The 141,874-nt window shown below is 31.2% G+C and overlaps 21 protein-coding genes and 1 long non-coding RNA gene across 31 annotated transcripts; 12 read left to right on the top strand and 10 right to left on the bottom strand.

The window, feature by feature from the left end:
* Positions 1-952: 952 nt before the first annotated feature.
* LOC101204791 (5'-methylthioadenosine/S-adenosylhomocysteine nucleosidase 2) lies at positions 953-5,096 on the top strand. 2 transcript variants are annotated; one of them, XM_031889377.1, is made up of 8 exons: positions 953-1,310; positions 1,423-1,486; positions 1,670-1,761; positions 2,586-2,692; positions 3,128-3,202; positions 3,384-3,473; positions 4,437-4,529; positions 4,645-5,096. In XM_031889377.1, the coding sequence occupies exons 1-8, from the start codon at positions 1,214-1,216 to the stop codon at positions 4,840-4,842; spliced, it is 816 nt and encodes a 271-aa protein (XP_031745237.1). In that variant the 5' UTR covers positions 953-1,213; the 3' UTR covers positions 4,843-5,096. The 2 variants fall into 2 exon arrangements, with proteins under 2 accessions (XP_031745237.1, XP_011658589.1); XM_011660287.2 differs by having other exon boundaries at positions 954-1,310; positions 3,399-3,473.
* A 2,132-nt stretch (positions 5,097-7,228) lies between these two features.
* Positions 7,229-10,444, bottom strand: LOC101204305. Of its 3 annotated transcripts, none has more exons than XM_004144866.3 (5): positions 9,917-10,444; positions 8,550-8,846; positions 8,198-8,419; positions 7,860-7,988; positions 7,229-7,753 (listed from the first exon to the last, which is right to left on the bottom strand). In XM_004144866.3, exons 1-5 carry the CDS (start codon positions 10,166-10,168, stop codon positions 7,547-7,549), a joined length of 1,107 nt encoding a protein of 368 aa, XP_004144914.1. In that variant the 5' UTR covers positions 10,169-10,444; the 3' UTR covers positions 7,229-7,546. The 3 variants fall into 3 exon arrangements, with proteins under 3 accessions (XP_004144914.1, XP_031744222.1, XP_031744221.1); XM_031888362.1 differs by lacking the exon at positions 9,917-10,444 and adding an exon at positions 8,992-9,294; XM_031888361.1 differs by lacking the exon at positions 9,917-10,444 and adding an exon at positions 8,996-9,294.
* Positions 10,445-14,011: 3,567 nt separating this feature from the next.
* On the bottom strand, positions 14,012-17,165 carry LOC101204068 (putative HVA22-like protein g). 2 transcript variants are annotated; one of them, XM_031888929.1, is made up of 6 exons: positions 16,026-17,165; positions 15,828-15,926; positions 15,672-15,728; positions 14,775-14,838; positions 14,468-14,677; positions 14,012-14,364 (listed from the first exon to the last, which is right to left on the bottom strand). In XM_031888929.1, the coding sequence occupies exons 1-6, from the start codon at positions 16,055-16,057 to the stop codon at positions 14,185-14,187; spliced, it is 642 nt and encodes a 213-aa protein (XP_031744789.1). In that variant the 5' UTR covers positions 16,058-17,165; the 3' UTR covers positions 14,012-14,184. The 2 variants fall into 2 exon arrangements, with proteins under 2 accessions (XP_031744789.1, XP_011658587.1); XM_011660285.2 differs by having other exon boundaries at positions 16,519-16,657.
* LOC101204304 (auxin-responsive protein SAUR21) lies at positions 16,564-16,905 on the bottom strand. Its single transcript, XM_004144782.2, has one exon. It carries the CDS (start codon positions 16,903-16,905, stop codon positions 16,564-16,566), a length of 342 nt encoding a protein of 113 aa, XP_004144830.2.
* Positions 17,166-30,053: 12,888 nt separating the features above from the next.
* LOC101203821 (auxin-responsive protein SAUR21) lies at positions 30,054-31,067 on the bottom strand. The gene has a single exon (XM_011660283.2). It carries the CDS (start codon positions 30,574-30,576, stop codon positions 30,268-30,270), a length of 309 nt encoding a protein of 102 aa, XP_011658585.1. The 5' UTR covers positions 30,577-31,067; the 3' UTR covers positions 30,054-30,267.
* Positions 31,068-41,546: 10,479 nt separating this feature from the next.
* Positions 41,547-45,567, bottom strand: LOC101203092 (condensin-2 complex subunit H2). 2 transcript variants are annotated; one of them, XM_011660281.2, is made up of 13 exons: positions 45,266-45,567; positions 45,067-45,141; positions 44,768-44,942; positions 44,575-44,674; positions 44,403-44,509; positions 44,182-44,318; positions 43,727-44,090; positions 43,445-43,620; positions 43,200-43,373; positions 43,017-43,112; positions 42,395-42,496; positions 42,115-42,273; positions 41,547-41,978 (listed from the first exon to the last, which is right to left on the bottom strand). In XM_011660281.2, exons 3-13 carry the CDS (start codon positions 44,940-44,942, stop codon positions 41,787-41,789), a joined length of 1,782 nt encoding a protein of 593 aa, XP_011658583.1. In that variant the 5' UTR covers positions 45,067-45,141; positions 45,266-45,567; the 3' UTR covers positions 41,547-41,786. The 2 variants fall into 2 exon arrangements, with proteins under 2 accessions (XP_011658583.1, XP_011658584.1); XM_011660282.2 differs by lacking the exon at positions 45,067-45,141.
* Positions 45,568-47,669: 2,102 nt separating this feature from the next.
* LOC101204067 (auxin-responsive protein SAUR21) lies at positions 47,670-48,204 on the bottom strand. The gene has a single exon (XM_004144781.3). It carries the CDS (start codon positions 48,115-48,117, stop codon positions 47,839-47,841), a length of 279 nt encoding a protein of 92 aa, XP_004144829.1. The 5' UTR covers positions 48,118-48,204; the 3' UTR covers positions 47,670-47,838.
* Positions 48,205-52,107: 3,903 nt separating this feature from the next.
* On the bottom strand, positions 52,108-52,675 carry LOC105436059 (auxin-responsive protein SAUR24). The gene has a single exon (XM_011660280.2). The coding sequence runs from the start codon at positions 52,574-52,576 to the stop codon at positions 52,322-52,324; it is 255 nt and encodes an 84-aa protein (XP_011658582.1). The 5' UTR covers positions 52,577-52,675; the 3' UTR covers positions 52,108-52,321.
* Positions 52,676-60,612: 7,937 nt separating this feature from the next.
* On the top strand, positions 60,613-67,042 carry LOC101202855 (U-box domain-containing protein 35). 4 transcript variants are annotated; one of them, XM_031888928.1, is made up of 10 exons: positions 60,616-60,807; positions 60,950-61,259; positions 61,378-61,499; positions 61,705-61,913; positions 62,252-62,297; positions 62,397-62,694; positions 63,250-63,351; positions 63,424-63,852; positions 63,924-64,679; positions 66,652-67,042. In XM_031888928.1, the coding sequence occupies exons 2-10, from the start codon at positions 61,206-61,208 to the stop codon at positions 66,736-66,738; spliced, it is 2,103 nt and encodes a 700-aa protein (XP_031744788.1). In that variant the 5' UTR covers positions 60,616-60,807; positions 60,950-61,205; the 3' UTR covers positions 66,739-67,042. The 4 variants fall into 4 exon arrangements, with proteins under 4 accessions (XP_011658581.1, XP_011658580.1, XP_031744788.1 ...); XM_031888927.1 differs by having other exon boundaries at positions 60,943-61,259; XM_011660279.2 differs by lacking the exon at positions 66,652-67,042 and adding an exon at positions 66,485-66,626 and having other exon boundaries at positions 60,613-61,259.
* Positions 67,043-70,205: 3,163 nt separating this feature from the next.
* Positions 70,206-77,128, top strand: LOC101222653 (auxin-induced protein X15). The gene is made up of 2 exons (XM_031888932.1): positions 70,206-70,331; positions 75,066-77,128. The coding sequence occupies exon 2, from the start codon at positions 76,603-76,605 to the stop codon at positions 76,897-76,899; it is 297 nt and encodes a 98-aa protein (XP_031744792.1). The 5' UTR covers positions 70,206-70,331; positions 75,066-76,602; the 3' UTR covers positions 76,900-77,128.
* Positions 71,146-71,448, top strand: LOC116405103 (auxin-induced protein X10A-like). Its single transcript, XM_031888778.1, has one exon. The coding sequence runs from the start codon at positions 71,146-71,148 to the stop codon at positions 71,446-71,448; it is 303 nt and encodes a 100-aa protein (XP_031744638.1).
* On the bottom strand, positions 71,154-74,589 carry LOC105436058 (retrovirus-related Pol polyprotein from transposon RE1). 2 transcript variants are annotated; one of them, XR_004218294.1, is made up of 3 exons: positions 73,284-74,589; positions 72,171-72,318; positions 71,154-71,396 (listed from the first exon to the last, which is right to left on the bottom strand). XR_004218294.1 is itself a non-coding variant. In XM_011660277.2 (2 exons), the coding sequence occupies exons 1-2, from the start codon at positions 74,440-74,442 to the stop codon at positions 73,097-73,099; spliced, it is 1,197 nt and encodes a 398-aa protein (XP_011658579.1). In that variant the 5' UTR covers positions 74,443-74,589; the 3' UTR covers positions 72,776-73,096. The 2 variants fall into 2 exon arrangements, 1 of the variants encoding a protein (XP_011658579.1); XM_011660277.2 differs by lacking the exons at positions 71,154-71,396; positions 72,171-72,318 and adding an exon at positions 72,776-73,134.
* Positions 77,129-84,572: 7,444 nt separating the features above from the next.
* LOC105436057 (auxin-induced protein 15A) lies at positions 84,573-85,270 on the top strand. The gene has a single exon (XM_011660275.2). The coding sequence runs from the start codon at positions 84,842-84,844 to the stop codon at positions 85,142-85,144; it is 303 nt and encodes a 100-aa protein (XP_011658577.2). The 5' UTR covers positions 84,573-84,841; the 3' UTR covers positions 85,145-85,270.
* A 1,623-nt stretch (positions 85,271-86,893) lies between these two features.
* LOC105436055 (auxin-induced protein 6B) lies at positions 86,894-88,074 on the top strand. The gene is made up of 2 exons (XM_031888775.1): positions 86,894-87,180; positions 87,858-88,074. The coding sequence occupies exons 1-2, from the start codon at positions 86,894-86,896 to the stop codon at positions 88,072-88,074; spliced, it is 504 nt and encodes a 167-aa protein (XP_031744635.1).
* A 225-nt stretch (positions 88,075-88,299) lies between these two features.
* LOC105436056 (auxin-induced protein 15A) lies at positions 88,300-89,049 on the top strand. Its single transcript, XM_011660273.2, has one exon. It carries the CDS (start codon positions 88,625-88,627, stop codon positions 88,925-88,927), a length of 303 nt encoding a protein of 100 aa, XP_011658575.1. The 5' UTR covers positions 88,300-88,624; the 3' UTR covers positions 88,928-89,049.
* Positions 89,050-90,514: 1,465 nt separating this feature from the next.
* LOC116405157 (auxin-induced protein 15A-like) lies at positions 90,515-91,083 on the top strand. The gene has a single exon (XM_031888930.1). The coding sequence runs from the start codon at positions 90,671-90,673 to the stop codon at positions 90,971-90,973; it is 303 nt and encodes a 100-aa protein (XP_031744790.1). The 5' UTR covers positions 90,515-90,670; the 3' UTR covers positions 90,974-91,083.
* A 1,043-nt stretch (positions 91,084-92,126) lies between these two features.
* LOC105436054 (auxin-induced protein 15A) lies at positions 92,127-92,798 on the top strand. Its single transcript, XM_011660271.2, has one exon. It carries the CDS (start codon positions 92,365-92,367, stop codon positions 92,671-92,673), a length of 309 nt encoding a protein of 102 aa, XP_011658573.2. The 5' UTR covers positions 92,127-92,364; the 3' UTR covers positions 92,674-92,798.
* Positions 92,799-95,428: 2,630 nt separating this feature from the next.
* On the top strand, positions 95,429-95,992 carry LOC116405158 (auxin-induced protein 15A-like). The gene has a single exon (XM_031888931.1). It carries the CDS (start codon positions 95,580-95,582, stop codon positions 95,880-95,882), a length of 303 nt encoding a protein of 100 aa, XP_031744791.1. The 5' UTR covers positions 95,429-95,579; the 3' UTR covers positions 95,883-95,992.
* Positions 95,993-96,424: 432 nt separating this feature from the next.
* Positions 96,425-105,605, bottom strand: LOC116405159. The gene is made up of 2 exons (XR_004218295.1): positions 105,432-105,605; positions 96,425-96,994 (listed from the first exon to the last, which is right to left on the bottom strand). It is a non-coding gene; the product is annotated as an uncharacterized LOC116405159 (long non-coding RNA).
* Positions 103,978-105,298, top strand: LOC105436052 (auxin-responsive protein SAUR21). The gene has a single exon (XM_011660270.2). The coding sequence runs from the start codon at positions 104,849-104,851 to the stop codon at positions 105,101-105,103; it is 255 nt and encodes an 84-aa protein (XP_011658572.1). The 5' UTR covers positions 103,978-104,848; the 3' UTR covers positions 105,104-105,298.
* Positions 105,606-118,300: 12,695 nt separating the features above from the next.
* Positions 118,301-119,172, top strand: LOC101203330 (auxin-responsive protein SAUR50). The gene has a single exon (XM_004144780.3). It carries the CDS (start codon positions 118,513-118,515, stop codon positions 118,810-118,812), a length of 300 nt encoding a protein of 99 aa, XP_004144828.1. The 5' UTR covers positions 118,301-118,512; the 3' UTR covers positions 118,813-119,172.
* An 8,861-nt stretch (positions 119,173-128,033) lies between these two features.
* On the bottom strand, positions 128,034-128,994 carry LOC101203091 (indole-3-acetic acid-induced protein ARG7). Its single transcript, XM_004144779.3, has one exon. The coding sequence runs from the start codon at positions 128,820-128,822 to the stop codon at positions 128,367-128,369; it is 456 nt and encodes a 151-aa protein (XP_004144827.1). The 5' UTR covers positions 128,823-128,994; the 3' UTR covers positions 128,034-128,366.
* Between the last annotated feature and the right edge of the window lie 12,880 nt (positions 128,995-141,874).

Genomic DNA, 141,874 nt, shown 5'->3' with positions numbered 1-141,874 from the left:
CTTTGTACTTTTCTTCTCTTTTCAAATTTGGTGTAAACACGCAATAATTCATCTATGTATATAATTTAGAATTATATAAAATATAACAAGTTTTATTTTTTTAATTTCTAATGAAGCTTTTATTTTAAAGTCTTTTTTAATTATAAATCCAAATATTATTTGTTTGTTTGTTCTCCTATAATCAAAGATCTCCCATAAGGGATAAGAAAAATCATTCAAAAATCTAAAAAACATATATTGATTCAAAATGATATATAATTATTTAGAATAGAAGTATAAAGTTATTTAAGAAACATTCTAAAACTATTTCTAAAATTCATACATTAAAAATATAGATTTCAAAATTTTAAAATCAAATTGGTCTATTCTTCTTATAAACCTAGTGACTAAAAAGTTATATTTTAAAATACGAGCAACCAACACACATGTTCTTCAACACTTAAGAGACTAAAAAAGTAATTTTTCTTAAAACTATTAATATATATATTTTTAAAATCGAGTTATTCTTATAATACCCAATGTCCTTCAACCATAAAACTTTTAAGCTTAACTTTTATAATCTATAATTACAATAGAACTCTAAAAAAAAGTAAGGCACACAAATAGAAAAACTTTGTACAAGTTGGGTTGTTTATAGAATCATTTGGTCCACCAAGTTATAAACAACTCAACCTCAATTGTAGATTATGGTTGAACATGCACCTTCATTAAGCATTTTTTAAAATATACTTTTCACCTTTCTCTTTTAAGCTTTGTTTAGTGGTATTGGTAACCTTTGTTCCAAGAGGTGGAACCCATAATTTGAGTGAAACATAGGAGTTTGATACCCTAAAAGGTAAAAGAAAAAAAAGGTTCCATAAATCCAGTTAGTGAAAAGTTATTAAGAAAATGGTGGATATTTATCAAGAAATATATTTTCCGAATGAAACAAAAGAACGAAAAAGAATATAAACCACGAAAATCAATGAATGGATATTGAAATTTGAAGTTTGAAATAACCCAAATCCCTAGCAAAAAGGGGAATTACACAGAGAAGGAAAAAAAAAAAGTTACTTTGCTTTTGTAACAGCCGCCGTTGAGGCTGTTTTATAGTGACTCTTTGCCACCTTCTATACCATTTTCACATAATTTTCTACCCTTCAGTCGCTTCCAAGTCCCTTTGATTTTCCTTTAAATTCCTCTGAAGTTTTGCCCATTGCTAGCAAACATCACTATGGTTCTTCCCAAGGACATTCCCAGCTCTGCAGAGAATTACATGGATTCTCAGACTCTCACCAAGCTTCCAATTTCATCTATTCTCATTATAATCGGTAACCCATCTTCGTAATTTGATATATATATATATATTTTTTTGTATTCTACTTTTTGTTTTACTTTCTTAGTTTGGGATTTCGACTGTTGGGTTGTGATTTGGCGATTCAGCTATGCAGACTGAAGCGCTTCCTTTAGTGGAGAAGTTTCAACTTTCTGAAGATCAAAAATCTGTGTGAGTTTCTTTTTTTGTTCAATCCATTTTATGAAGCTGGAAGCTTTCTGGGGGTTTGATCTTTTCCTGTTTGACTCTTGCATTTTGTACTTTTCTTTCATTTTGGGTTGAGTTTGCTTTCTTTCTTTCTTCTTTGTATATGGTTTTTTTGTTTGTTTTTATATGAAGTGCTTGATTTTGTAGGTTTCCGAAGGAAGTTCCATGGGTTCGTTATCAGGGGATTTACAGAAATCTTCAAATCAATTTAATTTGGCCTGGAAAGGATTTAGCCTTGGGTATGGAACTATGAGTAATTTGTCACTTTGTTACTTTTTTTTTCTTCTGGATGATCTCTATAGATTATTAATGACAATGATTTGTCATGCATTTCAAAACCGAGCTTTAGCATTCCCACTGGTTCTGTTCAAGCTATGTATAATATTTTCTCTAAGACCAGTATTTTTGTATTCATCTGATTGCAGCTTATTTTTGCATGTCTTCTTTCTTTTTTGTTTCTTTCTTGTAAGTAAACGAAACATGACTCTTAGTGTTACATGATTTGGATCAGATTGGCTAGCTATGGCTGTAACTGAGTTGCTTATTATGACTTTGCCCATGAAGTTCAGATACCACGCTTAATTTCGTTACATGTTTGTGTCCTACATTACTTACTGATTACCTGAACTATATGTCCGGTACTAGAGCATTAAGTTTTTCGAGAATGATTCTGTCATTTTGGATATAATTTGGAAAAAGTTTGACAGAAATAATGAAAAGTGAATGGAACTCATCTAACTTTTTTCCCCTGTAATGTTAGATCATTAGATGTTCTATTTCTAATAACATATCAAATGATTGAGTTGGTTATCATTAGCATCATACAGCCTGATTCGTTTCTTTCATCCTTTTGAAAAGTCCTCTGTTGCTACATCCTTGTGGCTTGTGTTTTGCCCATTTTTCCCAGTTCTATGTTCTTCTTTCAGCATTTGTAGACAGATATTTTGGCTGGTGTCTGGTGTATTTCTTGGTTCTGCACCTTTTTGATAAGTGGGTTCAAAACAGAAGCTAAGTTACAAAGTAAGCTGTTTCTGAATTTTGAATTCCTCCAATTATCTCTCAGGAGTTGATAGCGTGGGCACGATTTCTGCATCGCTTGTAACCTATGCTTCTATCCAAGCATTGCATCCAGACCTGATCATAAATGCAGGTACTGCTGGTGGTTTTAAGGTATGTTTATGTCTTCATAGCAATCTATTTCTAGGTTTCAGTTATTTCCTTTTTTCTTCAGTATGAATATCCTGTTGCCTTTCCATGCATCTACTTGTTCTTTTGTCCTTGATTCAAAGTTAAAACAAAAAGAGCATCAAACTAGTGATTGCCTTCTTGGACATATCAATCTCTTTTTTGGGGTTTTCATTGTCTTTCCTTCTATTTTTCTTTTTCTTCCCCTTGAACACTGTTTTTGACATTCAGACGCAATCTCAGTGATGTCCTCTCCATCTCTTTATTCATTGAGTTGTGGTCATGTTCCTCCATCCAACAACTACTGAATCTTTTTAAAATTCAGGGATTTATTATGTAGTTTAACCTACTAACAATTGTGAAGGATTAAAGACATTGCTTCTTTGTGTTTGACTGGTGGTTGGGTTTGGATGCTACCAGGCGAAAGGAGCTAGCATTGGCGACGTGTTTCTGGTATCCGAGTGTGCCTTCCATGACAGACGTATACCTATTCCAGTAAGTATTAGTTTCAAGAGTTTTAATGGGCAAAATTTACACTTTAATTTTCAGTTATCTGCGAAACTAATGGGTTGATAATCTAATGGAAAAGCAAGTCTTCACCTAAATGATGTTCTGTGTCAGTTGAAATGTAATAGGTTCTGAATTCTGCTTCATTAATTTCTGTCATCATTATTAGTTTACTGTACTTCAGGTTTTTGATTTATATGGAGTCGGATTGAAGCAAGCATGGAAAACGCCCAATCTCCATAAGGAACTTGATCTAAAGGTGAATTTCCTTCAGATGAAATTAATTAGACCTAACATTATGGTATATTTGTTCTCTAAGTTTGATCATCCACAGAACTAGTTTGTTTTGGTACTGTGATGTTTTAAAGCAGACAAGTTCTTTTCTGACCAATGTGATGTGAGTCGTGAGGCTCCTATTTTTCTAATACCACTCATGTCATGATAAACCCCCAAATCCTTCATCCCTTAAGCATCATTGTGTGAAGATAGATGTAACTCAGAGCTCATGATTTAAATTTTGGTTTGAGACGGAGTTTTCCTGGTTTTGAAACACTAGTTGAAAATTTGCTTCAAGAAGTGTGTCACTGGTTTGCTATGTTTGTTTTTGTTATAATTCCTAAATTTTCAATGTTATCAACTTCCATCATGGTAGGAAAGAAGTCATTTTCATTTTTCATGAACTAAAACACTTGAAGTTCTCGTTTGTAGCATTTAATAGTAATGCAATATCAGTATGCATGTGTCTATAACTTCTAAAGTTCGTGAAGACTTTGATAGACCCCCAATTATACACCAGTACAGTAGAAGGAAGAAGAAGCAAGGTTAACCGCAGGTTAACCGCACGTGCTAGGGAGAATAGCCTTAATAGTTTTAATATTGTATGATTCCATAATAAAATAATAGAGCATAAGTTTGTTATGGAGAGAGAAAGTTAGTTAGAGTATAAATAGGAGTTGGTTATGGAGTATAAATAGGAGTCTGTTGGGAGGGAGAAGGGGGTGAAGAATTAGGGCTGCAATATTCCTTGAAAGAGAGGAAGGGCAGGGGGTTAGGGTTCTTTAATTTTTCTTTTACTGCTTTTATATTGTAATTCTGTTGCAGATATCAATAAATAGAAACACTATATCAGTGTTCTATCAGACTTCTGATTGTGGAGTTATAAGATGATCGAGTTTCCACATTATATCTTCGATGGGCTAATTCGTTTTGTTTTTTCTATCAGGTTGGCAAATTATCAACGGGTGATTCACTAGACATGTCTGCACAAGATGAATCATCGATTGTAGCTAATGATGCCACAGTTAAAGATATGGAGGTAAAAGTTGAAGTGTTGATGAACCTACTATAGTCAGCAAAGGATGAGAATGACATCAATTTCTTTTACTTCTAAATTCCATCAAAGCCTCTTTAACTCTTAGTTTGAATTTCAGGGAGCAGCAGTAGCCTATGTGGCTGATATATTCAAAGTTCCTGCCATATTTCTAAAAGCTGTAACCGATATCGTAGATGGCGAAAAACCAACTGCTGAAGAATTCTTGCAGAATCTAGCTACAGTCTCTGCTGCACTGGATCAAGCAGTTACAAAAGTTATAGATTTCATCAGTGGAAAGTGCATTCATGAACTTTGACAACATTGTGATGTACCAGAGTCAAATAATATTTAAGTTAGCATATATACTTTTGGAAATCATATTGTGTACTCTGTTTTATTGTATGTTAAATGTGTTTCGGCTAGCCCGAGCAAACAAGTCGATGTCGCAGGTGAGATTTACCTCTCTTTTTTATATGCTCGAGCACAAGATGTTTTGCATCAGACCATGTCAACTCAAATGGATTGCAAATGCGTTAAATAAACACTTTAACCAAATCTTTACCTTACTGATACACACAATCTACACGAATCCCTTACATATCAACTAATTAACATTATACAATCTACATGAATGTGGAGAGTTTGAGCATTCAAACTGCCTTCATAGGTAATGAACAGGTAGTCCGACTTTATAAATAGGCAATAGCTGTGTTGTCTTTTCAAATTTCAAAGAATCAGTTGATTCTTAGGTTTCTTTGGAAAAGCAATGAAATAGATGGAAACAAAATTGGTGCACAAGGAGCTTCCAAGGAAAAGGCCAACCTTGGCAGGGCTACAATTTTGGCTCTTGGGAAGGCCTTGTCCTTCAAGACTACTTGGTCGACAATTATTTCAAGGACACAAGCTGCTATGATATCGACCTCAAGCAGAAATTCACTTGAAGAAGTACGTAGGGTAGCAATGGAAGGCCAAGCAACCAATCTTGGCAGTACATCCAGGTGGGCCAACGATATTGAACAGGTTGGAGAACAGACTTGAAGTTGTTCATGAAAAATTATTTAAAGCAATGGTGTTGTGTGGATCAAAAATAATGATAGATTTATATTTTTGCTCATACTGATTTTGAAACATATTTTTTAAATTATTTTTTTACTATTATGAACCATTTAAGATTTTAGCACTTCAAAATGGTCAATGATTACTTTTGCTTGATGAGAATCGATCAATGCCAGAAAGCCACATGTCGCTATGAAAGCCACCATAACCTTAGCTGATATTATAAATAAATTTAACAAATTAAAAAAATCAATTATTTAGAATAAATAAACAAAAGAAGAAGAAGGACCATTGAATTTGACCATTACAAACGTTTCTTAATTAATTTAACCATTATTCACATTAAACCTCCACTATATTATAGCACACCTCCCTCTCATTTCAACATGAAAAAATAAAAAGAAAACAAATTTCCTCTCCTCTCACTTTCTCCCCTGTATTCTAATCTTTTTTTGTTCGAACAAATATCATTTGGAGTGTTGGTATTTCGTTTGGTTCTGATGCAACTCCGAATAAAGAATATAGGTGGTTTTATGTGATGGAGTAGTTTGAGAACTGTTTTCATATCAAGTAGATCGACGAAACATCTTAAAGAACAACAACTAAACTGTGAGGCGGTGTGGGGCTGCAAGGTAGGGGCTTATTTGACCTCTTTTGCACTTCTTTGACTCATGTTGATGCCACTTGATATCGTTTTTGCTCATTTTAGCTCCAAATCCACATCAACACTAAATCTTATTCTTGGTTTGCTCGAAGTCTACAAAATAGAGAAATAAGAATGTAAAATCATAGAACGATTCCAAATTAACAAGGATTTAGATAGTACATTTTCGATCCTACTGCACGCACTTACAATACGCTGTATTGCAGGTCTCATTTTTTCTAGACGTTGTAATGTTATCCTACACCAGAGGTATTTTTGTAATTGGTTTCGTCTAATTCCGTCCCTTTTGCTCCCAAATGATAAATTGACCATACTTTGTCGAAAACACTACCAACAACAAACATATTGAATCTATCTATATTTACATTTTACCTTCCAAAAGAGTCTATCTGTAGACCCTCCATTTGTTAGATTGACTTAATATAAACTAAACTAAATTAACTCTTTCCTAAAAATTATCAAATCAAATCACAACTATTTGTTTAATATTTTGCATTAACTTAAAATATATTTTTCTTCATCTTATTATTATGATCATCACCATCACCATCACCATCACATGTGAAGAAAAAAAAATTAGCACTGTTTTCAAATATTTAAACGTTTTCTTCATATATCTTTTCAATCACTCATCTAATCGAGACCACATAGTTATGTCTTTGTTGTTCTCAAAGTCTAAAACCACAGACAATTATTTAAATCTAATGTCAAATTGTCAATGCACAATACAAAAATTACAGGTTTGAATATGACATTATAAATTTCAAAACATCAACTTATGTTCATTTTAACTTTTAAAAGGTGCAAAGACTTTTCACCCATTAGTATTACTCTATAGTATACTCTAGTCCAATATACTTGAGACTTATACATTAGTGCTGATACAGACACACACCATATCTAAAAAACATACAAAACTTAAAATTTCTTTAATAATATATCAAACTAGTCTTTTATTCACATTCAAGTTCTTCTTAATATATTATATGGAAGAATTACGATTTTGATTTGGTTTCTTTGAGTAATGAGAATCTGAAATGCTCTCATACATATAAAGTATCTTTTACAACATAATACAACAAATCTTATACTTACATACATTCATTCATTCATTCAAGGGAGCATCCTTTTGCAGCTTGTAAGAAAGAACTTTCAACCAAATCTAAGCTAATTTTGAAATTTCCTGACTTCGCTTCATTTCCTTTTCTCTATTGTAGTTTAAAAAGCTCCCGATATTAGGATAACTTATGCAATTATATGTCATTCCTTCACCTTACAATAACTCAGCTTTATATGATTTCTAAGAGGGTGGTGTCAAAAGTGTAGAAGAACAAGCTAGAGGCTCATGCACAACAGAATTAGAAGAAACTGAGATTGGATTGCCTTCCAATTGTAACATGACTGCCCCCAGAATCTCAGTCAATAGTTTCTTGAACTCCTCCTCTTTAACTACCTTCCCGTCATCCGCGTCTACCATCTTGAATACATCAAGAAGAAGCTTGTCCATCTGCAGATTATATTTATATTATATAAACCAGACATTAGTGAAGTGAAGTGAGTGATTAGCTTGATGTTAATGAATGTCAGTGATGAATGTTGATTGTTTTCGTAACCTCATCAAGGGCACCAAGTGGTGGTAAACCGGCTAATGGAGCAACCAAATCCAGCGCCAACTGTAAATGTTCCTTTGGCAATTTTCCGGTTTTATCTCTTGGGACAGTCTGAAGTGCCGCATTAAGTGACTGCATCAAGATCAAAATTATAATATATGAACTACGAGACCAGAATCTAGAATGAAGAGAGGATTATGGAGCAACTTGTTCTATTGAGTGCTTTGGCATTTTGCTGAATTGGAGCTTACTTTATTACAAGGGGTGGAGAACACCGAGGCAAGAACAACCTTAATCAAGCAAGACTAGTGGAAAACAGTAGTACTATGATGCGATATTACCTTGTCCAGTTCGAATTTGTTGGATAACAGTCTTCTTATGCTACTTCCATCAAAGGTGTTTTCACTATGAGCAACTATAACAGGCTGTTCTTTTAGGCGTTGAGCGATATGCACTGCAGCCCTCTTGAATGCCAACAAGAAGATCTCTTGCGAGACAGGCTTGTCCCAATTCTCACCTGCAGCACAGGATTCCAGAGCTGGTTCGATAATATCGCTCATAACCTGACGAGAAGTTGGAACAAGTTCAATCACAAAACTACTAGAGCATGAAATGATCCAGTCACACTTCGGTTAAGAACCCAAAAAAAAAGAAAAACCGAGTTTTATTAGTTCTATTCAAACGATCAATTACCCAGGAGTCTGAAGGAGGAGGCATCCCTTGTTCCACAGTAAGATCTTCAAAAGCTTTAACAATGTAATCTTGAAGAGATCCTTCAGGCAGGTTGATTTCTGAAAAAGTGGCGACCATCTCAGGCTCATAAGCAGAGCTATTAATGAATTCAAGAAGGTCTTCTCCATCCATCCGAAGTATAACAATAGGATCTCGCTTCAACCCGGCAGCCATGCCTAGCAGAATATCAGAGAGAACTTCTTTAAACTCGGTCTTGCTTACCTTATCTCTTGATCCATGAGTAAATTCATTCAATACCTACATAACCCACCCAAAGAAGAACCCCATCCAGAGCAGGAAGTGTCAGAGTTGAATGAACTAACAAGAATGGAAACTGTTTGCACTAAAGAAGACATATTTGACAATAAACTCAAAGAAACAAAATCAGAAGTAGTATCAGAACCTGCCTAAAATTGAAAATATACAATATATTTTGGCAACAAAAGACACGCGGGAAACAAGAACAGTTGTATTGTATCAACAAAAGCCTAAGCACTATATATATAGATCATCTATTTCTTTTGCTTAATTATTGGAGCAGGAAACTTGGTTTATTGTTATTGCGGTCAGATGTTGACAATTCTAGTATTGTCAAAGATAAAAAGGGATATAGTTTTCAAAGCACTCGTCATAGATTCCTCCTTGTAAACGAAGATAGGAGAAAAAAGTAATAAAAGGAAAAAAAAAAAAAAAGTAAAAAAGGAAAAGAGAGTATGAACTGAAAAGAGAAAACCAGAAAGTTGTAATGAACCCACCGGCCATGTTGGACCAATAGGTTAGATACTTCTCAAGCCATCTGTAAATAGAAAATAATAATTTGTATTTTGTAGAGAAATTAAAATCATCATTACCCACTAAACCATTAGATCATCATCACAATCATCAGATTAAAAATAATCTTTATGAATGGCAGGCATGAAAGATTAAATTAAAAAAAAACGATCATCATGCATACAATATTTGGACGGTCAAAAGCTATTGAAGTAAAAAAATGAAATGGGATCTTTGTCTGATTTCTAGAGTAAAATAATCGTCATTAAACAATTAAATATTCAAAGCTGTGTTTAATTTATCAAAGGCGGGCAGAATTGAAAGAGAAAAGATGAACAAAACTTTTCCTCACGTTGGTGGTCTCTCAAATCTAGTAGTGGACAAACAGATCGTCAAATGACCAACAGACTCCAACTTGTAGTTGGAACGAAAAAAACCCATTTGAGATAAGATCAAATGATTGAAAAAAAATGAAAACAACAGCAACAAGCTAAAGAAACAGAGATAGTTGTAGTGGTATTTGTAAGGAAAGTGAAGAGAATGAAAGGAAAGGAAACCTGAGAGTAAATGTTATCGGAATCAAGGGAAGTGCCTTGGGGAGGAAGGCCAAGAGCAGCACCAATGTCGGCGACGGCAGGGTGAAGTTCTTGGAGGGAAAGTTTGCCGTCTTTGTCGGTGTCGAGGTCGTGAAACTTATGGTCGACGAAAGAAGAGAAGAGGTGGTTGTTGGCAACCAACTCCATAATTTCTGAACCGTCCAGAACCTGTGGTTTGGATGATGAAGAAGGTGAAGAAGGGAGAGGATCCATTTAATTTTAGAGTGTCCTGTGAACTATGAGAGGAGCTTTTTGCTCGAGACTCTTGTGAGAAAGAGATTGTTAGTGTTGTGTTGTGTTGGGTATGAAGGATCAAGTTGCTTGGATTACTCAAGTCATATATTTTTATTGGATTACGCCATAAATGCAACTTCCAGAACCACCAAATTCAGACACTTTTCTTTCTTTCTTTCTTTCTTCTTCTTCTTCTTTCCAATTTTTCTCTTTTCTTCTTCTTTTTGTTCAGCACTAGAGATGATCCATGACCATCAACGTGTCTCCATCCATATCATTTCTACTTTAAACTTCAAATAAAATAACTATTTGTTCATTGAATTTTTCTTATAAAGTAAAATTGTGGAATGGATAAAACTTTGAATCTCTAAATAATAAAAGGTTAGTCGGATTATCTTTTAGTCAAGTTCGGTTTCACTAATTCATCTTTTAAATTGGAATTTTGTCTCAAGTTAACATTAAACTGTTCATCAATTTTGAAAGATAATTGAATACTTCTAACAAATTAATAGTGCAAATTAACCTCTTTTTCCAAACACTATTCTAAATAAATATAACCAAAGAAAAAATTTAATGTTTTCTTGTAGTAGATTATTGTGTGTCGTATGCTCAATTACACGTGTAATAATCTAACTCTCTATACTACCAATATTTTGATATGTTTATAATCATTTTAATAACTTTTCATTGGAATCTTGTATTTATATTAGGTAGCTTGAATTTAAATGAATGATCTGGTTATGCACATTAACATGCGCATATTTGTATAAATTCTTCCACTTGTTTATAAATAAATTGAGTGAAAGTTTCTTGAAAACTCTGTTAAATACGATAATAGAGCAGGTGGTCCACATAGGTATGTGTTCATCGTTTTCATCTCAATTAAAATTAATTTTCAGTTGTTGGACCTTTCAAATATTTCAAGTCCACATGTGAGGAGAGTATTGATGATATATAAATAAATTTGTCTTCTACCACTTGTTTAAGGATTTGGATAAATTGATGATTTAATAATATGAATGTTATTTTAATTATAATAGAATGTAAAATGATTGGTAGGGTAATTGTGTTAGCAATAAAAGTGTTGGGGTGATGGAGTGATAGTTATATGGTAAGATTTAAAATTTGAATGTTAAAGATTGGTGTTGATTATGCAGTTTAGGGTAGAAGTTTGAAGAAAAAAGAAAAAGAGAAAGAAAAAGGGGTAGAGGGTTTGTAACCACTAATACGTATGTGGTGGAGACACGTGGGGCGGTGGGAGGGTTGGGGCGGAGGCAAGGCACACCATCGACCATCCCCTCTCCCATCTTCAATTTTTTTCGTCACGTTTGTCGCTTTGTATCACTCTTCCTTCTACACGTGACCTACCCCCTCCCACGTGTCAATTTTCCTACACCATTATTTCTCAATACTCCACTTTTTTTTCTTTCTTTCTTTCCTTTTCATTTTGTTACCATTTAACCTATAATTTCATCCCTATTAACCTAAATTAGATTATTATTGTCTGTCTTTCACACACGTATTATTATAGTTGCGGTTACTATAATTTGTATTTGGAGTGCTGATTATTATAATTTAAGTTATATCAAAACTTATCTTTCTTCACTATTCTTTTTCAGAGTTATTTTATTCAATCTTGTTAATTGCGTTGTTCATCTAATAAATTTAACTATAATTTCTTTAAAAGTAATTTTCTCATTTGTTCAGGTGATCTTTTTGAAATTATATTAGAGATACATCTCCTACAAATTGATAAGAAAACAATACAAAATTAAATTCTTCAACATGTGCTTAGTGTGAAATATAAATATATAAAGTTCCATTTCATTTGTAATTAAACCTTAGGACAATGATAATAAGTTCACAAAATAATTAGTACTACGATGATGGATTGAAAACAACTCATGGAATACATGGAGAAAAATTATTAGAATAGAAGCTAAGAATCACCCATAAGAAAGCAAAAGAAATATCAGCCTCAAATGGTCACATATTAAGAAAAAACATAGAAACCAATCGTGATACTAAGAACAATACTAAACTCACAGTACTACAATAACATATCAGAAAGAGAAAAAGGGATCGAACATGCAACGACTAAACTCCTAAACAAATTTGAGAAATTTTTCGGCGAAGAACGATGATCAGAGTGGAAAGATCACTGTTTCAAGACAAGGAGAGACGAAAGGACATTATAGATAAGGGAGACGAAAGATCATTTAGGAGAAGGAAGACAAATGGGGAGAGGAGAACAGTGCATCGTGGAGTTGAGAGGGAGGAGGAAACAATAGTCATGCAAAACAAAAAAGAGAGGAACAATGATCACTAGGGTTATTCTTGGAGTTGAAGGAAATTTATGGATCAAACATGAAGTGGATTATAATAGCTCACTCCACTCCTTTGACTAAATAGACCATTATTGTCATATGATCGTTTAATGATAATTTATAAATATATTTGATTCTCCCTCACTATGCCAATATGCTTCAAGTTTCATTCAATGTTTCATAGGATAACCCATTAATTCAAGCTCATTTAATATTTGTTTGCTTTGTTTCATTCCTATATTTTTCTTGGTCTATTATATTAAGGTCCAAATATTTGTCTAAAAAATAGGTGGTGTTACATGAAAAATTATTTTGATGTGTGCGAGTGTAGGCAAGAGTTCTTTTACCTTAATTCTCTACAAATATTTGTGATACGTAGAATACAAATATGAAAAATAGAGAAATCAAACTTTTCTGTTGTCAAACAAACTTCATCTTTTTCAATCCTTTTTCATTTTCTTATCTTGGGATCAATTAACTTATTTTCTTCCTTTTTCTTTGGTTACAATTTTAAACTTTGAGAAGCTAATTAAATTGTTACTTCTAATAGTAATTTCTAACTTTATTAATAGTTTACCTTCCACTAAGATAAATTGAAAAGCACCTGAAAAGTATTTTCTTCTTAGGAAAAGGCAAAATAAAGGTGAAAAGAAGCCAATAATATTAGCTAAAACTAAGGCTAGAAGACAGAAAAATGCATTGGGGCACACAGACACCTTATAAATTTATGCTCGTATTTTAGGAGTCTGGTGAACAGATTTTAGAGGGTTATTTGATACTAGAAAACGATCTCACAGCATTGGAGGATCATTTTCATAGCCAAGATGATCAAGCAGATTTTGTTGTTTAAATTTGAATCAAATAATTTAACTATATCCACCACTGCAAATTAGTCCTAGTAGTAAGATCAAGTTGAATACACAGAGCACATGAATTTTTCAGTTAAATATTTTAAAGCCAAGAAAATAAATTGCAGAGAAATTAAATGGAAATTGAATATGAATGATCATTAAATGGTCTAACTTACGCTTTTGAGCTCTTGTTTTCTCAATTATAACTTGATCATAGATTTGTCAATTTAATTTTATTTCATTTAAGCTTAAAACAACCTAAATTAATATTCATCATGGTTCTTCCTAGGGCTGATTAGAACAAACAAGTTAATCTTACCTTTTTGCCACCTTAGTCGAATCAAAACTATATGTCAACTATTATGATTTGATACCTAGCTAGTGATGAGGAAGAAAAGAGAACATTTGTACAATTTCTCCCAATAATTTGAATCTTTGAACACCACGTAGTCTTCAAACAACTTATTTAAAGTTATTTAAAGTTTATAGATATTTTTAACATACATAATCCAAAATGAAAAGCTTAGCTTTTTTTCATTTTTATTTTTTAAAAAATGAATACATCTGAATATTTTGTATGAATAGAGACATTTTGTAGATTTGTAACAACACACAACATCGTTGAGATTCCAACCACCTTATAATTAGAAAGAACAATAATCGAACTGTTATAAATCAGATTGCCCATGAAACAGAAGAGATATATATCACATGAAGATTCATATACAACACACTAAAATTACAAATTGTTTCCTAAAAGCAAGCTTCACAATGCCCTTTTCCATATCATATGTTAAATATTACAGCAACCTCAAACTTATTTGACACAAATGAAGTTAAAAACTCGCCATTTTCGACGTTTGGATTTCGACAATTGTTCATCGTAACTTACCTTCTTCTTGGAATCATCTGCAGCAACTCTATTTTCCATAGTTGATACACATTTTGTTGTCTTTCCCACTAGTTCCGTTTCATCCTTCTTGAGATTGTGCCAATGCTAAATCAAACACACCACCACCACACAAGGCCTCTTAATTTCAAAGAGTTTTTTGTAGAAGTTTCTCAAATAAATACATTGATAATCTTCTCATTAAAAGTACCTGATTATGACAAGTCTGTGATGTGGGCATCCACGAAACATTACGAAGCAAGTCGAGTAATGTTGTCTGGCTGCAACTAGTAGTTTTGTGCCAAAACAAGGCTGCAATGTCTGCTGTCTTGAGCCTTAGTTCAACAAGGCAACGATCAATTTTTGCTTCATGTTTCGATATAAATGGCTGAAGAACAACATCAAACATATATGTTGCTCCCTGAAAACAAACTTCAGTTAGTTATCCATTGAGGCAAAACTTGAGATGGAGTGAATAAGAAAGAAGTTTTTTTGAGCTAGAGATATTGAACACTCACTTTTGTTTTAGGATGCCAAAGATATATAAAGAATGCTAGCTTTGCTTCATTGTACAGTGGCAGCCTTCATAAACAATGATTTCACAAATTTAGTTGGCGTGATAAAACTCGAATAAATACAATTCTGTTCAACCATAATAATTTAGCACCTGTTTGATAAGTATTTTGGTTATTAGATTTTGAAAGTTATGTTTATTGTTTTGTCGACAATTTTAAAAAGCCAAGTCATACCTTTTAAACTAAAACAAGAGTGTTTTATTTTCAAAATTTGACTAAAACTTCAAATGTTTCTGTAAGTTATATGAGAACTATTTAACGAATTTAGAAGAAAACAAGCCAAAATTTCAAAAGCTAAAAACTAAAAACAAAATTGTTACCACACTCGACTTTAGAAACTTCACTTTTTCGCTGGGTGGACAAAACCTCAGGGCGCCTCCCTCAAAAATTCGAGTTCCTTTCTTTCTAACATTTTTTTCTCACATTTTCAGGAAAACTCAAAGTTGAAAACTAAGTCGTTGTGCTTGCTTGTTTCATTTTCCTTTTTAAGCAAACATTTGATTTGTTAGCCAAATTCCAAAAAACAAAAAAACAAGTCAAGTTTTTAAATAGTACAACTTCTTTTTAGCTTTCAAAACTTGGCTTGAATTTTGAAAACCCTTGTAAGAAGTAGATTACAAAAGAAACCTAAGTTTCAAAATCCAAATAATTATCAAAGAGGTCTTGAAAACTTAAAAGCATTTTGTTCTAGCCTTGAGTTAGCAAAACCTTTTCAAGTTAGAAGGGCAAACCATGAGCATAATACAAGTAGCAAGTCCTAATCCTCAGTTATTTGAATCTTATTCGAAAAGAAAAATGAAACTCACTGAAGAATACAGATAACAAATGACATTTGTTTACCATGAAATCAAAGGGTCTCCCACTCTTTCAAATACTGTAAGCAAAGCAACAATGATCCTACAGAACAGACAGAAAATGAGATGTTTAGACACTGTAATTAACTTGAAACAAATTAAAAGCCAAGATGATCATAGCATAAGAACAGGCATTACAAACCAATAATGGCACCAAAACAGAAGTTGGAATATCTCTAATGGCCTCCTCTCCACAGTCTTGAAGCACTCATAAGCAGGATAGACATACCCAAAAGCCATTCTGTCAAGAACAAACGGAAACTTAAGTTTTTTCTTAGCAAAGACTAGAAAAAAAAAGTTTTTTTTTTAAACAAAACCAAAGAACAGAGCATTTACATACAGAAGAATCTTTGATATGAAAGAACCCATCATCTCCAGTCTCTAAAACAATTCACAAGGTTTAATCTCAATCTCAAGTTCTTGAAACTAGTGATTATTTTACATAGAGGGTGAAACTTCACCAGAAATATTCGGCAACCCAAGAAGACAACCAAACGGTTTATCCTAATGAAACAGAAGTTTGCTATTCCATTCATTCAGTTGTCTAAACATCAAACGGTGTGAGATGCAAACAAAGCGTTTGACGATAAATAAAATGAGACTGATGGTTTGGTGATCATTAATGAAGCATAGCAACGATTCATAAAGAAAATAAACGGACTCCAATGATTCAATGATTCAATGATTCAATGATTCAGATTTTGTATTAAACAGGAAGATAAATGAATGAAAATACATCAGTGGCTAAACTCTCCATAGTGCAAGAGAAACCCATTTCTGAAAAACCCCCTCTAATATAAGAATATCATCGATTAATTTACAGAGTTCTATACCATCTTTTAAGCTTCGGGCAAATGGGTTCTCAGTTCTGATCAATTTCAACTAATGAGTCTATTCAACCGAGAAGTTAAACCCAAAAATTGATCCTGAGCACAAGGAATCGTAATCCCACCGAAGTGATTGTCAAATCCAAACTCGTCAGCAGCTTTACTCAACAGTTCTTGAAACAGGGGATTCTTCAAGTACGACAATGGCACAACAAATCGCTTCCTGTCTTCTTCTTCCTCTCCAACATAGACCACAAAATGGCCTTTCGGAACATCGGAAAACGACGATCGATGCTTCGTAACTTCATACCCAACTTGCCGGTGCGACGGCGCCGCCGCACGGTGAGTTATTTGCTTGGCGTGAAGAATGATCTCCGGCAGACGAATACCCATTTAGCTAAAAACTTGTATACGAAATGTTGTTTTTCGGCGGTTGAGAATTGGATGGTTCTTTGAGCTCAGAATCGGGGAATTTATATGGAAAACTCTAGGGAGGTTTTGGATTGTGGGGTTTAGCTAAAAAGTGGTATTATCCAAAGCTTCAACATGGACGAGAATGGACCCACGTGAGTGTGAAATACCGCTATGGTACTCCCCTGGTTTTTTCCATGCAAGTTCATCTCCTTTGGCTTCCATAGTGTTGGAAGAGATGAAAAAAAGCAAGACACTCACATTATTTTTTTCACTTTTTTAATCTTTTCTTGAAACATTATCTTGATCATCTTTTTATCTTATGAATCTTTTTATCTTTGTCTTTAATTATTTTAATATTGCCCCCATTCACCATATTTGTTTATGTATTATTAAAGGAAACAAATTATTAAAAACTGATTGCTACTACTTTTGTAAATATTTCTCCATGCTCTTAAAATTATAATCGAAAATAAAGTATGTACCAATGCCATAATCTTGTACATCACTGCAATCCTCATCATCAAAAAAGTTGAAAACATATATAAAATACAACTCTTAGCTCCATATACAAAATATACTTTATGCTTACCTATCTTCCACTTGTAAGTTGAAAAATAAGAAGAAAAAGTATACTCATTGACACACATGAACTATGTAGCTAGTGCACCACTCAATACATGTCACTATTTAGTTATTATCCCTTCCAACTTTAGGTTTCGAAGATTTGAAAATATATTGTAAAAAATTCAATGTCAACCAAAGAAAAAAGGCCTTTTAATTTGATGATCTTCTTTTGAGAGAGGTAGCTCCTACATTCTTTTCCACCACTCTAGGAATGTGGATCAAGTAGTATTATTCCAACAGGATTCACTCATTTTAGAGGACTGAGTTGTAGGTTTATTCCATTATTTCTTCCCCCACCACTTTAGGAGAGCATTTCTAGGTGGAAGGAGGACCTTACTATATAATTTGACTTGTCACAACCTTCACATTTAGATATCCACTATTTTTCGACTTTCTTTTTTCTACAAGATCTACAATAAGGATATTGCAAGAATCTTATCGTATATACTCGATAAAGTCAACTATTGTATATGTTTACTATGATATATTTTTCACTTCTTTTTATAGTAAAAAGATGTTGGAGTTGTGGAAGTTTAAATTTCGACCTTTAGAAAAATCATGTCAAATACCGTTGAATTTGAATTAAGTTTACATACTCACGTTAAATTCAAGTATGCACAATTCATTATTTTGTCTTACCCAAAAGGTTTAATACTAATATATATAGACAAGGCTATGTCTATATATATATATAATAAGAAGTGAAAAAGAATGAGGTTAGTTTTAGTAAATAGTTACTTTCTGGGTTAACTCTATTTTTACCTTCACTTGTGTATTAAAACTCTACTAATTAAATGTGCCGTTACGTATCATCAACAAATTGTATAATAATATTTCTACTCTAAAAATTCTCCTAGATTCCTAGTCTTCACTACTTTTCTTTGCTGAAAATTCCATAACCTTAAAAGTAAAAACTATGACCTATTTGTAAAAACTTTATTAGAACTAACCTTTAAAGCTTTAATGCATATTATTACAATTGAACATTTTTAATAATGGCTTTCGGATTACACGATTGTTTAGGTTTAATAAGCGATCGTTTAACATTTATTATATGATTGGTTATGTTTTTGTGTGTGGATTGCATAGTCATAATTTACATGATCACTTAAAAGTAAGTGTGCCATCATTTATAAATAATTCACCGATCGTGTGGAACCTTCGTTTATTAAAACATGTTGACAAACTAAATATCGTGTGAAAGGTCAATTTTACCCCTGTGATATAAATAAAGTTGAATCTCAATTAATTGTTCCTCTCATTCGCTTAGTTTTCTTCTCATTCACGTTCTCTTGTCGCTCTCAATGCTCTCAACACTCATCGCTCTTCTTCACTTTTCTTATTCCCTCCATTAGCAAGAAGAATCTTTGAAGGTACTTTCATTGTCTCTTGGTTCCACTTACTTTAACGTTGTTCATCTTAACCTAGAATACCGATCATATGAACGTAGAAACACGATTTCTTGACCCATATTAAACAATCTCTTAAGTTAGAATAAAAAATCTCTTGACTTGGAATAAACTACGTTCGATTGTACTCCTCATATATATGATTTGTATCAACCCTATCAATCCATTTAACTATCGTTGATATGTACAATGACATTCTAGTTGCTTCATTGCCTTCTAAAAAGATTGGAGATTGTCATCGTCAATTATATGGGTTGGAGAGACTGGAACCATTGAGCTCATAAGAGTACTTGAGTCTATGTCAAACATAATAACTAACAAGTTTGATATATATATGTAATATCATTTCTAAACTTCAATCCATTTGTTTGACCCCTCATATCTTTTGAAAGAATGATCCCATTCTCTACCAAATTGTACAAATATTCAGAGCATGGTCATCTTCAAATCCTACATTGAACGATCAAGAATATAATATATGTTTAGATTTGATCATTTAAATTAGAGTAGCCAAATCTCAACAATTTTTTTAATAGATATTTTTTTACCCGATCGTTTAGATTTGATACGCAATCGTTTATATTTAGAACACGATCGTTTAGATTTTGCTATTTTTATACACGATCATTTACATTTGAAAATCATAATATCTCAACGATTTTTTTCATGATATTTTATATTTGACACACAATCTTGAACTAAATAATAGTTTGAAAAAAATATAAAAAATTATCGAAGAAAGAAGAAAATGACAAAAAAGAAAAGAAAAAAAATTGCCGAACATAGAATATGAAAAGAAAGACAAATGAAAATATTTTTAAAAAATGGCAGAAGAAGAGAAAAAGACGATGGAAAGGAAAAATATGGTAGAAGAGGAAAAGAAAGAAGAAAAGAAAAGAAAAACGATGATAAGGAAAGAGAAACCTAAAGTTTCTATTAACTCTTTTTTTATTCATGGACAGGTTGAGATTGATTATTAATCAATTTTACAATAACAAAAGAAAAAATATTAATCCATGCTTCTCACTCCTTCTTCTTCCTTCTTGGACCGCGCCATGGTAGAGAAAATCAAATCCATGTATGAAGAATCCATATAAATTTTATGGACTTTTAACCATCATTTATAAAAGTTAACCTAGTTTACATAAATTTTAAGTTAAATTAAACAAAAACTCTCTAAACATTTAATTTCTAACTATGTTTTATTGATGTCTTTAGGTTAATTTTACCCTTTGAATTTCAACATTTTGGTGAGAGAGACGAGTCGTATTAGTCAATATTTGGATTCATTAGTGATTTAATTAAGATGCATGAAAGCAAGCTGAACATTAATTTTATGTTTGACATCCTCTAAAATGTTATTTCTTTATTCCTATAATAAGATTTCCATATCCATATTTTAAATCCCACAAGTAAAAATAGTTAGGTGAGAAAGAAAATAAAAATGGGGGAGAAGGTACAAAAGAATCGTACAAAAACAGAGGTGTGGAATGAATGCAATTCGTCTTATATACTACAACGAAACAAGAAATGTGAGATCGGAAATTTCAAATCCCAATCATTAATGAAATACTAAAAGTGAATGAAATTTCAAGAAATGAGGATTGATTTTCCTTTAAATTAGCTAATAAGCATTCATGTCAGAACTAAAAGTGAGTTCAAAATTCTTGAAAATATTTTAAAAGAAATTATGATCGATAGCGATGATAGTAGTGTATATATAGTTGCGTATGAGGTATATGCAGGAGGAATAATAATGAAATTGTACTTGTGGAAAATTTGTTTGTCTCTTCCATAAACCCTAAAGCGTAAGTAGGAGGAACATCACACGCAGTACAGATACAGACCTTCTTCTTTGCTTTTGGATTTAAATCACATATTGTATACTTTGTATTTCAACTTTTCTACTTACCCTACTGCTTCCGCGTCGACAGCTTGCGGCGGCCCCTTTCCATTAAACCTCCGACAATCTCCGCCGTACGCGGCGCTTCTGTTTTCCACCTTCTAACACCCAAACAAATTGCCAATCATTTCTTTGGAACCCATTTTAATTTTACTTTTTCTATTTTAAAAGAGTTTGAGAAATAAGTTCATTAAAATACTTACCAAATCAAATAAGATTTTAAAATTTATTTATTAATATTGAGATTCTGAAATTTTATGTGTTTGTAAATATTTTCAAACAAAATTTTCATATGAAATCATTAAATAAACATATTTTTAAAATAATAAAAAATAAACTATTTATATTTTTAAAAACATATTTTGCTATTTTATTATTTTTTACCAAATTGTATGAGACATTTGAATGCAAAATTGGAATTTTAGAACAAATCAATATATACTTCCAAAGTTTTAGGAATAAATAATAGATGGCAAACATTCATAACTAAAATTTTAAATTTAATTAATTTTCATAAATGAAATAGATGTGAACTTAAAATTCTAGACAACTACAAATTTAAACACATAAAACTCTTTCTTTCTTCTATTTTTTTTTCTTTTTAATTTTGGAAAAAAATTGTAAAATCCATTAAATTTTTATACCATTTGATAGATAATCTAAATTCATACTAAATTTATGACAGTTTTTTCTTCCCTCATTTCAATTTGAGATGTATACAAATGTGATAATAGGCCACTTTTGTTGTAGTGAAACATGAGATGTTTACAATTCACAGTGTGAAATTTATATTTGGTCTGGAAGCACCTTGATGTGTCTCCCTATCAATGGTGTTTGCATGAGTGGATATGAGAGTGAATTAGAGAAAATATTAGTGTAAATGGGTGAGGGATGCGTGAGAAACAAGATAGATGTCAAAGATGTATTATATCATCTTTCACTTACACATTTCGAGATTTTTTTTTCTGGTTTGTGGGATATTAATAAGAGTTGAGACATGGAATGGAGATGCGCGTGAGCTTAGGTGGGAAAGAAATAATTGTGGGAGAGGGGGAAGAAGTGAATTAGTATGTATGGTACATAAAAGAAAAATGAATGTGAAGAAGTGTACTGAGCATATTCTAGCAGTAGAAGAGGGGAAGTTATTGGAAGTTGGAAAAAGAAGAAAAAGATCAAGACGTAAATTGATTGGCAATAATAATAATAAATGATTGTTTGCCGCAGCCTGCACGGAACATGGGGGATTTTGTCTCTATTTCAGTAAACCCTAAATCCTGAAATCTCAATAGCCACATACTCTTCTTCTTTCTATTTAATTCAAAACTATCGTCCAACACTTCCGTACATAGATGCTCGTGAGGCGACACCCTGCTCACGGCCCCTTTTCCATTAAACCTTCCACAACCCCTCCGCCTTACACGGCAGTTCACCTTCGTTTTGGTTCCCCGTTCACCACACCCCTCTCCCAACCTAATTTTGGATAATGACCTAAGGATTCTAAAAATCACTCTTCAAATCAGGTTGGTAATTGTAATTATTACTCTTAACTTTTAAAATTAAAATTCGACACTTACAACTTTTCAAAACTTTAAGCGAGCGTTTGAAATGATGAGTGACTTATAAGAGTGTGTGAGAATTATAATAGTTTGAAGATTATAATAGTATGCATTGATTTTGTTTAATTTTCTCATGTGGTGATTATTATTAGAATTTACACTTTGACTTGACCTTCTACTTTTACTTAATAAACAATTAGAACTTAGTGAAAGAAAAGATGTGAAAAAGGAAGAGTGAGAACAAGTAGGACTAAACATGAAATTGGCTAAAATAATCTACTTCACTCCTCTCTAATAGGTGCAAAGAGCTCCTAAAACCTTTGACATTCAAACTTACATAATTGTTTCTTTAAGTTTGAAATTTTAATTTCGACCATTTGTGAGTTCAACTTCCATAATTATTGTAAGTTTGAGGGTCAAACTTTAACATTTTTGTAAGTTTAGCAGCCAATTGTTATTATTGAAAATTTGAAAATGTAATGGTAACTATCACTATAATTTAAAGGTAGTTTTTGCAATTGTTGTCCAATAATAATAATAATAACAACAATAACTATAATAATAATAATAATAATGGAGTAATTTGAAAAATGTGGTAATTGGAATTTCCACCTACAAACTTTCCATTTCTATTATTATTAAATTTAACTTTTATCTTTCATTTCTATTATTATTAAATTTAACTTTTATCGATGAAAATTTAAGAGTATAATTACAACTAACTATCCATACTAATTATGAATATATTTTCCATTTCATCCAAAATAATGTATATATAAACTCATTTAGTTTCGATTGGTTCCTTAGTTATGAATAGTATCATCGTCCACGCGACTAAGCTACTATATGATTAGAAACCATTTACAAAGACTTCTTTTAAAGTACTCAAAATCTAATGTTACTTTTCATATTTCGTTTGTGAGATAATTATACTTCTAATATTTTACAAAAACTCAAAAAATACTTTCATATCTATTTATTTCTTCCAAAAGAAAAATCTCTCTTCCATCCCTTTTGGATTTCTCTATCTTTTGGTCAAGACATGATGGTAGAAAATAATTGAAGGAGAGGGAGCAAATGGTACAAAAACAGGGTGTGGTAGAATGAATGCGATTCGTCTTCATCTGCTACAGTGAAATAGAATGTGTGAATTGCATTAATGGAAAGTTGTATAATCGTACCAATGTAATAGCCGACGGTCCCTTTTAATTAAACCAATGTTTGGGATAAGAGGTGAGTTGTTATAGTCTTAACTTATCATGGTTTTATTAAAATAATTTATGTTTTAAGCATATATTATTTTAGTTTAGTTTATAATAATATGTATTTGATGTCTAGACTATTTTAGTTTGATAAGAAAATAGTAAACACAATAGCAAAGAATGAAAAAATAAAAAATGATGTATATCAAATAGCAAATAATAAATAATGTAACAAATATAGCAAATTGAGAGTTTTTATGTTAAATAGTGTTTACTTAGCTCATTATACATACATACAAATAAATCATTAAAAGAAAAAAAACTTCACCATTAGATATCTTCTGCTATTTTAATTATTGTGATGTATGTATATTTGGTGTCTAACTATTATTAAAAATATAAAAAGATAAAAGATATTTGATTCATTCAATTTATAAATAATTATTTTAAATAATAAAACTGTTTAAAATATTTATAAATATAAAAAATATCATAATTTTTCTTTTCTATTGCAATTTTTTTTCTTTTCTATTGCAATTTCTAGATTATTATATTATTATATGATGATTTTTTAACTTTCCATATATATAGAAATAGAAACAGATAGACTAGAGAAACAGATAGACTAGAAACGACATCTCTTATCTCAATGACACCACAGGGATATTAACTGAATGGAATTGGGATATGGATGGAATATAATGAAATAGAGCCACTTTGAGGTTAGTGACGAATTATTACTACCAATTCATAGATAATAGATAATAAATATCGATATAAATAACTAACAGAGATGTTGATATTTTGTTATATTTATAAATATATTAATTTTATTTTTCAATACTTGAAACACAGACATAACAAAAAAGAAAAGTTGATAAATCCTTCCACACAAGATGCTCAATTATGTGTGTATATATATATCTTCCACTTGAAATAATTTAGAAGAGAAAATATAGGGCATTCCATATTCATTGGACATATATAAGTGCACAACCACACAATACCATGTGCAAATTAGGGTTTTTGCAAGTTCCCTTCTTTACCACTAGACATCCCACCTTCTACCTTAGCTAGGTTTTAAAGAGTTGAGAATTTCTTTTTTAAAAAAAGAAGTACAAAGTCAAAAGACTTAAAAACTTCATTATTTGGGATATCTTAGGTCCTACCATGATGGAAACACCATTAAGTAAAGACTTTAATCAAAATTTGAGATAGTAATTAAGATCTTCCATTTTCTCTGCTTCCACCATGACACACACCACTTGAAATTTGACTTTCTATATCTCAACTCATACATTATTAAATATAGCTTCACACTCATCATAATTGACATCTTTTTCCTAAAAGATATATATATATATATCTCAAGGGGGATAGTGATATAAATGTTAGTGATCTTTATTAATTATATTATTATGATGGACATGCAAAGTTTAATATGGTATTTTAACATATAATATGTCTTTTATTTGATAAAGTTCACTTAGTTAACTATTTGTCTCTCGCTAATTAATAGGAAATTTCTTTAATGGCTAAGGTGAGCATATATAGTTTTATATGTTAACGACAAAAAAGAATAACGTGATTAAGTACCATTTTAATACTTTGTATATTTTTAATGGCTTACTTTTTGGCCATTTCATATCATAAATTCTTTTTGATATGATACCATAGATATGCATAGACTTATAGTGAAAAAATATAAATAAGTGATTAAGAGAGGGATGGGAGGGACTCCATGAAGACGGTACAATGATACTGAAACAAGATGTGTATTTGAATGGATGCAATCTGGAGAGGAGAGATTAATTATGTCGGACTGGTGTCTCTCCCATCTTCCATCTTCCCTCTTCCCTCTTCCCTCTTCTCTTTAATTGTATCTCTTTTTAGATAGAAGATCTCATTCAGCTATGTTCTTTGATATATCATATTAAACATTAGTTAACCATGAAGGAGAAATCATCTTTAAAAATATTATGAATTTCTACTCCATATTTTCAATAATAGAATCATCCTAATCAACGTAAGTAACAAACCAATTAGTTTAGAAGATCCATTATAAGTTTTGTTTGTGATCTTATTTCGTTATCAATAGATCATATTCAATATTTACTTATTTGTAAGAGTTAAGATACAGTAAACTAGTTGATAAAAGTAATGGATGCACTAATTGGCATCTGACTACTAAAAGAAATAATTGGAAGTAAGCAAAAGAGAATAAACGACCCTATGATAATTATGGCTATCATGTTTCTACACAAAACCGTGGGAATTTATTTTGTCAATGGCAGTACGATATACATATTGCCACGCCCTTCTTCTTCTTCTTCTTCTTCTTGCTAGACAACAGCTTACGATGGTCCCTTCCATTAAAGCCTCAACACGTCTTTATTATTACATTATCAATTCAACACTAATACTTAAGCTAGAAGGCGAAGGTGAATTTAATATTATATATCTACCATTCTTTCACGTGTGTCTCTTTGATTGAAGAAAGATCCAACAAGTGGAAATTAGTATTAATTGAAGAAAAAACAATAACATAGGGTGCTCTAATACCATCTTAAATTACCAATTCAACCCAAAAGCTTAAGCTTGTAGGTGAAGGTAACGCTTCAAGCCCAGGATTTGGATCCCCGGCATTCCCTTACGACCTGACAACATCATCTTTAAAGTTCTCCCCACAAACTAACATGAGTTATTTTAGCATGCTTTGTCCTCACTCACATACATTCTAGAAAAATCTCCAAGATGGTCATCCAACATAAAATTGCTCCAAGCATAGCACGCTTAACTTTGTAGTTCTTATGATTGAGCTACCGAATAGAAATATGTACCTTGTTGGTATAGGTAGTAACTTTTAATTCTTTTTAAGTCTTTCTTAACATTACTTTCTTGTACTCATTTCATGTCCTCACGATCCCTCTTATTCATATGTAATACTTGTTCATTCATGTCCCCTTCCTAAACTCGAAGCGTTATAATGTAGTTGACTATTGTAGGAAACAAATGTTAATTGTTGTTGTGTCACGACGAATCACTGCCATAAAAGCAAAATTTATTGTGATATCGGTGCTAAATCACATATATCGGTTGCTTTCCAAGGTTAACACAACTTTTCAACTCAAGCATGCAGTCGTCGAAATAAGGAATGAAGTCAAGAAAACTATTGTTATGAGAAAAAATCAAAAGTTTGAAAGGGAAGATGAAGAACCCCCAACATCGAGATCTTTATATAGAAAAAGAAAAACGAGGGTTTAGATCTAAATTTAATTTTAGATTTGTTAGTGAATTAAAACAAAACATTATTACCATTAAATAGTTACAATATTTGTAACCATCAAATAATAATAATAATTTTTCATATATTTTTTTAAACATTAACCATGATTCATTAGGATGATAGTCATTTCTAACAACTATTTCACCACCATATACTTTTTTTTTTTTGTCTAATTCCTAAAACATTTTTGTTTTTTGTTTTTTTTGTTCAAGGGAAATTGTATTACATGATAAAACCATTTAGAAAAAAACAATCCATGACATTTTTTTTTTTTGCATATATTGCGAATATGAAAAATATGACAAATAATTAATGATATCAGTCAACTATCAGATGATTATTGGAGGGTGAGCAAAAAATTATTGACTTTTAAATTTGCCTACTTTTACAATTAAAAAAAATGTAGTGATATGAGTTCTATTATCATAATTTTTTTGCTATTTTTGCAAGAACTCATTTATTTAAGGTAGATCTCGAAAACATTTTGATCTTTTGAGGTTTTTTATAAAATGGTTTGTTTGGGTTCTTAAAAAACGAGCATTATTTTCATATTTGCCTGTTGTCTATTTTTCCATTTCTCTAGCGATTGGGTAAAAAAATTGATTCCAATCTTTCTTTTTTTATGAGTGTACTTATGATCTAAAAATGATGTTTTGTTAATCTTGGAAGAGCAATTCGAAGAAAATGATTTAACACTAAAGTCTTCGTAATTTACTATATCAAGGTAAGTGATCGTTCTATTAACATAGTAAAATACATAACAAAAGAAAGTCAAAGACAAATAAAAACTTATTTGGATAGAATTTAAATATTCATAAAAATGTTTCCTACATAACAACATTACGATAATGACTGCGATCTCTACCCACTTCATCGACACGTTTATAAAAGAGGTTTACACTTTTTCTTCGGTTAAGCCATATCCACATTTTCCCTATCTTATAAGATTTTTGAACTTTACATGAAATAGCATATTTTGATGCACGCATTTGATCTATATCCAATATGGATCTTATTTTATTTTAAATGCCGTAGGCCACCTTACATGTATTGAACTAAAAAAAGAGATTGTCGTCCTATCTTCAAAACGATAGGAACGAGTTATCACTAAAGTTCAATACACACTTAATATTAGATAAAATGTGCGTTCACAATGGTCTTATCTTGTTGCAAAAATAAAGAGTTGCTGAAGTTGACATGTTGTACATTGTGATCTCATTCTAAAAAAGAGTGTATATTTAATTTTGTATTGTTTTAGTTAGGGAAAAAGAGATTCATAAGATTGAGTTGAGTGGTGTTTTTGGATTGTGATTGAAATTGGAAAGTAACATATAATTATAATTATATGCAGTGGGTTGGTTTAACATAAAGTATATGATTTTGACTAAACACACTTTGTAATTTTCCTTAATCTTTTCAAAATCATGGCTTTCTGGTCTTGTCATTGTCTCTCCTTTCAACCCTAATTTAAATTATTAGATACATATATATATATATATATATATATATATATATATATATATATATATATATATATATCTTCAAAATAAAAAGCAAAAAAGAAAAAAACTTCTTTTTTTGTTTGATTATCTTTTCATTAAGCAAAATTCAACATTAACTCTTAAAACTGGAATGAAACCGAGCTTCTACCTATTCTTACGTTTTTTCAGTGAAGTTATTGTTGTAAAAATGTTGAAGTTTTGATATAATATTAAATTTATGATTTAAATTGTTATTAAAGTAAAATCGCCGAACAATCATAAGGTCTAGTGCTCCAAACTTACATACTATCGTATCTTTTTCATCTTTCCACGAGTGGGAGAGTATTAGATACATATGAAGTTTGTTTTTACTTACTAACTTAAGTTTTTGATCTATAGGTGAATTAGAAATATGACTCTTTCTCCATTTCATATAAAGAATAAGGTAATTGAACTTAGTTATGATTTATTTGTTTATCTTTGGAACATTTTTTGAAATAGCAAAATAAATTAAAATATTTATAAACTATAGCAAAATTTTGGATTCTATTACTATAGTATATCAATTACTACCACGGATAGAATTTGCTATAGGTTGTAAATATTTGGTAAATTTTATTATTTTTAAAAATTCCTCAAGATATGAAGTACATTAATGAGCAATGAGTTAATAATAGCTAAAAAATAATTTACACTAAATTTCAAATATTCAAATGTATCTAAGTAAATTGTAAGATTCAATGTATTGGCATAAAATAAGGTCAATATCAACTCATATAATTGAAAAAAAATTAACCTTGGAGAAAAATTTAATAGAGAAAAAGAAAAAGAAGAAGGCTTTTTGAAGTAATAATTAAATACAATTATTTCCCATCGCTATCATTTCAATATCACTTAATAATTCCAAAAACACATGAAAAATAGTGACATTTCACAAATTATTTTGGAATCTTTCGGGAAAATATTTCTTTGCTTTTCTTCAAACCTATTCTTAAAATTAAGTTTTAACCAAATTGGATTTAAAGTAATGCTTTTTAGCTTTCTCCACTCTCAACATTTTCTTACAACATAATTTTAGAAACTCTACTTTTTCTTTTCTTTTTTAATTTTCACATAAATTTATTTTTCTTACATTATTTTTTTCATTTAAATTAAATTGTTAATTTGAATATAAATTATTAGGTTAAACAAATCAATTTAGTTTAATTTTTTTCTCATCATTATGGAGTTGGAGTTGGAGTTGGGATGAAACCTCTCCTTCCATCCTATAATAAATATTTGATACAAGCTAAAATATTTTTATTTTGAATAAAAAATTTAAATTTAAACTTAATGCGATGTTGTAATTTAAAATATTGATTGATTGTGTTTGTAAATATTTTCTATGCATTTTTTAATAACAAATCATATGAAGAATCCATTGACAAAGGATGGTATTTATGCTACACATTTGAGTATCCAAAGCTTTGAGTGTAGGTAGCTAAATGATTTGAGGTGAACTTATTCTTGCAGTTAACCACACTAATTAACAAAAGATAGATAGAGTTAATTAGATGGAGATTTGTGAAAATATCAATGATTCATTCTCACTATGCAATTGAATTAATCTTAATTTTAAGATATGAAGAAAGAAAAGGGGTGGAAATTAGAATTTGGAATCACTGAGTTTAAAGGGGTAATAATAATAATAATAGTAATAGTAATGATTAGGAAGAACAATCAATAATGATACAAAATTCACAGAGACAAACTTTAGTTTGAATCTCTTGATTTCAAATTCTCTAACAAGAAAAAAAAAATGGAAGCAAGAAAATGTTAAAATTAGGGCAAATGATGAAGAAGAAGAAGAAGAAGAAGAAAAATGGAAATTCCAAATGGGTTTATGAACAATTCAGGGCTGAAGTTAAGCTGATGAAGTAATCTTCGGTGCAAGGAATCGTAAGTCCACCCATTGGATGATCGAATCCAAATTCCTCTTCCGCAAGGTTTAACAAATCCTTAAACAATGGATGATTCAGGTACCATATTGGAACTACAAACCTCTTCTTCTGTGTTTCTCCTACATAAACTGCAAAATGTCCTTTAGGAACATTATTCGTCGTCACCGCCGATCCAATCCCGTATTTCCCTGAGAATGTTCTTTGTAACTTTTGCTTTGCATTTGCTATTCCTGTCAAATGAATTCCCATATCTCTATGCTTTACAACAAAGAAAGATCCCCTGTTTTGAATTGCCTTTTGAACTGGATTTGAAAGGACTTGTTATGGTACTTTGAGTTGAGTGAGTGAGTGTTGTATGTGGGTTTGTGCTCATATATATATGTGTGTGTGTGTGTGTAGAATTTTTGTCAATTATGGATAAGTAGAAAAGTAAGAAGAAGGAATGAAAACATAGCAGGTGAAGAAATTGGCAATATTTCACATGGTTTGCCTTGTTTAGTGCAAAACATAATACCCTACCATTTGCTTGCACAAATGTGTATGTGTTTAGGAAAAATAGGGAAAAAAAAAAGAGAGAAAAAGGAAAAGAAAGGACAACTTGTGAATCCTTGAGTTTTTAATCAAATAAAGCACTAAATTAATTGATGTTGGGCATGTTCTTATCAACATGTAGTATGTTTTCAATTAAAGAAAAAATTTAAGTTCCATTTTTAGATTACTTGATTAAGCACTGAACTTGGCCTGCTTCTTTAAGTTGCTTGCTTTTTTGGGTTTGTTTTTGTTTTTCTTTATCCTCTTTGCCAACTAGCCAACCAGCCTCTGTGGGTTCATTTGGTTGACTCAAGGGTCCCTTAATTTGAAGAAAACAGTGACCTAACTTTTCATTTTCTTCTTGCTTTAAACTAAATTATGCATCTGCAGACAGTATCTCAATGAAGAGTCATGAATAGTATAGTACTCATTATTGTATATCTAAACTTTTTGCTAGAGTTTGACGCCTCAGTGTGAAATTTTGTTCTTTCTATCAGTTTAATGACCCTTCACTTTTGCAACACTTCAAACTCGGATACTAGATGCTTTGATAATGAACTTTCATATGCTTCTTCAAGAATTTATGCTTCCAGGACATGTAATAAATGCTGGTGTCCACACGTCTCTGGTACTATGTGGACTTTTCCGAACGCAGTGTCCATTACGTGGTTTTATTAGAAGTAGAAACTTCGACGAACTAGGTGAGGAAATATCTTAACTATCAGTTTATCTTTTTTTCAGAGATAGGACAGTGTCCAGTCAGCCAGGTTGGCATCTTGGCAATGCCTATTCAATGATATCGTTATCATTCCATGCGAACTTTGTGAACTTTTTTAGTATAATCTACTAACTCCAACTTATAATTTCTAATTATTGAAGCATTTACAAAATCCGTATGACCTTACCGTGTCAAGTACCAGAATGGATTGGATAATTCATTCATTTGAATCTTTAGATGTCCTTGGCATTGTTATGTAAAGTCCAATTCCAATATCATGATCTAAATTTCTACTGGATGGCGCAAAGTTGTGTTTGATTAGGGAGGGATTGCTTGCTTCCTTTCTTTGTTGGTGTGGATGAGTTCATGATTGAGAATCTTACAATAGGATTACCAGATCCTTTTGAATATTCTTCGTGGTTATCAAATCTTATCCCTAAATCACCCTCCCAACGGCTGTCAACTTTCCACCTCAGAAAGTTGGAAGAAATACATGATGTTAGAGTAGGCCAGACAGAAAGTCCATGAGTCGACTCCAAGAAAAGTAAACTACAAACTTTTGGATAATGAAGGTCCTGATTGACAATGATCGTATATAACACCGAATTTAGGAGAGGTACACACACGAACTAAGATCACAAATGAGAGGGATATAGGATATGAAAATATGGTTAAGAAAGACTTTAAAGAATTCAAAGTTATTACCTAAACCAACAAGGTTTGCCTATCTTTTCGGTGACTCATTCATAAGAACTCTAAAGTTAAACTTAGTTTAGTACAATTCTAGGCATGTGAGTGGGGACAAAACATGTTGAAAGGATCTATATTGATTTGTGGAGATAGTTTTCACTCTTAAAAGCCATTTAAGACAAACAAATACGTCATTGTCACGTCACAGGAGATGCAGAAGACTGCTAGAGCCATCAAGTTTTCAATCCTTGTATGAGTCCTTGACCTGGGGCGTTGCATCTTACCCAGTAATTCCTTTTCATAAATCAAATGAGAATCTGATTTGGTAAACTAGTGGCAGTTTGATGCTGAAGGATTAGCTTTAGAGGTGAAATAGATCCAATGAACAAGAAGGTTTTAACATCATATTTAACATCATAAAAACTACTAGTTTTAGTGGAGTGAAGATGAAAGCCTTGGAAGGAAGTCACATGCCTTTGTCTTCTGATTCATTTTCTTCATACTGATTGCCATTCTGTACGATAATGCAGCAAATTAGTGACCTACCACTTTCTTCATATCAATGAATCCAGTAGGATTACCTTTTTTATGAAACATGCTTTTAAGATTTTCTTTTCAGTGTAATAATGTGTTACATTTGAATGCATGATTTCCTTTTCATTGTGATAATGTATATATTAATTGTTGAGATAGAAAGGTTGTGAATCTTGGAATTCTCTTTACAAGATGGATACACAATGAAAGAAATCTAGTGGGGAAAATATTGATATTAGATTTTTTGGTTAAATTACCATTTTGGTCCTTCCCGTTTAAATTTTATTTCTTTGTACTTTCAATAAATTTTAAATTTCCCCATTCAAGCTAAGTTTTTGCCCTCAAATTCTTCTTGATAAAAAAATGAGTTAGATCGGTGTGTCTCAATTGATTTTCATATTTAGATTCATTTTTGAGACTTTGTAGATCCCTAACAATGAAGAATACAAGAATCTCATTTATGGCCCCATATAAATTTGTCAACTGCTCGGAATAATGTTAAAGAGTAAAAATTGGTTAACCTACTAGTTTAATTTACGATGTTTATGTCTATTTGATCCTTGGTAAAAGATAAATTGAGATAGGTAAGCTGGCAAGAAAGGTGATGGACTTTTAGAAAAACTAAAGGTTTGTATCTATCAAAATTTTCGCATTCAATTAAAGTGATTATATACATATTAATAAATAATTTGTTTTACTAAACATTGTGAAGGTTAAGTTTCTTACCTTTGTGGTTGCATTTATTTTCTTAATTGCAAGGCTCTAGTGGTTACATATACTTACGTCAACAAAGTCTATTTTTTCATTTGGAAAGGTGTTTTTCTGGGATTGTCCTCCTACTTTGAGATGAGTTGGTTTGGTGTAGGCTCGTTGTGTGTTCTATTGTCTCAAAAAAGAAAGAAAAAAGACCTTCATTGATGGCACCGCACAATCGATGAATTGTAGATTGGTTGGTAAATTTACAAATAACAATATTACATTTCTATCAAGAGGTTTAAAGTCAAGGAATGTGAATGAAAATTTGGATTCCCTTTGATGGTGTATGATAAAATTCAAGCAAGAAAACCTTGTCCATGATCATACCAATTTAAGAATCACTCACCATAAAAAAGTTCTTTTTTAAAAAATATTTTACAACTTCTATCGTTTCTCTCTCTTTGGATCCATACATTTTTTTAATTGTTTCACAATTTCAGTCTCTTCATTATGTACTCAATAATTTTATATATATATATATATATTACTTTTAGCTATTCAAAATTTTATATTAAATAATCTATTATTGTTTACTTTGTTAAAAATATAAAATTCTTATCAATATAGTATAACACAAGATTAATCTATGTTTTTTGTTAATAAAATTTCTAATAAAAAAATACATTAACCTTTTAAATTGCTGTAGTTTTATTTCAATTAGTTATTTGTTAATACCAAATAAATGGTTAAAATATAATTCATTAGCATTAAATGTCATGACAATAGAATTTAATAATATTTTATAGTAAAATTTTTATGATTTAATTTGTATTAAGCTTCTTTAGTTGTGTAATTTTGTTTCAATTAAATTTTAGGAATGCTTTTAAACATACCAAATAAACTAATATATTTACAAAATTTTAGAATTTATGCTGATAGAAGTTAAAATAAATAAACTATTAATTCATTTTTGTTGGACTTCATAAATTTTGAAAGATTTATTCAACAATGAATTAATGTTAGGGCTCTAACATTTTGAAACAACACCAAACTTTCTATAACTATAATTCTATCCTCAACAATTGGTCTCTTATTTAGAGCTCTATGTGATTTCTTTTCTAGATTATTTATGATTAGGCTCCACAAGCATGAGTCCATGACATAAAAGTTATTATTAAAGTTTCCCATATCACTTTATTTTCTAAAAAGTTGGGATTTATAGGAAAGACATAAAGCATAGTCATTTCAAGCTACACACAAAAAGAAATGAAGTGAAATTAACTTTGGATAATTAAGATAATGCTTTTGCGTCTTTATATCATCAATAATTAAGATAATGCTTTTCATCAAAAAGTATCATCCATGATTAATCAATGTTTTGTGATAAATTTAACACTCATTTGATATTGGTACAAATACATAAGAATATTGCTTGATCTGCTTGGAATTATTGTTTGTTATGTGCTTGGTTTCCAGTTAGTCTGCATGGAGATGACTAAGGAGTTCCTTCTTCCTCCTCTGTTTCATGAGAAGGGAAGGTCCTTGTGCACGCCACGTTTGTGTTTTTTGGAGTCTTTGGGGGCATTAGAGGTATTGAGAGAGATCCTTCTGACGTTTGGTCTCTTGTTAGATTCTGTGTTTCTGTTTAGGCATCAATGACAGTCATTTTGTAATTACTTACTAGGTCTTATTCTTCTTGATTGGAGTCCTTTTTTCTTTATACCGCCCTAATTTGTAGATGCCCATGTATTCCTAAAGTTCACTTAAAAGAAAATAGAAATAAACTGTTTGGTCTATTTTATTTCAACTACTTGATCTATGACCCCTTCAAATTCAGGACCAAATTCCTGTAATCTTCATGTAGCCAATGGTTTTTGTTTAAATATTATGACATTTTATGATAATGTATTTGTTGGCTAGCTTCCAAAGACCAAAGGTTGCAAGACCTTGTAGAATTCACGTGTATATGGTCAAGAACATCGACAAATCAATCGTTTTGATTTACGTTTTTAAAAAGATTATCTGCCATATGATTTTGCTTATTGGTCTCTTGAAATGATTCTCGTCTTTTCTTCTTTTCAAATGATCCACAATGTATGAATGTGATGATGGCCAAAAAATAATTTGTTTGACTGAGAATTGTAGGTCCTCATGGTTTGTTATAAAAAGAAATTAACAATAGGAAATGAAGTTCACCATGGCTTTTTGTTGGGGGACAAAGCCATGTGACCTTTATAGATTATGGCCCAAAACTCAATCCATTGTGGTTGTTCTTTCACTACAAAAAGGCAATTTGCCGATTTGTTTTCTTTATATATACACACAATTCAAAGAACACCAATTCCCATCACAGCAGCTACCATTTCCAATTCTCTTGAGATTCATTTACCACCACCTATTACCAAAAATGGGCATCCCTTTGCCAAGAATTGCAATTCCAAAGCACTTCCCATGGCGTATTCGTCAGTTGTCGAGAACTGCAGCCGTGCCGAAAGGCCACTTGGCTGTCTATGTTGGAGAGACTGAAAAGAAGAGATTTTTGGTCCCTGTTGCATATTTGGGCAATCCTTCATTCCATAACTTGTTGAGTCAAGCTGAAGAGGAGTTTGGATATGATCATCCAATGGGTGGCCTTACTTTCTCTTGTACAGAAGAGATTTTCTTCAGCCATTTGGCTAGAGACAGTTAGATTGAAAACACTATTTTTGGCCTTGATTAAAGGTCGACCGGCGGCCATCTCCTTAGATTCTTGCTAACACCACCTGACTTGATTGCCATTTTTTGAATTGACAAAGCTATGAAATTGGATGTAGAAGTACCTTATCTTAATGTATATTTCTTATGTCATTGGACATATTTCTTTGTTTACGATCTATATAAAAGTAAAAAGTCATTACCATAATATCATATCTACGAACAGAAGTGACATAAAATAGCTTCTAAGTGAATATAATAGTCTACTATCTTCCAAAACTTTGGCCTATGAGCTTTATGGGAACTTGGAAAGAAGAATTGTTGCTAATGGAGGACACATTTGGATGTGAATGAAAATTCTTTTTTCTTTCATAATTATGATCTTGGTTTGATTTTGTAGGATTGGAGTACGTCTTTTTCTGTAGTTAGTTCTTGCTTTCTTCTTTTGTTAGGCTTGTTTTTCTGTATGTTGTTGTCAACCTTTCATTCGTTTCTCAACTAAAGCTCGGGTTCTTACCAAAAAGAGATAAAAATGACATGAAAATTCCATTAATGTTCATGTATTATAAAACTCATGTTATGTTCAAACCTCAAAACTGCAATCCTGTCCTTTTCCTTTACTTCTGCAGCATCTTTCAGCATTTTATCAGTCGGGGAACAAGAGGTATGAGTGTCTCCAAATATGAAAAAGCAAATAGGTTTTTTACATGACATGAAATCTACGCCTTCAGTTTACGCTCAATCTCGTGTATCTACTGTTTTAAATCGCCAGTGTCATTCGTGTGAGAACCAGCTATGCGCAATAAAGTGGTAGCTCATACTTTAAAGTGAATGTTATGATTTCTTTAAAAGAAAACTTTCTTTCTTGAAGGAAGAAGTAGCATCCAATGTATAATTGGCTTGCATAGTAAAAGCAAACCCATACAGCATGTAAAGATGAATGGCAAACAGAGATAGCTTTTTATATCCGTCCAGCCTAAGGACATGTTCTAGTTGACGATCCTTTCGGTATACATGTATTATATATATATATATTCCTGTATTTTATTGTATTCCTTGTTTTCTACTTCTTGTGCTTCTTCCTTTGTAAATATTTTGGTTAAAGAAACTATATCAGAAAGCCAATGGTCATGCTCATAGTTGTGCTGAGAGGCAAAGATTGGAGATCTATATCCTTAGAAGCTAAGGTAAATTAGTCTCGAGCTTGACTTGCTAGTAACGCCGCACACGTAGATCCAATGGCTATGGACCATTCTTCACAAGTATTAGAAAGATTAAGTTGAATTTGGTACATAAGTTGTCCATGCGCCACGAGTAATGTTAGAGAAATTTTATTATGGTACAAAAGCAAGAAGTCTAGTCTTCAAAGCATTTCCTCATTTTCTATTGATAATTACTTATTGGATTTCGTGAAAATTTGTAAACCCAGACGTGAGTGAAAATGTTAAATGTTGCTACAAAATTAAATTTTGATTCAAAAACTAATAAGATATATTTATATATTACATTTTTCAAAGATTAATACATCAATGAAATTAGTTTTTGTGAATTTGATCCATTCATCTCGCTGAGAAGAGGTTTCTTGTAGCAATTCAATTCTCATAAGTGACTTTTTCTTTCAAAGAATTGAATTATTGAAATATTTCAATCAACTACCATCACTAAAATATTGTATTTACCTGCAGCAGCTATGTGAAGGCAAAACCATTTTCTGCGTAGTTCATTTTGAATGTAGCATAGGGAAAGCTGAAGACTTATGGTACTTCTTATTTATTTGCTCAATGAAATGCAAAAAGGGAAAAAAGTTGATAATCAATGGCACATAATGTTTCAGCAAATCATATTTTTCTATCAGGAAGTTTTGTGAGGAATAACCGATCATGTCGTTAGCATACATTTCAGCATTTGCAAACTCAATAATTCACTAAAAAGGCATATAAGCTTTCACTAAAAAGTAAAAAGGATTACTTAACAGTTTATATTGGAGAGTGACAGCAAAAGGGATTTGCCATTCCGCTTTCTTGTTCATTTGAAGCAACTTTTGTTTCAACAATTACAAAGTTAGAGGATGTTTGGGAAAATGAGTGAAATAATGAAATCGAGAGAGTAGTGAAGTTGTGGATCTATAAAGAGTTAATAACGTTTAAACTTTATGTTCTATAGTCGTGAGGCTCATCAACTCCTTGGATGGAGTTTACAACTCCAACTTTTTGAGTAATAAAGAAGATTATGGTTGGGGTGTCAAAGAACTCCATTCAATTCTTTGATGGATGGTGAGTTTTCGAGATCTTTGAACTAATTCATTTTCTTGTTACAGTTTCATTCTTAATATCAGGTATAAGAGAGTCGTATTCACTAATTTTTATCAGATATGAAATAGCATTAGATTTCCATAAGAAAACCATAGATATGCTAAAGCTAGTTTGGGATATTTCAAAGTGCTTAAAACGGTCATTCTAAACTGACTTCGAGTTTGCTCATTAAAACTACAACCATACATAAAATCAGCTGAGTAATGAAGATTTTAGTAACTCAAGAAAGAAGCTCTTCATTTTCCATAAAGTTATATCCGTTAGCAATTTCCTAAGGCAGGGAGATCAGTTCTTTTTCACTCCCATAAAAAAGAAAAAAAGATTTCAAAGATTAATGGAATTTACAATGAAATATCTCATGCCTATTTTCCAAGATCAAAACTGTACTCCATAAATATGTTGGTATTATCACTCATAGTTGTTCATTCAAGTGAGAGATCAAATCAGCAAAGATATCATCGCTACAGTGGAATGTAAGACCGCCCATTGGATGATAATATTCAAATTCTTCAGTAGTTTGATTGAGCAAGTCTTGAAAACATGGTTGATTCAAGTAAGTAATCGGAATCACGAACCGTTTCTTTTGATTCTCACCAACATAGACTGCACAATAGCCCTTAGGAACCATTGAAACTCTCTGGTTTCCGTTCATGGAAGACCGTCTTAGAAGACGACGAAGTCCCATTGATTAAAAAAAGTGAATGGAATGAGAAGATTTTTGTGTTGTTTGTGAACAACTAATATGTATATGTATATATATAGAGGGTTAACGTTAAAAGGGCTGTGAAACCAATGGCTAGAAATCTTTGAATGGGGCCTAGCAAAAGATGAATGCTTGTGCACATGGTTTTGTCTTCCAAATACTTATCAGTTAAGGGAATGATTGTGGTAAATAATGTTATATTGTCCTGTCTTTTTCAAAGAAAAATGGAAGCACTAACCCCATTGTTCACCTGAGAAATAGATTGGCATATCAGTTTTTGTACCTTAGAACATGTTAAAGAGAAACTGATACCTCAACTTTTGTGGATGATACTATAATTGGTGGTATACGTCTTGAACTATATTTGTCTTTTTAATGTGAATTCACTGAATGAGGAAAAGAGAAACAATCATCTCCCAATTGTTAGTCTTCAAATATTTGTTGTCTTGTTTCAACTTTTATGTGCCCACCAAATCCCCAGTATATATCGTCTTGATTCCCTTAATTGGTTTAGAAAATTTTTGATTGTGGCAAAGGAATGGGAAGGATTTGAGGGAAATCAAGGGATCTCATGATAGAAGATGTATGTGGGCTAGTTTTTTCGTTGTCAATTAGTTTTGAGATGAAACATTATGTTATTTAGTGAGAATAAAATTTAAAATTTAACTTTCTAAATGGCTTGAAAGTGATAATAAGTTTAAGCTAGCGAGTGAAGGCGAATTTAATTATATATCATCTGACATCACTCTATCTATAGACGTAACTAACACTGTTAAACAACCACGTAGATTTGTAAAAGTGAATTTAGCTGTACAGTGTAGTGACAGATGCATTGGTTAATAAACTATTACTATATTGCAAAGAAACAAAAATGGATTTGGAGTTAAAATTTTCAATTAGGTTGCAAGATGTTACCTTCATTTGATGGTTTTCACGAGCATCACAATCTGTATGGCACTTTTCATCATTTGTTGCAGACTCATTAGACGCTTCTTTCGTAGCAGTTTTAGAACCATAATTTTTAGAAAGCTTATGCACTGATTTTGATCTTGTTGATAGTTTCCCTTCATGCTCATGTTTGTTTGCATTTTGCTATAAAGTGACCTAAGGACAGCAATTGATATATTTACCAATGGGCAACACCATTCCAGACCACAAAAAGGAACAAATGAAATATAATTGCATCATAAACTTATTAAACATGCATAGAAGGCCTAATAAACTTACTATACATACATAAAATCACTCTAAATGGCTTAAGAGAGGTAGCAATTTGATTTTGAAACTAGTAGTCAAAGTTTGAAACGTACAAGATAGATGCGAGATGCTGCAAGATATAACATAATGGCCTAATAATCTTACAAAACATGCATAGAATAACTCTAAATGGCTTGGAAGGGGTAGGAATTTTATTTTGAAACTTAGAGTGAAAGTTTGAAATATGATATTGCAAGATATAACATAATGACCTAATAAACTTAGGAAACATGCACATAATCACTCTAAATGACTTGGAAGGAATAACAATGTGATTTTGAAACTCATAATGAATGTTTGAAATGTGTGAGATGGTGTGAGATACGTGCGAGATAAAACATACTAAACTGAACTACTTACGCTCCTAAACATATATAGTAACACCTTGAATGATTCATAAACATATATAAACGTTGTATTTTTCTTTAAAGAATCTCACTCAAGCAAAGACTAAGGATCAACCAGAAACAAAACAAGGTATAATAGAAATACTCAAAATGGATAAGTTCCATGCATCAATCATATCAAAGCTTGGATTGAATCTAAAGCAGATAAGTACAATATATGACCAAACAAACAAAACCTAGAAAGAAAAATGCAAACAAAACAAAGAAAGAGTTCAATGATGAGGAGGAGATGCCAGCGATCATGGCAAGTTTTAAAAAGTTCAATGATGAGTTCATGGAACAATATGCATAGAGGAACATCATCGGTAACTGTTTTTCTAGACCCATATCTCGTGGTTTCCTTCAGTAAAATTTGCTCATCCAAGTAATTTAAACTATTTTGTTGGTGTGAGCCAATGATAACTTTTCTAGTATGGAATCCAGGAACAAAAATAACATTCAAGTACTACATGGTGTTCACAAAATAAAGGGTGTGTCAAATAATTAGTAAATTTTTTGTAAGACTATGGGATACTCTATCTAATTGTTTTCAAGTCTATAAAGAAAAGTGGGAGTTAGTGAGTATGATGAGAAAATATGTTCTTAAGGTGGTGAAAGAGGACCTAACAAGTTTGTTCATGAATTGATGAAATGAGTGTTAATTTTGGGGGAGAGAATAATAAAGTGGTGAAGTAGTAGGAATAAAAACAGAAGTGGAAATATATACTTCTCCCGAGCCCCGCCATTGAAAATTACATCAAATAAAGTAATCTAAACGAGGGAAGCAGAAATATGTCCCCAACAAAAGGTTGATGCTCAACGCCACAACAACCTGTGTTGAATTGCTTTACTATATATACAAATACTCAACTGTACATTAGATTGTCGTCCAGTAGAATGTTAATCAACTGGTTCAACAAATCAAGATCTTTGTCTCCCTACTTTCGTCCTTTCTTGTCTCTCACACTAGATTCTTTGACAGTATTAGTTTTACATGGGGACAGAAACCTTTCTCTTGAAACCTGTTTCTTGTGGCGAACAAGCCTAATGTAGAATGGATTAACATTAGTATAGCAAATTGACTCCCCATCAACCCCATTCTTTTCCAGCTCCACATCTCCGTTGTTCACCTGAAAATGACTTGTCAATTCCAATTTTCATCCATAAAAAATAAACTTTAAGAAATTATTTGCATACAAATCACAAGCTTTCAGTCCCTAAATTTCACCAATCTCGGTACTTTTATAATGTAGTTCAGTACATTACCAACTGAAGTAGAGCGGAAAAACTTCGTGCCACATTGTACTTTTCCTGCCTTTCAACAACATTAGAGAAAGGCACGAGACCTCCTCTGTCAGCATCACTAGATAATTCTTCAAGAATTGCTTGACCGTATTCATGAATATCAAACGGCGGGTGTTTGTCCTATCACAAAAAAAATAAAAAAAAACTTCTCAAACCCAGAAAAAATAAATAAATAACCATCGGTCATACCATACAGACAACAAAAGTGAAACTGGGGTATAATAACATTAAATGGAATTACTTGATCTTCCAAATTGTGTTCAATATTTTGTTTCCATGTAGAGACTCGAGTGGCCATTTCTGTCTGCTTCTCACTCTCAGCAATGCTTGCAAGGAGGGCATCCTTTAAAGAAAAAATTGTAGGTGACCATCTACCATTGTAAATATGATAAAAAGAACAAAAGAACAAAAAACTAGGCATGATTTGCATCTGTGGATGTCATGTTCCAGGTTTTGCAGTTTTATTCTTATAATTTCCAAAAGCTCCTGCAAATCTATCAACTAAAATCATGGACATAATGTATTAATTTTGAAGGATATTTAAGTGCACAAGTCTGCATAACCTCATCATGTGCCATGCATTTTTTCAAACACAAGTACCGAGAGCCCCGTATATTCTCAGGATGATAGGAACAGATTATTTTTCCATTCATCAGTAAATGAGAATGTATGCAAAAAAAATTAACAATACAAACAAATAATTAAAAAAATGGGCTGTCTATCATTGATAGATTCTGAAACTTTGTTACATTTGTAATACTTTCAACAGTTATGACATTTAAAATAATTTTCCTTAAAAAATTAAGAGCCAGACAGATTGCAAATAGGTAAAGTCAAGTGATAAGTCCACAGATATCACTTACAAGATGAGAGCGACAAAGATCTTCTAGACTTGAACGAGAATCTGGAAATTCAGGTTCATATGCTTCACCATTATCAAAATGAGCCGCAACATCATGCTGCATAAAACCCACGACTTAACAATCAATAGTAATTCAAAAGAAAAATTAGCCTACAATAAGAATGTGTCGCACAGTTTACTCAACCTTTTCATTCCCAAAACACATAGCCTCATCCATAAAATGATCGTTGGGGTCACCAATATCTGGATGATTGACATCAGGCATTGCGTCTTCAAAACCATTATCGATATTGTCATCTTCCATATCAGAAAGGGAATCACAACTTTTATGACCTTCATTGATAAGTGAATTTCGCAACTGTAGTCACAATAGTTAGTCTGTCAACTGGAAGAAACATTTTATTAGTAAAAACATACACAAAACTGTACCTTCTCATATAATAAAACAGATTTGGATTCTTTATGAGCTTCGAATCCCTGGTTCTGCTCTTCCCAAATCTGTGCAAACTCTTGACTAACGGGGCCATGTAGTTTCGCCATTGGAAACAAAGCTATTAGAAACTCATGCTTACCAGATTTCTTATAGTTCTTTTTAAAAGCTTTAACTGACATGCAAGAAGAGAGAGAACATTCAAAATAATAATTAAAAAAGAGTTTACTTTTAAACAAAAATTGAAAGGAAATGAATGTAAATTGAAGTGGGCAAACAACCTTTTCTAAATGGTTTTATTTTCAAATTTCCTGGTTCATGAGGATTCAAAGGCTTCCAAAAATCATCATCATCTTCACAACCATTTGAGTCGTCTGATTCAGAATTTCCAAGAGGATCATGTACGAAGCTACCGCTGACAAGTGGTGATTGAGCAGCAGCATGATCACCAACCTGAGTCTTGCCAAAAGATGATCTTTGCATAGTTGATTGAGACTGACAACTCCTGCGGGTCGAGCTGCCCCTACGTGCACTATTATGACTTTTTCCAAACTTATTGTTCTCATTCATAAAATCTTCGAATGTTTTAACATCAGACGAATCTAAAAGTATAAAATCTTGGAAAATATTACTAGCGGTGGCCAACTGCATAATTAAAAGAAATTATTATTGACTGTCAAATGATATAAAAGGTAAAAGAAACAAAAAAAAATAATTAATCATAGCAACCAATTACCAAGTATGAATCTAGTTCTCCATTATCAGATGAATCCAAGCAATCACCTTCAAGAACGATTAAATTTGCAGGAGGTTTTACCGTTTGATTCAACCAAACATCTTCCTTGGTACTGTCCAGGGTATTCTTTGGATCAACTGCAAAATTTGAATCATAAATCTAAATGTTATTTAACTTAAATACTTCACAAGTTTCACTATGACATAAAATAGATAAGCTACCTGGCACATCCTCTGAAACCCAATATAGATCGTTCTCGCCCTCGTCAATTTTATGAGAACCATTTTGTTCAGCCTCTATTGAGTTCCCTTCTAAGTGATGTTGCTGTCTGTTCAAATAAAAGCTTATGAAAATATTTATTAAAGAATAAATAAATAAATAAAATAATCAGACCTTCTTTCAGAAAGGAACTCCAATGCTCGCAAAACTAACGAGTAAAGGTATTCAACCTTCCGACTGTAAACCTGAATCGAGCCCTGGAGAAGCAGAGCAGCTACACCCGACAAAAAAAAAACCCAAAATGCATTACTCAATCAGAAATATTCAATTTTTTTCACAATTCAAAACACCGTAAAAGAAACCTCACCTTCAGCAAAATTGACAGTGTGGTTCTCGTCTTCGTCGGACTGAAACTCACCGGAGCAAATCTGCAAGAGATATCGCTCAAGGTTCTGGGCGAGATCGACTTCCCAATTCAAGCGAAGGTCACGCTCCGGTTGCAGCATGTCAAAAGCAGCATCTCCAGTGCAGTCGGTAGTCATCTTGAGATTCAAAATTGAAACCCATTTAACTCCAAAAAAAAAAACTTTTAACTCCATTATCACACCTAGATATAATTAACCCCATTTCCTTTTCCTTGAGATCATGTTAAGTTAGTGCACGAACCTTAGATACATTATTTTTTGTGCTCAATGAATGCTTTAAATCTTTAAAAAGTGCTACAACCACGTACAAAAATTTCTGCGTAATTGCAAAAAAAGAATCTTGACTAGTTAAAAATGTAAAATCTAAGTGAGCAATGGGGAACTTGAAGCAATTGTAGAATAGAAAGTACCAAAGCAGTTTATTGTAGAAGAGAAAGTACCAAAGCAGTATAATGATGTTGCTAGCGCCGAAGATACAGTGAGCAATGGGGAACTTGAGAGGCTGAGAAAGAGGAAAATAGGACGCCAATACGCATTTCTCAGCGCATCTCCGGCGCAGAATCTTGCACGCCGCACATGAACTAACCACCACGAAGGGCTGAAGAGTCGGCGACTGTGAAGGAGACGCGAAGGCGACTGAGAAAGGAGAAGAGTTGAAGTCGGGCTGCACTTTGCGTTAGTAGAAGAGAAAGTGAGGGAGAAGGGGAAAGCCACGCGAGAAGAGAACACGAGGAGAAGGAAAATGAGAAGAATGGCATAAATTTAATCTTTAGGGCCTTTTTTATAAAAGGGTAATATAGACTTTTTCTTCAACTTATTTATTTTTAAAATATTTTTTTTAAACCAATCTCAAAACTCTTTCTACCCTCCAAAATAATCTCATTTTTTTTGTAATTTCCAAAGTTATTTTTGGAGAAAGAAACGCTTGATTTTCCATAAAGTCATCCATTAGTAATTTCCTCATGCAGGGAGATCACATTCTTTTACTCCCATGGAAGAAAACATAAAGAATGTCTATGCCTATTGTTCTTGATCAAAATTGTACTCTACAAAAAATTTGTTGTTCCTCTCATAGTTGTTGGTTTAACTGAGAGATCAATTCAGTGAAGATATTATCTTTGCAGTTAAATGTGAGACCACCCATTGAATGATACTAATCAAATTCTTCTCTAGTTTGACTAAGCAAATCTTGTAGACATGGCTGATTCAAGTAAGTTATCGGAATCACGAATCGCTTCTTTTGATTCTCTCCAACATACACTGCACAATAGCCCTTCGGAACTGATGACCGCTGGAGAATATTACGAAGTCCCATGACTTTTTTAATTCAATTGATGGAGGAAATCCTAGCAGGAAGAAGAATATATTTCAATGCTCCTTGAGAAATGAAAGGGAATGAGAAGACTGGTGTTTGTACAAGAAATCAAATGTATATATAGATGATGAAACTGAAAGGTAATGAAACCAATGGCTAGAAATCTTTGGATGGGGGCCTAGGAAGAGATAAGCGCTTGTGCAGCCCATGGTTTTGTCTTCCAAATACTGATCAGTAAGCCATGTTCTTCTGTCTTGATCTTGAATATACTGGTGGAGTTTTTTGAGCTTCAGCACATGATAATGAAAAGTCATGCTACTTATTTTCTTTGAATTGTACTGTCATTGGTGGTATATGTCTTTAACTGTGTTTTCCTTTTCAATATAAGTTCACTGAATGAAAAACCATACTATTTCCAAAATGTTGACGTCAACTAATTGTTGTCTTAGTTTAGCACAAACCATATGAGGAAGTAGACATTGGCATTGATGGCCCAGATGGTTTTTCCACATTACCAGCTGATAGAACAAGTATATGAGTTACAGATTCTATTCTTGATTTTCATTGCTTCAATACCTGTTAATTTTCAGAAAAATCACATCATGGGCCACAATTTTCAACTGCCTAGCTGGATTGATTAGCAAAAGACAAGGAATAATTAAAAGTGCTAATTTGTGAGACAGGATCAGAGTGAGAGGGGATAGAATTATAAAACAGACTATTTAAACGGTAATTGGCATCATCTCCCTTCCTCGAGGTTGGAGGATTGATCCCCCACCCTGCCGTTGTACAAAAACATTAGAGAAAAGTTCTGGAAAACCAACATATTTATGACTCACCTTTACAAGTGATCATCTTCCTCTTAGAACCATCATGACCTTACACATTTGGTCAAGAAAATTTTGTCCAACTCAATTTGATATGCTTTATTGCTGTAGAATAGCTTCTTGTCATATATCAAGATGAACAAACAAGTGAAGAAGAACTGAGAAGTGGCTCGGTTAATGTGATCAGTGTGCCTGCCGAGCTACAGAGAATATGATTAGCCATTGTGGGATTTCATAGTTCTGTCTTCTAAGAAGTTAGAACTGATTCTGACTGTATAGTGGTTGACATGTCCAATCCTTGAAGATACCACATCATATAGTTCTGTCTATCATAACATCAAAAAGGACTTCTTTCTTATTGGTTATTGTATAAATACACTAACCATTTCTTTGTGAATAACTTAGAATGGTCCCACTTAGAAAAAGCTATACCTTTTTTCTTTTCATGCCGTCCTTAATCCTTATCTAATTGTGGCCTAGTTTTTCCTTAATCTCTTTTGATATTGCATAATCTCAGGAAAATCTCCTCAAAGATCTTGACTTTTGCAATGATTTTGAGAAAGATCAGCCATGGCCTTTCAAGGATAGGACTTCAGGGCCAAAATAGGTGCATTTGAGGGAAAAATCATAAGAAAGCAATGATTATTAGCACAAATTTAGCTGTTTTTTCTGATATATATTTCTTAATGTATGGACAACTAATAAAGGGAGAACTTCCAACCAAAGTATGTGCATTGAGTAATTCATTATTCAGTTTCCTTAAACCAAAAGAATGAGCTATACAATAACTGAAGGATGAATTTTCTAATGACAAAATTGTTGGCCCTAATCTTCTGTCTATTTTCTAAACTAAATCTAGCCACGTGGAGAATCATGAGCCATTCAAACTTTGAGTGAGGTTAAGGAAAGCTTCTTCTCTACATGGAATCGTGAGACCTCCCATGGGATGATGGAAACCAAACTCCTCTTCAGCCTGACTCAACAATGTCTGAAAAGAAGGATGACTTAAGTAAGAAACAGGTACAACAAAGCGCTTCCTCTGTGTTTCTCCAACATAAACAGCCAAGTGACCTTTTGGAATTGAATCTGAATTGCGAATCCTATGGAGAATTTGTTTGGCATTAACAACACCAGGTAGACGAATACCCATGATGGAAAACTGTATACTGATTCTGCAAGTCTTGTTTCAAGTTATGTTTGAATGGAAGATAGAACAATTTGGAAATGTGGTGAGAACTCCATTAGGATCCACTTCTATATATACACAAGATGAAATATTTCGGTTCTCCTTAACTCTTGAGCAACAAGTGGTGGAGAGGAAATCAGCCAATTGGGCCCAGTGAAGGACAGAGATAAGAGTGAACCACGTGGCTTTGCCTGCCAGCTGAAGTTCAATGAAATAAATATGAATGTTACAAGTTCAGACAGACCTAAACAAGTCAGTGGCCTCTGTCATATGTACATGGCCTGCAGCTCTACCCTACTACCTAATCCCATCATAAGGGAGATAGCATTCATGCAGATAATTCCTAGACTATATAACATGGAGGTGCTAGACCAGTGAAGGTTTTAGAGAAAGAAAAATCAGGATTTCCCCTTGCATATGTGAATGGAGCACCTCAAAGTAGAAATTGTAATAAATATATCTCATAAATGAATGATGATCTTCTCCAAGTAACTTGAGGAAAGACAATAACATTATCTTACTTTTCTGTCTATTTTGAATCTTAAGGAAAGCTAGCTCTTAAGGAAACTAAGTTGTACTCTCTAGCAGGATCTCTGAGCAGTTTTATCAAACAGGTTCTCTTGTACAGATTTGAACTTTGGTTCTCTTCTTCATGATCCGCTCATAATTGGAAATAAATCAGAACCCTGAAACATTTTTGCTACTAGCAGCTTCTTGAATTGCTCAATAGGTAAATCTAAGGAAATGAGGGAATTGATGATAACTGTTTTAAATTTTTTTGAAATAAAATACTAGTTGTGAAGGTATTAGTTCGATTGTAGATTGAAAATTGTTGTTTGTGCAACCAAAACAGCTGATATGAATGATGTAGCTTCTTTTTTGTATCGTCTAAGAATTAATATTCATCCAAGTAGATTGTTTGCGTAAGTAAAGAAGAGAAGTAAAGCCATATATAAGACACAGAGAATACTTTTTCAAGCAATAAACTTTTTCCACTTTCAGGAAAGATATGGCCAATTCAATCCCTTAATGTAGGGAAACATTCCTTTACTCCCCTCTGAAGGAAATAAAAAAATATGAGTAAATGAAAGAATGCACATAGTTTTGGTTACATTTAATATCTCTATTCTACAAATGGGTTGTATATATTGTAGATGTCAGTGCATCTCTCACAAATCATTCAAATGGGAGATGATATGGATGAAAATGTCGTATCTGCAATGAATAGTAAGACCACCCACAGCATGTTGGTAACTAAGTTCTTCTACAGTTCGACAGAAATTCTTGAAAACATGGTTGATTTAAGCAAGTTATCGGGATCACCAACCATTTCTCCAACATAGACTGCAGAAAATCCCTTAGGATTCAGTGAAACTTCTTGGTTTCTTTTAAGAAGATTGTGAAGCACCATATATGTACATTATAATCAGATCCTTTTTGTTTGTGAGTTCTTGGGAGCACTTTGCTTTGCCTGAGATCCAATAATATGTATACCACTTATAGCTGGAAGGCAAGAAAAAGAGTTACAAGGCTGAAGGAATCAAACTATCATAAACAATATAGTCTTGTTACCTACTCTCAGAAGTGAAAAAACGCATTTGTTTATATGAACATGCTGCATCTTCATGGAAGGCCAATCATGGCCTATTATTAATTATGATTAACAGATATTATATACTAACAAAATCAATTGATCATGTTTTTTTGTTATTATAAACCTCACTGTGCTTGTTTGATGCAGTCAAGCCAAAAAAAAGAGTCAATACTCAATATAAATGGGTTACCATCTTTTCTGTGAATGCTCAGGCTCTAGAAAAGTGATCCATATAATTTATTTACATAAACAGAGAAAAGAAGCATAGCCATGAATAAAGGAAAATACTTTTTGAAGTAAGAGATCTCTTCAATTTCAAGTAAAGTTGTGGCCATTTCATTTCCATCACTGGTAATTTCCTTAATGAAGGGAAACATTCTTTTACTCCCATCACGAGGAAACAAAAAAAGAAGGAAAATGAAAAAAATGTACATGGTTTTGGTTAATTCTAATGTTCCTATTCTACAAGATTGACTACATTTCTATAAATTTCAGTTCATCTCTCATAGATCATTCATATTAGAGATGAGATCTGTAAAAATGTCGTCTCTGCAATGAATTGTAAGACCGCCCATCGGATGATAGTAACCAAATTCTTCTTCAGTTTGGCAAAGCAGCTGTTGAAAACATGGTCGATTCAAGTAAGTTATGGGGATCACGAATCGCTTCTTTTGGCTTTCTCCAACATAGACTGCACAATAGCCCTTTGGAACTGCAGAAACTCCTTGGTTTCTTTTAAGAAGATGTTGAAGCCTCATGTTTGTAGTGTACGATATAATCTGTATACTTAGAGCAACAAGAAAATCACAGAACGAGTTTTAGAGAGAAGAAAGCTTCTTTTGGTTGAGGATGTGAAAGAATTGTGATTGCGTTTAGACCATATCCAATGTTATATTTATATACTTTATAAAGAGCGCCTTAGAAGCTATTGGATGGGACATAGCAGTAAGAGACATGAACTTATGAAGCATCACATGCTTTGTCTTTCAATTATTACAATCCAGTCAGTGATGTTGGCAAAGACATTGAAAAAAGTTTCACTTTCAGTGAAGAAACAAATACATGATCCCAATTAGCTCTAAAGAAAAGACTTGTGAAAATGGTGATTAGAAACTGTGGGACAGTTGTAGCCAAGGACAAGCCTTGGACACTCCACATTCTGCTGCCATTTTATTAAAACTACACAGTTTATGGATATAATCTCAATAAATAGAGGAAATACTACATCTTGCAGAATAGAAAGAAGAGATGAAGCTTGTTGCTCAATCAACATAAACATAAATGAATATCAAGTTAAAAGGGACCCATTTTCTAGAGTAGATTTTTCTTTGACAAGTCAATGTGATTCAAACATTTCCAATGTTGTTCATTAACTATTTATAGCGACTAATATGTTTATGAGAAATTTCATCTAACAATCAATTGACAATGAGAGAAGTACCTCATATATTTTATAAAGATAGTAAAATCTCTTAATCTTTTCAATGATGGGGTTCGGGGACAACAACCCAAAAACCTAAGTTGAATTCATATTTGACATATTTATATTATTTAGGATTTCGACCCTATTGTTTAGACCAATGCATTAAACTCTCTAAACTTTAGAGGTGTCGCTGAATTATTCTCTCTAATAATAAATTGTTCTTCCTCCCCTTGTGAGCTTAGCTAACACACGCTATTATATCACGCAAATATCTTGTCGGTTTTCAATTACTTTAGGTTTTTCTGTTTTCTTTATATATTGATTTCTTAACAGACTAATATGTAGAGAAATCTTGAAAGGGAAACAAGTTTTCTTGTAAAAGATGTAGGAACAACTGATAACTTCTTCTATCCCTTTTAACATGAACTTTAAACTAGATTTTGGAAGAACTTCAAACTTCAGAGCTGTTTGGGTTTCTGGTGAATGAAGATCAATTGAGACTTTACTTTATACCAATGAAAATCACAGTAATGTAAATTTCAATTTCAAGGAGGAAGAACTATACGAGGACTCGAAAAGAGAAGTTGTTGTAGGGAAATATTTTGTTTCATGAGAACTTGGGAGTACATTGTTTTGTTTGAGAACTCAATATTGAGTTTTCCATTTATGGCTGGAAGGTAACAAAAACAGTTACAAGGCGGAAGGATGGAAAATCTTAGAATTCAAAGAACTAAGAAGCATAGGGTTTATGTGGTTATGGCTATGTCTTTATGGAGGGTCAATCATATCTTGCCACTAAGTTTTTTTACTCAAATTTTAAATTTGAAACTAAAAGGAACCAACACATAAATGAATTTGGCATATTTTCTAATTGAGATTCATCCACATGATTGCATAAATAAAAATAGAAGCATGACCTAAGGTATAGAGAAAATACTTCTTTAAGGAATGAACCTCTTAAATTTTCTGTAGAACTGAAGTTATTTCATTTCATTTCATCCTTGGGTAATTTCCTTAACCAGGGAAACATTATTTTACTCCCCACTAAAGGAAACAAAAAAATGACGAAAATGAAAGAAAAAAAATGTACATGAAGTGTTGGTTATTTCTAGCTATCAGAGTTTTTGTATTTTGAAAATGTTATTCGTCTCTCATAGATCATTCAAACGAGAGATGAGATTAGTGAAGATGGCATCTTTGCAATGAATAGTAAGACCTCCCATTGGATGATGGTACCCGAATTCTTCTTCAGTTTGGCTAAGCAACTCTTGAAAACATGGTTGATTCAAGTAACTAATTGGAATTATGAAACGCTTCTTTTGGCTCTCTCCAACATATACTGCACAATAGCCCTTGGGAATTGATGAAACTCCTTGGCTTCTTTTAAGAAGATGGATGAGCCTCATGTTGAACGGTATAATTACTATATTTAAAGCAAAGAGAAATCGTAGAACACGTTTTCGAGAGAAGAATTTTTTTTCTTTCAAACTAGAATGTGAAGACTTGTGGTTGCTTCTAAACTATATCAAATGTGGACTTATATAGATGATAAAGAGGTCTTCTCAAAACTAATGGATGGGGCCTAGTAGGAGACATGAACTTATGAGGCCTTACATGCTTTGTCTTCCAATTAGTACAATCCAGCTAGTGAATTTAATAAATACATTGCCTTGTATATTTCAATGAAAAAAACCCCACTTAGCTCATAAGAAAAAGACTAGGTAATGGAGATTAGAAATTGTGGGCCAGTTATGTCAAGAGACTCTTGGACATCATATATATTTTGCTTGCACTTCATTTAGATTACACAGTCTATGGTCATTATTTCATCAAGTGGAGGAATTACTGCATCAACCAACAAAAACATAACAAAATTTGAGTAAATTAAGGAACCATTTTCTACAGCAGTTTTTGCTTTGACAGGTCAACATGATTCAAAGATGTCTAATGCTGCTCAATAGCTTTAGTAAAAGTGAAAAGGACTAATAGAATTAAACCGTTTACCGACTAAGATAGCTAAGCGAAGGAGAGTCTTCAAATTGATGGAAGACTACACATTTGACAACTTAATGTTTTGTAAATGGTATACTCTGTAAAATTGTCATTCTAGCCAATCTTAGAATTGAGAAAAAGCATATGGTTATATGGATATACTGCGTACACTTTTCGAGACTCAACCATGGTTGATAATGAACAAAAGATATTATATCTTTATGCAAAGACGAAATGGACATTGAATTTTGATCCAAATTTGAAATATGAAACCTCTTCATAGTGCTTGTTTGATTGCAACCAAACCAAGAGGAGTCAATATAAAATGGTAAGATTCGTATCCATCTGTATTACTAGTTTGCACATATAAAGAGAGGGATAACCGAAATAGAAAGTTTTTTTTTTTTCAATGAATGAACCTCTTCACTTTCATCATTAGCAATTTCCTTGGTGAGGGAGACATTTTAACTCCCTACTGAAAAAGGAAACAAAAAAAGAGGAAAATGAAAAAAAAATGTACATATTGTTGGTTATTTCTAGTGTCTATGGATTGATAATAAACTATAGAGTGTCAATAAATTTCTCATAGAACATTTAGATGGGAGATGAGATTAGTAAAGAAGTCATGTCTGCAATGAATAGTAAGACCGCCCATGGGATGATGGTAACCAAATTCTTCGTCTGTCTTACGAAGCAAGTCTTGAAAACATGGTTGATTCAAGCACGTTATTGGGATCACGAACCGCTTCTTTTGGCTCTCGCCAACATACACTGCACAGTAACCCTTGGGAATTGCTGAAACTCCTTGGCTTCTTGTAAGAAGTTGGCGAAACCTCATATTGTACACTATAGTAAACACACTTAGAACTACTCAAAAGTTGACGAACGCGTTTTTATGGGACGAAAGTTTCTTTTGAATGAGAAAGTGAAGAACTGTGATTGCGTTTAAACCATATCAAATGTGTATATATAGATGATAAGGATGCATTTACAAAACTATTGAACGCCCCTAGCAGGAGACATGAGCTAGGAATCATCACATGGTTTGTCTTCTAATTACTAGTGAAGTTAGTAAATACATTGTCTTGCATTTTTAATGGAAGAAACCAATGCAAGGCCCCATTTAGCTCTGAAGAAAAAGACCCAGAAGACTGGTGAGAAGAAATGTGGGCCAATTATAGCCAAGGACAAGCCTTGGACATCCCACATTTTTCTTCAACCTTGCTTGTATAACACAGTTTATAGATAAATTTTCATTAAATGGAAGAAATACTATTAGCTTCCACTGTTTGGAAATATGCCTAAGCTTAGTAGTGTAGTACTGCTACACCAACAAAGAAGTTGAGGCCAACGGACCCCATTTTCTCGAATAGAATTGACTATAACACACCAACATGATTCAAATATTTTCAATGTTGCTCAATAACTTGCTAAAAAATGACAGCAACTAAACTGATGTTATTATCTTGAACAAAGTTAAACTGTTCGCGGTCAACTAAAATGGCTAAACAAAAGAGACCTTTGAATTTGTGGTAAAATACATCGATGTTTGAAGTCAGGGAAGAGTATGTTTGAAATAGTTAAAACCATTGTTGACGTATTCAAAATCACGAACAAGACTTTGATTATTTCACGACTAACTTAATATTTAGTTTTACACGTTTTAAAGTGATTTTGATAATTTTGATGGGTTTATAATATATGTCTCTAACTGTTTTTTAACATAAAAAATTTATTTTAATCAATTAAAAAACATGCCTTAAAATAAAACGTTGTTATGAGTTATTTTGCAAAATTTCTTTCAGTCTTAGGCTTGAAAAAAGTGTATGGTTATGGTTTAGCCAACTGCATTTTCATGTAAAGACAAAAATTACGAAAAAGTTCTGACCCTAACTTGAGATATGAAATCTCACCAGCATTTCTTTTTTTTTTTTTTTTTTTGTCATTGATCCAACCCAACCAAAAGAAAGTCAATGAAAATGGTTTAATATCTTTATAGTAACAGCTAAGTTTCAAAAAATGAAGATTCATCCATATTACTGACTTGCATACATGTAGAGAAGAGAAGCATAACCATAAAATAAAGAGACGATATATCTTTTTAAGGAATGAATGATACTCTTCCATTTCCAATAAAGTTATAGTCATTTTAATTTTCATCACAAGTAATTCCCTTGTGCAGGGAAACTTTTTACTCCCCACCAAAGGAAACAAAAAAGAAAGGATGAAAATTGAAAAAATAAATGTACAATGATTTGGTTATTTTCAATGCCCCTATTCTACAAGATTAATGATATACTACAAACGAGAGATGAGGTCGGTGAAGATGTCGTCTCTACAATGAATAGTAAGACCACCCATGGGATGATGGTAACCGAATTTTTCTTCAGTTTGAGAAAGCAACTCTTGAAAGCATGACTGATTCAAGTGTGTAATTGGGATCACAAACCGTTTCTTTTGGTTCTCTCCAACATAGACTGCACAATAACCTTTGGGAATTGTTGAAACTCCTTGGTTTCTTTTAAGAAGTTGACGAATCCCCATGTTGTACAATAGAATTGATGTACTTCTAGAGTAATGAGAAGATTGTAAGAACACAAGTTTTCAGGAGAAGAAAGTTTCTTTCAAATGGGAATGTGAAGAATTGTGATTGCTTCGTCTAAGCCATCTCACATATGTATTTATAAATAAATGATCACATGAAGGTATATTTTCATAGCTATTGGATAGGGCCTACTAGGGGACATGAACTTAAAGAGGTATAACATGCTTTGTCTTCCAAGTTCCAACTACCATTATCAATAAATTGATGTTTGTAAATGCATTGTCTTTCTACAAAGGCCCCATTTAGCTCTTAAAGAAAATACTTTGAAAATGGAGATCAGGAAGTGTGGACTTCAGCCAAGGACAAGCATTGGGCATCACACATTTTGTTTCCATACTTTTGCTGAGATTACACAAATAATAAGAAAGATTGATTAAATGGAGGAACCAAAATACTACCATGTTGAAAAAAATGAAGACAGGTATTTTAATTTCTTGCTCAATCAACAAGAACATGTACATAACTATCTGAGTTAAGGGTCCTATTGTTGTTTAAAGTAGTTTTCTCCTCTTTTTTCCCCCACAAAACATCAACTCTTACTTCTAAACTTGTCATTTTATTGGTTTTAACGTAAACTTTCAATTTTGTCAAATTAAACTTAAAACTTAGACATAATTCGTGTTGTAATCATAACTTAAAACTTTAAAAGGTTTTTGTACTTTAAACCCTATGATAAGTTTCTGTTCTAATCAAGGTCAAGGTCGAATTGGGGTGGGGTGGGGATACCATTCCCGTTCACGATTGGAGACCCTAAAAAATCCTCGTTTTGACTCCATCAAAGATCAAATTGGGGATTCCTTGTCCCGATTGGAGCGATACTTGCATAGATCCAACCTCGTGGAAATTTTTGTCAAGCCTAGTTATTTGATACAAATGGGATAAGGTTAGAGAAAGTGATATTAGAGTCATTTTATTTTGTTGGAACGCGTGAGTTTTGACGATGCTAATTGATAGTTAATTTGTGCACTTGTCTAAGTAATTTTGTAATGTAGTGGCGAAGCAGGGACTTCATGGCGGGGGACACTTGCATATACGAAATTAAAAGTTTAGCCCATGCAATTTTGAGTTGTTTCTATATATGACTCTAAAATGTGTGGAGTAGTTTCTAATTTTTTTTCATCGTAGGTTTGATAGATCAATATATTCGAAAATTTTAAAAATAATAATCATTATATCATGTATACATATTTAACTTTTTGTCTAATAAGTTATCTATGGTCGTACGTTTTTTAAATATCATACACTACAAAATGTTAAAAGTATTTGTTATTTCTTATATAAATTTAACTTTAAGTCTGGTAGGTCATATTGTATTTATTTTAAAATAAATGCAATATTTATAACTTAGTAAATTGAAATTTTAGGACTCGATTAGAAACAAAATTGAAATTTTGAGGATAAATTAGACGTTTTTCACGAAATAAAAATTTGGAGAATTGGATCCAATGACAAAATTTGGGTGGGTGGTTGGAATTATAGCATAAAAACAAAATTAATGTTTTTTTAGCAAATTCTCTACCCATTTTATTCCTACTTTGCCCTACTCGTGTGGTATGCTATGATTTTCATATTCTAATTATACCATACATTTGTAAAGCGATTCAATTTTCACTATGTTTTTCACACTAGCATATTTTGTTAGATCTTAATTGAATCTGAGATTTATTTATCTAACGAATTCATTCCTAAATTAATGGAATATCTATTCGTGATATTTCTTATTTTATATCTAATAAAACGTTTATATATTTATTTAATAAAATTATATTATATTATAATTGAAACTTCATGTATATTTAATTAATCCATAATATCCATTTTTTCTAAGATTTCAAAAAAATATACATTAAAATCTTATTTGTAAGATTAATGAAATCTCTTATACTAAATTATGTATTGTGTATTAAATATTATGTACTGTGTATTGTGTATTAAATATTATGTAATTCAGAGTACAATAAAGATAATTTGGTGAAATTTTAGTATTATCGATTTATTTTAAATAAGATTTTTTTTTTTAATAAAGTAGCTAAGATTTTGAAATATGTTTTCAAATAAGGTATTTATATATATTATAAAATTTTCAAATGGAGGTGATGAAACTCACTAGTGTATACTATTTTTTTTTTTCTTTTACATTATGTTTGTAGTTAACTTTTCCTCTCATGTTTTGTATACTATTTATTTTTATATATATATATATATATATATATATATATTTTTTTTTTTTGTTTTTTTTTTGTAGACGGTAGGTTTGTATATCATAGATTTTAGAAAATACGTACATTTATTAAAACCATTTGTTAATTTATGAAAAAAGAAAGAAGGGAGAAAAAAAAACACTAGTTTTTCAATCACGCACATGACGTTGAAGTCCCATCACCTTCTTTACGTGAAGATTGTCATTGTTTGGATTTAGAAGTTTGGAGATTCTAGCATTCATCTTTGTTTGTCCTTCACGACTTTATGAATTTTGGTCTAATGATTATATGAAGGCAATCCAACTCAACTCTTATATTTACCGATTGAGTCATATTGAATAACCGATTTAACCTTTACTTCAAAGCAATGTGGAAGCGAAACAAGAAAAAAGTTCAAACAACAAAGAGGAAAAACAAAGAAGAAGAACATTTTTCTTAAAAGAAAGTAATATCAAAATAGTCAAATTTTCGAAGTGATTAGTATATAGTGAAGTTGAGAAATTTATATTTGCGAGACATAAACAATGTATGATTTCTTTAGCTATTTTTTTTCTATACAAATCCTTTCAATGATTGGAAGATTAGAGGAAGTATCTAAATTATTTATGATATTTTACAAAATGTTCTAATTTTTTAATTATTATCTTTACAAGAAACCCTAATATTTTAGGATAATTTTAACATTTATTTAATTATTTTTAAAAAATTATATATGTAAATCTTAAATAATTTTTTTAATATTTTAAAATTCCTAATTTATTATATCAATAATAACTTTTAAAATTATTATATCATATGTATTTATATTTATTACTATAATATTTATTAATTGTTTATGATTTAAATATGTTAATAAATTATATATCTTTCTATAATTATTTTCAATTTAAATCATAAACATGAATACTTTTTTTTTTCTCGATTCCAATAAAAAAATAAACTTGTTCTTTCTTCTTTTTGATTTTGGAAGCTTCTTCATTTCTTATAATATTTAATTTCCATTTTATGAGCATATAGTTTTTTTTTCTCGATAAATTTATTATTTCTTCTTCGATTCATCTTCTTGTTATGTACAGTATACACATATTATAAGATATGCGTTTTGTATTTTTTTTATACATATGGTACTATATCTTTTGAAGCAATTTTTTGTGTTATGTTACACGTGTATTTCACATATGTTGGATAATATGTTCACATTTTTTTTTAATTCTATCATTTTTAATAATTAATTTATATATCACTACATACACATACTATGTAACACTTGGAGTTTTTTTTAATCATTACATATACTACTCCATAATATATATATATATATCTTATGTGATTTGTTACACATATACTGCCTCATATATTTGATCATACATAAATCATTTCATCACTATATACATTAAAACATACTTAGTGACATATATAAGTTAATTGTTTTTCAAGTATGGTCATAATTACTGCAAACAATACAATAATTGAATATGTTCTCTCCATTCAACCAATTTCTCATACAATTAGTGCATTACAAAAACCAGAGAATATATCTTCCTTTGTCCTGTTAACATAAATAACATTCCTATAACATAATCAAATTTACGCAATTTTAATAACAACATATATTACATATGCTCATCATCCATGTTTCTATAAACAATTTATCATAAATCTTTAGTTCAAAAATACATACCGTAATATTACATATACTCAGGAAACAAAAAATTACCCATCATAAACATTTATGTCTAAAATGTACACCTTATTATTCCAAATATACTGTAATTAAAACATGATAACCTTTTGAGACAAACCATTAAGAACAATGAACACAATAATATCATATACGTTAGCATATAAAAAATGTAAACTTATAAACTACCTATGTTTTCAAAATTCTAGCAACAAAAAATTGTAATTAAGTATAATAGAAATTACACATAAAGTTTCCAATAAACCTAACCAATCAACACATAACAAAAATTACACACAAATAACTCAATATACCCTAACGGTTGAATGATTCAAAATATACCGTATTACTAACCTCAAAATTTGTCAGAAAATGGCGGTCACAACCAACCGTCGAGCTTTCGCGAAGAGAATGGACTACTGTTATTGAAGAAGGAAACTTTGAAGCGTTATTGATTTCTTTCCAAAACCGTAACCAACTTATATCGAATCTTTCCCTCTTTGTCGGTTCATATTTTTTTTCATATATATATATATTTAAAATTCAATTTAGTAATATAAATGAGTATATAGTCCATTTATGATTTTTTTTTTCTTAATTTCTTATTGAAATAGGCCAATTGTGTAAAATGATATACTAAATTAGAGACTAAATTTGGCAGTAATTAAAGAAAAATCATGTAAAATAATGGAGAAATAGACCAATGATATATTATAACAATAATACATAATTTTGGATGTCGTACCCAACCCAGATCATTTGTTATTCAGACATCATGTGATTGATTTCCAAAAAAAATTATGAACCCTAATAACCGATAAAAAATTGAATTTAAAAAAAGTTTTGAACCCAATCCCATTAAAATTAAAATTAAAATTAAATCGAATCGAGTTGGATCGGGTAGAGCGGGTTATGGGTTTTCTGAACATCCTATTTCCATGGGCATACAAACACAACAATGGACGCCAAAACTAGTAAAAGTTGATTCTCTTTTCCATTTTGGGGTAGGAAAATAAATTACTACAAACAGATATGGGGACTACAAACTCTTCAAATCTCCCACAAATTCTTTTGTATTCATAGAATTCCTAAATTTGCGCCCTCCCGCGAAAATTTCAGCCCTCTCTCCAAATTGAGGCAAATCCCAAGTTAGTCATGGTATCAAACTTCTTTCTCTTTTTTTCTTCACAAATTCTTTGTATATATGTAAATATGCATGCAAATATCCCTCATTGTACATATAACGAGCAAATTTGTCACTGGGATTTTATCAAACAATGTGGCTACAAAAAGGAAACAGTGTTAATAGCGTCAAAAAGGTTGGAGCAGGCGGAGGAGGAAATGGGTTAGTTGCTATTGGTATAGACAGGGAAAAAGGAAGCCAAAATGCTCTTAGATGGGCCGCTGAGCATTTGATTGGAAAGGGTCAAACTGTGATTTTAATCCATGTGGTTCATAGACCTTCTAGTGCGGCTGCTTCTTTGATTGGGGAAGCCATTATTTGTAATACTGATGGCAGTTCCACATCTGATTCCCCTCATATACAGCAGCTCGAGATGCAGACTAGAGACATTTTTCTCACCTTCCATTGCTATTGTACTCGGAAGGATGTAAGTCTTTTGTGTTCATCATTGCATTTTCTCTTTTCTTTTCTTATGTTATGTTTCTGAATTGTGATTTTGAGATGTGAAACGACCTGGGTTTTCCTTTCTTTTGTTGATTGTGAAGATTCAATGTCTTGATATTATATTGGAAGACACCGATATAGTGAAAGCATTAACTGAATACGTATCGTACGCTGCAATCGAGACCTTGGTGCTCGGGGCTCCTTCGAGACATGGATTTATTAGGTAATCATTTTTTTTCGTTTCATGTTTGGTTCAGGGTCTGTTTGAAATGACTATTCAAGTGAAAAGCAGTTATTTAGCGTTTGAAAATTCATTCCAAAATAGCGTTTAGAATTTTACATTCCACAAATCATTATGGAAGAATGTGAATTCCCATCTCCAATTTTTCCAAATGCTTATGATTGGGAATTTGTGATGTTTGAAACAGGTTTAAGTCATCGAGCATGGGTAGTAGCGTGTCAAAAGGAGCACCGGATTTCTGCACTGTATATGTCATCTCGAAGGGGAAGGTGTCATCAGTGAAGAATGCATCTCGCTCAGCTCCCTTCACTTCCCCTCTACTAGACCGTTTACAGAAGTTATCTAAGCCGATCGTAAAGGGATCAATCACTCCTCGACATAAGTTCAATTTGAGAGGTTTGTTTTTCATGCTGGACTGCATTCCAAGTATTTTGTGTATAGTATATGAAGTAGTTTTTATTGTGGTAAGTCTACAAATTTGTCAAATTTGTCCTCTGAATTCTTCTATATGATAATTTGTGTTTCTTTTCCCCATCAAGACAGCCTTTGGTGTTTTTATGTTTCATCAAAGCACCATTTTTTTAAGGGTGAAGTTGAAAAGAAAACAATTTATTTAAGGACTAATTGCAGATGAATCACTTACATTTTTATGCTATCAAAATTGATTACGCATTCATGTCTTGATTTTATGGAGTTTGGGGCAATGGAACTTATATTATTTTTCTCGTTTGCAGATAGGACATCATTCAAGCCTCGCAGCTTCCAAGATGAAACAATCAAGTAAGTTGTGCTAAATTACAGATTGTGGTTAAATTTTGGTAGTGAAGATATGCATAGACTTTCCTTCCAAGTTGATGCTCACATCGTGATTGGAATCAGGTCACCTTACTCTCACGGAGGAGAGAGAACTTGTATCTCGAAATTTAGTGGGGGGTTCTCTGAGTCAGAATCCGACATATCCTTTATAAGCTCTGGCAGACCAAGCACAGATCGTTCTTCTTCTGTTGCATTTGACTACTCTGATTCAGGTCCCCCACGATTTTCAACCAGCTCAGAGCATAGCTTTACATCTCTACCATTTAAACCAAAGTGGGCAGATCTCAGCAATCTCAATGATTTCTCATCAGTTTCAGATGAGAGCTGCAGGACATCATGTTCTTGGTCATCTCAGAACTTGGTCAGTATATTATGAATGGTTCTGGGCTTTTTTTATTGAACAAGAGAAAACTTTTCATTGAGAAAATGAAAAGAGAAACTAATGCTCAAAGGATATAAACTCCTAAAGGAGTAAAAAGGTACAAATAAAAGAGAATTATAACGATTCCACCACCATCACAAAGGAAATACTGAAAAACTTATCAAAGAACAAAGACACTAACATCAAGCAATAATTTTCACGGATCTCACAAATATATACATTGATCAAAATACCAATATGAATATATTGGACTTCAAGTACAACGCTTTACCTGTATTGATCATATTATATAGTGCTAGTTTCTGGTATTTTCAATTATTAATTGAAATTGGATATCTTATCTAACATTTTAAATAAAAGCTCTCCTTGCTCATAGTGATGACAAATATTAAAATTTTGAAGCTAGGGAAATGTATCTTATAAACGTTCTTTAATGAGAGAGAGAGAGAGCACTTGTAACTGAATTTTTCTGCTCATATCTAATGTTGATTTGAGGATATGAACTAAATTGGTCGAAATTTATGTATCTCACAGGATGAAGTAGAACTTGAAATGAGGAGGCTGAAGCTAGAGCTTAAACAAACTATGGAGATGTACAGTACAGCATGTAAAGAAGCACTGACAGCAAAGCAGAAGGTATAATATATATAAGTCATTTCCCCATTTTTGAGATTCAACCTTGGGGTTATGTTAAAAATTCTCCCATAGGCAATGGAACTAAATAATTGGAGACGTGAAGAAGAACAAAAACTAGAAGAGGCACGGCTTGCACAAGAAGCAGCAATGGCTATTGCAGAGCAGGAGAGAGCTAGATGCAGAGCAGCGATGGAAGCAGCTGATGCAGCCAAGAGAATTGCAGAGTTAGAATCACATAAAAGGGCAAATCTGGAGATGAAAGCAGTTAAAGAGGCAGAGGAAATGCAGAAAGCATTGAAAAATCTTGCACAAAGCGACATCAGATACAGGAGATATTCAATTGAGGAGGTTGAATCGGCGACGGAACATTTTGCACAATCTCGAAAGATTGGGGAAGGAGGTTATGGACCTGTCTTTCGTTGTCGTCTTGATCACACATCAGTTGCAGTCAAGGTTTTGCGTCCTGACGCAACTCAAGGAAGGACACAGTTTCAGCAAGAGGTGAGAAACTTGAAAGAACTTTGGGATCATTTTTTTAGTGCTTATGATTTAGTTAGATATCGTAAATGCAGATTGATATACTGAGTTGCATAAGGCATCCCAACATGGTACTTCTTCTAGGAGCATGCCCTGAATATGGCATTCTAGTTTATGAGTACATGTCCAATGGAAGTTTGGAGGATCGACTCTTTCGAAAGGGTAACACCCCTGTTATTCCTTGGCAATTGAGGTTTCGAATTGCTGCCGAGATTGCTACTGGCCTTCTGTTTCTCCACCAGACAAAGCCTGAGCCATTGGTGCACCGTGATCTCAAGCCAGCTAACATATTGCTTGACCACAACTATGTTTCCAAGATTAGTGACGTTGGTTTGGCTAGACTTTTACCTGCTGTGGCTGAAAATGTAACACAATGCTACGTGACTTCGGCCGCTGGAACTTTCTGCTATATAGACCCTGAGTATCAACAAACTGGAATGCTTGGGGTTAAATCTGATGTGTATTCACTAGGAATCATGTTGCTTCAACTAATTACAGCTAAGCCGGCCATGGGGTTGGCTCACCATGTTGCTCGTTCTATCGAGAAGGGGACTTTTCAGGAGTTTCTGGACCCAGCTGTGGTTGATTGGCCAGTGGAACAAACACTTTGCTTTGCAAAATTAGCACTTGAATGTGCAGAACTTCGGCGAAAGGACCGACCAGATCTTGCCAGTGTTGTGTTGCCCGAACTTGAAAAATTGAGAGAATTTGGTGAAGAGATGATGGAGCACATGGAGTCAAGGGATAGTAGTGGATCGATAAGCAGTTTTAGCCATCCCTCAACGGAGCAGGTTAGTATGCAACACACTGTGTAATTCTTAAATCACCAACACAACCCAAAAGCTTAAGCTGGTGGGTGGGGGGCAAATTTAATATAATATCTAACACTTTCACCCACTTGTGTGCTTGAAATATGAAAAAAGATCCAACAAGTGGAAAATAACATTAATTGGAGAGGAAACAATAATGCAAGAGCTTGAACACAAGACATCCTGTAGCAATCTACTCTTAGATCATCTTAATTCACCAATTAAACCCAAAAACTTAAGCTGGTGGGTGGAGGCAAATTTAATATAATATCTAACACTCCCCTCGCTTGTGTTAACATTAATTGGAGAGGAAACAACAATGAAGGAGTTTGAACTTAGGACATCTCGTAGCAACCTACATTGAAATCATCTTAATTCACCAACTAAATCCAAAAGCTTAAGCTAATGGGTGGAGGTCAATTATAATTTCCAATAGTGATGCCTTAAAAATTTAATAGTTATTGGGTTAGGTTTTGATTTGGTTTTTGAAATTTAAACTTTGTTTAGTAATGTTCATGTTTCATTCTTATGTTTTATTTTTTTCAATAAAGAAATATAGAATTACATTTAGTAATTGTTTTTTTGTTTCTTGTTTATTTATTAATTTGTTATTGAAAACATAAAAATAAACATTTTATAATCATTTTTGTTCCAGGTTCTCTAAAATATTAACCTGAAAAATTAAAATCAATTTTTTTTAATGTTATATTTATCTAGAAGATACTTCTCATGCATCTTATAAGCTAAGAATGATAACAACGTTTTTATTTGAACTTGAAATGAGGACCAGAAACAAGAGGCTTGATTTTGTTGTTTCTAAAATCTCTACACAATTTTGGAAACATTCTTAAATAAGTAACCAGAAACATTAATCTAGAAACTGGTATTAGACGCTTATGTTTCTCAAAAACTTAAAATATTTTGGAAACATTTAAATAAGCAACAAGAAAGTGGAATCTAGAAATTGGTATTAGACGCTTATGATTCTCAAAAACTTAAAATAATAAATAGAAATGTTACCAAACGACCTCTTAATTGTTGCTTCAATTTAGTCACTAGATGTTTGATGATGTTTCCGTATTTGATAATGTTTCCGTTTATGGTTTATTGTTTCTCGTTTTTTAGAAAAGTGTTTGGTAACTATTTTTGTTTTTATTTTTAGATACATTTTCCAACATAGTGTATAATTTTTGGAAAGACCAAAATCAAGTTCTAGTTTATTGGTTGTGTTTCCAAATTTTTCCAAACAAAAGTAAACGTATTCGTTTATCACGTTTACTTTTAAAGTGCATTATAAATATAACATTATTATTTTTTATTTAATTTTAAAAACTTATTTTATGTAAAAAATTTACATTTCTAATTTAAAATTTTAGATAAATAAGAAATAAAAAATGGTTATTAAACATAGTTTTTTTTTTCAATAAAAAAGAAAGAACAAGAAACAAAAAAACAGTTATCCAATTAAATGATTTTTTTTCTTTGTTAAGAATGATGGAAGAGCTGTTCATGAAATAAAAATAATGAAAGTAAAAACAAGAAACAAGAAACTAAACCGTCGTCAAATGGCCTTAATCTCCTCATTTATTACCATTAAATCCTTTTTATAAATTATTGTTCACTCTTTTGTCGACCCTCTTATGGAATGGATTTCTCATTACAATCAAGTTCTAAGAAAAAAACATTTAATATTTAATATTTAGTGTTTTGAGGGTCGTATAAAAGGAAGAAAAAAGTAGAAGAATCCTCTGTCTAATGTCTGAAATCTTGCTACTGAATATCTCTAGTTGGAAAAGGAGTCACAACACTGACAGAAATCAACTTTGACTGAATAAGAATTATTCTTGGATGAAGCAAAATGAAAGGAAGTATGGGGACAAATTTGTTTGTGCGTAAAAGTTGCAGAGATCAAAAGTTGCCAATAGTTAATCATCATTGAAAATGTTTATTGCAGGACGTAATGAGCGACCCACAATTGATGATGATTTCAGAAAGTTCCAAGAGCCCGTCTAGTATATCATCACAGGTAGAAGAAGAATGAGGTAAGAGTTATTTGTTAACGCTCCAAAGGAGCAGATAAATTTGTAAATGGGATTATGACCAGTAGTAGGATTGGTGTAAAATACCATAGTACTTGAACAAATCTATCACCACCTCTTGAGTTAACCAAAGTGGATACATATAGTACATAAAAGTAAATATTGATTATAAAGTTGATACCTATGTACCTTATTTTGCCACTTTTCGTAGTCCATTCTCCTTGACAACATGATTACACTACATCTGCCCTATGATGTTCCTTCAAATGATTTGTATTCACAAGGAGATTGAGAGCTGTTTTCATATATGAGATTCATTGTACTTTGCCTCCATTGAAAAATTACTGAAAAAAAATGATCGGTGTTTTAATACTGCCAACTTCAACAGAAAGTTCTTTTTTTTTCTTCTTACAAAAGCAAGAGAGCTGACTGATTAAAATCAATACAAAACTTTAACTAACTAGTAAAAATGAGTATTCAAATCACTCAGACTAACACTGCGAAAATATATGAACGTTATGAGACTTACTGATAGAGCAATTAGCAATAAAGGGAACTGAACAGGTCAGGGCTTTGAAGGAAAATATATATGGAAGGAGAAAGCAGGTTAGTAAAATGAGATGTTTGAAATGACTTTCTATGTGCATAAAAAATGGAGTCTAAGTGTTACAAAAGTGGTTTAAGCACTTGGAAAGTCATTTCAAATAGGTCCAACATCAACTGGGCAGATCTTGTCAATTTTTTGATTTGATGTCTCAATTTGTTGGTTTGTTTAGTTTTAGTTTAGTTCTTCTCTTAAAAAATGGGGCTCTCTTTCAAAGTTTTTGGTGCTTCTTAGTAGTAGGGTTTTTGTCTTATTTGACTTGTACTCTTCATCAGTTGTATTTCTCTTCTATTTATCTTTTCAATTGTTTTGTGTTTTGGAGCGTTAGTCTATTTTCAGCTTGGGCAAATGTTGGAAGATGACAAACCACAAACTTTTTCACTGGAGAGAATCATGCTTCAAGAATCAGTAGTAGATTTCATTAACAAAGAGTGTCGTAATATCTGTTGGTAAGAAACCAAGTTTTCATTGAGAGAAAAAGAGCATACGAAAAAACAAGCCTACACTCCAATCTAACAAAATCAAACCAAGTTCATAGTTACAAAAAGGCCTAGCGAGTGTCCACAAGGAGGCGTTAAATCTTGCTACCTCCGAAACTTTATTGCATGACCTCTCCACCTCCCTTAAAATTCTATTGTTTCTCTTGAGCCAAACTTCCCACGAAATAGCTAGCTTGCCACAAAAATTTGTCCTCTCGAAATGACAAACCTTGGAGCACCTCCTCAATACTATTATAACCTTAGCGATTCCAAGCCAAAGTTAAACCAAAATTCTACATCCAACGAACAAAAGCATATCACAACTGTTGTCTGGATGATATGAGAAACTACTAAAGCTTATGGTATATAAAAATCATCATGCAATGGTAAGCCACGGTAAGCCAGCTGTTTACAATAATCAAGTTATTAAACTAACATATTTTCATCAGTCATTGTCATTTAAGAGACAATATGATCTCTAAATCCTTTGCCTTGAAAAGATTACACAATATCCTCTACCAACATCACTACTTCAATGTTCATTATTTGGTATACAAAATCATATGATACTTCATGAGTTCTTGTCTGCTACTAAGCCTTATCCAAAGACTTCTATCATCAATTTCTCAGAAGGTTGGATTTCCCACAACTCTTTTCACCATCTATAAATACATATTTGATTGAGTTCACAAGCAACTCAACTCTTCATTTTTTTTTCATTCAAGGTGTTTTGAGATCTTCTAGTAAAATTTTTTAGGTCTTGCCTTTATTGTATCCAAATATAAACATGAGAATTCTTCAGCTTCTCCGACGAGCTTCCACCTCAACAAAGGAAGGGGTGGCAGTAGTTCCAAAGGGCTACTGTGCAGTCTATGTTGGAGAGATTCAAAAGAAGCGTTTTGTCATCCCCATAACTTACTTGAACCAACCATGTTTTCAGATCTTGCTTAGTCAAGCTGAAGAGGAATTTGGTTATTATCATCCTATGGGTGGTCTTACCATTCAGTGCAGAGAAGATATCTTCACCAATCTCATTTCTCAGTTAAATAGGCCGTGAGAGGCACTGACATGATTGTAACATACAATCTTTTTTAGATTAGGGATATTAGGCATGATCAGATCCATGCACTTTGTTTTTCCTTTTTGAAACTTGCTCCAATTTTTGTTTCCTTCCATGGGAAGATGTTTCCCTACATAAGGAAATTGTTACTGGAACGATTTTACTGGAATCTAAGGGCATGTTTGATCGCATTTTTTGTTTCCTATTTTATATTAATGCGTTGATTTATTTCTTATAGTATATAACTAAACTATATTTAAACTATAAAACAAGGGGAAAAGTAAGAAAAAAGATAATAGAAACAAAGAAATAATTATAAAACAAGTTTTTATCGTTATTTCTTCTTTTCAAGAAACAAGATACGTAAATAGTTATAAAACATATTATTGTTTTTAGATTTTGAAAAACAAAATACAAGATACAAGACACAAGAAACAAAAAACGGGAATGTTATCAAACGAAGTCTAGGTATGTGCGCAAGTATTCTTTTTCTTCATTTGATTTCTTGGTAGAGGCTCTTTTATTTTGTTATAACTTCTGCTTAATATTTGAGCCATTCACCATCCATTTAATATGTATTGCATTGGATTAAGTCATATTTAACTCTATACTTGTTGTTTATTTTAAAAAATGTTTTTGTACAATCCAAGTGATGATTGTATATTCATAATATTTAGAAGTTCGAGATTTATTGTGAAGATTGGGGTCAATTTTATTTAGAAGACTGACTCGGACACTCACATATATCAAAAAAAGAAAAGAAAAAGATTGGGGTTTTCTTTTCTCCATTTTATTATGAAGTTTGGTTTCTGGTTTAATACAACTGGGTTCTTTTCAGTTGCATCATTGTGGTTCTTTCTTAACAACATACAGAATGTTGAAGAAAATAACCTCTCAAAGGAAGAAAAGGAAAAGAAACAAATAACAATCAAAACAGCTGACCAACAAAAAGAAAGGCCAAAACAGAAGCCACGAAGCAAGACTTACACCATAAAGATCCCAACAAAATAATAATTAGTGTAACCAATAAATGATGATTTGCATTTGTTGTGAACTGAAACTGAATAAGATGAATTGAAAGGTATAAAAAACACAAATGAAGATGTCAAAAGGAAAGATGCCTTTGAGGAACAGGTAAACATGTCTTTGAGTTGGTACAATATTCAAGAGGGAATTTTTTTTCTTCCTAAGAATGCCACTAGCCCCCCAGAATTCTTTCGTTCTTTCTTAACAAAAGTTGTTGATTCTATTAAAAAAAAATAGTAAACAATAAATAGCAGTGGGACAACTTGGTTGCCAAGATCGAGCTACTGGTTCAATTAAGAATTTTCCATGGCAAGCTTCTTCCTTAGGTCGATCATTTCAAATCAGCTCCTTTGAAGGCTTCATCATGGTGTTCTTTATCCAAGTTGATCATGAGATTTTCCCGTCAGAATATTTATATTAATTGGGGTACTTTCATAGATCTTTCTTCTTAGAATTTTTTTTTTAACCTATTATTTATAGTGTCTTATTGTTATTGCGTTTGTTATCAGTATTATTCTCTTCGTTACATCATTGAATATTTACGTTTCTTGCTCAGAAAAAGAAATGTTCTCTTCATAATGAATGCTAAACTAACAATTGGGTTTCTTTTTCTTTGTCATCTTGTACTTGAAGTATTTTCTTCCACTTACAAGTTTCTGTTGTACTACGGTACCCGTACATATGAATTTTCCGAGCTTTACAACCGACAAAAAACCCACTTTAGTTAAAATTCTTATACCACGAAAAATTGTGACAGACATGGCTATATGATGCAGTTAAATTTTCTGTCAACATATAGTCTGTCAATTGTTATCTCACCAAGAGGACAACAAAAACTTCAGTGCCTCAAATATGTCTATGAATCTACTGGAACTTGCTTAGTTGTATTGAATTCTCTTCTCAATATTGTCCATAAACAAAAGTAGGCCACCTATGATGTTTCTACGCAAGGATCCAAAATGGCCCCACGTTAACTCATGAACTTGAAGTTCTCATTATGGCTTCAAAGACAAATCCATGTGATTGTTTTTGAGCTGGTTCCTTTCTAGCATTTAATGCTACCTTCTTGCGTTGTCAATATTTCTATCTCCAATAAATCTCACCCTCCATTTATATAAAGGATCATGTAATTGGGTTCACAAACAGCAAGCCTTCCACATTCCCACATCACAAGAAATCTTCTTTCACAATCCTTCAAGTTAAAGTTCCACTAATTCCTTGAAAAGAAAAATACTATACCATGGGGTTTCGTTTGCCTAGCATTGTTCTTGCTAAGCCAAGTCTTCGACGATCCACATCGTCAGGAAATAGAGCCACTCCAAAGTCTCTTGATGTTCCGAAAGGATGCTTTACGGTCTATGTCGGAGAAGAACAGAAGAAGCGTTTTGTCATCTCGCTATCTTACTTGAACCATCCTTTGTTTCAAGATTTGTTGAGTCAAGCTGAAGAAGAATTTGGATATGATTATGCAATGGGTGGCATCACAATTCCCTGCAATGAAGATACTTTTGTTAATCTTATTCATAGTTTAAATGACTCATGAGTCATAAGGATAGAGTTTAGAAATAGACGGTACAAAGGAAGGTATAGAACAGTATAGTAGAACGTAGACAGAGAAGAGTTTCAACACTTTTGAAAACAAACTCATTCTTTTACAATATTGTACACTTCTGTCTCTTCGTGACAGAAACACGAAACTGAATAGATGATATTAGTTGGACAATCTTCTTCTTTTCCTATTTTAATTCTTTATTATTCTTCCATTTATTCTCTACAGTAGCTATATAGGAATTACTCAGAAGATGAAGATCTAAGCAGGTCAAATAACAATTATTTCAAGGTATAATAGACTGGGATAACCAATTACTCTGGATTCAGTTAACTGCTATTTAAGAGACTTATTACTGTGATTAACAGTATATTGATTATGTTTATTCCAAAACAGAACCAACAAAACACTAACCTAAACAAAAGAATTTACTCTTGATTCCTCCCCATATATTCAATTCTGTGGCAGCTAATTTTGTACACTAACTAAAGTACAATACCATGTGAAATGCATAAATGACTGATGCAGTGATACTATTTTCTACTACATTTAATTGAAAGTGGTGGGATTTATAGTTTGCACAACTGTGGAAATGTGCTTTCCAACAGATATATACAATCTCAATCACTGCACTTCGACAATGAGTTAATAGTGGCTTCCACATAACATAGCCACATTTCATACAATTTAATCTGTACATAAAAATATTACTTAACCTTGTAGCCATATCATATTCTTTGCTAGGTCAAGGAAGGTGGATTATTTGGCTATCCCATCGTTTAACTTTCCATCATGCATGGTTAGTGGCACAAAACGATTGTGCGACACTTGCTGAGCAAGAGGCCAACTCGAGTTTGAAATGCCCTGTTTTGGAGAAAACAATTTTAGAAATCAGGTTCTAGAAATGGTTGGAAAATATTGTTGTAGGTTCAAAGCATATAAGGTAAAAACAGTTTTAATAGAATATAGCCAAAGTTTTAAGGATGACATATTTTAGTGACATACAATAGATTTAAACTCTCAAACTATTTTTTAATAAGTTGGATCAACCTTAAAAGTGTTTAATAAATTCTCAACTTTCAAAAAAACTTTTGTTTTTGTTAAAAATTTTCCTGGATATGTCTAATAAGTTGATGAACTTCAACTTCATGTCAATGATAGACACTTCGTACATTAACACTATTAAAATTTAATTAACTTACTAGATAGATTGAAATTTGTGTCGAATTGAATCCTAAATTTGTAATACTTTTAGCTTCTTGAAAATCAATTTCAACCTTTTCAAAATATCAGTGATTGAAAGAATATTGATTCAATATGGTAGCTTAAACAACTCAAACCATTTATAGAAATTTTAGTGAGAGAATCACAGACATCAATATGAAAAGGCTCTAAAAGAAATATACAGAAACCTTGTTTGATCAAGTAAAAGAATGATTCCTCACTTTTTCCATGTAGACAATATTGACACTCACTTTATTTGAAGTAAACGGCAAATGCAACAAGGAAACAACGAAGTTATGAAGAACAGCAATATAAGAAAAAGAAGACTTGTCAGCAACATTAGCAACTATAGAACAACAGACTGGTGGAAGCTAAACTAGAAGCAACCACAGCCTTAGAAGTGATCAGATCATCAATGCTAGGCCTTTGGAACAAAAATTTTCCCGAAAACTTGTCCTGAATTGAAAATTATTCGGAACAAAAAGCGATAAGACAATTATTTTTAACACAAAGTTAATGAACAAAAAGGAAACTAGAAATGATATTAAGAACAAAAACAAGATTAGATAGAGAGAAATAGGAAGAAGGTTCAAAAGTATCAGAACCTGAGTGAGAAATAGGCCGAGTCTGTCCATTACCAACACCAACTTGTTCTTCACCATTATATTCAGGTGCAAGAGAAACATAATTCATGTCTGAAGTAATATGAGTGTTGCAACCCGAATCGGTCAAAGAAGACGAATTCACAATAGATAGAAATGCATTATTTTGCGATGCAACCATTGCAGCAAGTTGTTGTGGAGGATGACGTCCTTGAAAATTATAGTTCATGCGATTGAAACAATCGAGTGCAGTGTGGCCACGACGTGAACAAATCTGACAAGTTGCATGATTATCATGAACGGGCTTTTGTTCTTGAGACAAACCATGACCACGAGTTTGAGCATCGAAAGAAAAACGTCCATGTCCATAATTTTTACCATGTCCGTTGCCTCGAACAAAGTTGTTATTGAAAGTAGGAGCACATGACAGGAGAGATTGAGAAGAAGAGAGTAAAACAGTCGGTTGATTATACGAATCATCACACTTAGATTGTTTTGCAAGAGCCGATTCCTCAGCTCTTAGAAGAACATGAAGTTCTTCAAAAGTAACAGGTTGAGAACGTGTACGCATTGACGTTCGGAAAGTGTTGTACTCATTTGGAAGGCCATTTAAAGCATAGATAAGAAGATCCTCTTCATTGATAAAAGTAGAAACATTAGCAAGTTTATCCTTGATCTCCTTAATCCGTTTAATATAGGCATCAATAGACTCATCAGGCTTCTTGTAAATAGTTTGCAAATCGGACTTCAAATTCACCACATTAGACCGGGAACCAGAAGAATAAAGCTTTGCAAGAACATCCCAAACCTGTTTGGAAGAAGTGCTTCCAACAACATATGCCAAAGCCTCAGGTGAAAGTGTAGCATTTATGACTGTCATAAGAGCCTGATCCTTAGCAATCCAATCTTCATATAAAGGATTCGTTTGAGGCGGAACGGTCGAGGTAGTAGACGGACTAGTCTGAGGACATGGATTAGTACCATCAACAAAGCCAAAAAGTTTATGAGCTTTCAAAATCGCTGTCAATTGGAACTTCCAAAGGACAAAATTTGTAGAGTCAAGCCTCATTGAAATCAGGTTACAAATGTTGGACAGTAGAAAAATTGGTGAAAGTGAGTCTTTCTCAGCTGAAGAAGAAGGCAAGGTAGTTGAGGAACTCATCAGATACACTTGGCAAAAGAAGCTCTCCGATCAAGAGAGACTTGAGACTTCAGTTTCACAAAGAAAGAAGTTCAAACACTTCTTAAAAAGAAAAGATGAGTGAAGAAGAAAAACAAATGTTAGGCTCTGATACCATGAGAAACTTCCATCTGTGAATAATAATAAAACACAAATGCTACCATATAAATAGGAAAACCAACAGCCTAACTACTCATAATAATTTTTACTAACCCATTTCCTTTCTCTCTTTTTTCCCTCTTATTAAACTTAATCATCAAGAAAAGAATTCAAGTTTCACCTTCAATCTGTATGTGATGACTTTATTGACCTTATGATTTTCAAACTACTTTTTAGTGAAAGCAATGATAATGATGTAGTATTCAATCAAGATTTTGAATTTTGGATCTCAAAGTTTTGACTTTATAATCATATCCTCTGTCATGATATGGAGTGGGAACTCATTTAGGAATTTCTCAAACTGAAGTTTCAAGAAATGGATATTGATTAGTTTGGGCACAGTCAAGTTCTAAAGTGACTGGTTAATATTAGTGTCTTGATGTCTAGTCAGCAATTTTGAACCGCCAGTGGACTAACAGAAACAATTCTATGTGTGATTTTTGTAGATTGTATACCACGAAAAGGTAGCGGCTGGATTTGTACACCAACCGATGTACATCAATAAACAGAACCAGTTCTTGATGATAAGTCAGCAAACTGAGCCATTGTGATATACTAATTCCCTAGCTTAGACATCATCTTTATTTGATCAGAGCATAATTTACTTAAAGCAGCATGTTATAAAATCTGCATAGCAAAAAGGAGATATATAGATAATTTTTTTAAAACTATATAATCAGTATTGGCAAAGCCTCATTGGAGCAGTACAAGTTTGAAAGCTTTTCTTCAATAGTAATAGACATTTGTGCCTATGAAATTGTATTGTTATAACATTGACAAATAAAAAAAGCACACAAAATGTAAACAATAAAGATTGACAAAGAAAAAATTGCATGATTCACTAATAGTGTATTAGCATATCCACAGGCAGAGAGGTAGATCAATTTATTATTAAAGAGAAATATAAGATAATATAGATTACAGAGGTACCTCCAGGGTTAGATGGTTTATATAAAATGCAACTCTCTAAATTCTAAGGTCAAACTCGAACATACTGAGAGCCTAATGTTTGGTTGTTTGGAGCGTCAGATAACAAATTCGAAAACAATAATTTTGAAAATAGTCTTTCACTATTTTACTTCAATAATGACCTCACTTTTCCCTTTCTGTCTTTTGTCAGCTTCGTGTGAAAAACTATGCAGATCCATCACAATGAAGGCCCTTTCTTGTAGTATCACCACAATATAAGTTATTCTCTTTTAAGTTGCAAAATGCAGCTTCATCACTATTTTAAATTGCCAAATGTAGGTTCTACTCCTTTGCCAATTGTCAGGCAGAGATATATCCCCATTGACTTCACATAAAACAAGCAAAGCCAATTCAATGAGAAAATAGGCACTCGAGACAAGTCGAATAAAAAGTTAATAGTATCTATTCAATTGGTCTTGCTATGGCTAATGTTTTATCATCCAATAGAGTGCTAATAATGGGCTCTCCTCGCTACTTCCATCCTGTACCTCTATATGTTTCAACAGTACCATCCACGCTAAAGATTTTTTAGAGTTCTCTACTAACACTAACAACCAACAAAGTTCCCTAGCTAGAATATGTCCCAGTAAAGAAAACAGTAATAGACAGAACTATTAAATGCAATTAAAATTTTGTTTTAGCAGGACAAGAAGGGTTTTGAGTGCCTCTAGTATGTCCATAATCCAATTGAAAATTTAGAGGTTTACTCAACTCACTTCTCCGGTTGTTCTTTGGAAGCCATAGTAGGCCATGATGTTCTCTATAAAGTATACAGATGTCACCATATATCACATGAATTTGAAAATCTCATAAAGGCTTGGAAGGCCCACCCATGTGATAGGTCATAAACAAATCTCTCTCTATCTTTCTCCCTTTTCAATGTGATCTTCCTCTATATAAAGGTTATGTAATTGGGTTCACAATCAACAAGAGTCTTCCATATTCCAAAAGAAAATTCCAAATTTTGTATTTATCTCAAAGTCTCACTAGTTCTTTCTCAAAAAATACTATAACATGGGTTTTCGTTTGCCTAGAATTGTTCAAGCTAAGCAAAGTCTTCGACGTTCTTCATCAACTGGAAATGGAACAACGGCGGTTGATGTTCCAAAGGGGTACTTCACAGTGTATGTTGGTGACGTACAAAAGAAGCGTTTCGTCATTCCTTTATCTTACTTGAACGAGCCTACTTTTCAAGATTTATTGAATCAAGCAGAAGAAGAATTTGGATATGATCATCCAATGGGTGGCATCACAATATCTTGCAGTGAAGAACTTTTCCTTGGTCTCACTCAAAGTTCGAAACACTTGTGAACTAGAGGAATGCAAACTAGAAATTGGTAGTATAGAAAAAGGATTAGAATAGTACAGAATGTAGACTGCATACTGTATATATTTTTGAAATGAGAGAACTTGATTCTTTGAATTGAAACTTTTGTTCAGTGATTCTTATTCTTTATATTATCAGCACTTAATGATGAAACTAATTGAATGATGCTATTGGATAAAAAGACTTGCATAAACTGGATCGTATTTCTTGAAATGGCTACTTGCAGTCACACAATGTTTTTTGCTTATTCATTTCCTCTAATTCAAATTATTCATCAAGTGATAAATACATAATTTATCTTTTCTTCTATTCTTTTATGATTTGATTTAATATTGTGATTCCAAATATAATGCAAACGCTTAACTTTCCAGCTCGTGTTTAAAAATTTCCTGTAATTTAAAAACGGTCTATTAAGCCCTCGAAATTTTAAAATTGTGCCTAATATGGCTAAATAAACATAAATTTCAAAGTTTACTGATCTATTAGATATTTTAAAAAGTTCATAAACCAAGAAGAGACAAACACCAACGTTGAAGAACTAAACTTGTAACTCAACCAAAAATCAATTAGATTTGAATCATTGAATTTTTATAGACTAATCACTATGACTAGCATAGTATTCAGGATCTTTAATCAAGAGGCTGGCACTGTTATTGGATTATGCATGGACTAGATTCAACTGAGGCTAATACTCATAAATCTACAAATTACACTGCCAATGAGAACAATGTTATTGATGATAAGTCAAAAAACAAAACCATGTGCCATCCATTAATGATTATAACAGATTGCCACATTTTTCCATAGCTTAATTTGAAACTGGGGTCCTTTCAATTGATAGAGTGTAAAGGATGTACATTTATATTATAATCATAGAGGAATATTGTGCACATATTCATTAGACCATTACCGTTCTCCTTTTCTAAACATGGTTTCTTTTTCTTTGATTGTTAGGTTGTTAGGGTGTTTATATAATATTAAATTTACCTACGTCTAAGTTTAAGCTTTTGGGACAATCGGTGATTTAACATTTTTAAATCTCTGCAATATTATTTCCTCCCCAATTAATATATAGGTTCGGGGTTTAACAAAGGCAAATACTCATAACCAACCTCAAATAAGAACAAAAAAAACTGATATGCCTCGCTTTTGGTTCGCTCTATTTTCTCACCCAAAGAAAAAAAGCCAGGTTAAGTAGAACACAGTATCCATGCTAAAGATTTTATGAGTTCTTTGTTAACACTAAAAGCCAACAAAGCTTCTTACTCAGACAGCTAAGTAATGCAATTGAACTTTATTTTACCAGAAGGACAAGAAGGGCTTGAATGCCTCAAATATGTCTATAATAATATTAAAATTGTAGAGGCTTATTCAACTTCTCTAGTTGTTATCTATAAACAAAAGTAGGCCATGATGTTTCTTCACAAGGTATAGAGAATGGCCATATATCACATGAATTTGAAATACTCATAAAGGTGTGGAAGACACATCCATGTGGTAGGTAATGAGTTAATGTCACTCTAGCATTGAATATCTTCTTGCCTTAACTAGACCTTTGAGTAACCTAAGCCTTTCATCTATATAAAGGTCATGTTATATGGATTAACAAGCAACAAGAGCCTTTCCATATTCGATATCTCGAAAGAAATTTAGAAGTTTGGTATTCCTTTCAAGGTCTCATATTTTAAATCTTGGAACATATTACAACATGGGTTTCCGTTTGCCTCGAATTGTTACTGCTAAGCAAAGTCTTCAGCGATCTTCATCAACAGGAAATGGAGCATCTCCGAAAGTGGTCGATGTTCCTAAGGGCTATTTTACAGTTTATGTCGGTGAGGAACATAAGAAGCGTTTTGTCATCCCACTATCTTACTTAAACCAGCCTTCTTTCCAAGATTTGTTGAGTCAAGCAGAAGAAGAATTTGGATATAATCATCCAATGGGTGGCATCACAATTCCTTGCCATGAAGACGAGTTCCTCGATCTCACTCAGAGTTTGAATGAATCATGAAGAAGAGATGAACATCTAGGAATGGATAGTGTAAAGAAAATGAATTAGAGTGTAGAAACAATGCAAACATTTTTTCTATGTGCAAACCCGATTTGTTGAAACTGTTGTATACTGTCCACAATTTTTTTTCTTCTTTTATTGAAAGTAGATGATATTTGTGAATGAAAACTCATTCTTCCTTTCCTCTTACCCTTCACATTGATTGTATGTAAAATTTATTTCTTTACTTCTTTTTTACCAGAAAAAATGCCAATGGCTTCTTCTGAGAAGGAGCTGATGCACCCTACTTTAGACTTTTCTTTTTAACTCTTTTTTTCTCTTTTCATTTGATTTTCAAAAGGTCAAGAAAGACATTTAAGTTTCTTCCATTAACTTAATTTATTTGATTAATGTTATAATTTTCAAAGTATTACTTGAAACAAAATAATCTGATAATAAGATTCTAATTGTGTTCAGCTAGAAGCTTCAAATAAACAAATTTACAGAATGCTTTAATTTGGAGAGGAAGCTCGCTTTGGAATTTCAAACATAGCTTCCAATAAATATTTATCTTAATGCAAGATCATTCAGAAGGTATGCTCAAAGTTTCAGCAAGATTGAAAAGGATGCAAACATAATTAAGAACTAGTTAGTTTAAGGCCACCCTGAATTAGAGATTTATTGTACAATGGTAAACAAAGTACTCAGTATATCATATCAAGAAGATGGACTAATACTACATTATGCACTTGATTCAGGTGAGCTAATACTCATAAATCTACCACGGTTGTAAGTGGAGTCAACGTAGGGTTGTTCACCAAGTATTGGTAGAGAGATTGGACACCTTCAAATGAGAATCATGTTATTGAAGATAAGTCAGACCATGTGTTATCCACGTGACTCTAATGTATTTTTTAGTATTTTTCCTCAAGTTTTATTTGAAAATAGGGTCCCTTTTAGGATGTTCATTCCAGAATGGTTGTGAAGTATAACAACATGTACAGTCGCTATCGCTACCAAGTTGGTATCAATCAGTTTGAGAAAAAACCTCATGTGATGTTTCCATATGTTGCTACTGTTCATTCTATAACGGCACCCACATTAACTTTGCCACATTTTGTAGACTCTTCACAGTTGACTGGTCATCTATAAATACATATATCATCCAAGAAGGAAATCTTGTTTTTAGAAGTTTAAATCTTCTTATACACATTATTCAATTTCTAGAAAAACAAATATGGTTACCAGACTACCTCATGTCATGCAGATTCTTCTAGCTTCCTTGTTAGTGGGTCATCCTTTTGGCGACTTGGTTGGCTCTGTTGCGTGCTTTCTTTTGGAGTTTGTAGGGTGAGAGAAATAGAAGGCTTTTTTGTGACTCTTTTTCCTACTTTAATAGTTCTACAGAGATGGTTTTGTCTACTGCTTTTCCTTGGTGCAAAACAAAACACCCTTTCATTCACTATAGTTTCTCTTTTCTTAGTCAGTAATTGGCACTCTACTCTGTAATCACCTTTAGGTGTTTGAGATTCTCCCCTTATTTCATTTATCAATGAAATGTTTCTTTAAAAAAAATTGTCATACAGATTCTTCGTTTTTCATCCATTATTACTTGAAATGCTGCAGAGTCTTCTTTATTACCTAACAATATTCCAGAAGGGTATACTCCAGTCTATGTTGTAGAATAGGAAAAGAAACAATATGAAGTAACAATATCTTACTTGAATGAGACATCATGTCATAAGTTGCTGAGCCGGGTCGAGGAAGAATTTGAATACAACGGTCCCATGGGAGGTCTCCCACTTCCCTGTAGAGAGAATGTATTTGACGAACTAGTCTCTTGCTTAACAGAGAAAATTAAAAATCTACGGCACATTTCCTTTTTTAATAGGAATTGAGTGACAAAGAAAATATGTATTCCACCTTTGGAAGATACAAAAATGTCTTCTTAGGCTGATCTCAAGTCCTGTCATTCTCAGGCTTGCAAAAGAACTCAAGTGCAATAACTCCCACACAAGCCTGTAACCAATGTCCTATCTCATACTGATCAGTGCATGAAAAAGAAGTACAATATAACAATTGTGTAAAGCATTGAACAAACCATTTTAGTTCAGTCTTCAATAAAAAAGGATGGGCTTTTCGAATTTGTCGACATTCATTGAATGATAATGAGAGTTGTTGGTCATTAGTGTTAACAAAATGCTTTTCACTATTTTTCTCTTTAGGCGATCTCCTAAAAAAATCATGCCGTCACATGTATTAAAATGATGTTTGAGATTATTAATAAGAGGAATAAGGAGTATCATAAGGGCATTCTCCATTTTACATGAATGTATATACTTGTAGTACCTCCTTGGAGCAATGCAAGCGAAAAGCTTTTGTTTAGATGATGTTGCAAATATTGACCTTTGTGCAGTCATTTCAGAATGCAACATGGTGGACAATTCCAAGGAGTGGTGGGTAGACACTGGGGCTACTCGTCATATTTGTGCCAACAAGGATATGTTCACATCATATGTGCCCGTTTCTAGTGGAGCACAACTATTTATGGGTAACTCCTCTACTTCAAAGGTTGAGGGACAAGACAAAGTGATTCTTAAAATGACCTCTAGCAAGGAACTCACTCTCAACAATGTGCTTCATGTTCCTGACATTCGCAAGAACTTAGTTTCTGGTTCATTGCTTAGTAAGAATGACTTTAAGTTGGTCTTTGTATCTGATAAGTTTGTACTTTCCAAGAATGAGATGTACATTGGAAAGGATTATTTGAGTGATGGTCTATTTAAATCAAATGTATTCATAGTTGTACCGAAAAGTATTATTAATAAATTATCTAATTTTGCTTATATTGTTGAGTCATTTCTTTGGCATGGTAGACTAGAACATGTTAATTTTAATTCTTTGCGAAGGCTAATTAATATGAACTTGGTTCCAAAATTTACTTTTCACACAAATCATCGATGTGAAGTGTGTGTGGAATAAAAAATGACTAAAGCACCTTTTCATTCAACTAAGAGAATTACCAAACCTTTAGAGTTAATTCATAATGATATTTGTGACTTGAAATTTGTGCAAATTAGAGGTGGAAAAAAGTATTTTATTACTTTTATCGATGATAGCACAAGATATCGTTATGTTTATCGGCTGAAAAGCAAAGATGAAGCAATTGAAGTGTTTAAGCCTTATAAAAAAAAAAGGTTGAAAATCAACTTAGCACAAAAATGAAGGCAATAAGAAGTGATCGAGGTGGTGAATATGGTCCTCCTTTTGAACAATTTTGTTCAGAACATGACATTATTGACCAAACTACTGCTCCTTCCTCACCTCAATCCAGTGGAATTGCTGAACGAAAAAATCGAACACTTCAGAAAATGATGAACGCAATGTTTATAAGTTCAGGTTTACCCCAAAATTTGTGGAGAGAAACTTTGTTAACAGCAAATTATTTATTAAACAGAATTCTTCATAAGAAGTCACCAAATATTCCTTATGAAAAGTGGAAAGGAAGAAAACCTTCATATAAATTCTTAAAAGTATGGGGTGCCTAACAAAAGTTGTCGTGCCTAAACCGAAAATGGTTAAAATCGAACCAAAAACTGTTGATTGCATATTCATTGGTTATGTTAGTTGTGTATATCGATTTATAGTTGGAAGACGAAAATTTTCTTGTGATATAAAGGTTTTTAATATTTATTTTATTGATCAAACAAAAATGTATAACAGTGATCCGTATCACCAAACGCGAAAACTCGGAATCTTAAGTTTGATGGCATAATTTTTAGTACATTCTTAAAGATAACAATCCAACATCAATTTGTAACTTGATGGAAAGTGTTTAATATTTTTTTAGTCTCTCTGCTAACAGTTAACACTAACAACCAACAGAGTTTCTTAGCTGGAACCTTTCCCTGTGAAGTGAAATGTAATAGACAGAACTATTAAATGCAACTAAAATTTTGTTTCACCAGAAGGACAACAAGGGCTTGAGTGCCTCTGGTATGTTCATTATCCTATTAAAATTTTGGAGATTTTTTAACTCACTTTCCAGTTGTTATTTGGAGACGAAAGTAGGACATGATGTTTCTGCATAAGGTACATAGAAAGACACACTCATGTGATAAGTTATAAGCTAATGTCTCTTTAGTATTGAATCTCATCTTCCTTCCTTATCTCTATCTCTGATTAACCTAAGCCTTTCATCTATATAAAGGTTGTCATTTGGGTTCACAGCCAACAAGAGTCTTTCCATATTCCAACTCTCAAAAGCAATTTTCCAAGTTCTTTTTGGTGCATATTTATAACATGGGTTTCCGTCTACCTAGAATTGTTACTGCTAAGCCAAGTCTTCAGCGCTCTTCATCAACAGGGAATGGAGCATCTCCAAAGTCTATCGATGTTCCAAAGGGATACTTTACAGTTTATGTCGGTGAGGTAGAAAAGAAGCGTTTTGTCATCCCACTATCTTACTTGAACCAGTCATCTTTTCAAGATTTGTTGAGTCAAGCAGAAGAAGAATTTGGATACAATCATCCAATGGGTGGCATCACAATTCCTTGCAGTGAAGACTTTTTCCTTTATTTCACCAAAAGTTTGAATGACCCATGAAGTAAAGAGATTAGTATCTAGAAATAGATAGAATATACAAGGATTAGAAAAATGCAAAATGTAGACTGTATACATTTTTTGAAATGAAAGACTTGATTCTTTGAACTGAAATTCTTTTACATCGTTCATAGTTCCTTTCGTGATTGAAACTGGATGATGAAACTACTTGAATGATTCCACTGGCTTGAAATTTTACATAAACTAGATGATACTACCTGAAGCAACGTCTAGTAATTCTACTACATAGTTATTTTCACTCACTCTTTTTCTTTATTCAAATTCTTAACCAAGTGGTGAAGAAAGATTTAAAAATTTATTTTAGTATTTTTTAAACTTCTTTATTTTATTTAAAATGGAAGTTCACTAGGGAACTCAAAATTGAATCATTGTTAACCAAGTGCAAGATCTCTAACATAGTTTACTCAAAATCTGAAAAGATCTCAGCAAGGTTGAAAAAGATGGAAGCCAAATTAAAAATTTACTAGTTTAAGTTCATTGAATTTCCACTTGAGGGATTAATTACTGAGATAATAACTCATAGATCTATCACATATATATGTGGGATCCTTGTAGGGTCTAAACAAAAGCAGCTGAAATTATACACCTACCAGTAAACACTACCAATGAGAATCATGTTATGGATGATAAGTAAGAAAACAGAATCATGTGCTAGTCATTAATGGCTGTAACTGATTACCACCATATTTCCCCAGCTTTGTCTAAAAGTGTGGGGTCCTTTTTAGGATGTTCATTTTAATAATGGCAGTGGACAATATGTATGCTATCAAATGAGTCAAAATCATTACTCAATTCACTATCAATAAATTTGAAAGCTCATCCTAACAACAAAAGATTTCTTAGCTGGAACCTTTTCTATTAGAGGAAAATATAATAGACATTGTTACTGAATACAACTACAATTTGTTTCATCAGGAGGATAACAAGATCTTGAGCATCTCTAATATGTCCATAATCTTATTAAAATTTAAACGTTTGTTTAACTTACCTCTCCAGTTGCTATCGAAAGACATAAGTTAGGCCAGGGTGTTTCTATACAAGGTGTACAAATGACCATAGATTGCATGAATTTGAAATTTTCATAATGGCTTGGAAGACACATCATGTGATAGAACATGAGATGTCTCTCTAGCATTGAATCTCATCTTCCCTTATTGTTTCTATCTTTGAGTAGTATCCTAAGCCTTTCCTCTATATAAACGCCACGTTATTTGGATTCACAAGCAACAAGAGTCTTTCCATATTCAATCTCTCCAAAGAAATTCGAAGTTTGGTATTCCTTTCCGTGTCCCATATTTGGAATCTATTACGACATGGGTTTCCGTTTGCCTAGAATTGTTACTGCAAAGCAAAGTCTTCAGCGATCTTCATCAACAGGAAACGGAGCATCTCCAAAAGCTGTTGATGTTCCTAAGGGCTACTTTGCTGTTTATATTGGTGAGGAACAAAAGAAGCGTTTTGTCATCCCACTATCTTACTTGAACCAGCCTTCTTTCCAAGATTTGTTGAGTCAAGCAGAAGAAGAATTTGGATATAATCATCCAATGGGTGGCATCACAATTCCTTGCAATGAAGCCTACTTCCTCGATCTCACTCGGAGTTTGAATGACTCATGAAAGGGAAATTAGTATCTAGAAATAGATAGTATATACAAAGGATTAGAAAAGTACAAATTGTAGAATGTATACATTTTTTAAATGAAAAAATTGATTCTTTATGAAGTTTATGTCTTCTTTTGTGAAGTTTATATCTTCTTAAACCATATTCAATATCAAGAGAGGCAAGATATGGCTATTAGACAACCTCGTGTAATCCATGTCAAGAAAATTTTTCATCGAGTTCAAAATCTGCCGAGTCTTCCAACAAAGTCTCAGAAGGCTATATTCCAGTCTATCTTGGAAAGGAACTAAAAGAAAGATATGTAGTACGGATATCTTACTCAAATGAGCCATCATTCCAAAAATTACTGAGTAAAGCAGACGAAGAATTTAGGAATGGTACTCGTATGGGAGGCCTCACAATTCCCTGCAGAGATAAAGTATTTGCTGATCTAATTTCCTTTTTTGCAGAGAATTAAAATTGATGCACAATCCTCTCCTTGCTGAGGAAGTGGCCTATCTGACTGACTACTATGGTCAACAAAACGAAAAACCGGTTAAGAAGATGCAAATATGCAGAAAAGGAAATTAGCTAATTTGAATTGAGCAGCTTGAAGTAAAGCTTTTGAGTCAATTGATAATTTGAGTGTAACAGATTTTGGTAATGTAATCATCAGTAAGAAACAGAAAAAAGAAATCCAAGTAGCAAAAGGCAAGACTCTAGGCATCAGAACCGTGGAAGTATTTCAATGAGCAAGCATTAAAGGATGTTTATCTTAGAGCAATGGATAAATATTGTTCACATATCTATTACCAGTTTTCTATTCCAAATATAGCTTCACCGCTTCAACTGACTGTCTTATCTTATGCCAAGAAAATATTCACAATCAACATCGCATTTCTTTTTTAGATAAGAAATTTTATTATTGATGCATGAATTGGCTACCTGATCTAAAATATGTAGTGCATTTACACCAAGGCATAGTAAGAAAAACAATTTTCTCAAAGTAGCTATTGATTTGAACAAGCAAACCCAATGTTTCTCATCGCTCTGCAGTCACCTGGAATCATGACAAGGGAATGTACTGATTTCAATGAAAGGACATGTTCTCAATTAGGTAGATAAAAAGTTTGTATTCAATTTCAATGGAAGATATTGGTCTGGTACAAATAAATTGCCAAGGATGAGACTTCTCTTCTACTTCTAGATACTACTGTTTAAGCACTATTTGTACGTATGTTTTAGTTGTACCACAGTATCCATTTTAGATATTTTTCCGATATCTCAGCCAAACCTTTAGGACAAAAAGTTTCTTAGCTGAAATCTATCCCCTTGGAGCAAAATGTAATGGACAATGTTATTGAATCCAATTAAAATTTGTTTTACCAGGACAACAAGGTCTTGAGTGTCTCTAATATGTCCATAATCCTACCAAAGCTTTATAGAATTGTGTAATTCAGCTCTCCAGTTGTTATCTAAAGACATACGTAGGCCAGGATGTTTCTACACAAGGTATACAGAATAACCATATATCACATGGATTTGAAATTCTCATAAAGGCTTGGAAGACATATCCATGTGATATGTCATGAGCTAATGTCTCTCTAGCGTTCAGTCTCATCTTTCCCTCCTTTGATCTATATAAAGGTCATGTTCTATGGATTCACAAGCAACAAGAGTCTTTCCGTATTCCAACTCTCAAAAGAGATTTCAAAATTTTGTATTCCTTTGTGTCTCATATTTCAAATCTTCAAACATATTACAACATGGGTTTCCGTCTGCCTCGAATTGTTACTTCTAAGCAAAGTCTTCAGCGATCTTCATCAACAGGAAATGGAGAATCTCCAAAAGCTGTTGATGTTCCTAAGGGCTATTTTACCGTTTATGTCGGTGAGGAACAAAAGAAGCGTTTTGTCATCCCACTATCTTACTTGAACCAGCCTTCTTTTCAAGATTTGTTGAGTCAATCAGAGGAAGAATTTGGATACAATCATCCAATGGGTGGCATTACAATTCCTTGCAGTGAAGACTGTTTCCTCGATGTAACTGAGAGGTTGAATGAGTCATGAAGGAAAGAGATTAGTATCTAGATATAGATAGTATATACAAGGATTAGAAAAGTGCAAAATGTAGACTGTATACATTTTTTGAAATGGAAACTTGATTCTTTGAACTGAAATAATTTTACATTGTTCATAGTTCTTTTTGTGATTGAAACTGGATGATGAAAGTACTTGGAATGATTCCACTGGCTTGAAAATTTTACATAAACTAGATGATACTACTTGAAGTAACAACTAGTAATTCTACTACATTGTTATTTTCACTCACTCTTTTTCTTTATTCAAATTATTAAATTATTAAATTGTTAAACAATTAGAGAAGAAAGACATTTCCAGTTTTCATCTCTTCATTTTCTATGCATCTTTCGTAACATAGTTTTAAATTCTGCTTTTTCAACCAAAAATTTAAAAATTCATTTTAGCATTTTTGAAACTTCTTTATTTTGTTTAAAATGGAAGTACACTAGGGAACTGTAAATTGAATCAATTAAGTGCAAGATCTCTCTAACATAGTTTACTCAAAATCTCAGAAGATCTCAGAAAGTTTGAAAAAGATGGAAGCCAAGCTAAGAATTTGCCAGTTTAAGTTCATTGAATTTCCACTTAAAAGCCTAATTACTGAGATAATAACTCTTTGATTTACCACATATATGTGGGATCCTTGTAGGGTTGTTAACGAAACAGAAGCAACTGACATTATCCACCTACTAGTAAACACTACCAATGAGAATCATGTTATGGATGGTAAGCTAGAAAACAGAATCATGTGCTATTCATTAATGGCTGTAACTGATTACCACCATATTTCCCCAGCTTTATCTGAAACTGCGGGGTCCTTTTCAGGATGTTCATTGTTGAATGGTAATGGACAATATGTACGCTAACAAATGTACAGTCAAAATCATTGCTCAATTTACTATTAATCAACTTGAAAGCTCATCCTAACAACCAAAAGGTTTCTTAGCTGGAACTCTTTCTATTAGAGCAAAATATAATAGACATTGTTACTGAATACAACTAAAATTTGTTTCATCAGGAGGATAACAAGATCTTGAGTATCTCAAACATGTCCATAATCCTATTAAAATTTAAAGATTTGTTTAACTCACCTTTCCAGTTGGTGTCGAAAGACATAAGTTAGGCCAGGATGTTTCTACACAAGGTATACATATTACCATAGATTGCATGAATTTGAAATTTTCATAATGGCTTGGTAGACACTTCATGTGATAGGCCATGAGATGTCTCTTTAGCATTGAATTTCATCTTCCCTTATTGTTTCTATCTTTGAGTAGTATCCTAAGCCTTTCCTCTATATAAACGCCACGTTATTTGGATTCACAAGCAACAAGAGTCTTTCCATATTCAATCTCTCCAAAGAAATTCGAAGTTTGGTATTCCTTTCCGTGTCCCATATTTGGAATCTATTACGACATGGGTTTCCGTTTGCCTAGAATTGTTACTGCAAAGCAAAGTCTTCAGCGATCTTCATCAACAGGAAACGGAGCATCTCCAAAAGCTGTTGATGTTCCTAAGGGCTACTTTGCTGTTTATATTGGTGAGGAACAAAAGAAGCGTTTTGTCATCCCACTATCTTACTTGAACCAGCCTTCTTTTCAAGATTTGTTGAGTCAAGCGGAAGAAGAATTTGGATATAATCATCCAATGGGTGGCATCACAATTCCTTGCAATGAAGCCTACTTCCTCGATCTCACTCGGAGTTTGAATGACTCATGAAAGGGAATTAGTATCTAGAAATAGACAGTATATACAAAGGATTAGAAAAATACAAAATGTAGACTCTGTACATTTTTTAAATGAAAAACTTGATTCTTTATGAAGTTTATATCCTCTTTTGTGAAGTTTATATCTTCTTAAACAATATTCAAGATCAAGAGAGGCAAGATATGGCTATTAGACTACCTCGTGTAATCCACGTCAAGAAAATTTTTCATTGAGTAGTTTAAGAATCTGCCGAGTCTTCCAACAAAGTCTCAAAAAAAGGGTATATTCCAGTCTATGTTGGAGAGGAACGAAAAGAAAGAAATATGGCTAATTTGATTTGAGCAGCTTGAAGTAAAGCTTCCAAAGTCAAAATTGTTTTTAGGCTTGTGAAATCATCCAAGTCTGGTAAGCAATTCAAGTGCTCTTTAATTTTTAATGTCATATTTGAGAGAAAACAAAGACAACCATGAGGCGCATTGATGAATATTCCGAAGCATCAAACTAGCTACATTTCATTGTGAACAAATTAAAATTGGTCCATAACATCTTTTGAAAAGGATTGATCCATAACATCTTGTAAGCATTGATCTGAATGAAACTGATAGTTGAAACTTGTTGTTACTAACACAAATAGACTTTCTTTCTCCTCAATTTTGTTTCCCTTTCCCTTTTCTTTTGTCATTCAATATTAAATTTCAACAGTGGCCTTTTAGATTTAGCTCAGCAATAAATAAATATATAGATAAATGAACTCTCCACGCTTAAAGAGATATAGTAATAGTTTCATTAAAGCTATTTAGGCTGAAAGCTCGTCTACAGAATAGGTATTGATGGCTTTTCAAATTTGTGGCATCCAATGTTAACATATTCTGATAAATGACCCAAGGAAGCTTTTTCGTTTTACCCTTGTCAGTCTGCATTGTGCAAAAGTTTCAGAAGTAAAACCATTTGGAAATGTTGATCAGTTCTTGTTAACTCAAATAAAACAGAACCATTCTTGATAAAAACTTGCAATTTGTTCTTCATAAATTCAATGAAAGGTAGTAGAAAATGGTAACAACCCACCTTTCAAACATGGCACAATGAAAGAACATGATCTCAAATTAGGTAGATAAAAAGTTTCTATTCAGTTCCAATGGAAGATATTGGTCTGGTACAAATAAAATGTCAAGGATGAGACTTCTCTTCTACTTTTAGACTACTGTTTAAGCACTATTTGTACGTAGGTTTTAGTTGTACCACGGTATTCATTTTAGATATTTTTCCGATCTTTCAGCCAAACCTTTAGGACCGAAAAGTTTCTTAGCTGAAATCTATCCCCTTAGAGCAAAATGTAATGGACAATGTTATTGAATGCAATTAAAATTTGTTTTATCAGGACAACAAGGTCTTGAGTGTCTCTAATATGTCCATAATCCTATCAAAGCTTTATAGATTTGTGTAATTCAGCTCTCCAGTTGTTATCTAAAGACATACGTAGGCCAGGATGTTTCTACACAAGGTATACAGAATAACCATATATCACATGGATTTGAAATTCTCATAAAGGCTTGGAAGACATATCCATGTGATATGTCATGAGCTAATGTCTCTCTAGCGTTCAGTCTCATCTTTCCCTCCTTTGATCTATATAAAGGTCATGTTCTATGGATTCACAAGCAACAAGAGTCTTTCCGTATTCCAACTCTCAAAAGAGATTTCAAAATTTTGTATTCCTTTGTGTCTCATATTTCAAATCTTCAAACATATTACAACATGGGTTTCCGTCTGCCTCGAATTGTTACTTCTAAGCAAAGTCTTCAGCGATCTTCATCAACAGGAAATGGAGAATCTCCAAAAGCTGTTGATGTTCCTAAGGGCTATTTTACCGTTTATGTCGGTGAGGAACAAAAGAAGCGTTTTGTCATCCCACTATCTTACTTGAACCAGCCTTCTTTTCAAGATTTGTTGAGTCAATCAGAAGAAGAATTTGGATACAATCATCCAATGGGTGGCATTACAATTCCTTGCAGTGAAGACTGTTTCCTCGATGTCACTGAGAGGTTGAATGACTCATGAAGGAAAGAGATTAGTATCTAGAAATAGATAGTACATACAAGGATTAGAAAAGTGCAAAATGTAGACTGTATACATTTTTTGAAATGAAAACTTGATTCTTTGAACTGAAATTATTTTACATTGTTCATAGTTCTTTTTGTGATTGAAACTGGATGATGAAAGTACTTGGAATGATTCCACTGGCTTGAAAATTTTACATAAACTAGATGATACTACTTGAAGCAACAACTAGTAATTCTACTATATACTTATTTTCACTCACTCTTTTTCTTTATTCAAATTATTAACCAAGTGGTGAAGAAAGACATTTCTTGTTTTCATCTCTTGATTTTTTATGCCATCTTTCGTAACATAGTTTTTAATTCTTCTTTCTCAACGAAAAATTTAAAAATTCATTTTAGTATTTTTTTAAAAAAACTTCTTTATTTTATTTAAAATGGAAGTTCACTGGGGAACTGTAAATTGAATCATTAAGAACTAAGTGCAAGATCTCTAACATAGTTTACTCAAAATCTCAGAAGATCTCGGAAAGGTTGAAAAAGATGGAAGCCAAATTAAGAATTTTCCAGTTTAAGTTCATTGAATTTTTACTTAAAAGCCTAAGTACTGAGTTAATAACTCATAGATCTACCACATATTTATGTGGGATCCTTGTAGGGTTGTTAACTAAACAGAAGCAGCTGAAATTATACACCTACCAGTAAACACTACCACAATGAAAATCATGTTTATGGTTTGTAAGTCAGAAAACAGAACCATGTGCTATTCATTAATGGCTGTAACTCATTACCACCATATTTCCCCAGCTTTATCTGAAAATGTGCGGTCCTTTTCAGGATGTTGATTGTAGAATGGTAGTGGACAATATGTATGCTAACAAATGTACAGTCAAAATCAATGCTCAATTCACTATTAGTCTACTTGAAAGCTCATCCTAACAACCAAAAGGTTTCTTAGCTGGAACTTTTTCTATTAGAGCAAAATATAACAGACATTGTTACTAAATACAACTAAAATTTGTTTCATAAGGAGGATACCAAGATCTTGAGTATCTCTAATATGTCCATAATCCTATTAAAATTTAAAGATTTGTTTAACTCAGCTCTCCAGTTGCTATTGAAAGACATAAGTTAGGTCAGGATGTTTCTATACAAGGTGTACAAATGACCATATATCGCATGAATTTGAAAATTTCATAATGGCTTGGAAGACCCATCATGTGATATGTCATGAGATATCTCTCTAGCATTGAATCTCATCTTCTCTTATTGTTTCTATCTCTGAGTAGTAACCTAAACGTTTCCTCTATATAAAGGCCACGTTACATGGATTCACAAGTAACAAGAGTTTGGTATTCCTTTTAGTGTCCCATATTTGGAATCTATTACGACATGGGTTTCCGCTTGCCTAGAATTGTTACTGGCACTGTTACGCAAAGTCTTCAGCGTTCTTCATCAACAAGAAATGGAGCATCTCCAAGAGCTAATGATGTTCCTAAGGGCTACTTTGCTGTTTATATTGGTGAGGAACACAAGAAGCGTTTTGTCATCCCACTATCTTACTTGAACCAGCCTTCTTTCCAAGATTTGTTGAGTCAAGCAGAAGAAGAATTTGGATATAATCATCCAATGGGTGGCATCACAATTCCTTGCAATGAAGTCTACTTCCTCGATCTCACTCGGAGTTTGAATGACTCATGAAAGGGAATTAGTATCTAGAAATAGACAGTATATACAAAGGATTAGAAAAATACAAAATGTAGACTCTGTACATTTTTTAAATGAAAAACTTGATTCTTTATGAAGTTTATATCCTCTTTTGTTAAGTTTATATCTTCTTAAACAATATTCAAGATCAAGAGAGGCAAGATATGGCTATTAGACTACTCGTGTAATCCACGTCAAGAAAAAATTTCACCGAGTAGCTTCAAAATATGCCAAGTCTTCCTTGGTATCCAACAAAGTTTCAAAAGGGCATATTCCAGTCTATGTTGGAGAGGAACGAAAAGAAAGATACGTAGTACTGATATCTTAGTTGAATGAGCCATTATTCCAAAAGTTACTTAGGAAGGCAGCGGAAGAATTTGGTTATGATCATCCTATGGGAAGCCTCATAATTCCCTGCAGAGATAGAGCGTTTGCTGATCTCACTTTCTTTTTAGCAGAGAAGTGAAATTGATGCACAATCCTCTCTTCTGAGGAATTGCGATATCTGATTGACTACTGTGGCCAACAAAACGAAAAATCGGTTAAGAAGATGCAAATATGCAGAAAAGAAAATTGGTTATTTTGATTTGAGCAGCTTGAAGTAAAGCTTCCAAAGTCAAAATTGTTTTTAGGCTTGTGAAATCATCTGATTCTGGTAAACACTTCAAGTGCTCTGTGAGAGAAAACAAAGATAATCATGAGGCGCATCGATGAACAATCCGAACCACCAAACTAGCTACATTTCAATGTGAACAGATTAGAATTGGTCCATAATATCTTGTAAACATTGACCTGAATGAAACTGGAAGTTGAAACTTGTTGTTACTGACACAAATAGGCTTTCTTTCCCTTTTCTTTTTCTTTTGTCATTCAATATAAATTTTCAACAGTGACCTTTTGGATTTAGCTCAGCAAAAAATAAATATATAGATAAATGAACTCCCCACTTCTTACAGAGAAAGAGAAATAGTCTCATTAAAGCTATTTAGGCTGAAAGCTTGTCTACAGAATAGGTATTGTTGCATATGCAATTTTGTAGCATCCAATGTGAACACTAACTTTAATCTGATAAATGACCGAAGGAAGCTTTTTTGTTTATCCGAATCAGTCTGCATTATGCAAAAGTTTCAGAAGTAAACCATTCGGACATGTTGATCAGTTCATGTTAACTAAAATAAAACAGAACCTTTCTTAATAAAAACTTGAAATTTGTTCTTTATGAATTCAAAGAAAGGTTGTAGAAAATGGAACGACCCTCCTTTCTAACATTGCACAATGATGCTAATTCATGCATGCACAAGCTTTCTTACAAAAATCAAAGAAATAAATCTGTTTCGGTAAATAAGGTTTCAACAATAACTTTGAAGGATGTCAAAACTCCCCAGACATTTCTGCAAAATTTAAAGTATACTTAATTTAAATTGAATTATCTCTTCAAAATAAAACAATCTAAATACTTAAACTTTAATTTACAAATCCAATAATTTGGAAAATACCTGAAAATTGGGATATCACAAAACCTTCCCTTGGCTTGCAGATAACACATATTTATGGTAGCTGACAGGAATATTAAGCAAACCATTTGATCTCGTAAATCTTTCACCATAACAAAAATTATTTTGTTTTCTATAAACTTAAGTTTACAACAAACCTTGTTTATATCAGAGAAAAAACAGTTTGTCCATTTTCAGCCAGTTTACAACTTCATTAATTCTCAATAGCTATCTATTTCAAGGAAAGGGTGTATATTCCAAGAAAAATCCATAAAGTGCTTAGTTCTTAAAGTTTTTGTTGATATTTTTATTGTGGAAATCAATGCACTAACAAAATCATAGCTAGGATAAAGGCTGTACTTTTAGACGGCAATACACTTGATGATTATAACTTCAGATCTTTCTGTTCTGATTCAGGACAACTCGTTCAGCAGTCTTAAATTGAATATTGCAAAGATCTTGAGAATGTGAAAAAAATAAATGAGAATTTATGAAGCGATAAGCATGGAAAAAAGCTTTTTCTTTCTTTCAAGAACTTTCATATGTAGTCTTAAATTAAAAAGCTTTCTTTTTATTGATGCATGAAATTGGCAAAAGAGTAAAGAGGCACCAAGATATAGTAAGAAAAATAATTTTCTCAAAGTAGCTATTGATTTGAACAAGCAAACCCAGTATTTCTTATTGCTCTGCAGTCACCTGGGATCATGACATGGGAATGTACTGATTTCAATGAAAGAACGTGTTCTGAAATTAGGTAGATAAAATGTTTCTATTCAATTTCAATGGAAGATATTGGTCTAAGGTACAAATAAATTGCCAAGGATGAGACTTCTCTTCTACTTTTAGATACTACTGTTTAAGCACTATTTGTACGTATGTTTTAGTTGTACCACGGTATCCATTTTAGATATTTTTCCGATCTCTCAGCCAAACCTTTAGGACCGAAAAGTTTCTTAGCTGAAATCTATCCCCTTAGAGCAAAATGTAATGGACAATGTTATTGAATGTCAATTAAAATTTGTTTTATCAGGACAACAAGGTCTTGAGTGTCTCTAATATGTCCATAATCCTATCAAAGCTTTATAGATTTGTGTAACTCACCTCTCCAGTTGTTATCTAAAGACATACGTAGGCCAGGATGTTTCTACACAAGGTATACAGAATAACCATATATCACATGGATTTGAAATTCTCATAAAGGCTTGGAAGACATATCCATGTGATATGTCATGAGCTAATGTCTCTCTAGCGTTCAGTCTCATCTTTCCCTCCTTTGATCTATATAAAGGTCATGTTCTATGGATTCACAAGCAACAAGAGTCTTTTCGTATTCCAACTCTCAAAAGAGATTTCAAAATTTTGTATTCCTTTGTGTCTCATATTTCAAATCTTGGAACATATTACAACATGGGTTTCCGTTTGCCTCGAATTGTTACTTCTAAGCAAAGTCTTCAGCGATCTTCATCAACAGGAAATGGAGAATCTCCAAAAGCTGTCGATGTTCCTAAGGGTTATTTTACCGTTTATGTCGGTGAGGAACAAAAGAAGCGTTTTGTCATCCCACTATCTTACTTGAACCAACCTTCTTTTCAAGATTTGTTGAGTCAAGCAGAAGAAGAATTTGGATACAATCATCCAATGGGTGGCATCACAATTCCTTGTAGTGAAGAAATTTTCCAAAATCTCACTCAGAGTTTGTATGACTTGTAAAGTAGAGAGATTACCATCTAGAAATAGATAGGATAGAAAAGGACTAGATTAGTGCAAAATTTATACATAGTGTAAACACTTTTTCAATGAGAGAACTCGATTCATTCAAACTATTCTATGTTGTTCTTTATTCTTTTCATTACTAAAGCTAGATGATGATACAACTTGTTGGAAAATTCTTTTTTCATTCCTCTTACCCCTCACATTTGTTCTCTGTTCAGTTTAAAAGTGGAAAAGAGGTCAACAAAGGCATCCAAGCTTTTCCTATTCATATTAAATGGTTTCTGAAGTATCTCCGATGGCAAACATTTTGGGGACAATATTTTACTGACCAAAAATTTTCAGCCAGATGGTTCAATTTAACAAATTTACCGTATGCTTAGATTTGTGGGGCAAGCTAATTTCTAAATTGAAACTGATCTTTCAATGAATTTATACTAATTTAAGCTCTTCCAGAATTTTAACTCAAGCTGTTATTATTTAAGAGATCATTTGCACTAAATATCCAGGTACTGTAATGTCTTATCAAGAAGCTGTACTGATTTCAGATTAAGCACCTGACTCAAATGAGGTTAGCACTCATAAATTTACAATAGCATTAGTGGGATCCATGTAGGTTTCTTTAACAATTAATGGCAGCTGAAATTGTTCACCTACCAGCATACACTACTAATGAAAACCATCCTATTGATGATAAGTCAGAAAACAGAAGCATGTGCTATACATAAATAATAAAAATAGAATGCAACATTTTTCCCTAGCTGTATTTGAAGTGGGGTCCCTTTTAGGATGTTAATTTTGGAATGCCTGTACAGTAGATACTATGTTTGCCAACAAAAATACATTCACAACCACTGTTCAACGTTCATCAATTTGACTACAAATTCATGTAGTAACCTCTTGTCATATGTTTCCCCTGTTCACCTGCAGTGGAATCCACATTTGTAGATTTTGTAGAATCATATTATATGATTCTATATTTCTATGGAATCTTTCGGTGTAAAGTTTAAATTTTCTTGCACAGAATTGAAGATCAAGAGATGCAAATATACCCTGTCATCATGTCGAAGATATCTTTTGCCAAAGCTTCAAATGTTGTTGAATCTTCTTTCCTGTCCAATCATGTTCCAAATGGGTAAATTCCAGTCTATGTTGGAGAGAAGCAAAAAAAGCGGTATTACTCGAATTAGCTGTTGTAACAAAAGTTGTTTGATAAGGCAGAGAAAGGAATTTGGATATGATCGTTCAATGGGAGGCTGCACAATTCTCAGCAAAGATAGTGTCTATGTTAAACGATATAACATTAAATGTCTTTAACTATTAGCTTAAAACTTTTGGGTCTTGAGTGAGATAATGTAGATATGATGGCTCAAGAAGATACAGGTGTGACAGAAAGCAAAGCCTTCCACATTAGAAATTATCCTTCACCAAGTAATCAATACTCCAAATGTCCTGCAATTTGATGTCATACAAATGAAAACATAGCTAGTCAAGTAGAATAGTTAAAAAATTATGGCTATTCAATTCTCTTGTTATGAATGCTTGTTTCTTAGATTCAAACAAATGCTAACAATGGAATCTCTGTTCTATTTCTATCCTGTACTATTTCACATTCTTTGTACCTCCAAGTTTCACCTGTACCGCTATATCCGTGCTTAAGAATTTTATGAATTCTCTACTAACACCAACAACCAACAAATTCTCTTAGCTGGAATCATTCTAATGGAAGAAAAATGGCAGACATAACTATTTAATGCAAATAGAATGGATTCACCACACGGACAACAAAGGCTTGAGGTGCTTCTAGCATGTACATGATGATGATGCTACTAAACTTATCGCAATTTATTCAACTCTGCTTGCTCATTTTCATCTAACTGGCCATTTATCACATGAATATTAAATCGTCATAATGGCTTGGAAAACACAACATGTGATAGGTATGAGCTAATATCTATTTAGCATTTAATCTTATCTTCCTTCTTCTCCAATGTCACTATCCTTCATCTATATAAAGATCATGAGGTTGAGCTCACAAATCAACTCATCTTCCACGTTTCTATTATCAAAAGAAATTTCCAAATTTTGTGTTCCTTCCAAGGTCTCACAGTTCTTTTCGGAAAATACTGTAATACCATGGGTTTCCGCTTGCCTAGTATTGTTCATGCTAAGCAAAGTTTTCAGCGTTCTTCAACAATGAGAAATGGAGCATCTCCAACGGTTGTAGATGTTCCAAAGGGCTACTTTACAGTTTATGTTGGTGAGACACAGAAGAGGCGTTTCGTCATCCCGCTATCTTGCTTGAACCAACCTTCATTTCAAGATTTATTAAGTCAAGCAGAAGAAGAGTTTGGATATGATCATTCAATGGGTGGCATCACAATTCCTTGCAGTGAAGCAATTTTTCTCAGTCTCACACAAAGCTGAAATCATGAACCAGAAGGATTAATTTAGTCTAGGTAGAACAGAAAAAGGATTAGAATAGCACCGATTCACAGAATGTAGACATAATATTTTTGAATGAAAGTGCTTGATTCTTTCAATTGATACTGTTGTATAGGGTTCATAATTCTTTTCTTCAATGAAATTGGATGATAAAACTATTTTAATTATACTATTGGCTGGAATATCCTTCTTCTATCTCTTCTATTGGCTGGAATATCCTTCTTCTATCTCTTCTCTCCCACATTTTCTGATTAGTTATGCATTTTAAGATCAGTAAATAGACCTCTTGATTTTGCTTCACCAGAAATCAAGTAGTACTTAAAATCCGATGCAACGTTTTAAGCTGGCCTGTTTCTATTTACTAGAAGTTTCATTCAAAAGATGATGAAAGACGGTCTAAGTTTTCTTCTATTCATCTTTAATGATTTAGTTAATATTATGATTTCCAAGTACCAAACTGTTTCAAGATCTGTACGATGTTTTACACAAGATCTAAGGAAGGTGAGTATCCAATCAAGATTTTTTTTTTTTTTTTTTTTTTTTTGAAATGGAAAGGAGCCTCTTCATTAATATAATGAAATGAGACTAATGCTCAAAGTACAAAAAATTCATACAAAGAGCTAGAATCTCTAAGGGACAAAGAATCCAGAATCCAAATACACGGACAAACAAAACGAGGCCCAAGAGCTTAACAAACTCCAAACCAGGCAGAAAAAAGATCAAAACAGCAACTTAAAAAATTCAATACAAATGAAATGCTGGAAAACGAAACAAATGTGCTCCAAAAAAAATCATAACCATGAAAGAAGTAATCTTTAAAGAGCTTTAAGAAGATGCATCTCAAGAAGACCGAAAATGAAAGAGCTTAGCTAGCTAACTCAAAACCATCTAAAGAACATCTGATTCGTAAAAACGTTAACTACCCAAGCTGACAAACTGCTACCATGACTTCTGATGCACAACTGAGGTACCAATCTTGGAGAATACTTCTAAGCCTTGGTTGAAGGGGCAGGCCATTTAACGTAGCATTTTCTGAAGACAAAACTTTCAAAAATAGTTTACCAAAGTCACGTTCAAGGATGACTAGCGAAACAGCTTTTTCTTGTTAAAAACCCCTGAAGCACGGCCTTTTCGAACACTTCATTGCTTACCCTCATAGTAAGCACACCCATCATAGTTTTTTATTACTCTCATTCCAAAATTGTCTTCCTTCCAAATAATTAGTTTCTCCAAACACTTCCCATTCTTATTGTTGAAGCTGTAAATTGGCATCATATCAAGTCTGCTTGTTTCATCTTGAGTACTCAGGGCACTAGCATTGACCCTATCATCTATTTAACTATCAAACAAGCTCGTAATCTTGTCATCTTCGTCCCCAGTTATGGCAGCATCCGAAGACACCTCAGCTTCTTCCTCTATAAATGCTTTAACATTGTCGTCAAATCTTGAGTAATCTTGTGATGTTAAAATCTTCCCCATAGACCAAGCTAGTGAACAACAGCCTGAAAGAAAGAGTACTCGGGCCAAAGGAATTTCCTCTCCTTATAGTCATTAGGACCTTACACGTTCGTAACCCAACAAAAAAATTTCACAGAGTAACGCATTTAACTGTCAAAGAGTAGTCTCCGTTCAAAGCTTCAGTTACGGTTATCTTGTCCAAATCCCACATGGTCAACAAACCTCCTGACAAACCATCTGATTCCACAAAAGCTCATCCTACATCTTTGGAACTCCAAATTGATTTGATGAAACTCAAATCAAAATCATCTTTTTGGATTCTTGAATTAACACCAGATCCAGATTATGTGACTTCAAGAATCTTTTGAGAGCCAATCTCTTTGATGGGTCTTTCAAACCTTTCGTGTTCCATGACACGATTTTTGTTCTCAAATAATCTTCACTCTAGCAAAGGATGCTGCTGGATATAAATCCAAAATCAGATAACATTCAGTTACAAATGACTCTGGATGGGCTGGTACTTCACAAAACTGAACTTGAGATAAATGATCCAACGCTTGTTGTTCAACTTCCAGTTCTTCCTCACACTGAAACGGGAGCATTCAAATCAACTTTTATTGGTTCCTTTGGTCTCTGCTTTTCTAGTTCATCTGGTTTCTCAACCTGGTCAAATTTCCTCACTAGTTACACTGAATGGGGAGACAAAATCAGCTTTTCCTTTTCTTCTGAGATGGATCAATTGGAGTGTCAAGTGTGAACTAAATTTCAAACCCATTGGTATATCACGTCCACCGGTTTCAAGCCAAACGATACATCTCATCACCCATTCTGTATTGCCTAAAAATTTAGTAATCTTCACAACCCCAACCATATCCTTAGCCCTCTGAATGAAGAAAGAGGAACTCTGCCCTTGAAGGAGCTCCGAAATTCGATCCACAAACCAGACTAAGTGGAGCTTGACTAATGGCAAGGATTTTTTATATTCTACATCTTCCATGAAAAATTTACCCTCTTCAAACCATATGCAGAAATAGGAGTCGTTAATCTTGCAAATCTGAACCTCCATGTTTTATTTTGTGAGCTGAGAAGTAGCTTGAGAGGGCCTTGGACCTGTTTGAATGGAAAAAAGAAGGCTGCCAGAAGCTGCTAATCGGAAAAGAAGAGAGACCGAGGGGGTGAGAGAAGTGAGAGGATGGGAGAGGGGAGAGGGGAGAGGAGAGAGAAAACCTTCCCTTCTCCAAATCAAGAAATTTTTAGTTGAAGGTCAGTATGAAAGTGGAACAATTAGTAAGATGATGAGACAATGATTAACAACATTTTGAAGACGTCTCATCAAGAAGCTGGATTGATTAGATTATCACTTGATTCAAGTGAGGTTAATACTCATAAATCTACCATAGAAATTGCCCTCATGGCTTCACCAATTGATCAAACCTTAAGGAAGGCGTCGTGGAAGTCTAAAAGCCCTTGGAGAGTCAATATTGCCATATGGACACTGTCATTTGGGCTATTAAACTGTTCCACTGTTTTACATAAGAAATCGACCTTATTGAAAGTAGAGACGAAGAACGAACATAATTTTACCCGGGAGAAAAACCACGGTGCTAATAATTTTATTATTTTCTAATACTCATACAGGTACAGAGGGGAAGTATTTATAGGCAACACGAGCCTAATTAACATAATAAAAAACAGGGCAAAATAAATTACATAACTACCCTTTGGCTTTTAACATGACCTAAACCCATTATTTCTAATAGACCTCACGTTACTTATCTCTAAATATTTGTGCACTTTGTAAAGGAGAATGGGAAGATCTTCAGTACGTTTTCTTCAACTGCTGCTATGCTCAAACTTGCTGGCATTCTTTCTTCAATTACTTCAACATCACCTGGGTTTTTGGAAGATTTTTTAGAGACAACGTATTGCAGATTTTGGTGGGGCCAAAACTCAAGAAAAATCCACAACTTTTGTGGAACTGGCAGTGGCAAATATATAGTTTAAAAGTGATGTAGTAGGAATAGGATATTATGGTCAAATCCACTAGTTATTAGGATTAAGATTAGCTTCTTTGGTTTATTAGGATTAGGATTAGTTCGTTTTCGCTAAAAATAAAGTATTTGTCTTCTTGTATTCACAACTTTTGATATTCAATAAAATTCTCTCATTTGGTATACATCAGAAAGAAACTAAAGAGGTTTCCATGACAAAGAAACTCCTTGGTTCTCCGGACTTGAAACCACTCAATCGAATGCATCCATGTGGAGCTCTCTTTCCAAGGCTTTTGCATACTACTCCAGCCAACTTCTCCCCGGAGCACTAATATTACTGATCAAAGTAACTGCAATTTTTTACTATGAGTCGAGGCTGGTTACACTGTACTCAGATGGTAGTAGCATCAGTCTTTTAGTATTTTATTTTGACATGTTTGGTTTTTCAAATTAAGGTTGTATTATGCTTTTAGAGTCTGTTAGGATTATGAACTTAAAAGAAAAAAAAAGAAGAATAAACTTGTAATGGCCGGGCTGTATTAAATTGTATTGTTTTGTTTAATTTAAGTCTATTTGTTTTAGTTCTTCTTGGAGATGATGATGGTGTTAAGGGAGTAAGGGGGTGTTCACTTAGTTGAGATGTCTGGGTGCACCTGCTAATTCTAAATCCTTCCATATTTAGTATCTCTTGTACTTCGAGTCATAGTCTCATTTCACTATCTTAATGAAGAAGCTTGTTTCTTGTTCATATATATATATATATATATATATATCATCCAAAAGCTTCTTGTAGAACTCCTAGGTTTGAGAGAATCTGGATTGTTTATTGTATTCACTATAAAGATATTTATATACATGTGTACAAGAGTGGCCTAAGTAGGAGAGCATAAAAAGACCATAAAAGACAATATAATAAAGTAACTCAATATTAGTACTATAGCACTTCTAAACGAAGTATTTTTCTCAAATTAAAGTTCAATACCCCAATTCCCACAAAAGCCTGTAGTTTGATGTGTCCTATCTTCCACTCAATCTATAAAAATAGAACACTGATAACTAGAAAGGCACATCAATTGTTCAACTCGAGATATATGAACTGTCCAAAGTATTGAGCCTACCACTTCAGTTCAGTGTTAAAAAACAAAATAATATGTTTCACCATTCTTTGTAGAACATTCATTGAATGAGATAGAAGTCAAGACTCTCGGTGCTAACAAGAGAACACTTTCTTCCTTTTTCTCCTAATTTTTTATTATTTAGTTCTCTTCGTTTTTTTATGAGAAATCACAACTTTTATTGAGAAAAAATGAAAGAATACAACGGCGTACAAGAAAAAACCAGCCCACAAAAACACCCCAATTAAAGGAAGGGGGACCTACTGAGAAGGATATCACCTATTTAATTCTCTTCATGATCCAATGTAAAGACATTGCCATAGCTTAAGTGCTGTTCAAAGATTATTTTACTTAAAATAAAATTTTGAGCATCATAGAGAGATCAGCACATTCTCCATTTTACATGGAGGCAAAACTTCTATGGCTTTTTTTTCCCATCCTTTTATGACCTAATTGGGGAGATCAAAAGCGTTTGTTCATACAGAGTAGGCATATGTGTATTCCTGTGCAATCCTATACTAACAAGAACATCTAATTTGAATATGTGGCAGTAAAAATCCAACAAGTAAAAGCCCATTCTTAAGGCCCATTACCCATTGAAAATTGTATAGTGGTATTTACTCTTTTTCTTTTTGCTTTTTCCTTGTATATTCCCCATCCCCTCTATCTTTAATTTATTATTGTAGACAGCTGGCTATTTGTATGGTATGGTATGGTACAATATTGTATTGTTGAGTAGAAGTAAGAAAAGTAAGTCTGCTTTCTAATAAAATCCTACAAATACAATAACAAAGACTTCTAAATTGAATATAAGACCAAAGCCTTTTCCTTCTAATGTAATTATAAGCCAAAAACTGAGTTCAACTGTTCCTAAATTCAAAGCTTAGGCCTTTCATTCATGATCCGGACACTAATAGCTTGAAGTTATTCATTAACAATCTAATCCGAATGTTGTGAGGAACTTTCCTCTGGCTGTACAACTAAATTGTTTTAAATTAGTAGCAAGAATACTAAATCGAAGGAAAAACAAACGCCCTCATTCATATGAACAGAAACACTGATTACATATGCATCCATTAAAGTCAACAATAAAAGCAAAGTTACCTCTTTCCCTTTTCTCGGGTAAATCTTTCCACAATTCTCATGAGGTTCTGACATCAGCAAAGCCATCTTTTTGAGTTTCCTAACATGGAAGTTAGAAAAAAAAAATCCTTGCAATCCAGACACAGTCAAGTTGAACCATCAGAAAGTAGTGGCTTATATTTCATTGTCTTGTAATGTTTTCATTCAATCCATCAAAAACAACGCAATACAAAATGAGGTAACCTTTCCCATTTTCATCTTGTTGTTTTCCCCATTTCCCCTCTTCTTGTTTCCATGGATTATCCTCCCCTATTAATTGCTGAATGAGCCAAATCCACTCCCTTCTTCTCCTGCTTTCTTGTCAAATTAGACACCACATTTTGCCTGAGTTTCTTCTTTGCCTCTGTTTCCATCTACCCTTAGGGTCTACATCCATACCAAACTCTCCACAGACCGCCCTCATTGTTGAATATACCAAACACCGGTGTCCCGACCATGTCCTTAATCAAAAGGCCAGGTATCAAACTGTCCATTTCTAATCTTTAGGCAGCTCTCTATCGCTATTTTCTTGTGTTTGTAGGACATACCAATGTTTGTCACCTAATAGACACTATGATGTTTGCAGTCTCAAATCTTAGCTGCAAGTTGGAAGACAATTCCATGTGCTCTTCATAATCCATATCCCAACTCCATTTGCCTCTTCACCACTCGAAAGACTTCAAGAAAGAAGAACAAAGCAATTCTCACCTATATATACACACACTAATTCTCTTCTCTAAATCACAAACCCAGATCTTTATTCAGGGCTGAAAATCACCCACTAAAGCCAAAAATCAAAACAACCCACAAAATCAAAATCCTCAAGATACATACCATGGGATTCCGTCTGATAAACAGCCCAAGGAAATCATCATCGACTGTTCCAAAGGGGTTTTTGGCTGTCTACGTTGGAGAGACACAAAAGAGACGACATGTGATACCGATTTCTTACTTGAAGCATCCATCGTTTCAAGATTTGTTGAGTAAAGCTGAAGAAGAGTTCGGATTCGATCATCCAATGGGGGGATTGACAATCCCTTGTAATGAAGATGTATTCTTTGAAGTCACTTCTCGCTTGGCTAATTGTTGAAGATTAGAAACTGAAAAAAAAAAAAAAAAACCACCCAACAATAGATAGAATATGGATGACAATTTTGTACAGTAGAAATTTCGATTTGTTTCCTTCCTCCTCGTCTTTGAAGAGGATTTGCGAAAGGGAAATTGTAGATTCGCTTGAGATGAGCAATAATCAAATTAACACAATGATGATTCGTCCTTCTGATCATACACTTTTCTCTGATTCTGTCTCTTTCTCTAATGTTAGTAATTGGAATTTGATTTTTTCTAAAACATGGGAAAGAAGCTTAATTGTTTGATATTCCAAAAAAAAAAAAAGTTATTGGGTTGTTATTGCTTACTGTTTAGAATTTATTTGTGGGATCTTTTCTTGCAGATTTTTAGTTCGATCGAGTTGGTCCCATTTTAGACGTTGAAATGATCAAAAGCTCTCTTCATACTCTACCAAATAATCAAACACAAATTAAGTTAAGGTTTATAGACTATTTAAAATAGTTCATTAGCATAATTCTTATACTAAAAAAAAGAAAAAATTATTTAGACTTTATTTGCCAATTTGTATACAGTAAAATATCTTTAATAAATTTTTAATATATTTATTTATTTAGAATTTGCAATATCTCCTTAAAAAATACTTAATATATCTTTTAGTTAAATTTTGAAAATATGTATCTTTAATAAATATAATGTTCAGTATATTTATTAGTGGTATGCTCTACCCTTATTAAATCTTTAATATATTCGTTGTTGCCATGCTTCATTCGAGTTGTATCCTTAGCTAGGATCAATTAATCTTTTTTGTTTCTCATAATTTTAATTTTATTCTCAGTTATTTTTACTCGTTTTTATTATTTTAAAATCATAAACTAGAGATATGAATGAAGTAATCAAATTATTAAAATAACATGTATTTTGGTATGTTACTATGAAATTTTAGCTCAACAAGATAAAGAGTTAAAGACACCCAATCTATTTTGGTATAACTAACTTTTTAAAATATCTATACTATTATACTATTTTAGTTTTATTTATCACGTTTATTTAACTAAAATTTGAAAATATATAGACTTATTGAATCTTTTATTTGTTTCTTGATTTTTAATATATCTTTACATTTTATCTTATTCATTTTTAATAGATTAATGGATTTGATTTGTTTCGGGTACATTATGAATTTTAAAAAATATGTATTGTTGCCTTCTTAATAAAAAAGAAAAAGAAAAAAGAGAAAAAAACCTTACATGTCACATCAAGTTGAATCTTCATCACCTTTAGTCATTTTCATTTTGTAAAAGTAGAGAGATTGTGGTGTATTTTGTAAAAGAAAAAAAGTGTATTAAGTTTTTTTTTTATTTTGCTACATGCAACTCCAAACCACAGTGAAACGAGTGATAGAGCCACTATGTAGCCGCGGGCGAGCCATTGTGGGACAAGTGCTGGGTGACTGTTGGCGTCTTTAGCAAAAGGTTTGTGATGGTCTTGAAGAGAGGAAGAAGAAGATGGAAATTAAGAAGTTTGGGAGGAAAATTAGGGATTTGAGGTAGGGGTTGTGTGTTTTGGTAGAGAAAAATTAATGCGTGAGCTTATTTTACTCTTTTTTTTTTTTTGAAGAAGAGTAATTACTGTGTATTTCAAAGTTTTAAATGGTTGTATTTAGAAAGCTGGGTGTTTCATTAGAGTATAGCCATTTTGTACGATTTATATTTTTTTATATTTCAATTTTGCCATATTAACATTAAAATTTTAAATTATAATAGTCGTAAATATAGTAATTAAATTCATAATAATTAAGCATATAACAACATTTTTTAAACATTTAAAAATATAGAAATTTTTGTCAAAATCTATCAATGAGACCGTTTAGTAAATATTGGTCTACCATCGATAAACAATAATAAACAATATGAGCCTATCACAAATAGATTTCGATATATTTATAAATTTTTAAAACTATTACTACACACTTGATACTTATTTTAAAAAATATCAACCATTTTAATTTGATTATTGTGGAAGTGAATTGAAAGGCCACAGGGTATGTACCATTGTGAGTTGGGCTATTATACAAGGCCCGATGTGTTTGATATTGCTGGCCCAATTTCAATATGTATCTATCATCTTTCATAAATATAGAGAAAGAATAAAAGTAATATATATATATATATATAAATTTTTTCTTTTTTGTTTTAATTTGAGTTTGTTAAAGAAAGAAAAAATGTAAGGGTACAAATTGAGGCCATAAAGCTTCTATTCAAGGATGCGTAGTATTGCCTTTAAGAAAGTAGGTTGGATTTCATTTGGGTGTCCACTATATTTAAATGTTAATATTCAAACAAAGTCAATTTTCAATTTTCTCAAACCAATTTTCACTTTTTACCTAAACATTTCAATTCTCATCTAATTTTGTAAAACAAAAACATGTTTTTCTTTTACATTTCTAAATATATTTTAGACAACAAAACATGTAAACCTATTTATAGATTTAATTTTTTTTTAAAAAAATAAATCAATAAAACATTTTGTTTCGAATTAATTGATTGATCTACCTAAAAAAGATTCACTAAATATTTAAAATATATTTCATAACCATCAAATTCTCTTTACTTTATTTAAAATGATTGCGTACATGCTATTCATAACAATTCCTCTATTTTTTAGTTTTCTACTATGAATATAGACATGACCAAGAATGGAATTACCTTAATTCCTAGCAAAAAGAAAAGAAAAGAAAAGGTGTTAGGGGCCTCAAAATGGGATGTCAAGCTCAATCTTTCCAACACATAGTAGCCTCAAATATAGGTTATGAAGGTGGGTCCAATTTGATGGAGACCTAATTAATTAAAAGCACTTTTGATTTCAAGTCAAATTCAGGGTTTCAAAGTCTACTAATTACCTTGATTTTCTCCACCTTTTGTGATGATATGGATGGAATTGCATTCATTATGGCACAATATATCCTTGACCTATCATTTTCCTTTTGGATCCAGATTGCTAATTAGTTCTTATGCCTCCCTTCCTAACATGATAGAACATGGGAAGAGGAGAGACATGTTCCTTTTTTTTCATTACTTTTCAATGTGTCGTTTTTCTTTGCGACTTATTATTTCGGATAAGAATTTGTCTTTTTTAAAAGCTTAAACAAATTGACCGGTTTATTGTTCATATAATAGTAGGAACTTCCAATATGACGACGACGTTAGAATTCAACTATTGCATACACATTGTTTGTTATACACAATTAAATCATAACCTTCTTTTATCGTACCTTGAAAAACTATTGCAACGATGTATATTCTTGTCATAGTTTTCACACTCTGTGATCACCAACAATATATATTCTTGTCATTTTATGTTTCAATATAAGTGAGGGAAAAAAAAGTGTTAAACAAGAATATAAATAATTATAAAGTACAATTAATTAGTTGTAATGTGTCAAAGTGTCATCAAATATGTTTGACGTACTCATTAGTTTTTATAAAGACTCTCTCTCGTACAAAATTAAGGGTCACATCGTTTTAGAATTTTGACAAGATCATTTGGATTGATTGTTTGAGAAAAAACATGATTTTAAAAAGCTCATAGATCGACGAGATTTTCGGTGAAATTTAATTTGTGAAATTTTAATTTTTATATTCATTTCAGTAAAGTAGGGTAAATACAATCTCTAATACACAATTCTTTGGTTTTCTCTCGAATAATAAACTTTAATTTTTAAATTTGTTGATTTCTTCTTGAATAATTAACGTTTGAACTTGATGATATTCCTAAATGATCAACCTTTGGGCTTGATGATCAACCTTTGTACTTATTGATTTTCTTGTAATGGCTTTTGGCTTGTTGATCTATTAAAGAATCGGCCTTTAGATCTATTGATCTTTCTTCGATAATAGTTTTGAGCTTCAATCTTTTGAAATTCAACGAGGTTTTAACCTTCAAGTATTCAATGTTCATAAGATTGTAAATATAAAGATAGATTTAATTTGAGCTTTAGTCTTCTAGAATATACTCCAATAAATTTTTGGGCTTTTTTGATAGAGAATCTGGAAACAAAAATTTGAAAACAAGAGATTGAATGTAAACATAAATATATTTTATGTCTTTAGAGATGTGTTTGTTGCAAATTAAAAAATTGGATTCTAGATTTTTAAAAAACTTTTAAATGTATTTCATATTATATATTTATAAATCATAAAACTAGTCTTACTCCTTCAATGAAATCTAGTTGACAATAAGTTATTATTAATTTGTTTATGAATATATTTTATGTTTAAAAAATTGAATAATTTGCAATTTTAGTTCTTATGGTTCATAAAAATTTATAGTTTAATAAAATATCATATATAGGATTTATGATTTAACGACCTTTATAAATAATGCTTGTAAACAAGCGAGACTATTTTCAACAATTTTATGAAACCAAAAGAACTAAATTCTAGTTTTAAACAACAAAGACTAAACTCTATCCTTTTAAAATCATAAGGACCAAATATGTAATTTAACCTACAAATTTATAATTATTATTTTGTATTATTATATAATTTGCAATACATTATATAATACATATTATACTAAATAAAAGAATTAATTTTATAACATGATTTTGTTTTTTAAATTGTAAAATTCAAAATTTGAATACAAACAAAACATACAAAAAAAATTGTTTCAAAATTTGTATGGTTTGAATCACGTCATCAATTTGAATTTTGATTTTGATTGTTTCAAAATAATTTTCACAAACAAAATCTGAATTTTGATTTGCTCAACTCAAACAACTTGAAAATATAATACAAAATATGAATTCTCCACCAAACATGTCAATCTTTTAAATCTTCAATTTTTCAAAAGATAATAATCTCAAGAACGATCAAAACTTCAAAATTTTGAAAACTTCAACACGTTAATCTTCAAGTCTTCAATACGTTAATGTTTGTAGAACTTCAAAGATCAAAATTTCTATCTGACTTGAATTTTTATTGGTTCTGAAATTTTTTAATTATAATAACTCATTTTCGTTTAAACTCTTTGATGAAAAAGGTTTAAAACACATCTCAAAAATCATTTTGAGTGATCATCCAATACTTCAATTGTTTTTTAAATAATTTATTTTTTAAATTAAACCTTCGAAAATATATTTCAAATAGTCTTTTTTTTATAAAAAAAAACAAATCATTTGAACAATAGTATTTTGTTTAAAAAGTTTTGAAAAGACTCTCAAACTTGATTTTAAATCATTTTTATCCAAAAAAAAAAAAAAGTTTAAATGAAAATGGCTATTAAAAAAAAACTCTCTCAATCCAATGAAAAGGGGCCCTATTAATTAGGCAAAATTATATTAATATTACATTTTCTCAAACTAATTACCAAAATGTATTGTTTTTATTTTTTATTTTTCTCTTTTACAGGGAGAGTGTTCAAGACTCTCTATATTTTTTTTTCATTTTCAAGTTATTTAATTTAATTTCAAAATAATACTTTTTTAAATTAAATTTTATTTTATATAACAAATAAATTTTATATTATTTTATTTTTTATTTTGTATATTCATTTAATTTTTAAATTAATGAAATTTCATTCAACCTTTTAAATTGATGAAATTTCGTTCAACATTTTGGCAATGCTTAGGTTAATATATATATATATATATATATACACTTATTTATTGTAAAACATCTATCTATAAATTCATTTTTAGGTTAAAAGCTAATCATTTTAAAATTTCTACTTAAAAGAAGTTTGCTATTTGAGTTAGCATATAAATGACTTTTTATCTTTCAATTTTTTAAATCTTTGTAAATTTCACTTTATATATTAAAAAAATACCTAATTTCATTTCTAATGCTAATAAAATGTTTAAATTCAAATAAATTTAACTGTGAGGTGTCAACATTTTTTTATTTTTATTAAACCAATTTATCAATCATACTTAATACTAATAGAATACTAATAATACAAATTAAACCCTAACCATAATATAATTGATTAATTAGTTATAAAAAACTTACAAATTTGAAGGACGGTTCTGCTGTTTTCTTCAATTGATTTTTTGTTGTTGCCCGTCCAAGAGAACGATACTTCAAAAAAGAATCACCAAAGGACAACCAAATATTTTCAACAATCAAGTATGAAAATATTTTGACAAGAATATAGTTAGAATTTATATAAATAAATTAGAAAAAATTGATTTAACTAATACAAATAAATTTCATACTCTCAATTTGTGGTTGGGATGGGAAGAGCCAAGTCCAAAACTAATTAACTAATGATAAGAAAATGATGAAGAACGAACATAAGAAGAATGGCGGAGAAAAAATGTAGTGAATTTGTGAATGATGGAAAGAAGGCGGAGAGATAAAAGAATGAAAAAATGTAAGGCAGTTAATGAAAAATTAGAAAACCGAGAAGGGAAGAAAAATGGAGAAGAATGCTCTAAGAATGAACGAGGAGAAAAAAGATTTAATGGAGAAATTCATGAGAAAGCCTTTTGTGACTTATGCATGCAGACTTTACCTTTTGACATGGCTTATGCATGCAAACTTTATCTAAACGCATGCGTTTGTTGGTATGCGAACCGTCCATCAACCTCTTCTTTTTATTTTTTTATTTTTAAGTAATTAATTGAAGGTAAGTCTCACTTATTTCTTATTTATTTTTTAAAAAATAAACGTCACAGTCAACTATATTTTCGTAATAAGTTTTAAAACTAACATTATTCTCATAATAAATTTGTAAAAATTCCCTGTTTTAGTAATAAACCTTATTGATTACATACTATATTCGTTCATAATTTTATACATAATAATACTTTTTAACAGCATTCAAGAAAAAGAAGTTTATTAAAAGAGAAAAAACCTTGCAATAATGTTGTCCAATTTTAAGATACGACGCCAGTATTTATCAAGAAAATCCAAAACCCAAAGGTGTTCTAATCCACACCATGAAAGCCCTGTGTGGTTAGTGATCATAAAATTACTTTGAAAAAACAAAAAAAATCAATACCAAAAACAATTCTTCTTTTCACTTTATTTGACAACATGTTCCATTCCAAATTAAAATTTAAAATTTTGTTTGTTTCATGAATTTAAAAATGCAATAGTATTTACCATGTTCATAATTGTTGTTTTTAAAAATGACTATTTCAAGAGTTGTTTTTTAGATTTAGTTTTTAAAAATAAATATACCAAACACGTTTTAATTGTTTTCCTTGTACTTTTCTTTTATTTTTGAAACCATACCAACAAAATTAAGTCACCAATCAAACTAGGCCTTTAAGTTGAAAAAAAAAAATTAAATCCCAAGTTTTTGGTAATTAAATATAGAAGAAGAAAACTTAGAGAAATGGTTGACATACTTTTGTATGTAAGTAATTTATGAGTTGAATAAATTATTAAGCGGAAAGAAAAATAAGTAAGTAATTTATGAATAGAACATAAACAATAAACTTTTAAAGTTATAATAAAAATGATTATTAATGTAATAAAGATGGGTGGATGTTGACATTTTATGGATTTTGTATTAATAGATTTTAACTTTGTAAAATTAAGAGTAGAAGGTTTAGGTGGAGAGAGATATTTTAAAAGCTTAGGTATGATAGTATAGTATAGTATAGTATATGAGAAAAGAAGAAAAAGAAAAGAAAAGAAAAGAAAAAGGATGGGAGATATAAATGAGAATATGTACGTAGAGGAGAGAGGGTAACGTGGGCTTCATGTGCCAAACAAAAGTGTTGTCAATATCAAACCAAATAAGTAATCAAATTTAAACTCCCATTGCCCCCTTCTTCTATTTCCACCACCCATTTCCCCCTTTTCTTTTCTTTTTTTCTCAAAATAAATTCAATTTGTGGGCCAACTTCATCAAAATGATACAAACTTTTCATTCCTCCTTTACATGTTACAAATTATTACTCTTCATTATTGTTGTTTTAACCTTCTTCTTTTTATGGTTAAAGGGGGTTCTTACTTTTCTTTTTAACCACCCCGAGGTTATTTATGTTATTGATGATTTTGGATTGCAATGCATAATCCGCAAAAAAAAAACAAGAATAGAAGCAAGATGATGAGGCTAAAGAAAATAACTAAATTTGGGCTAAAAGTACCACTATAACACCAAAACGAGGCTAAAAAAAGGTTAAACTAGGGCTTGACTCAAGCTAATGTGCTCAAACTCGACAAACTCAATCAATTGAGTCTAACAAGACATGCATGTGCATGCCTAGACTTAAAAATATCATTATTATACGAGACCAAAATAAGTATAGAAGAGGTTGTTTGGTCTCTACCGCGGCCAAATCTAGAAAAATGGAAAATAATTAAGACATGCATCACGATGAGATATAAAGAGTTATCTTAATATAACTCTAAAGTGTAGTTCAAATGCCTATGATGAAAATAGATTGATCATAATAACAATAAAGATGGTTATAAGAAGGTGCAAATACATCGTCTTTATTCAATAGAAGGTTTATCTTGGTCTTAAATCATCAATAATTCACCCAAGAGCTTAAATCAATAGGTGTTGAAGACAAATTCAATTACATATCACTAACACTTTGAAGGTAGTAAAAAGAAGAAAATCAAGAGACTTAATTGTATTGATAAGTTACTGATCCAAGTCAATCCAACCTATACAAAATCGGTACATAAAAGAAGATGAATCCATGTATTTTTGAGTGAATATATTAATATTTCAAGACATAACAGAAAAGTTATAAAAGTGCACAAACTTTTAGAGAGTTTCATCGAATTAACATTTAAAACATAGTAAAAAAGAGCAAATTCATCTATACCGCCTTAAATGGATGATAACCAAAGTGGACAAAATTGTACCAACAAAAAAAGATAATCAGAAATAGGTGAGGTTTTACATTATTGGAGTGAGATTCTGAAGCCACACCAAAGGTGAATTAGAAAAATAGAAATTGTATATTGGTCATATGTATGGTGTAAGAAGAAAGGCATGTGAGTATGTGAGGGATGAGTTTTGGCTCTCTCTCTCTTTTTTGCATGAAAAATTATTGCATTTTTCAGAAGAGAAGAAACACGCACACACACACACACAACCACAACACAGCATATAATGAAAAAGGAAAGAAGATGATAAAAAAAAAACACATAAATTTGAAGGACATTTGCCGTATCAATTACAAAACAATCACAAAATTACAAACCCCCTTTTTCTCTTCTTTTTGTAGATGGGATGTGAGCCTCAGAACATGAAAGAAAGAGAAAGATATAACTATCAAAGTTTTGCTGTAAATGGGGCGGGGCAGGGACGAGGACGATGACGATGTGCATCATTTACAAACGTACTACGTCAAAAACAAGCTCATGTTTGGTTATAATTGTTCAATTTTGTGGCTCAAATTCAGCAGGGACCATATATGATTGAGAAGAATGAGAGAATCCCTTCCTATTTTTTGAGATATAGTTTGATTATTATGAGATTTCCTTAATGGTTTTAATGTGTTTAGAACCCACCTAAGATCTTTTAAAGACCATTTTCTTTTGCTCATTTCAATTTGTCCTTATATACATAATACTTTATATTGCATATATCACTGGATTAATTCTGTCCTATTTAGTACTACAATCTATCAATAACTTGAATTCTTTTGATTATTAATTATCGTCATATATATATTCCACGATATGATTTGATCACAGTATGATTTGATCATCAATTGACTTTGGGTCAACGTTTTAGGTACACTTAAAATTTCATTGACTTTGGATCAACGTTTTAGGTACACTCAAAATTTACACTTACATCGTCTTAAATTATCAATTAATCTAAAATTTTAAGTTAATATGCTAGGTTAAATTTTAATTTTAGTCTCTATAATCAATTTTAGTTTATATTTTTTTTGTTTAATTTTAGTAATTGTATATTTCAAATAAATCTTAAATTTAGTTTTGAGTTTATGGTTGAATTTTTATATATAAAAAAGATTTTTTTTTGTCATGATCTATAACATTTTTACTTTAAATTTTAAAAACACATATATTTACATATTTTATTTTTCTTTGGATTAAAATTATTGTTATTACTTAATCAATTTGGTTACAAATTAACTTTGAAGGATTAAATGTTAATATTTATTGAAAGTTGTACAAGGACTAAAACTGAACGATGAGGACCAAGATGATATTTCAACACTCCCTTGAGTACTTGTGGGGGATAGTAATTGATGAAAATTTGTCGAAGGCCTGTCAAGTGGAATTAAATATGAATTCCAAGAGAAATGACTTTACATAGGACTGAACCCATAACCTTATGTTGTAATATCAAGTTAAATCATTAATAACCAAAAGAAGTAAGTTGAAATGATAAATTTAATAGTGTAAAATAAAATTGTTAATAATTGTAACTCTCTCAAATAAACCTACAAATATAACAAAATTTTAGATTTTATCGATTATAACATTATATATTTGTCTATAATATGAAAATTTGTTATATTTTTTTTTTATTCTTTTGACAATACAAGACGTGAATATGTAATCTGAAAGTGTGAAGGTATATATTAAAAAATTGAAATAGACACAATAATAATTTGAACATATATAATGTACTATATAGGACAACCCCCCTTCATTGATAGAAATAATTATGCCAGCTATCCCTATGATTTGCCTTCTTCTATTAGGGAACTCCAATAGATATAGACATAGAGGGAGGTGGACACATTTATGTGGATCATAGTGAATGCTATAAACACTAACAATAGTGTGTGTGACAATCTCATTTATTATTGTATCTCAACAATTTATCTCAATCTTACCAAATTAAAACTCTCTCCCAATTAGGTGCACCTAAATTTAATTTCTTTCAACCAAGATATATAAATATATATATATAGCAACTCTACATTAGATCATTAGATGTTGTTGATAAATTTAAAGATTAAATAATTATGGGTACATTTGGGAGTGATTTGTGTTACATTTATACTAATGGTGTTTTAAGGTTTGATTTTTTCTATAACTTTTTTTCTTCTTTTTTACAATGTGTGGAGTGTGGAATTAATTTTGAAATTTGACAAACATAAATTATGACTATTGAACTATACCCATATGATATATTTATTTAAGAAACATTATTCGTTTAATTAATTCCATCTTCTTGTCACGTTTGATTAAAAAGAAAACATTAATACAAAATAATACTGTTGCATGCTGACAATTTTTGGTGTGAAGTTATTTTCTTTTAGACTGCAGACAAATAAAAAATAGTATACATTAATTTGTTATAAATTTCTCTTCCTATTTATTGTCACGTTTACATTAAATTTACAAATATAAATAATTTTAGTCATTAATGGCAGTCTAAAAAAATATATATACGTAGGGACATACAAATTCAAAACAATAAGTTTCTTTCTATGATGTCAAATTCAAATTGAATATAATCACCCTCCCTACTAAGATCAATTATTTAATAATTAAATTCACATAAATTTTTAGGCAGAAATGATATTCAAAATAAGGGTTCGGGTTCCCATATTGAAACACAAGTGTTTTTCTCCATTTTAATACCACTACTTATTTTGAAAAGAGAAAGAAGAATAAAGACTAATACTTCATGAGATAAAAGAAGGATAAATGAAGTCCATATATATAGACTACAATAATTACCCAACTTGCAACAATGTGATGTTTGATCAATATCTTTTGTATGCCTTTTCTTCTTCTTCTTCTTCTTTAGCAATTAAAAAAGCCACTTTTAACTTCAATAATAATCATGGAATTAAAAGAGGGTTGAATTTCTATTTTTTTTATTATTATTTATATATATTTGTTTAGTAAATAAGAGTGTAGAGTGAGATAGACATAAAATATGGATAGTGAAAAAGAAGAAAAGAATAATTGAAAAGAAACAAATGGGTAACATGGGTGAAGATGTTGAATTAATGATAGTTTGAAAAGGAAAAGAGAGAAGGTATACTTTTGTCTTTTCAACACATAAATTGATAAATATAAATAAAATCCATTTAGCCTTACAAACTTTGAAGTTTTCTTTGGCCCTACTTTCTTTTAATAACTCACACTCTCTCAATACCCCACTTCTTCTTCAATCAAATGAATCACCCAACAATCTTTTCTTTTCTAATATGTTCTCCACTAATTTTACTTTACAACATGTATTTTTACAGTAAAGAAAGAAATGTAGAATATGATTTCAATTTTGATTGTTTTAGTGAATTCATCGTCATATCCAACTATGTTTGATTTAAACTTAAGCTTTAAGCTTTATTTGTGCAGCTGAATTTTAAATTATGAGTTCTAATAAAGTTCGTGGGATTGTTTATTTGGAGACATGTTAAATGTTGAGGAATAATTAAAAGAGGAAGAGAGAAGAGTAATTTGGAAGGCAATCTACAATTGGTTGTTATAATTTAGTACATTATCGACAATGATCCGTGCATTATTTTAGGTTATACTTTTATTAAATCGTGTCAACATCACAATTTCTTTTTTACTTTTTTGTAATCTTTTGTTGTGTGTGATTAGAGCGAGATGCTCAACCATTTATACACATTTTGAGATGCAATGATAAAAGCTCACAAAAGTAGAAAAAGATGTTTCCTTACCTTTTTCATTTAGAATATTCATTAATACAACCTAATAATGGACCAAAATTAAAATATCATCACAAAAAGACTTAAATAAAAAATATACAAAACATTTATGGAATATATTTACGAATTTTGTTTGAAAATATATCAACTTTTTTTTTTTTTTTTTTGTCAAAAAGTTGATAGTTCTCAATATTACACAACACATCTTCGTTCAAACGTAAAAAAAAACACTGACACATTACTAATATAACATCCAAATAATAAAATATTTATTTACTATTTTATAGAGTTATTTTCTTCAAATATAATAAAATGATATAACTTATTTATAATATAATAAAAATTTATTGTCAAATAACAATTGAAATTGATAGACATTTATGAAGATTGTGACATATAGTTACTATAGTTGAAAATTATTTAAACCATTACTCCAATTTAAATATATTTAATATTTTATATAATTTGACTAAAAATATTGATGAACATTTTGATAGAAATTAAAAATGATAGTTCCATCAACAACCTAATTATTAAAAAAAAAATGACGTTAGAAATAAAAATAAAACTAAAGAAAAAGAAAATATCAAGAGAAGTAATTAAAGAAGAAGCAGAGCCACAGAGAAGAGAAAAAAGAAAAAACAGAGGGGGTCCCCATTTGTCATTTGGAGGTCCAACAATGGCGACTTCACCCCATTGCCATGGCTCCCACCTTCTTCTTCTTCTTCTTCTTCTTCTTCTCTCTCTCTCTCTCTCTTAGTACAATTTCCGTGCTCTCTCCATAAATACCCAACTCTATATTCCCAATCCCTTTCCAAATCGGACCCGAAAAACCTCCCCCAAAAATGGCCATTCCCAAACCCACCGCCCTCAAGCAAATCGTCAAGCGCTGCTCCAGTCTAGGCCGAAAACAAGATCCCACAGCCACTCCCCCGGCCTACGACGGCGTTCCCAAGGGACATTTCGCCGTCTATGTCGGCCAAAATCGGAGCCGATATGTCGTCCCCATCTCGCTCTTGACTCACCCCGATTTCCAATGCCTTCTCCGCCTTGCAGAGGAGGAATTCGGGTTTCGCCACCATATGGGCCTTACTATTCCTTGTGAAGAGGTGGTTTTCCGGTCACTCACCGCCGCTCTCAAATGAACCCACCACCCCCCCAAATTGCACACATTCCTCTTCATTTTTTTTTTTAAATTGTAATTTTAGTATTGAATTTTTTTTTTACCCTTTTTGATTTGGGTTGAATTTTTTTTACCCTTTTTGTTGGGTATTTTTTTTGGTGGTATGATGACTACTTTTGACTTGATGAACCAAACTCCAAACTCCAAAGAAAAAGGGGTAAAATGGGGTTTGTGTATTATTATTGTATAAATATTTACTAGTGTCATGGCATGTGAGATTTTCCTCATAGTGGTGGAAATATTGGTTCCTTTACACACACCCTATGAGAGATGTATTCTATATTTACAAATCCAAATCTCTACAAATTTCTTTCTCTTTTAATTCCCTTTTTCTTTTCTTCTATTATATATATACTCCCTCCACATTATTCTATTATTAAATTCGAGACGAAAGCATGTCATTCTCTTGTTCAAACAATCCATACTTAAATCATACCCTTAATTTGAAGATATGATGTCATAACCGATTCAAATTAAGTCATGATGTTTTATATATAAAACTATAGTAAAAATAAAAATATAACACAAAATATTGATTACTTAAATTATGTTATTCTTTATTATTTTATGAAAGCTACGTTTAAATAATTAGATTCTAAATTTAACAAATTAAAGTAAGAAATTTGGGTATGTATATACTATTTTTGTAGAGACAAACACCTAAACACCTAGGAATAAAGAAGATTAAGGTAGAAAAGTAATAAAGCAAGGACTAGAATTATTGCTTTTTAAAAGTTTAGATAAAAAGAATATACATTCTAAAAATTGCTTAATTAAAATAAAAGTTTAATAACACAAACTAATATTTTGAATGGCTAAGAATCTAAAGAGAAATGTACTAAAAGAACATTAAAAGAGAAAACATTAATTAAACTTTATTGATATAGTATTTGACAACAACAAAAATTGCATTAAATGATGAACTTAAAAATTGTGAACCAAAGTTTAGTTCAATCATTGTATATTTTTACGGTTCAAGTTATTCATGTTGATGTTAGAAACTTAGAACTAAGAAAAAATTAACAAAAATAAATTGGCTGATTTTGAGGGGCAAAACTATTATTATTATTTATCTTAGGGACAATAATTAATAATAAAGAGACAAAAGAAATGGAACTTTTTTTCTTTCTTTTTAATCTTTTTTCATTTGGAAGAGTCGGTGGAAGAGATTGATGTTATGTTGTTCAATTCCCACCAATTAAGCCCATGATTGTTACTATTTTCCAAATATATATATGTGTGTGTTTTTCAATATATTATATTTTTGTTTGTCTTTACATCCTAGTCTTTTAATAGCATTAATAAAAAGAAAAAAAAAATTAAAAATGAGATATAGAATAGAATTTATTGGACAAAGATACCAAATCAATTATCGTTATTGTAAAAGAAGTCAATAGTCGTTAATTCACACCCTCTGGACAAAAGTTGATGGAAGCCGATAATCAAAAATTAGAACAATGGTTGTTTATAATAGAATATTCGTGCCACATTTCTAACTCTTACTAGTTTATGGTGAAAAGCTAACTTATTGTTCATCCGAATTATACGCATGTAGTTGATAAGGAAAAAAAAACCCTTAAATTATACATCTATATATAACGAAAATCACGAAAAGAATCAAGAAAAAATGGAAGACGTGTTTGCATACGTCACACACCAAGTCGTTTAAATGTAAACATATTTATAATTTATTACTTCACATTGAAACAAAATTCAATCAACGTCAACATTGAAGAAGTTAATAAGAATATTGCATGCATATACTTAAAGAGATTAAAACATCAAGATGTGTTAGCATTTTCAAACGAACCTCCATACTGATCTTTTCCATTTTCCATCATTCCCATATAGTTAAACTATTTATTATATTAAGAAGAAGAAGAGGAAACCTCCATTACTGATGGAAAGTTGAAGAATGGTGTTTTTATTTGATTTATTTTTAAGGAGACATTAAATGAAAATTGATGGACATGTGGTGGTGGAACCAATTAGTGTATAAATGGGGGGACTGAGTTTGATAGAACAAATCTCTGCCATTTTCTTTGAAGAATCAAAGGACCAGTTGGGACAACAAAAGCCTTGGCCTTAGGGTTTTTGCTTTTCTTCTCTTCTTATATGGTCCTTACCTATTATATTATATTGTATTATTTACTCCTCAACCACACCTCTCTCTCTCTCTCTCTCTCTCTCTCTCTCTCTTCTTTACCTATCTATCTCTGTTTTTGTTCGAGTAATTTAATTTCCCTCTCATTCTATCCACAAATTTCTTACGGGTCTCTCCTACTATTCTATTTAATAACAATTTTGTTTTCGTTGCGGTGAGTCATTCACGTTTCATATCACATTCCTATATATATTAAGTTTTCATACTATTTTAAATTGTCAAATCGCTTGTATATATATTTCTTGAAACGTCTTGAATTTGTTATTATAATCTAATGTTACGAACAACCAAAGGTTTAGAGAAGTGCAATATCTAAGCTTTCTCAACCCTAGTGGCAGCACATGCACCGTTTGTATTCTAAAAACATTACTTCTAATAATGTTAATGTTCTCCCTCAAGCATATTGGTAGTAAACTATGTATATTTGTGTGTTAATATCTCTATTACGTATTTACTTGTGATTTTGTAAAAATATTTTCTTGTCAAAAGTTTAATAATTTTAAACTTTGACAACATATAGATATTTGCATGCATACACGCGTACATGGATTCAATATTGATACGAGAGTAAATTAACACTTTTATTATATCATTAAAAAAAATTCATATAAAGTATAACAAAAATGTCAGACAAAATATTATTAATTTAGATTCAATATATAACTATAACAAATTATTTCAACTTAATTATTTTGAAAGAGTAAAAAATACTTATCTATTAATTTAAATATTTTTCATTTATCTTTTTTATATGTTTAGAGCTATATTGGGTTTTGATACGAAAACGAAAACACGTTTTTAAATGGTCAAATTTCTCGTATATATTTTTTCTAGGAAAGTTTAATTTTAAAGTTGGATGAAAATGTAAATAATTACAAATATTATAGATTCAAATACGGGTAGATGGACTATTATATTGTTGAAAAAAAATTCTATCAAATATGAGAAAAGTGTCGACAAAATATCATTAATGTTGTTATAGACTCATATTGAACGATAATAGAATTATGAATTTAATAATAATAAAGAAATGTGTTATTTTGAATTTCTTTTATTCATTTACCACCGTTTTTGTATTTTATTATATTTCATATTCCTTTAATAATATTTTTTGTCCAATTCCTTTTTTATCTATTTTAATTTGGGTTAAAAATACTTTCTATACCCTAAAATATCCAATCAAGTTTTGTTTTATGTTTTTCACCGCATAAATATGTAATTTTAAAAGATAATTCAAATTCTATTTTTGAAGACCATTTTTAAATCTTGTGATAAAAATCTTTATTTATTTGATAGAATTTAGAAGGTAATTGTTACACTAAAAAACTTAACTTATTTGTTTAAACCAATTTTTTTTAAAAAAAATAATCTTTTAAAATGTCTCGACAACCATTATGTCTTATCGCAAACCTTTAGTTCACGATAATTATAAAAATAAAATTTTAACTTCATGGTCATTTTTAACAAAAAAGAAAAAAAGAAAAAAAGAGAGAGCAGTGGTTAATTATGCAGAAGAAAATAAGGAAAGGGTAAGAATTAAATAAGATGGGGACAAGATGTCTAAAGCAAATATATATATATATATGATTTTTAATGTAAAGAAGTATTTCAAATCAGCTTTCAGATCAAAAGTGCTGGAAATTTTATTGTAATACTCTTTTATTTTCCAGTTGTCTTCATGTTCTTTCTCCATTTTTGTCCATCCTCCTCCATTGTCCCACCCCCCCCTCCATATATGTATATGTACTACACCATTTTTAATATCCACTACTTTTTTCTTTATATTTTTATATATATAAATTCATTTTCAATCCTAAGGTATTGATTCCACGATTCAAATATATATATATATATGTGTGTGTGTGTGTGTGTGTGTGTGTTTCTTAACAATATACTAAGGATGAATTGATATCTCTACCTCTAACATTTCTTAATTAAAAAAGAAAAGAAAAGAAAAGAAAGCATAATTCTACTAGCATGCAATTAGTTTGTAAAAACAATATTATAAGAAAAGGAGAAGAAAAAGAAAGGAAAGATTTGAAATAGAGTAGAACAGAATGAAAATTCCAAGTCAAGGATGGCACCTAAAATATAAAAATTGATGAGGTTGGTTAGGGTTTGGATAAGGTACTTAATATCATGATATATATTGCATGTGCTTCTATGTACCTTTTCTTTGACTCTTACCTTTTTTCCTTCTCCTAATCAACTCATTAATTCTTTCATTTTGTTGAGTGAGAAGTTTTTCGTCTTCTTCTTTTTTCTTTCTTTGGCTTTAGGGTTTGGGTGCCAAATTTGGCCCTCACAATTTGGACAATATGTCCCACACAATTGTACAAGTTTGCATCAGCACACAGAATCATATATTAAAAAAATCTACTGAAGATAAAGGTGAAGAATGAGCTCTAGATTATATATTGTTTCTTCTATGCTAAAACTTTATATGGACAACACATTTCTAACTGACGACGTTGATTGATAGACAAAGTAAAACTTTGTCTATTCATTTATTCAATATAATTAAATTAAATGCTATAGTTAATGTTTTATGTAAAAATATTCCTTTATTTTAATTAATTCATTGGTATAACTTTATATTAAATAAAACTATATCTAATTAGTAATTTGTTACCACATTAATGGTTCTGCTACATCTAATTAAGTAATTATTTAATTTTAATTTCTATCGTACAAAAAGTCCCATAAATTAGTTATGATGCATATCTAAACAAATGCAATAATGATTGTAGACAATAAAATTTCATATATCTAATATCTATACCCATGAGACACCATGTGTAATCCAAAACCGTTTATAAAGAATTGAGATTTACCAATATGCTACTTAATATAGTATACCATATTTTGGTTACCATTTTTGAGTTATATCTTTTTGTTTTTGGATTGAATATCCATTTATTTATGAATTTCACTAGTTCTAATACTAGCTATACCAAATAACATAGTGCTCTATCTCCAAGTCAATGAATAATATAAGGAGTAGATAATGTATCTTTAAGAAATAATAACGAACTCATTTTAAGATTGAGTAAGAAATGGATCGATCCTCGATCATTATTTGGATATAATTTTTTTCCCCAATTGTGAATTAGAGAATAGGATTGGAGAAGTATGTGTGGAGTATAATATATATATATTTACTTGAAAGATGTTTAATTTGATAGAGTGGAAGGTTGGATATTTATTTGACTTTGTTTTAATTAATCTTAAAAATAGAAAAAGAATATAGTAATAAAGAAAAATGCAACACATTGATGAAGGTTTAATTAAATATAAAGTTGTGTGTAATTTATAATATATATGAATAGAAAAATGAATGAGAGATGATGATGAAGAGAGAATGAGAAGGAAGAGGGGGTTTGTGTGTGGGGTTTTGTTTTGATGAGGAGAAAAGGCAAAGAACCTCATTGCATTGATGCCCTTCCATTTGTGCCTATTTATTTATACATGCAAAGAGGAAACCCAAGAAAATGGGTAGGGTATCCCTTGTCTCTTTTCCTATATGTTTTCCATATCTTTATTTTAGTTCTCTCTTCTTTGTCAACCTTTGCATCCTCTCTCCCTCCCTCCTCCTCCTCTTTCAATCTATTATATTTAACCTAATCTTTGTCTCAATATATTTCATTACTATTAAATTTTCATATATATATATTCATCGTATCCCTACGTTTTCATATATGCTCAACATATATATATATATATATATATATATATATATATATATATATATATATATATATATATATGAATTATATGATTGGATACATATTTCCTTTATATCATAGAAAAATCCACGAAACATATAAATAATAACAAGAAAATCTTACTGATGTAATACTATTATAATATAAATAATAGAAATGTCAACTTGTTTAAAAATCATAAAACCTAATTTATTTATTAATTTAAATTTATTTTTGTGAGATCTTTCTTTTTAGAATTATTTTCATAATTATATCCATCAAATATTGATCGTAAAATTAAAGGCATTGATATTTTCATCGGCGTTGACATTTTAAACCTTGATTTAATGATCAACTGGTTAAGATTTGTATTCTCTCAACCAAACATCGAGTTTTCAAATCTCCATCCCAAAACTTCAAAAACAAATAACAACGTACCACTAGCAATCATCTTTTGACATATATAATACCTATTAGGACACAAATCACTTTCTTCAAGGTTTTGACTACTCATGCATTGTTTCAACTCGTAAGTTTAAAGGCACAAACTCATTTTAATTATAGTGTACGTTTTGGAGTTTATAACTTTATTGAACTTTTCAAATGTATGTGATTATAATATGGGATCAAGTTCGAGATCAAATGTTGAGTTCCTCTATTGGAGATACACAAATATTATAAAGTGTACCTTAATTATGTATAAGAATATTGTAAGGTAAGAGTGAGTTATTATGAAAGCAAAAGGGACCCTCTTATTAAGAAGGTTTAAATGTTTGGCTTTTGAAAGGAGAGGGCCATAGAAAAGCCTCAAAGTCCAACACAAGAGGGCCTAATTAACAGCTCATTCAATCTCAAAACATAGCTGGTTTCAGCCCAATTTATACACAAATTGACCCCTCAATTCTTTTTCTATTTAATTAGTTTTAATCCCCTAATTAAAATTGCTTTATATATGTTCATATGAAGTGGGACTGCCAAATGGACCAAACAACCTAAGGCCATTGCTTTTCATTTCAATTATCTTATTTTAGTTCATTATTATTATTTTCTAATCAATATATATATATATATATATATATTTATTTATGTTTAATGTTTTTCTTCAATCACTTCTTTAATTAAGAGCTAAATTAAATTATGTGATTATACAAAAAATTAAAGTTTCCTCTCAGCTTGCAATAATTTGGGAACATCTCAATCAGCCTGTCAAGATAAAGCTTATCTCCAAAATTAATTAAAATCATAATCTATCAATTTTACCAAAAATTTAATTAAAAAGAAAACACATGAACCTTATCTCCAAAACCAATAATTCAAGCTCTACCTTTCATTAACAAAAGTTAATTAGCATAACTTTTTTAATTTCTTTTTTCTTATAATAAAATTTTAAAACTTTTAATTAATATATATATAAAATATGTTTTTTTTAAGCAATATTGATGATGACTTCATGAAGTAATTCTATAACTATTGGTTCTTTTCAATCTCTATATGCTCATTTCAACATCATAATTGTAATTTAGATATTTATAAACGACCACTCACGTTCTCATGTTGTGTGATTTGGTTATTTGTATGCATAATTTGATAATGAAATGAAATTAAAAAGAAAAAAAGACAATTAAAATAAGTCGTTTGTATTAAATAAATAGATTACTAATATAAAATTTATGATTAAAAGAACTACCTCACCTCTAAACAAATTTGATAAAAATATTTATTATCTAATATAAATAAATTGAAGTTAGTTTAAATATTCAAGAGTTTAGTAAAAATTTAGTTCGAATGTTATTGAATTTATCGGATGGTTCTTATGTCACTATTATAGATAAATGAATATAACTCAATTGACGTAGTCTTTTTGCGATTAGACGAACCATATCTCTATTGGGTTGATTTAGAACGTTGGGTGGGATTAGGCTCATGCCCCCTTCTTTCCTAAGCCCTAATTTGCTTTGGGCTTTGCTCTTTGACCCAAAACTTTTATTCCTTTCTTTCTTCTTTTTAATTATTTAAATGTTGTTAATGTTTCTCTCAATCCAAAATCACATATAATATAATGAGTTTTGAATTTTTAAACACATCTACCTTACCCTTAATTCAAAGTTTGTAACACTTACATTTACTTCAATAAGTAGAAGTGAAAATAGAGACAAAATTGCTCGAACCATGTGATAGATTTGACTGATAAATTAGAAGTATCTTAAGAAATCGTTATTCACATCATTACATCAAAAAGTTGATAAATTAATTCCACGTCAAATATTTTGAAAAGAATATATATTTATATATAAAGCCAAACCGACTTATATTATCGTATGCGTAAGCTTTATTCTTTACTCAAAGTTGTATCATTTTATTTTATTTTTAATTATGTCTCATATTAAAAGTTTGACATGTCTCCATCATACTCATTTACTTAAAATAAAAATCAAAGTCTATATATATTAAGAAAAATAAAAACTTCATTTTCGCTGAAATGAACAATTAATTAATGAAAGGAAAGAGAATATATTTTTTGAAAAAGAAATAAAATGAGTAGTTAGTTAGTGGCTTCCAATGAAGACGGCAGAGAAAGGACAATGATGGCAACACTTTTTTTATACTTCAAATTGCAAAAGTTTAAATTAAACATTACCAATCACTCTAATTTCTTCACTTTCTATGTATGATTCAGACTATCCCAATTCCTATACATTATTACTTTCTTTTTTTTTCTATTGAATTTTCTTCACATCTATTATCTTTCTCTTACCAATAAAATTGTTAGATGTTAATTAGGATTTGAATCACATGCATATACTTAATTATGTAATTGTATACTAATGAACTATTGTTTTGGGGTACAAATTGCTTTTTCAACACCTTCATACCATTCATTTTTATATTGTTGTTGTTATCAAGTAGTAAAAATCTAATATATTATTGTTGTCGTTGTCATTGTTATTATTTTATAAATTATAATAAAAAGAAACTCATACATAGATTCATTAAAAACTACTAATTAACACACCCATATTATTCAAATAATGTTCATGTATCGAATTGTGTGAATTAAGTTGATCAATTAGCAAATGAAGGAGTTGGAATCTCATTCGGAGTGAGTTAAAAAAATTTTCAACCTCTTTTTTCTCAAGTTTATAATAATTGATTTAAACATCTAGTTTCAAGGTCAACAATATAGACTTTTAATCACGTTTATTTTTAGGCAAAACGATCTCATTAGCGAATGAATAGGTAGATATCACATGTGTTTTACAAATAGATTATTTATCATGAAAATTAATGGAAAGGATGAGACAAAATTATGAATTATTCGAAAGACAAGATTAAAAATGTAAGCTTCATTCTTGTAATCGGTGAGAAAAGGCATGACAATGTACATGAAGTAATTAATGAGCTTTTATCCGGTTCGACTCGGGCTGAGGGCTGACTCACCACCCGGTGACCGAGTTAACCCATCTCCTTTATTTGTTTTGAAACAAATAATGATAATTTCTCTCTTTTCATATATTAAAAAAAAAATCAAATTTCAAAAGGAAAAAATAGTAATAATCATAATAATAAGTTAGTCGAATGAGTTGAGTTGAACTCGGCCGATTCATCAGCCCGAGTCGGAATCTTCAGTTAGTCGTCCCTTTCATTTTACTAACAGTAAACCGATTTATCGGCGAAATCAAAAAGCAACGGCCGAGACTCACGGAGGAGACCACTCGGAGAGTCGACGTGGCAGCGGCGACGAATATCCTGAAGATTCAAAAACCGACCCGATTCAGACCGGGAAACGGTCCGAAGAACCTCCTCGAAAACCGACTCCTCACAAGGAATCGCAAGAGGACCTTGGTTCCTGAATCCGTACTCCTCTTCCGCTTGCGAAAGGAGCTTCTGGAAGATTGGATGGTTCAAATAAGTAGCCCGAACCACGAACCTTCTACAACTGCTTCCTACACAGATCGCCACGTGCCCCGCCGGAACATCCGACGGAGCATCACCCGCGCGCCGAGAAGACGCGGTCACTCGAGCCTTCTTCCTCCACCGCTGCAGCATCTGGCGGATGCTCACGATGCGGCGGATGTTGTTGGATTTACCGATTCCGGTCGACATTTTTGCTGGAACTTGAAAATTTTTCTGGGGAAAACGTTGGGAAGTTTTGATTTGGTTCTTGTTGGAGTACTTGGGGGTTTAATTATTCATGTATGTGTGTGTGCACATACACTATATATATATGGAGAGGGAATTGTTGATTTGAGATGGAGAAATGAAAAAGGGTATGAAGTTGGAGATAATTACGAGATCGGTATGTTCTTAATTTTGTAGTCAATCCCATGTGAAGGTGTAAACTTCATTAGACAAAATGATTTAACGTGCAATTAGTTCACTGATCTCTCTCTCTCTCTTTTCTTATTTTATTTTCATTTTCTCTTTCCATTTTCTTAAACTTTCTCTTTATTATTATTCTCTAACGTATTTTATTTTTAGATTAAACTATATCATTTTGTCCTAAATTTCAGTTTATGTATTCCATTTTAATTATGCTTAGTTCTTCTTACTAATTTTCTAACAAAAAAAATTGTTTAAATAATAATCCTATTTTTCAAGTATAAAAATACAAAATTTAAACATATAAATAATAAGGTTGATAAATAATAAAGACTTGATTTTACATCTAACAAGTTTGTGTCTACCAATTTCTCAATGTTTCTTAAAATTCATCAGCTTAGCTCACACAAAATTAAGTGTTTATTACTAATTGGATCTTTAAATTTAGAAAATGTTGATTCATTAAATCATTAAACGGTTTTATCAATTTATTTTTGGTTTCTTTCCAGTTTAGAGCAAACTAAACAAAAAGTTTCATTCATTTGAATATATATTTAAAGTCAGATTGTGAACTTCACTACTTCTAATAGGAACGATTATATTTCCATAAACAACCATGAACAATCATTTTATGATATTTTGTGTTCACTCATATGTTCTTTAGTAAACTATTTTTAGAGGTCACTCAACGTAAAATTGCTTCAAATTAAGCATGAAGTTTCATAATCGTACTTTCATATATATCATTGGAATCACTTTCATTTATATGTGATCTCGACTCATTTGGTACTCTCCTAACTTGGGAGTTATAATTCAACTCTAGCTACTACAAAATAGGAGATTTGGACCATCACTATTTCAAATTTGATAATGATAACTTACGTAATGGTTAGGGATTCAAACTTTCAACCTTTCAATAAAAAGTACATAGTGTTAAGTCAATTAGATTATATTGACTTTGCAATTAGTTTAAGTTTAATTGGAACAATAAGTTGTAGATGACAAATTTGGATCCTCTTTCCTATATTTGAATTGTAATTAAAGAAAATAGAGAGTTATTACCCTTTTAGTTCACAAATTTCTCTGAAGTAAATTTGATTTTTAGTTACTTTTTTATCTACAAATTTTCTCAAAGTATTTAAAATTACCTTAAAACAAGTTTTTAATCATTCATAAACTTACATTTTATAATATAAGAATTATTAAAATAATTTTAAGTGTGTTGTTTAAAATACTTATGAACTCAACCAAAATGATTTGTACTATTTTAAAATCAGTTTCAAATATGTGTTAAGTGTGTATTTATGAATGCCCCACAAAGTGGTAGAGTGAGGTTTGCCTCGATCTTATAAATTTTTGGTCCCTCTTAAATTTCATAGTTTTTTTCTCTCAATATATTTTAAAAAATAAATTAATATTTAATTTCATGAAGAAATCCCCATCTAAATAGTTAATTTTCATTTTTCATGACGAAAAAACTCATCTACAAACATATCACACTATTCTAATCATTAAATTTACTTATATAAAAAAAATCGATTTAAAGTATTGAGATCGATGAAAATGTTGTTTCACATCTTAATATATCTGCATCAAATTCATAAAAATGTAAATACATCGATATATTGATAAAAATTTAATGACACCAATACAAATAATGTTGTGACATGTAAAATAGGTGGATACCGTATATGAATAAGCTTACTTTGACGTTTTGAAGAAATAATAAATATCTTATAAACTTGGTGAAGTAAATTTATTTTATTTTCATAAAAGTGGAACCGTAATAAAAGAAGTCGACTTCAAACATATGAGACAAGGGTTCGATTGGATTGACAAAAGAGAAAAAAAAATACATGTTTTTTTAGAAATTTTCTTTTATTTATAATATAGTATATATCGATGACGTAGACACTTAATTATCTAAATCAACATGATCAAAGAGTGATATTTGGAACTTTGAAAGTGTGACACTTAGTAAAAATTGTTTTAGATTTCAACATCTCTAATTTAAAGACATCTTCTTCTCCAAAATTAAGATATACATTTGAAACAATGACGACTTTCATTATTTCCAATCCTCCATAATCTAAATAGCTTTCATTGTTATTCTATCAAAGTCAACGCTTTCAAATTTTATTATTTTCATCTAATTCTTGAGAGAGTTATATTGTAATGTGAGAATTGATTAGTTAAGTGTTTTAAATTTGTAAATCTACTACTTGAGAGAGTTTTACTTGTCTTGTTCTTCATTTTCAAATCCATTGCTAAAACGGTTGCTCTTAATCCTTAAAAAGAGTCGATTGTGACGATATGATCATGATTCGTGAAAACGATTGAACTTGCTTTTGAACTCGTAAAAAAAGCGGTGTAGCAGTTGTCTCTAATCCGTGGAAAGAGTCAGAACAATAATGATCTCCAGTTTTTTTATAAAATAATTGATTATCCATAGGGTAATCAAAAGGACAGGATAGTGTGTATCAGTCTCTGCAGTGGAAGGAATAGAAAGATAAATGTGTATGCTTTGTGGAACTTTCACAAAGTCTCCATATGTATGTATATATATAATGATAGGTTTACAAAGTTTACACAGAAGTGAGTATCGTATCCTTGTTGAACCTCTATCTTCCAAAGCTTGTGAATTAGTAGTGTGTGTTTTAATACATTTTTTTTTAGTTTTTTAATATATATTTTTATTGTTATTATTATTATTTGAATTATAATAATAATAATCAAATGGGTTGGAGATTATTGAACCTTTAAGTTAAGAAAAGTAATAATCTAAAATTTTATTATATTTTATAAATATTTTCAATAATATTTTGATAAAGTAAATATGGTTTGGGCAAACCATTGGACCACAATATCTTTCACCAAAATTTGTTCGCAAATCGAGGAATTTAATTCCCAATCTTTTACTTTTATTTATGGCTTTCTTTTCCTTTTTCTTTCTTCTTCAAATTTGCATTATTATCATCTCATAATTGAAAGACATTGGTAAATATAAACATCTTTCTTTTATTGGCTATATTTATAACTTCAAATAATTGTCTAACTACATTATTCAAACTCTGAACGGATATATATTCATTTTACATAACATCAATCCAAAACTCAACAACTTATTAAACACAAAATCAATTCCTTCAAAATATACTTAAACTTGATATCTACCTAAAAAGATAAAAAATGTCAAAACATGTTTAAAATAAAATAACAAAATAACAAAGTAATAAAATAATAAAATTATTTACAAAATATAGTAAAAACCATACATTTAAACTCTCTATAATATATTTTAATATTTTGCTATATTTTGTATATAATTTTTTATTGGGTTATCTATTAAGAATTTTTTAAAATTTTCCCCAACTAATAAGTCAGGAATTTAATTTCTTCCACCCAATAAATGATTAAAGAAATAAAATAAAATAGTCATCATGTAAAAGTGAAATAGAAATTCAGTGAATAGAAATGAATGTACAAAAAGATGTACAATCAATTAAGACAAGAAATGTATCCACGAAGAAGAAATGAATAACACAACTACGTGTCTTAATAGATAGACAATACGTGGCATAGCCCTCTCAAACTATAATTAATTAAATACACAATAAAATAATAAAAAAAAAACTAAGAAATCTTTCATCTTAGATTTCACCCATATATGTTTACTTTTACACATTTTTAAATTAGTTTGATAGCAAAAATGATAACTTAGTATTTGATATTACAAACTTTTTTATTCTTTTTAATAATAATTAGAGTTTAGTGTTCAAATAAAAAAAATAAGTAAATTATATAAAGAAAAGGGATTTTTTTATAATAAAAAAATACAACAAAACAGATAAAATATTTAACCAATTTTGAAAATGAAAAAAAGCCCATATACCCACCATGGAAAATATAAAAATGTCTCCGTCAACACGCGATTAATTTGACACTTGTGTGCGTAATATATTTAGTACACTATCTTGTACTAATATCGTTTAGATTGGACGAATTTTTTTAGGATTCCATTGTAAACGATTGTTGATTTGTCTATTCTTTACTACACGATCATTTAGATTTGATTTGTTAAAATCTAAACGGTTTTTCTCAAGATTGTTTAGTAAACTATAGTCTAGATTTGATAGACGTCAAATCTAAATAATTTTTTTTCAAGATTATTTGTCCTAATTTCTTTTAAGATTATTTGTCCCAAATATAAACGTGTTTTAAGTTCCAACCGTTTTTTTTTCAAGATCTTTTATATTTGGTATACGATCTTGAACCAAATAATACAAGGTTTATAATTCATTGAAAAAAAATATAAAAGAAAAATGACAGAAGAGAAGAAAGACGATGAAAATGAACAAGTTTTATGAATTTTTTGATTTTGTTATCCGAGCCATAAATATTTTATCATTTTGTTATATTTAGAGAAAAAAAAGTACACTTTTAGTTATTACATTTGAGTATAATTTATATTTGGTTGATAGGTTTTTAAAATGTAACCTTTTTTTAAGTTTTCAAGCTTTCCATTTTGTTTCATTTATCTTGACTTTTGATTAAGTACAAACTTTTGATTAGGTAATTTTAAATGAATAGGAAATGAAATTTTAAAATTTGTTATTTTAGTAGTAAGGAAGAGATAGTGACATTTAATTAATTATAATTTTTTAAAATTAGCTTAACAGTTTAAATCTCAAATCTAACCATAAATTAAGATTGTAATATTTTGACATCCAACTTTCCAAAGTATAATATAAATATCTATCCGTACTTTTGTAAATAAAAGAGTGAATACATGCTAATCGCCTATGCTTTTTACTATTAGACTAACTCTTTATTTGGAGGTAAAAAAAACTTAGAACAGAATGAAGTTTTAGTGTTAATAAGATATTTAACATTAATCTTTTTAAAGTATTTTAGGTTGAAAAATACTTTTTTAATCTCTACATTTTCAAGTTAACAACACTCAAACATTTGGTTTATAATGATTTAATCCTTATAAATTTAAAGGTGTTAAAATTTGTATTAATTGCGATGCTAGTATGAGAAATTATTTTAAAAGATAAGATATTTTTTTATTTTATTTTGATCATATTTTATATATAGAAAAAAGATTTTTGGATATTATCAAATGTACGTGAGTATAAGAATGATATAAATCTTAATTATAATATTTTTACAATAAGAACAAAATTGTTAATTAATTACGAGACTAAAATTGCTAGCTACGTCATAAAATTTAAAGATTAATTTGATAGAAATGTGATAGCATATACACTAAATTGTTAACAAAATTATGTCCATGTTTAAATCGCTACTTTTCCAAAAGGATAGTTTAAAAACTAAAAATATTTTGATCCAATCTTTTTCTTTTCCTATGAATCATTTCATTATAAACTTTGAAAGCACCTCGACATAGATAACTATTTGAGTTTATGCATACTAGATTTATTATTTAATCAATTTTGATCCAAATCAAATTTAAATAATTGAATTCAAAACTTGTTAAAAGTAGTACCAGTTTTAGTAGAAACAGTCAAACAAGAATACAAATACAATTACCATACAATTAATAGAAAAAATGAAGATGATGAAATGTGTTATATATAGTCCAATAAAACAGATTAATTTCATCCACATATAGAGACAAAGTTTTCACAAATAATCCAAACCATGAATCTTGATTGTGATTTAAGAGACAACCCAACTGATAAAATTTAATTTGATATTTTTCCCCAAGAGATGAAATTTGCATAAAGATCATAATTGAAAAGTTGGATTAGGTTAAGGTTGGGTGCATGGAAGCAAAGTTTATAAAGAGAGAAGCATCTGTTTGACAAAACAAATAATAAATTCATAGTATGAGACAAGTGTTTGGTAGACAGTAATCTCTTCATCAACTTTATATTATACCTTTTATATATCTCCAACCTTATCATTTCTCTCTCTTTCTCTCTCTCTATAATATATATCTATATATATTTCACCTCTTTTTTCTAAGTTTCATATCCAATTTACATTCCCATATTCATTGAATCCAATTTTTTAGTTTAATTTCTCATCAACAAAACAAGAAAAGATCGTGCATGATCATACATCAACTTTCTTAATCCTTTTATTATTTTTTAAAATCCTTTATTTTCATTATAATTGTCCAAAATATTTGGCTAATTCTAATTTGGTAGATCAGAAGTTCTAATAAATTAATTATCACGAAACTGAATTCATCCATCAACAAAATTTGTCCCACTAATTAGGGGTAATGTAATGTGTCCACATGTCCAAACATGTGTTAATGGAAATATAATAATTTTCATGACACATCAACTTCCTATTTATAAATCTGAACAGAATAATAATGATTTAATCACACATTCAACTTTCTATTACAAATTTAAACTTTGTTTTTTAAATTTTTTTCCTATTGAAGAGTTTTTAATAAATTACAATTAGAGTGGAAAACTTTATTAGATTAATGACAAAATTGGACAAACATAAAAGATTAGAGCATGGATGCAAAAAATAAATACTGTTTTATGTTTACAAATCCCACCTAAGTCAAATGGATTCAATGAATTTGTGACATCTTTGTTCTATCATTTTATAGTCTTTTATTATATGATCAATTAAAATAAAATCTCTTAAACAACAATTTCTTATATTCTCAGCCATTCAATTTTTTTAGAAAAAAACTATGATAAATATTGTATTTAAATTTATTTGTTTGAATCTTAAATAATCTCAATTACAACTATAAAAAAATGTTTATATTGATAGCGAGACATATGTTAACAAAATGTTTTAGAACCATTAATATATGTATATTTAAAATAATAATAATTTTAAAGCATTAAATTAAATTTTTGTTGACAATTTTTATACCATGATTGTTGATTAAACAAAAAAAAATTGGTACACTAGAAAACGTCATATTTAGAAATATTCGTATTTTAAAAACTGTGTTTTGGCTAAATATTTCTTAGGTTGAACATAATAATTATTTCAACTATGGGCATGATTATTAATTAATTAATTTAATGTAGAGAAAGTGTTGTGGGAATTTGAGGTAACATTTAATATCTTTGATGATCAAATATGTTCATGTATTTGAAATCACATGCAATTCGTTAGTTAGGTAGGTGTCATTTTTCAAGTTGATGATATCCAAATTTATATTAAAATCATTAATTCAAATGATAATGACCAAAATAAATTTATATAGAAATTGGTAAAAAAAAAAAGGTAAAAAGTTTATGAATTAGAAAAACAATCTAATAACTTAAAAACTAATATGAGCAGATTAATGTTTGGTTAAAAAATAACTTCAAAAACATTTCACCCATCAACTTTTGCATAGAAATTTAGTTTTTCTTACTAATTATGTGTTAACAAAGTAAACCAATAATGGGGTAAAGTAGTAGGTACTGGAAGCAAGAGTTAGATGGCTGAATGTTTGAAACGCCTAAATCAAAAGAAGCTTGAAACTTGACCGCCCTAATTAGTTAGTCACTTGATTAAGGACACCGAAACTGAAGAATAATGCCTTGGTTGGTGGATGTTTGGATTGAATGCCTAGACCGATAGATGTCTGAAGTATTAAACGCCTAACTACAAAACATAAACTTATTAGATGAAGACTGAGTCACATATCACACTCCTTTTTAAGATGTTACGCGATTCTGCTAGAGTGCAAACAATTGTTGATTTTTGCCTAGTCTCTAGAATAAAACAACAAAAATACTCTATCAATATTATTACACCTAAACATATTGAAAAACAAATACTCTTGAAAGACTTTGCTCGAAACTAAAAAGAGAAGAAGTTTTTTTAGAGAATTTATAAGAGTATGATTTTCGAATGGATCAAAATGAGACTAGAATGACTTTTTATAGTGACAGGTTTTGTAACACCTCAATGATCATAAGAGTGTCAATGCATGAGAACTACAACACCTCAACGATGATCCTGTCGAAGCATAACATCTTATATGTGTTCACTGACACCACAACGCATCACGATCTCATCGTCACACCTCACCATGCCTCTTTCTAACCGGCTACATCGCACATGAAGATATCAACAAATCCCAACATTTAATTTTATTATTATTATCATCTAACCTACAATTTATATGATCTAATATAATGTTTCATTTGCTTGAATTTTGTTTGATTTATTAATTTTATTATTATTATTATTACTATTTAAGAAAGTATTGATTGAAACAAGTGCTCAAACTTCCTTAAACCAAACCAAGCATCCTTTCAAGTCTTATAAAAATATACAAAATGTATTCACTGAAAAACTCAATGGTAAGTATTTTTCGTTATTATATCAAACTATGAAAATGATAAATAGATGGTAGATCTAATAGAACTAATCTTATTTTATATTGAGACACGTGGATAACAAATAACTTAGTTATAATTTGACACTTGACGATAGATATTAAAAATGGACATCCACTTAACCCATATATCGTAATATCTATAAAAAAAGCTTAGTAATTAAACTGTCTGTTGTATGTTAGAAATGTATACAACAAACAAATAAAGATTTGAAAGAGATTATGGTTTGTTTTGTGCAATTTAAAAGGCCAACACATGATCTCAATCGTCTGACTAAACTGTTGGACTTAGTGTGTTTTGAAACTCAATTATATTTTATTTGTTTCTCTTAATTGCTTTGCAAACTCCCATAACCAATCTCTTCAAACTGATTAAATATATTCCTAAGCACAATGTGGATTTTATCATTAAATACTCACAATATTCTCTCTTAAACTTAGCCCTATAAATCTATATATTAAGAGAAGTCTTATGTCCCTTTTGTTTAACATTTGCTGCTTAGATCAGTTACATGTAATCCTCAACTTCTGACACTTTATCAGAACTATAGGATCAATATAATATGAACTGTGTTATAATTAAGTACTACATAATACATTAGGGTTAGGGTGCTTAACTACAAATTCCTATATTATTTATCTAGCTCCTTTGATTATTTTATATTGAGTTACTTTTTTCTTAGATATATATTATAAGTATATGAGTGGAATAAATTTTCAACTAACAATCTAAAAATGAGAGATATTGTTGTCTAACAATTTGGGTTATGTTTTAATCCAATCATGTGAGTTTAAACTCAAAATAATAGACCATGTTATATTATAAAACAAAACTTATTGTCTTCACATATAACTAACCCTATATATATACATAGATGAACACATGCATCTAAACTATATATAAATCCCAATACAATTATTTCAACCATTTAAACTAATTACCCCTATTTTTATTCGATTAATAAAATGTAAAATAATCTATATTTAAAAGGAAAAAGAAATAAATCCCCAAGTGAATAGAAAAAGAACAACAAATAAATATAGTAATAAGAAAATAAAGAAGACACTATCAAACAGATCTAAAGTGGATGATAATTTGTTAGTAATAATGATTAAATTTCACATTGAAAAGACACAAATAAATGCAATTGTGTGTGTGTGTGTGATAATTATAAATATATAATTTAAAAAAAAAGAAAAGAAAAAAGAAAGAAAAAGAAAAAGAAAGAGAAAGAAATTGTTTTGTTTTCGTTTATGGGAAACTCCCCATGATGTGTTGTCTGCTTAGGGTTTTGTTTTTAACATAACACAAAATGAATACTAATCTTTTTAAGTTTTTCTTTGAACCCAATCGAAGATTTAGGGAATATATGATGGGGCCATCCCTTCATCTATCTCATTACACTTTCCCTCTCTTCTCTTCTCTTCTCCTCTCTCTTACTTCTAACTCTTTTCAATTAATAATAGCAACAATAATTTGGTACACTAAGTTTGAGAGTTTAATTAAATTCTTTTATCATTTATCATTTACAAGTTTGAGGCTTAAATCTTACCGTTGAAAGTTTGAATTAGTCATGTATATATATATATATATATATATATATATATATATATATATATATATATGTAATTGATCATATTTATGGTTTTTTTTGCAACTTGCTCTCATTTCTAACTTTATTATAATGTTTTCAAATCTTTCTAAAGATTGGTCTTTTGTTTTTGTTTAGAAAATAAGTAAAGTTAGTGAAGAATTGGGGGGAGAGAGAGAGAGAATCTAATGTGTATGGCTTCCACTAATTGAGGCACCTAATTAAGAGAATATCACTAATCACTAAATCACTAATCACTCTCTTTTTAATAACACTACTTAATTAGAGACATATTAATCATGGTCTTTGGAATGTTGTTCAAAATGCTTGAACATGATTAATTATATATAACTTTTTATTTGGATTTATTTTCTAGATTCCAACCAAAGCTAACTTTTCTTTGTTAAAATTAGAATTGAATGAGGAAAAAATAAAAGATGGGAATTGAAAATTTATATTCTTGAAATTATTTCCAACCACCTGTCCAATGTTTTACAAAAAGAAAATACTAAAAATCAATAAAACTAAATTGATTTGAAGTTATATAATATGAGCTTTTTTGATATTGTTGTTTCTAAATCATATGATGCATTTGATTTCTTAATTTATATATGCATTACTTTTCCATTTAAAATATCTTAATAAATAATTCCAGTTCTTTATATTAACTCAATCAAAATAGTTTCTTTTTCTTCTATTTTTTACCACTTTTTAAAAAATCAACAATAATATAAATCAAATTAATGTTTAGTAACTTCAAAATTAGAAGTAATTATAAGAAATTAGACTACTCTCACACTTACAATTTCATTATAATGGCCTAGGTCCCAAATTTGGAACTTATGTTTGATAATTGATGGCTCCGACATTGTCCTACGTCTCTTACATCACATGTATTTTATAATTGATTCAAACTAAGTATGCATAACCTTGAAAAGTTCTTATAATTGAGTTATTGAATAAGAAATGTGCATTTTATTGGTATATATAGATAATAACTTTCAAGTATTACTCTTTCTTAACCACGTACACTTTCATATTTTTAAAATCTTTCTTGTTTATATGTGTTTTCGGTTCATTCATGTTGCTTCTAAACTCGAGACCTTAAATTCGTAATTTGTATTCAAACTTAAACAACCAAATAAAATTGAAAGTTTAAAATTAAACAAAGTCATAAGACTAAGCCAAAATAACTTTTTGTTAGTCAGAAAAGTAAAAATGAGCACACCAAATTGTTATCAATCTACATTGATCACAAAGACATGTAATATTCGAATAAAGAAAACCCACCATTTCTCATTTCCCATTTCCCATTTCCCATTTCTCACATCCATATATATAAAAGAACAAAAAGGCTGTCAAATGCATCAAATTGAATCATATAAAGAAAACATTAAAAAGACAGATTGAAGTACAAAGTTGATGAAATTGTAGACATACCCATAATGGAGAGGATGAAATTGTAGAAACAACAATATCTCAAAATGGTTCCCATTTGATATCTTTGAAATTAAGAAACAAGACAAAAGCAAAAGCTTGTGTTTGAGACATGGCAATTTATTGATATTAATAAAACCCTAATGATTTTGAGATCAAACTTTTCAAAAACCCAAAGCCATGTTTCAGACATATCTAAAACAAACAGACCACTTCCATAAATATTTGATTCATTTGCTTATTCTCACTTTAATATCCCATAAATTATTTTGCAATACATGTTCTATCTATTTAGATACCTTATGGTCAAACAACCTACAATTTGTTGTCTAGATTGACATAACCAAAAGTTTCATTTCAATGGTTTAAAAATGGTTAAAATTGCGTTTTTTTTTTTACTGAAACATATTTTAATAACTGTTTGAGGAGACTTTGTTATGATTTTAAATTATTATAAGCATGCATTGAAATGAATTTAACTAGGTAGAAGAAGAGGTTTGAAAATGAATTCAGATTTGTTTTGATTTTATGGATTTTGTTGCAGTTTATCATATAGCTGTTTTGATATAATTTCCTCTCTATATTAATGCTAATGGGGAGCAGCTTTATTTGAAATGAGGAGGAATCAAGTAGGAAAAATGACAAAGCTCAATAAAGCTATTCTATTCATGCTTACTTATGTATTAAAAAAAATTCCTAGCTTTAACTTAATACCAGAGGTAATTTGTAAGTTTTGTTGTCTCCGTTTTTCAAGTCACCTAAGAATCAAACCCAATCAATGAAAGAAAAGAAAGAAAAAACTAATATCTAAAACAGGACCAATAAGATGGTTTTTGGTATGTTGTAGATTGGTTTCAATCTTTAGTCTGATTGGAGTCTTTATCTTTTGAAAATTTACACCAAATAATACAATTTAGAAAATAAACTAAAAACTTAGATAAGTGATAAAATATTTATAAAAATAGCAAATGTTAACCCATTGATAAGTAAAAAGTTTTAAAATGTCAAGTAAATCATTTAGTGGCTATCATTAATAGCAGCTATGGCTAATAACTGCTACTGTTTATAGTAATTGATTGATAACAACTTATAACAGTTATCAATCTACAAACACTCGTAATGTTGAAAAATAGTAACAACTATTGATAATAACAAACATCGACAGCATTTATTAGATTAAGTGAAAATTTTGAGAAATGTGTAAACTAATCATTTATCACATTTAGAGCTATGGGTTAGAGTTGTTATCACTGATAGCTTTTATTTAGAAAAATTAAGAAACAAACACTAGAACAATGGTTACATGGAGACGTGTTTTGTCAGTGTTATAAATTCTATTGTTATTATTATTTGCTTATGCTTTTTCTCTTCAGCTTTTGATTTGCATTTGTTTCCCCTTTTTTCTCATATTACAATTTCTCCAATGTATTTACGAATTTGGAGATTTTTTTCCCCTCATCTTTTAA

Source organism: Cucumis sativus, chromosome 7, assembly GCF_000004075.3.
Source record: "Cucumis sativus cultivar 9930 chromosome 7, Cucumber_9930_V3, whole genome shotgun sequence".
In the NCBI taxonomy this organism is placed as follows: Eukaryota; Viridiplantae; Streptophyta; class Magnoliopsida; order Cucurbitales; family Cucurbitaceae; genus Cucumis; species Cucumis sativus.
This window is presented reverse-complemented; position numbering and strand designations above follow the sequence as displayed.

What these genes read in the sequence shown, in the direction of transcription:
- LOC101204791 (XM_031889377.1), top strand. Translation starts at nt 1,214, where the DNA reads ATGGTTCTTCCCAAGGACATTCCCAGCTCTGCAGAGAATTACATGGAT. An exon ending in ATCTATTCTCATTATAATCG is followed by an intron (nt 1,311 to 1,422) that starts GTAACCCATCTT and finishes TTGGCGATTCAG; the next exon opens with CTATGCAGACTGAAGCGCTT. An exon ending in TGGAAAGGATTTAGCCTTGG is followed by an intron (nt 1,762 to 2,585) that starts GTATGGAACTAT and finishes ATTATCTCTCAG; the next exon opens with GAGTTGATAGCGTGGGCACG.
- LOC101204305 (XM_004144866.3), bottom strand. Translation starts at nt 10,168, where the DNA reads ATGGATCCTCTCCCTTCTTCACCTTCTTCATCATCCAAACCACAGGTT. An exon ending in CCGATAACATTTACTCTCAG is followed by an intron (nt 8,847 to 9,916) that starts GTTTCCTTTCCT and finishes TGGGTTATGTAG; the next exon opens with GTATTGAATGAATTTACTCA. An exon ending in CACTTGGTGCCCTTGATGAG is followed by an intron (nt 7,754 to 7,859) that starts GTTACGAAAACA and finishes TATAATCTGCAG; the next exon opens with ATGGACAAGCTTCTTCTTGA.
- LOC101204068 (XM_031888929.1), bottom strand. Translation starts at nt 16,057, where the DNA reads ATGATGGGTTCTTTCATATCAAAGATTCTTCT. An exon ending in GGAGACCCTTTGATTTCATG is followed by an intron (nt 14,839 to 15,671) that starts GTAAACAAATGT and finishes TTGTTTATGAAG; the next exon opens with GCTGCCACTGTACAATGAAG. An exon ending in TTTGGCATCCTAAAACAAAA is followed by an intron (nt 14,678 to 14,774) that starts GTGAGTGTTCAA and finishes GTTTGTTTTCAG; the next exon opens with GGAGCAACATATATGTTTGA.
- LOC101204304 (XM_004144782.2), bottom strand. Translation starts at nt 16,905, where the DNA reads ATGGGTATTCGTCTGCCGGAGATCATTCTTCACGCCAAGCAAATAACT.
- LOC101203821 (XM_011660283.2), bottom strand. Translation starts at nt 30,576, where the DNA reads ATGGGAATTCATTTGACAGGAATAGCAAATGCAAAGCAAAAGTTACAA.
- LOC101203092 (XM_011660281.2), bottom strand. Translation starts at nt 44,942, where the DNA reads ATGACTACCGACTGCACTGGAGATGCTGCTTTTGACATGCTGCAACCG. An exon ending in CTGTTTTATTATATGAGAAG is followed by an intron (nt 43,374 to 43,444) that starts GTACAGTTTTGT and finishes TTGTGACTACAG; the next exon opens with TTGCGAAATTCACTTATCAA. An exon ending in AACACAATTTGGAAGATCAA is followed by an intron (nt 42,274 to 42,394) that starts GTAATTCCATTT and finishes TTTTTGTGATAG; the next exon opens with GACAAACACCCGCCGTTTGA.
- LOC101204067 (XM_004144781.3), bottom strand. Translation starts at nt 48,117, where the DNA reads ATGGGTATTCGTCTACCTGGTGTTGTTAATGCCAAACAAATTCTCCAT.
- LOC105436059 (XM_011660280.2), bottom strand. Translation starts at nt 52,576, where the DNA reads ATGAGGCTCATCCATCTTCTTAAAAGAAGCCAAGGAGTTTCATCAATT.
- LOC101202855 (XM_011660278.2), top strand. Translation starts at nt 60,927, where the DNA reads ATGTGGCTACAAAAAGGAAACAGTGTTAATAGCGTCAAAAAGGTTGGA. An exon ending in GGACACAGTTTCAGCAAGAG is followed by an intron (nt 63,853 to 63,923) that starts GTGAGAAACTTG and finishes TCGTAAATGCAG; the next exon opens with ATTGATATACTGAGTTGCAT. An exon ending in GCCATCCCTCAACGGAGCAG is followed by an intron (nt 64,680 to 66,651) that starts GTTAGTATGCAA and finishes TGTTTATTGCAG; the next exon opens with GACGTAATGAGCGACCCACA.
- LOC116405103 (XM_031888778.1), top strand. Translation starts at nt 71,146, where the DNA reads ATGGGGTTTCGTTTGCCTAGCATTGTTCTTGCTAAGCCAAGTCTTCGA.
- LOC105436058 (XM_011660277.2), bottom strand. Translation starts at nt 74,442, where the DNA reads ATGAGTTCCTCAACTACCTTGCCTTCTTCTTCAGCTGAGAAAGACTCA. An exon ending in TCGGCCTATTTCTCACTCAG is followed by an intron (nt 73,135 to 73,283) that starts GTTCTGATACTT and finishes TTTTCAATTCAG; the next exon opens with GACAAGTTTTCGGGAAAATT.
- LOC101222653 (XM_031888932.1), top strand. Translation starts at nt 76,603, where the DNA reads ATGGGTTTTCGTTTGCCTAGAATTGTTCAAGCTAAGCAAAGTCTTCGA.
- LOC105436057 (XM_011660275.2), top strand. Translation starts at nt 84,842, where the DNA reads ATGGGTTTCCGTTTGCCTAGAATTGTTACTGCAAAGCAAAGTCTTCAG.
- LOC105436055 (XM_031888775.1), top strand. Translation starts at nt 86,894, where the DNA reads ATGGGTTTCCGTCTGCCTCGAATTGTTACTTCTAAGCAAAGTCTTCAG. An exon ending in TTCCTCGATGTAACTGAGAG is followed by an intron (nt 87,181 to 87,857) that starts GTTGAATGAGTC and finishes GGATCCTTGTAG; the next exon opens with GGTTGTTAACGAAACAGAAG.
- LOC105436056 (XM_011660273.2), top strand. Translation starts at nt 88,625, where the DNA reads ATGGGTTTCCGTTTGCCTAGAATTGTTACTGCAAAGCAAAGTCTTCAG.
- LOC116405157 (XM_031888930.1), top strand. Translation starts at nt 90,671, where the DNA reads ATGGGTTTCCGTCTGCCTCGAATTGTTACTTCTAAGCAAAGTCTTCAG.
- LOC105436054 (XM_011660271.2), top strand. Translation starts at nt 92,365, where the DNA reads ATGGGTTTCCGCTTGCCTAGAATTGTTACTGGCACTGTTACGCAAAGT.
- LOC116405158 (XM_031888931.1), top strand. Translation starts at nt 95,580, where the DNA reads ATGGGTTTCCGTTTGCCTCGAATTGTTACTTCTAAGCAAAGTCTTCAG.
- LOC105436052 (XM_011660270.2), top strand. Translation starts at nt 104,849, where the DNA reads ATGGGATTCCGTCTGATAAACAGCCCAAGGAAATCATCATCGACTGTT.
- LOC101203330 (XM_004144780.3), top strand. Translation starts at nt 118,513, where the DNA reads ATGGCCATTCCCAAACCCACCGCCCTCAAGCAAATCGTCAAGCGCTGC.
- LOC101203091 (XM_004144779.3), bottom strand. Translation starts at nt 128,822, where the DNA reads ATGTCGACCGGAATCGGTAAATCCAACAACATCCGCCGCATCGTGAGC.